The sequence below is a fragment of the Gossypium hirsutum genome, chromosome D11 (assembly GCF_007990345.1).
Source record: "Gossypium hirsutum isolate 1008001.06 chromosome D11, Gossypium_hirsutum_v2.1, whole genome shotgun sequence".
In the NCBI taxonomy this organism is placed as follows: Eukaryota; Viridiplantae; Streptophyta; class Magnoliopsida; order Malvales; family Malvaceae; genus Gossypium; species Gossypium hirsutum.
In genome coordinates this window covers 1,493,731-1,613,920 of record NC_053447.1, presented here as the reverse complement: position 1 = coordinate 1,613,920, position 120,190 = coordinate 1,493,731, and the positions used below count along the sequence as shown (strand labels likewise).

At 32.9% G+C, this 120,190-nt stretch overlaps 15 protein-coding genes and 1 pseudogene across 37 annotated transcripts; 6 read left to right on the top strand and 10 right to left on the bottom strand.

Moving 5' to 3' along the window:
* Positions 1-4,078: 4,078 nt before the first annotated feature.
* Positions 4,079-6,145, top strand: LOC107904516 (short-chain dehydrogenase TIC 32 A, chloroplastic). The gene is made up of 8 exons (XM_016830911.2): positions 4,079-4,365; positions 4,458-4,689; positions 4,838-4,917; positions 5,201-5,357; positions 5,501-5,582; positions 5,671-5,758; positions 5,845-5,891; positions 5,981-6,145. Exons 1-8 carry the CDS (start codon positions 4,242-4,244, stop codon positions 6,143-6,145), a joined length of 975 nt encoding a protein of 324 aa, XP_016686400.2. The 5' UTR covers positions 4,079-4,241.
* Positions 6,146-8,778: 2,633 nt separating this feature from the next.
* Positions 8,779-12,863, bottom strand: LOC107904515 (luminal-binding protein 5). The gene is made up of 8 exons (XM_016830910.2): positions 12,557-12,863; positions 11,423-11,690; positions 11,120-11,334; positions 10,781-11,023; positions 10,216-10,695; positions 9,976-10,130; positions 9,650-9,732; positions 8,779-9,555 (listed from the first exon to the last, which is right to left on the bottom strand). The coding sequence occupies exons 1-8, from the start codon at positions 12,612-12,614 to the stop codon at positions 9,054-9,056; spliced, it is 2,004 nt and encodes a 667-aa protein (XP_016686399.2). The 5' UTR covers positions 12,615-12,863; the 3' UTR covers positions 8,779-9,053.
* Positions 12,864-14,528: 1,665 nt separating this feature from the next.
* On the bottom strand, positions 14,529-18,236 carry LOC107904514 (WD repeat-containing protein 44). Of its 2 annotated transcripts, none has more exons than XM_016830909.2 (8): positions 17,980-18,235; positions 16,602-17,744; positions 16,424-16,514; positions 16,168-16,325; positions 16,039-16,090; positions 15,858-15,937; positions 15,668-15,761; positions 14,529-15,566 (listed from the first exon to the last, which is right to left on the bottom strand). In XM_016830909.2, exons 2-8 carry the CDS (start codon positions 17,703-17,705, stop codon positions 14,980-14,982), a joined length of 2,166 nt encoding a protein of 721 aa, XP_016686398.1. In that variant the 5' UTR covers positions 17,706-17,744; positions 17,980-18,235; the 3' UTR covers positions 14,529-14,979. The 2 variants fall into 2 exon arrangements, with proteins under 2 accessions (XP_016686398.1, XP_040961379.1); XM_041105445.1 differs by having other exon boundaries at positions 14,582-15,585; positions 17,980-18,236.
* A 2,976-nt stretch (positions 18,237-21,212) lies between these two features.
* On the bottom strand, positions 21,213-28,627 carry LOC107904517 (serine/threonine-protein kinase BLUS1). Of its 5 annotated transcripts, none has more exons than XM_016830913.2 (22): positions 28,147-28,627; positions 26,674-26,928; positions 26,467-26,591; positions 26,291-26,335; positions 25,801-25,882; positions 25,606-25,674; positions 25,315-25,485; positions 25,173-25,238; positions 24,955-25,023; positions 24,757-24,825; positions 24,291-24,613; positions 23,753-23,886; positions 23,547-23,641; positions 23,413-23,451; positions 23,263-23,328; positions 22,801-22,902; positions 22,655-22,706; positions 22,512-22,564; positions 22,363-22,427; positions 22,216-22,267; positions 21,447-21,539; positions 21,213-21,341 (listed from the first exon to the last, which is right to left on the bottom strand). In XM_016830913.2, exons 1-21 carry the CDS (start codon positions 28,315-28,317, stop codon positions 21,471-21,473), a joined length of 2,172 nt encoding a protein of 723 aa, XP_016686402.2. In that variant the 5' UTR covers positions 28,318-28,627; the 3' UTR covers positions 21,213-21,341; positions 21,447-21,470. The 5 variants fall into 5 exon arrangements, with proteins under 5 accessions (XP_016686402.2, XP_040961377.1, XP_016686401.2 ...); XM_041105443.1 differs by having other exon boundaries at positions 23,263-23,322; XM_016830912.2 differs by having other exon boundaries at positions 21,213-21,539.
* A 2,622-nt stretch (positions 28,628-31,249) lies between these two features.
* On the bottom strand, positions 31,250-35,604 carry LOC107904518 (rab GTPase-activating protein 22). 4 transcript variants are annotated; one of them, XM_041105441.1, is made up of 6 exons: positions 35,085-35,600; positions 33,895-34,051; positions 33,732-33,781; positions 33,221-33,274; positions 33,040-33,106; positions 31,250-32,889 (listed from the first exon to the last, which is right to left on the bottom strand). In XM_041105441.1, exons 1-6 carry the CDS (start codon positions 35,399-35,401, stop codon positions 31,555-31,557), a joined length of 1,980 nt encoding a protein of 659 aa, XP_040961375.1. In that variant the 5' UTR covers positions 35,402-35,600; the 3' UTR covers positions 31,250-31,554. The 4 variants fall into 4 exon arrangements, with proteins under 4 accessions (XP_040961375.1, XP_040961376.1, XP_016686405.2 ...); XM_041105442.1 differs by having other exon boundaries at positions 33,895-34,030; positions 35,085-35,598; XM_016830916.2 differs by having other exon boundaries at positions 31,250-33,106; positions 33,895-34,030; positions 35,085-35,604.
* Positions 35,605-46,806: 11,202 nt separating this feature from the next.
* On the top strand, positions 46,807-47,585 carry LOC107904520 (uncharacterized). Its single transcript, XM_016830918.2, has one exon. The coding sequence runs from the start codon at positions 46,896-46,898 to the stop codon at positions 47,373-47,375; it is 480 nt and encodes a 159-aa protein (XP_016686407.1). The 5' UTR covers positions 46,807-46,895; the 3' UTR covers positions 47,376-47,585.
* Positions 47,586-49,989: 2,404 nt separating this feature from the next.
* LOC107904521 (embryogenesis-associated protein EMB8) lies at positions 49,990-53,592 on the top strand. The gene is made up of 8 exons (XM_016830919.2): positions 49,990-50,470; positions 50,558-50,686; positions 50,779-50,910; positions 52,049-52,191; positions 52,288-52,385; positions 52,458-52,552; positions 52,781-52,834; positions 53,163-53,592. Exons 1-8 carry the CDS (start codon positions 50,078-50,080, stop codon positions 53,370-53,372), a joined length of 1,254 nt encoding a protein of 417 aa, XP_016686408.1. The 5' UTR covers positions 49,990-50,077; the 3' UTR covers positions 53,373-53,592.
* Positions 53,593-55,128: 1,536 nt separating this feature from the next.
* Positions 55,129-59,315, bottom strand: LOC107904522 (probable lysophospholipase BODYGUARD 1). The gene is made up of 4 exons (XM_016830921.2): positions 58,266-59,315; positions 57,849-58,177; positions 57,286-57,485; positions 55,129-55,546 (listed from the first exon to the last, which is right to left on the bottom strand). Exons 1-4 carry the CDS (start codon positions 58,834-58,836, stop codon positions 55,219-55,221), a joined length of 1,428 nt encoding a protein of 475 aa, XP_016686410.1. The 5' UTR covers positions 58,837-59,315; the 3' UTR covers positions 55,129-55,218.
* A 17,700-nt stretch (positions 59,316-77,015) lies between these two features.
* Positions 77,016-106,254, bottom strand: LOC107904528 (polyadenylate-binding protein-interacting protein 11-like; annotated as a pseudogene).
* On the top strand, positions 81,702-83,202 carry LOC107904523 (protein CANDIDATE G-PROTEIN COUPLED RECEPTOR 7). The gene has a single exon (XM_016830922.2). It carries the CDS (start codon positions 81,871-81,873, stop codon positions 83,200-83,202), a length of 1,332 nt encoding a protein of 443 aa, XP_016686411.1. The 5' UTR covers positions 81,702-81,870.
* Positions 91,417-92,751, top strand: LOC107902525 (protein CANDIDATE G-PROTEIN COUPLED RECEPTOR 7). The gene has a single exon (XM_016828690.2). It carries the CDS (start codon positions 91,417-91,419, stop codon positions 92,749-92,751), a length of 1,335 nt encoding a protein of 444 aa, XP_016684179.2.
* LOC107904524 (protein CANDIDATE G-PROTEIN COUPLED RECEPTOR 7) lies at positions 95,919-97,652 on the top strand. The gene has a single exon (XM_041105430.1). The coding sequence runs from the start codon at positions 96,103-96,105 to the stop codon at positions 97,411-97,413; it is 1,311 nt and encodes a 436-aa protein (XP_040961364.1). The 5' UTR covers positions 95,919-96,102; the 3' UTR covers positions 97,414-97,652.
* Positions 97,671-100,282, bottom strand: LOC107904529 (uncharacterized). Its single transcript, XM_016830931.2, has 3 exons — positions 99,446-100,282; positions 99,118-99,369; positions 97,671-98,820 (listed from the first exon to the last, which is right to left on the bottom strand). Exons 1-3 carry the CDS (start codon positions 99,713-99,715, stop codon positions 98,461-98,463), a joined length of 882 nt encoding a protein of 293 aa, XP_016686420.2. The 5' UTR covers positions 99,716-100,282; the 3' UTR covers positions 97,671-98,460.
* LOC107904525 (polyadenylate-binding protein-interacting protein 11) lies at positions 101,090-111,503 on the bottom strand. Of its 13 annotated transcripts, none has more exons than XM_041105433.1 (11): positions 111,310-111,503; positions 103,897-104,274; positions 103,391-103,498; positions 103,255-103,299; positions 103,106-103,178; positions 102,920-103,032; positions 102,764-102,823; positions 102,617-102,664; positions 102,461-102,529; positions 101,642-101,703; positions 101,090-101,485 (listed from the first exon to the last, which is right to left on the bottom strand). In XM_041105433.1, the coding sequence occupies exons 2-11, from the start codon at positions 104,269-104,271 to the stop codon at positions 101,428-101,430; spliced, it is 1,011 nt and encodes a 336-aa protein (XP_040961367.1). In that variant the 5' UTR covers positions 104,272-104,274; positions 111,310-111,503; the 3' UTR covers positions 101,090-101,427. The 13 variants fall into 13 exon arrangements, with proteins under 13 accessions (XP_040961367.1, XP_040961368.1, XP_016686417.1 ...); XM_041105434.1 differs by lacking the exon at positions 111,310-111,503 and adding an exon at positions 105,573-105,591 and having other exon boundaries at positions 103,897-104,297; XM_016830928.2 differs by lacking the exon at positions 111,310-111,503 and adding an exon at positions 104,577-104,722 and having other exon boundaries at positions 103,391-103,495; positions 103,897-104,297.
* On the bottom strand, positions 107,829-111,476 carry LOC107904527 (polyadenylate-binding protein-interacting protein 11). Of its 2 annotated transcripts, none has more exons than XM_016830930.2 (11): positions 111,310-111,476; positions 110,693-111,070; positions 110,185-110,292; positions 110,049-110,093; positions 109,900-109,972; positions 109,714-109,826; positions 109,561-109,620; positions 109,414-109,461; positions 109,257-109,325; positions 108,365-108,426; positions 107,829-108,210 (listed from the first exon to the last, which is right to left on the bottom strand). In XM_016830930.2, exons 2-11 carry the CDS (start codon positions 111,065-111,067, stop codon positions 108,153-108,155), a joined length of 1,011 nt encoding a protein of 336 aa, XP_016686419.2. In that variant the 5' UTR covers positions 111,068-111,070; positions 111,310-111,476; the 3' UTR covers positions 107,829-108,152. The 2 variants fall into 2 exon arrangements, with proteins under 2 accessions (XP_016686419.2, XP_016686418.2); XM_016830929.2 differs by having other exon boundaries at positions 110,693-111,098; positions 111,310-111,465.
* A 3,494-nt stretch (positions 111,504-114,997) lies between the features above and the next one.
* LOC107904530 (glucan endo-1,3-beta-glucosidase 11) lies at positions 114,998-118,306 on the bottom strand. 2 transcript variants are annotated; one of them, XM_016830933.2, is made up of 4 exons: positions 118,074-118,306; positions 116,858-117,978; positions 116,256-116,430; positions 114,998-115,189 (listed from the first exon to the last, which is right to left on the bottom strand). In XM_016830933.2, exons 1-3 carry the CDS (start codon positions 118,123-118,125, stop codon positions 116,362-116,364), a joined length of 1,242 nt encoding a protein of 413 aa, XP_016686422.1. In that variant the 5' UTR covers positions 118,126-118,306; the 3' UTR covers positions 114,998-115,189; positions 116,256-116,361. The 2 variants fall into 2 exon arrangements, with proteins under 2 accessions (XP_016686422.1, XP_016686421.1); XM_016830932.2 differs by having other exon boundaries at positions 116,256-116,433; positions 118,074-118,271.
* Between the last annotated feature and the right edge of the window lie 1,884 nt (positions 118,307-120,190).

Below are 120,190 nucleotides of genomic sequence, written 5' to 3'. Positions count from 1 at the left end.
CCTCTGCTCTCGAGAAAGGCATGATCGAATTGTGCCACATGCCAACCGATTGATCGCCTTCCAATCTTTCTCCTGTACATCATCTGGTTTCTCTTCATCAATGGCAATGTCTAGACCCTGCTGAAAAAGGGCATCTAGAACCTCACTTTGCCACATACCAAAATGGCCCGTGCCATCAAAGATCTCCACGGCCAATCTTGCATTTGCAATTGTCGGTCTTGTCCACATGGACGATGTTGAAGCTCCTACACCGACCGTTTTCTCCATAATCTTTCAATATACCTAAGGAAATCTTTTCTGATGTGGAAGATCAGTTTAAACTGCAACCACAGAGCATATTACGATTAACCTTCGGCTCTTGATACCACTTGTTGTTCCAATAGGGTCGGAAGCGTGTAAATTATTGTACTAAAAAATCACACAAAGTTCAATTCCCAGGGAAGAGAGGTGGATCACATGGATCTCTTAAATACCAATTCTTTCCTTAGACAGAATATCCCTTCTATAGTAATTTAATAGCACAATTAAATACTACTATTATACCCTCAAATATTGAAAGAAAAATAGGACAAGAAAGAACACAAGAGATTTAACGAGGTTCGGTAAATTATACCTACGTCCTCGGGCACTAACACCAGATGATAACTTTACTATCTCCAAAGTATTACAAACAAATAGAATTCCTTAAGAATTCTCAAATGGGAGAAGAGAGAAAACTAAGAGAGAAAGATTGGTTGGGATGGTTGAAATGAGAAATGGTTAGGCCTATTTATAGTTGAAGTTCAGGGACTAACTTGCAAATGGCCTAAAAAATTAGGGACCAAAATTGCAATTATCCCTTTCAACTTTAAACAACTTGCCAACTATTTTTTTTCTTTCGGTGCCAATTGCACCTCCCACTATTTTTGACTTTTCAACCCCTTTTTAATTTAACTTATCAACAATTAGGATCACTAATGTCTAATGACAGACAAGGTTTTCTTTGCCATGAAAATCAACGTATGTTTGCTCTACTGAATCTGGACTGCAATATCGAATATAAATACATTGAATTTGCATTGTGTTTGTACATATATAATTTTTTATCATGCTTGTACTTTGCGAGCTTATTTCGCAACACACCAATCTCGTAAGATGCTTTACAAAGTGAAGTTACCTGTGAGAATAAGATTCTATTAGGGATGTTTTACCTTACAAATCCACAACAAGACAAGAATTTACGGGATTACACACTTTGATAAAACTAACGTCCTTGTCTTTTGTATGTCGCATTTATTCGTTGTTCTGACATAACAAAAAGTGATGTTAATAGGTTGGTTTAGCTTTAGGGAATACAAAACCAACAAGGAAATGACACGTGGTGTCTCAAGAAAGATCAATAACGTCTTTTATCATATTCATGAGTCTAGGAATGTGGATCTCCGCCCCCCCCCCCCCTCTCTCTATTCCTCCTTAATATGCAGGGACAAATAAAGGGGCAGACAAGGCACCAAAATTGAAAAACTACAATATTACCCTTTATAATTGATCAAATTATAAATTAATATAAGAAAAATTATGCATTACCCCCTTAAAAATAAAAGAATCTATTTAATTCTTTCAAAAATAATAAAAATTATATTTGAAATCTCAAAAATTTTATAATTTAATTTTGACCCATAAAATTTTTTTCTAAATTCCCCTTGCTAACATGCACGATACATTCTATAACTTTCCGCTTATCAAATGAACTGCCTCATCTTAACTTTGTATCAACTCTGTTCATTTTTTTAGTATGTTATTATTTTATAACTTTTTAAAAAATAATTAATCATGCTATACATTAAAAAAAATTTTGATATGTTCATATGTAAATACGTTTGTTTGATGTAGAAGACCCTACTCAAAACAAGGTCCCTTCCCCAATAAAACCTCCCCCCCCCCTTTTTTTTCTAAAAACAAATCTATTATTTTGCTTTATATTATAAACTTAATTAGTTGTTGCATTGTTTATTTGAGTACAATCATGTAGTGGTATTCAATGGGAGTATATATAATAATTAAATTCATGATTGAAAAGTGGATTTGTTTTATAATTAACAAATCATTTTATTAGAGTTCTAATAATATTGTTTTTGATATTAATTATAATGTTAGGAAAGTTAGATCCAAAACTGAACCCACAATCCCACATGTGAGTCCATGAGCGAGATAGATTAATTAAGAAATTCAGATTTGAATTGGTTTTTAATTATAAAAGAAAAAGATAGATTGGAATCACTATGCAATTTACTCAAATTATGGCTTTATAACTTTTTTTATAGACTTTATACTTGAAAAAATACAATGGAATCACTATGCATTTTACTCAAATTATGGCTTTTTAAACGTCTTTTTATAATTGAAAAAAAATACAATAAAATATCCTCCACTTTAAACTTATGAAATACTACATGATAAGAGATATTTAAATAAATTTCAACCATAAAATATCATTTTATAATTAAAGTATTATTAGAATAATTATCATTACCGATCCAAAGCTCGAATGGATTTGGGTCGAACTATAATAAGTTCGCAGGCCAGTTTTACAAGATTGGCTTGCAAGTCAGGCTCACAGGCTAAGCTTGCAAGTTGAGCTTGCTTTCCCGTGGGATTACCTTTATAAATCAAACTCACATAAGACCTTATAAACATGTGTTAAATCTAAAATAGAATATATATATATAAAGCCTACTTAGCTAACATATCATGAACAATATTCATATCTCATAATTATCTAAAAAAACAAAAAAAAAACACTCAACAAGTACATATACTCTTATTTTATATTTTTAGATATTATATTATATTTATATATGTTCATTTTAATATGATTAATATAATTTATTTCTTAACATCATATGATTATGATTATAATGATTTTGAAGTTTAGCTACATTCCGAGGAAATGCTAGATTCGAGGCCGTGGAATTGACCGATGTACATAATTGTGGAATCCTCACGTGCGATTCCACTTTGACGATTCTTACGTAGAACCTCGTGCCAACGATTTATTTATTCGTTTTAATTAATCGCCGACCTGTTTTCCGACCAACCAATGTTACACACGTGCACACCCTAAGCTAACACTTAAACTACTTTTAATTCGTTTTTTCTTTTGACTTTGAAGAACCCCTAATTCCTTACTTGTCACTCCCTGCTTATAGGTACTATTAATAAAAATTAGTTTTATAATTAATATTTATATATTTTATAAACAAATTTAAATAAAATTTTTTAATAATAAAATAAGTCATCTAGTCACACCTGTTGAGTTGGAGCTTAAGTCTAATTTTTTTAAGAATAGGGATTTGAGTTATCCCGATAAAAACCTTTACTCTTAATACTATATAATATATTTTTGAAAATATTTTTTAAGAAAATAATATCATTAATAGAAATTATAAACTATAAAATATAAAGACATGAATCTATCTTTATAAATAGTTGATTTCACAAAAAAATTATATATATCTATAAGTAAATCAAATAAATATTAGTTAATTTAGGGCATAATAATAAATTTAACCCTGTTTATATTTTTTTTGTCAATTTGACTCTTTAACTTTTTAAAGCTAAATATAGTTAATCTTTTTAAAAAAGTAAAACCGATTTTTAATGGAAATATTGATTAAAAGATTAATTATTTATGTTGGTGTGACAATCATGAGGTATCTATGTATATCTCATGTTGACATAATACTATTTATCTTATATGTCATGTCAATAAATAATTTAAATATTAAAAATATATTAAAAATATATAAATAATTGAAAAAATTAGTATGAAGTAGATACGAATTAGCATGTGAGATGTTGTGTTTAAAAGTTTAGTTAGTATTTTAGTTAAAAAACATAACAATTTAACTTACAAAAAAATAAAAATAACAAAAAAATTAATATTAAAGACTAAATTGATGATTATAACTTAATTTAATCCATCCTCTTTTAAGTATAAAAACTTAGGAAAAATAAACCCTGCATAATTTAATTATCATTAATCAACATGTAACGCATTATATATTTCTTTTGCAAATTTGATACTCTCCACCAAATCTCCATTATAAAATTCCTCTACTTTCGATCTCTGTCGTCGTCAAACAGTTCCTGTCCAATAATTTACCTGATCTTTTTCTTTAAATACAAAATCAAACAAAAGCTAGCTCTTAAGTACTTTGATCATCTCTTAATAATTATATCCTACTTTTGGGTAGAAAAAAATGCTAGAAACCGTGAAGTACCTGATCGGTTCAAGAGGAGCAAGCGGGTTCGGGTCGAAATCCACGGCCGAGGAAGTTACTGAGACTAGCCCTGATCTCCGTTTTATCACTGCCATTATCACTGGTACGTAATTATATGAACCAATGATGTCGTACGCTGGCATTTGGCAATAGCTTTCTTTTCTTTTTGGTTTTGATTGTGAGAGGTTGAAACAGGTGCGACGTCGGGGATCGGTGCCGAGACGGCTCGAGTGTTGGCGAAACGAGGGGCGAGATTGGTGATTCCAGCACGGAACCTTAAAGCTGCGGCGGAAGCTAAGGTGAGGATCGTTTCTGAGTTTCCTAACTCTGAGATCGTTATAATGGCTCTTGATTTGAGTTCACTCAGTTCGGTTCGAAAATTCGTGTTGGATTTTGAATCACTTGACTTGCCTCTCAATCTCCTCATGTAATAATCTCATAAACTCTTAGCTCCCTTATAAAAAAAAATTGAGAGAGACAACACGACATGATCAGTTAACTAACTAATTTCAGTTACAACATGACATGAAACAAGACAATGAACATGCTTTGTTTTATTGGAAATATTATATCAGAAACAACGCTGGTAGGTTTGCGCATCACCATGCAATCTCTGAGGATGGAATAGAGATGACATTTGCCACTAATTATCTAGGTAAGTTTGCAATGTAATTACTCTTTTTTTCATGAGAATGCTTTAATTAAATATTAATCATATTTTTATATAGGTTAAAATATGCCATAAGCTTTTATATTCTTTAAAAATTTAGAATTTAGTTCTTATATTTTTATTTACCGAAATTTAGTTCTTTTATTTTTCAGATTTCAAGTTCACAAGGACTAAATTTCAAAATTTTAAAATATACAAAGACTTATAACATATTTTAACATTTTATATATTAGATCAGCTCTAACATAATGTTAACAAAAACTTTTAGGTCACTTTTTATTGACAAAACTGTTACTAAACAAGATGATGGAGACGACAAAACAAAGCGGCGTTCAAGGGAGAATCGTGAACGTGTCGTCAAGTATCAACGGTTGGTTTTCCGGCGATATGATCCGGTACCTAGGTCAGATATCCAGAAGCAAAAGGTGAGAGAACCGGGAAGAGAAAGCAATGATTATATATATATAATATTAACAAGAGAATACAAGTAAATGATTGTTCAAGAAGCAGTAATCAATTAATTAACAGTACGGCTGGTTTTCCATCATGTTTGTTTATTTGTGTTCAGTCAATACGATGCGACACGTGCTTATGCTCTATCGAAGCTGGCTAATGTTTTGCATACCAAGGAGCTTGCTCAGCGACTCAAGGTTGATGATCATCCTTCATTATTAAAACCCTAAACCCATACATGCATACATATATATTGAGGAATAGTTTCGTTTGGGTTGTTTGTAGGAAATGGGTGCCAACGTGACAGTGAACTGTGTTCATCCAGGGATTGTAAGAACCCGTCTTACCAGAGAACGTGAAGGCTTCATCACAGGCAAGGAAATATGGTACAAAATTCTCGTACATAGATATACTTGTCTTTATGATTTTAATGTTTTGGTTACTGTATATTACCTGCAGGTCTGGTTTTCTTTTTAGCTTCAAAGCTGCTGAAGACAATCCCTCAGGTAATAAATTAACATTACATATATATTTGAAGTAGGAAATGGGAGATTTTTATGAGCCTTATGAATATATTGTTGTTGTCTTGTTGCAGGCAGCTTCCACTACATGTTACGTTGCAACATATCCAAGATTAGAGAATGTTAGTGGGAAATACTTTGCGGACTGTAATGAAACATGGACCTCAAAACTGGGTTCCGATTCCATTGAAGCTTCAAAGCTATGGGCTGCCTCTGAAATCATGGTGTCTGAGATTTAAAAAGGGCTAGAAACATACACGAACAGACCAACCGAGAGAAAGTAATCATCACAAGGTTAAAAGACTATTAGAACCAAGTAGGATTATATATATTAAGATTACTAAGGTTGTCAGCCTAGAGTCTAACTCATTGCTAAGTCTATCAGCTCATTATTAACCTCAATCCTAAACCCACTAACATTATCGTGATAGAATCAAGTAGGATTACCGTCTTGGCAGAAAATGGAGCTGCCTGCGAAGGACCAACCGAAGGAGCAGGTGGAGGAACAAGCTCGGGAGGAGGAGGAACCTCATCATGATCTCCTCCACCATCTTCTTCCACAATCTCCGGACTGGTTTCAGCCTCATCATGATCTCCTTCCACAATCTCCGAAACAAGAACATCCATCACGCCGGTACCGGGTTGGGCATTATTGTTCTCTTTGTTGTCAACATACATTCCCCATAAAAATAGGTAGACCTAGGATAGTTACAGATATGCTATTATTACTATTTTTAAAAAAAGTAAAAATAAGTTCAGTATAAGGTAAAAATGATATTTGAATTAAAAAAAAATTTTAAAGTTCATAATTCTTTACCTCCCGATATGGATATATTCTTCCAGGAAAAGAGAGTCCAATAACCATGTAATAATAAGTGAAAAAGGATGAAATGCAGAGTAAAATGTCGGCCCTCGTACATCTGAGCACCATAACTCCAAGAATATTGACCATGCCGATATTTCCACACCCTGTTTCATTTTTATCAAATAAAAATATAAGTTTAATTACAAAAGTTCAAATTCTAGTAATTGTTTTGAAAATTAAGCATATAAAACATGTATTTAAAAGGAAACATATTAATTAAATTGCATTTACAAAAAAAAAAAACAATAAACTAATATCCAAATGGAACTGCCAAGCAGATGAAGTTCTCTTTGAGACCAAAGCATATATGGCGGAGAGCATAGCGCTACTTCCACACATAAACAAGGAAGTTGAGAGAATCGGATAATTGTATCTGGTGCGCATCCAGTCCTGTTAAAAGCAAAATGAAAAACAAATGATCATGAGTATTGATATTTTATTGGTGTATAATTTTATTAAAACTAAAATATTTCATACCAATAAATCGCTGACTCTCGCATTGCAGAGACAACTACAATAGGCAAACACAATTCCTAAATGCTGTTTCGGAACTGGAAAAGTCGATGGTTTCACTTTGAGTTTTGGCAAGAAATTGATATCCGTGGACCAAAGATGGATTTCCGATCCAGCGTGAGAGTGAACTATCATGAGACCGCTGATGCTAATGACGGCGCAAACTATTTTTACCTTTCCAGTTATATTGGTTATTGTAAATTGGTCCATCCTAAAGACATTATAATAAAATAATCAAAACAAACATATCAACAAAAACTCATCACATCTTAAAACAATTAGGCAAAAAAAAAAGCATATAAGGCCGGTCAAAGGGGCTTACTCCTAAAATATCATGCAATCAGCACTTACTCCTAAGGGGAATTTGTGATACTGTTGAGAAAATGGTTAGGAGCATTATATAGGGGGTGTTCAAAGAAGAACGAGAGGTGCATTCGGTGAATTGGCAGGAGGTTTGTCAACCTGTTGCTAATGGGGACTAGGATTATGGCATTTGCCTAATCAAAATAGATCATTTCTCCTCAATCTTGGCTTCAGGTTTGTTGAGTATGTCTGTTTGTGTCCTTGGGTGAAGTTTCTTTTCCTATTTATATGATACCGTTATATAGACCCTCATGTATAAGTATGTAAATTATTTGGACTAATTAGTGCCATTGTAAATGTAAAGAACCAAAATTAAAACATAAAGATTAAATATCAAATGTGAACATAATAGAGAAATCGAAACTGCAATTTCACCATTATCTTGTAATGGACTAAAAAGGGGGAAAATCATGTTATTAGTTAATCCAAATAATTAGCCCGTGGATTTTTTATAAGAAGACTTATTCCAATCCATCATGCTAAAATAAAATTTTTGGTTAGAATTATCTTATGTTTTAAAAAATTTCACATCAAAATTTTTATCACAGTAATCAATAATATTAACTATTTCGACTAAACACTATAAAAAATAGGATCAAATTATTGCAAAAATTCAAATATAACTATTAAATCTTAATTTTAGGTCCAGTAGAGGAAAAAAATGATATGTGAATTTTCAGTAAAATGCAAAGAAGGAAAAGAAAAGAGATTGAAATGAGTTAGGTAGAGGGACCAAAAGTGATATTTAACCAATATTGTATATTAGAGTTGATGTTAAAATATGAGTGTTGGACAAAATCTTAAAATTCAATAGACCAAAATAGACGATACTTCTACCATAACATTTAATATTAAAACCTACTTTGAGGTGCTAAAATTAATCTTGAAAAATAAGTATTTGTGAATTTCACTACACTTTTTAATTAATTAATTTATGAGGCATACGAATTGAGTTTAATTTGATTGGTATGAACATTATTATCAATATAGAAAGAGTACATGGTCCAACACCTTATGTGAAAGGAATATTAGCTTATATGTTAGTGTATCATATCACCTTGGCTTAGCAGTTAAAGCGCATAACATCTGCATGGCCTACTTGAAGAATTCAAAGTGTCCAACAACTGCATGGATGGAATTTCGAACCTTTTATTGAATTTTCCTACAAGTTTGAAAACAAAAGTAATGATTGATTGGAGGCGTGAATCGAAGTGTTGTTCTAATGACAACAAAAGATACTTCAAAATGTATATATTCGCCCCCAAATAAAAAAAGCGAATGATGGGCGAAGTTTTTTTTCTCCCATTTAAAATTCTACCAAAATTAGTACAGTATTATCTCATTTCACTAAACACTTAACAGTATCAATCTTTTTTCAGTGGCAGCAACCATCGAAGATGTTTGTTTTAGAGTTCATCATGTGAATCATCCTCTTCTTCATTTGATGCAGCACCGCCAGGCCCTCCACCGGATCTTTGATATACAGCCGTGATGATAGGATTGCAAACAGCCTCAATTTCTTTGAGTTTCTCCTCAAAGTCTTCCTTTTCGGCATTCTGGTTGTCATCCAGCCACTCGAGGGCTTCTTTCACAGCCGTTTCAACTTTCTCCTTCTCATCGGATTCGAGCTTGTCAGCAAGCTTATCCTTGTCATTAATCTGGTTTTTCATGTTGTAAACGTAAGTCTCGAGGCTGTTGCGGGCATCGATCTTTTCCTTAACCTTCTTGTCCTCCTCCGCAAATTCTTCGGCCTCACGAACCATTCTCTCGATCTCCTCCTGGCTCAAACGACCCTTGTCGTTGGTGATTGTGATTTTCTCTGATTTACCTGTGCCTTTGTCTTCAGCCTTGACGTTTAAGATACCGTTTGCATCAACCTCAAATGTAACTTCGATTTGAGGTGTTCCCCTGAGAATTGAGAGATCAAACAATATGAGTCAGTAAATTCAGGCGAAGATTTGAAGAAAACATGAAAGTGAGTTGATGGAAAAGAGGAGCAAACCTTGGAGCTGGAGGAATTCCAGTAAGATCAAACTTCCCAAGCAACCTACAATCCTTTGTCATACTCCTTTCACCTTCAAAGACCTGATATCAAACCACAAATATTCAAATAAGGTTCAAATTATGTTTCATACTCTTCGCTTTTTAAGTATTTGTATATGACAATCATATCCGATACATATTGGGAAGTAGGTATTCAGATACGATCGTTCGTTATATAGGTTCAAAGTATCCCGATTCTTAGCATTAGAAAAGAAATCCAAGTCTCATGCCTTCTAATGGCAGACAGGCATTTCTAAGTTTCAATTATGAACCAGTAAAATGTACCTGAATGGAGACAGTGGTTTGCTGATCCTGATAAGTGGTGAAAACTTGCGACTTCTTGGTTGGGATAACGGTGTTTCTAGGAATCAACTTGGTCATTACCCCACCAACAGTCTCGATACCGAGGGTAAGAGGAGCCACATCAAGAAGAAGAATATCTGTACATAGATTTGGTTAGAACATTTTAAATCAGCTAGTCTCGTGTAGTTGAGATTGAGAAAGTTGCAGTAGATGAAAACGCACCTTTGGTTTCATCACCACCCTCTCCACTCAAGATGCCTCCTTGTACTGCAGCACCATAAGCAACTGCTTCATCCGGGTTAACACCCTTGTTGGGCTCCTTTCCATCAAAATAGTCCTTGAGGAGCTGTTGAACCTTGGGAATTCTAGTGCTTCCACCTACTAGAACAATCTCATCGATTTGGCGCTTCTCCAAACCAGCATCTTCCATTGCTTTCTTCACAGGTCCCATGGTCTTTCTGAACAGATCATTGTTCAACTCCTCAAAGCGAGCCCTGGTCAGTGGCTCAGAGAAATCGATACCATCAAAAAGTGATTCAATCTCTACTCGGACCTGGTGCTGGCTGCTGAGAGCTCTCTTGGCACGCTCAGCTTCCCTCCTAAGCTTCCCAAGAGCCTTGTTATCCTTGCTGATGTCCTTTCCATGCTTTTTCTTAATCAGTTTAATGAAGTACTCCATAACCCTATGGTCAAAATCCTCACCTGCAAGAAAAATTACCATAAGCAAAATCCATAACGTAAAACATTTTCTCAAAAGCCTAAAAGCAAAACTAAAAATGATGCTTACCTCCCAAATGAGTGTCTCCGTTTGTGGAAAGAACCTCGAATACACCATTGTCAATTGTCAAGATACTGACATCAAATGTTCCGCCACCAAGGTCAAAGACAAGAATGTTTTTCTCACCACCCTTTTTGTCCAAACCATAGGCAATGGCAGCTGCAGTTGGTTCATTGATAATTCTGGCCACATTGAGCCCAGCAATAACGCCAGCATCCTTGGTGGCTTGTCTCTGGGCATCATTGAAGTACGCTGCAAATCGAACAGAGAGATCATTTGAGCATCATAAAGCATCAGACAACAGAATATTTTTCCAACAGAGAACTCTGTTTCTTATAAAGCACTAACCAGGAACAGTGACCACTGCATCCTTGATTTTCTTCCCGAGGAAAGCTTCAGCTGTTTCCTTCATCTTAGTCAGAACCATAGCACTGATCTCCTCAGGACTGAAGACCTTGGTCTCTCCATCCTTAATCTCTACTTGAATATAAGGCTTTCCATCCTTGTTCACAATCTTATACGGAACAAGTTTCATGTCCTTCTGGACCTCCTTATCATCAAACCTGCATAGGAAAAATATGCAAAATTAGCATTAAAGCCCAATCTAACCCTAAAGCCTAACTCAAGGAACGTAAGAAGAATGTAAATTACTTTCTGCCGATGAGTCTTTTGACATCAAAGATGGTTCTCTCTGCGTTAACAGCTGCCTGGTTCTTTGCGGCCTCACCAATCAGCCTCTCACTGTCGGTGAAAGCCACCCAAGATGGCGTAATACGGTTACCTTGGTCATTGGCTATGATTTCAACATGACCATTCTTGTAAACACCAACACAAGAATAAGTTGTACCAAGATCAATCCCAATTACTGTCCCCAATTTCGTGGCTTCCTCCTTTGCAATTGAGATTGCAAAGAGACATCCTGATTTAAAAGCTCACACAATGTTACTACTTGATACCATAATAAAGGCCCTTAGGATACCTATTTACATCATTTTTAACTGCAATTATGATGTTCACCCACATAATTAAAAGTAAACTATCTATTGAATCAGAAATCAATACACATGTATTGGAAAAAAAAAGGGAAATCAAATCATAGAAAAAAAATGTCTTCCAAGGCAAAAAAGATACTATTTGCAGCTATTTTTTTACATATGTGCATCCAACTGGAAGAAGATCTCATTTCTTAACCAACAATTCTACTTTTGGTATAATTTTATAAAATGATTACTCCACGTAGCGATTTGTCAACGATAATAATCAAACGATTCTTATAAAAAAAGACATAATCATAAGAAATAATATTAGTTGCACATAGAGATAAAACGGAACTCTAACGAACTATCAAGAACATTCTCGTGCAAAAAATTAACAATTCGAAGTTAAGATACCGCATCGCAAATGAAAAACGAAATAAAGTGAAACACAAGATTTTTGTATTAATTAGTTCTAGCGTCATCTTAGATTAAAGCTTTAATCAAACGAATTAGCTAGTCATTCATTCTATAAATCCAGAGCTCACTGGTACTCGAAAAATCAATGCAGAAAAAATCAATCCATATGAGATGGATATAACTCTCATTCACAATCTAATGAATCACCAGAACTGTAGAACATGAATCAGATCCAAAAGCGCAGCAATTCAAGCGCAATAAAATCATCAAAAACAGAATTAGATATACTTCATTTCCTCTCCAACATAAAAAAACGATTCATAGATCATGAAATCACATAAAAACAAGCGGATCTAGCAGAAAAAAAGAGCAAGAACAGCAGAGCACTCACCGAACAGAACTATCGCTAGAACCACCAAAGAGCCGCGTGCTCTCCACGAGCCAGCCATCGCGAGTCTTAAACTACTCTATCTCTCTTCGAAGAAGTCTCTTGGAGATATTTCCACTATAAATCGCTGAATCGTTAAAATGAACTTTGAGGACCGATACTCCTTTTCTTTTACAGTGAGACGTGGTTGGAGCCATTTTTTATATTTGTAGTGTCCGAATCTAACGTTGTTTTCAGATGGGGGCAACAAATGAGAGAACATGTCATAGGTGCTGGCGTGGACCAATAACATTTCTTATTTGCATTGTTTGAGCCAATCAAATTAGATCTTGTGTTGGGGATATCCTGGCCGTTTATTTTGGTTATATAAATAAGACGACTCTTGACCAGTAGATCGGCAATTGAACTCAAAACGCACGATTGTTGACTCGTTTTGGGCCAGCCCAAACCCCCACAACTTATTAAATGGGGTTTATCTTATCCACTAAAACTGATTCGAAGAAAATTAAGACTAGTTTGGTAAATATGAAAAGCAATCCCATGTAATTTTAACAAATATATAAAAATAATATTTCACAAAATCTACTATTGTAAATTTTATATTTCAAAAATAATTTAAAAATATTTTTATTTAAATTTAGTCTAATATCAATTATCATGTTTTTAATATTAAACTTATATATTATTATATTTTAATGTTGTAATCATATTAGTAATGGAAAGGTACAAAATTTTTGAAAAATTTTAAGAAATAAAAAACGTAATTTAATTAATACAACCATTAAACTCGTGTATTGTATGGGGTAAAAAGTTAATTTAAATCTAAAAATTACAATTTAAATTGCATATTACAATATATAGATGGATATTTAATTTTTTTTTGGATTTAATTATTAAATATTCAAAATTTAAAATTATTATCCATGGTAAATATGTGGATAAGAATCATGTGATTATTGAACCTTAATGGAGTATCTTCGGACCAACTAACATGCTCTATGGGCTTAAATGATGGGAGAGAAACGTATTGTCTTCTTTTTTTGGCCAGAAGGGAAACATGTATCTAACGTAAGGTAAATTCACAGAGCAATCATGTATATAGAGAGAATGTTAACAGATTAAACTAGACAATGTTGGTGTGACGAAATTAGGGGCTGATAGGGTTTTGATTCCATTAAAATGGGTTTGTTTATAATTTATAAAATTTTAAATTAATATTAATAAATTTATATTTTCATCCCACAAAAATGATAAAAATTTAATTTTATCTTTTAAAAATTATAAAGATATAAATTATTAAAATGATAAAATTACATTTTTATTATTGTAAAACTATACAACTTAATTTCGTCTTTTTTTTTACTTCACCTCTACTTTGAGTCAAAATAGACAAATACCTTATCTTTATGGATTGATGTGGACCGATACACCTAACCTGGGTTAACAATTAAGCGCATGGCTTGAGCAATGTTCATCCTAAAGAATTAAAAGACTCTAGAGTCCATTCCTACTAGTTTTTTGAAAAAAAAAAGTTAAATCACAATTTAAGACTTGAACTTGGTAATAACCTTTTTTTAGTTTAAGTCTATGAATCTAGTAATTATTATTATATTGAAGCCTAAACTAGGTAATTATTCCCACATTAAAACTCGAACATCTTGTTGTCAAAATTAGTCCCTGAATTTGGTCTATATTGAGGCTTAACCTTTATAATTATTCTTACGTTAAGGCTTAAACTTTAATATTTTCAAAAGAATATCAAGAATTAGCTTAGACAAAAAAAATTTAAACATTCAAAGACTAATTTGAACATAAAAAAATTCAGACCACAAGACCCAAAAAGTTATTTAACCCAAAAAGGACAATAACTCGCAGCCGTTTTAAACTTGAAATTATTAATGGTTGCACTGTCTGACCTCAAAGATCTTTGAAAATCTACTAAACTCTCCAAAAACAAAACTAACTATAATTTATATACATACAAAATAGGACCTCCATTAACATATACTTTAGAGCTGACCAAACAAATCAAAGAATCAGTATATAAATTGACATCTATATAGTGTGATCCATAAACAAAAATCTATTACGGGTCAAGGGCTCAAGGCCTACATGCGGTTGAAGACCCATTTTAACCTATTATATGTTACTGGAATTCGAAAATGAGTGTTCAAAGACATGCATGTGCTTAAAACCAGACGGCACAGTTATACCTATATTCGTATATGTGTTGTGTTGCTGTATCTTTAGGGACGGAGAGGTTCTTATACTCGAATTGGTAACCCATAATTGAGGTAGGTTCGAATGCGTCCATCAAAGCTTGCATGAGTGTTCAAAGACATGTATGTGTTTAAAACCAGACCGCACAGTTATACCTATATTCGTATATGTGTTGTGTTGCTGTATCTTTAGGGATGGAGAGGTTCTTATACTCGAATTGGCAACCCGTAATTGAGGTAGGTTCGAATGCGTCCATCAAAGCTTGCAGTGACAATCACAAGACCCCATTTGTGAGAACTTAACATACTTTGATATGCACTCTTCAGAACTTTTAACTCAAATTTCCACAAGTCGGAGGCAATTGCGGCCGGACTCGTGTTGGGGAGTGTCTCTTCGGGCCAAGTTGCAGACCCCCTTGTTAAAGACTCCATCAGAACACGTTTCAGAGAGAAACCATTTGGGGAAGCAAGGGGAGCGAGTTGTTCTAGCTCCACCTTGGGATTTAGTTGTTTTTTTCCGTTTGTAAGGCTTTTTTCCCGCATATTGTCATTTGATTCAGAAGACATGAGCGTTCCGGGATCGGTTTTGATGCCACACCAAGGTATAGCAATTGATGCATTGTGGGAGAGGAAACTCTCGCGAGACGAAATGTTCTTCGCTTTCGAACAGTTCTTCTCTGGATTAGTGTAATTCCATATGTAGACATTAGAATCCTCGCTGGCCGAGATGATTTGTTTCCCGTCTTGGCTAAAAGTTGCAGAAATCTGACTCGTTGCAATCCGAAATCCAGGTGCTGAAAGATATGAAATAAGCTTAAATCATGGAAATGCCAAGATCAGAACGGCAGACATTCATGGAACGATAATTAGAGGAACGGTAGAGTCAAACACTCACCTTTTAGATTGTATACAACATCTCTTCCAGACAAGACATGGACAAGTGAATCGGCTGAAGTAATGATCACTTTGCTTGGATCACAAGGAGAGAACTAAATTTGAACAACAACAAAACACGAGTTCACTTGTAAGAAAATGTAATAAAGAAGAAACATACAAAAGAGTTAATAAGAATTAAATGTAACCACCTCGAATCCAGTTATCTTTTTTCCAGGTAACTTCTTTTTGCTTTGTAAGTATACCGGCACATCGATTTGAAGTCTATTACCTGACAAACAATACGCACGATTCAGAGATTCAACCCAAAAATACCAGCAAAAAAAGGTCTAATGGTGCAGAGCTGTCTTGCAAATTTAGAAACGACCATACCTATGATATCATAAAAACGGCAGTTTCCAGTCATCGAGCCAACAATTCCTCCCTACAATAATCAAACAAAGAGGTTTAGTAACAAAAATTCATTAGATTTCCGGGGACAACACAAGATTTACGACTAACCTTTCCGTCAGGGCGATAACATACAGCAGTGACTATATCCCTTACATCAGTATAATCAATAACTCGACAATGAAGAACTTCCCAAATACGAACTTTTCCATCGATCGAGCCGCTTATGAAATAATTATCATCCATAGGGTTGAAGGCAACAGAAGTCACTACGTAGACAATAACAGTAACACATACATTAATGTCATGCAACTTTGAAGAAGATAAATCAGTTCGCCAAACAAGACATGTAATAAAAATGTCCTACCATAATTGTTATGAGAAAAAACCCTCAAGCATCGATCGGATCCAACTTGCCATAGACGAACGGTTTTATCGACAGAGGATGACAACAGAAACTACAACAAAGAACATACGATATGTCAAGAATGAAAACGCCTAGTATCGAAATCTAACAGGTAATATGAAAAATCTAGGAACTTTACCCCTTTCTTAGACCACGAAAGAGCCAATATTTCGCCACTGTGTCCCTGAAATTCATGCAGCGGCTTCTCGGAAATTCGGAAGACCTTGGGTGGGAAAATGACACAAGTTGAATCCGATAATCTCCCCAACTTCTTAATTTTATCAATATGGTCTTTATCCATATTGAGAGGAGTCAGTTGGGAAAGATGATTCATTCTAAAGTAGAGACACGAAGAATCAAGGTCTTGTATGTTGAATCCATCTAAATTCTCGTCCTCGATGATCTTCCATATACGAACTATACAATCTTCACCTGCAGTTGCTAGAAACTTCCCGTCGAGACTGAACTTCATCGTTGAGATGGACCCTTTGTGTGCTAAAAATTCTTGCCCACAATAAAGGGAAGACAACTCCTTGGAATGCTTGTTACATGGATGAACTTGAACTCTTTTCGTCCTTTCCCCTAATACCGAATCATAATCACTCTGCTTCGATCCAACTTCAACATGTCTATCAACAACATGGGCAATGGCACCTAATTTACTTAACCAACTCTTTTTTACCTTCATTTGTGGATCAATTCGTGGCCTTCCCTCGAGCTTTCCACGCAACTGCGGATCAAGCTGAGGAGATGATGGCATAGGGGACGTCTTGAACTCTAGAGAACTAACGGATTTACTTGAACAACTCTTCTCTATCACAACTAATTCCATTTGATCATCCAAATTCTTATCTTGATGTGTAAAATGATTTGGCATTGAAAACATTTCAACTGGTTCTTGACCATCATTGGACTGGTTCGATAAAACACCATCTTTAAGAGCTAATGTACTCAACGCCACCTCACTATCTTGTGAGACTTCGAGTGCATCCCTACATGGACCACCGGGATCCTCGCCGGTAAATGAACTCCGAACAAAACTTAGACCCATCCATGTCCAGAGCCTATGGCGACGCTTATCAACACTTTCTGGGAACACAGACCAGAACTTGTACTGATCAAAATTGTCTGAAAAACCGTTGACTTGGCCAAAATCAGGACTAGAACAACATTCATCGGAATAAACTGAACGGCTATCAAAGAATTGATCATCATCTTCCTCTTCTTCAAAATAATTTCCCATAATTAGTTTTTTTTGGTTATTCTTTCAATCCATGAAATCCTGAAACATCAGTTAAACAAATTTTCAACTTTTTTTTTAAATCATGAAAAACCAATTAACAAACTTCTAAGAAGAATCATAAAGGGACAGATCTTTGCGGCAAATTTTCAAATACCATGAAGACAAAAAATGAAGAGTTTAAAAACATTCTAAAAGGAAACTATTACATGACCATGAAACAAAACAACAAACAGATATCGGGAAACCCTATATATATATTTAGTGATTTACTCACCTGGGTCACCACGAAATGTTGGAAAATCCCAGAATTCCACGGATTTTTCACCTCCCTATTTTCTTTGCGTCACCCAGAAGAAAAAAAAAAACTTCCAATTCTAAAGTACAGAAGTGTGTATTATAAAATACACACTATATAATTAATATGCCTCGAAATTGGCGTTAACGCGAAGGAGAAGAAGATGCGAAGTCCTAAAGCTTTGATAGATAGACGGTGGTTGGTTTCTTTGTATCTGTATCCGTCAATGTCCGCCTTTTCTTTCTCTTTATATAATAGTTATGATTTCTATGGGTTGAAATCGAATAATTAAAAGGTAAAATTCATGCCGAGTAACTACACAATCATCTCAATTTCAAAAAATTATAAAATAATAATTAAATTATTAAAAAATTTTAAGTTGTTTTTTAAATAGTTCAATTAGTGAGATCAAGTAACGATTCCACAATCAATACTATAGAACCATCAATGAGTAGAAAATTATACTTTAAATCTAAGTCGATCTAATGGGTAGTGTAAGAAGTCAAAAAAGAAAGCCATTTCGATTTTGATTCATATATTCGTGATTTAAGACAGTGCGATGGAGAAGTACAACAGTGATTATATTCGAATAGTTTAATGATTATTTTGTAACTTTTTGAAGTTAAATGACTAAAACATAAAGATATTAATAGTTTGGTGACTTTGAGTGCAATTTCTCCCTAATTTAATTACTGGTAAGCTAAAAGGTAAAATTATTTTGTTTGTTTGTGGGGCACTTTCGTGTCTCTTACATTCTCCATTTGTCTTGTCTCTATTCCACCCACGACTTTAGTTTAACTGTTCTTGTCTTCTTTTATTTTCATTTTCGTCGAAACAGCTTGCTTTCATTGATTTAAAAGAAAGGTAAATATATTTGTTTTTATTTAAGGTTGGTTTCATTGTTTTGTTCTCGTATCAGTGATTGAATTCAACAACTAATTTGAATAAAAAATTCAAGCCACATAAAAGTCGCTTAAGTTGAAAGATTAATTTTGATAAAAAAAATTCAACGCCTAGTTTAAGTCCTAAAATAATTGTTAAGTTAAAAGTATTGATTTTAAAATAAAAATTTAAGCTGTCGAATTCAAAGATTAATTTTAAAAAATCAAGCTTTAATGCTAAATTCAGACCCCAAAAAATAATTAAGCCTTCAATATTTATTTCTTTTAGTTCTAATTGGTACTTAGAATTTGATTTTTGTCATATATTATAATCCATTTTTCAACTCTATTAAAATTAAATGATGTAGATTAATCAAGTTATTATACGTCGTAGGTACGGTACATCAACTAATGGCACGATATGTTTGAATTTATAGTCCACTTCATTTAATTTCAATGAAATTATAAAAATGAACTCAAATATACAGAAAAACCTAAAATCGATATTAATTTAAAGAAATATAAATATGAATTTAAACATTAAAATCAAACAGGAATTTTTTTTTTTAAATTGTCAAACTAAGTTTTTGAAGAATTATTTATATTTTATCAAATTATAATTTCAATTAGACATTTTATAGTTTTAAAAATTCTATTTATTGATATTTTAACATATATTCTCAGACTTTTTTTTTCGTACGTGCTAACTGTATTGATTTTTGTTTTAAATATTTTTTTTCCAATATTTCCTTTCCCAGCCATGGCTAATTGGTCGTGACCCCTTCTTCAAATTGATAGGAAAAAGGTTTAATTCTGTGTAGAATTAGCTCACTTTTATTAACAAATTAATTAATTACTTCTTTCTTAAAATTAATTCTTAAACCACTTGTTGACTAATCACATGATGTAAGCCCATGTACTTTTAAAAATATTACTATTATAATCAATTAAATTTTAGTTCGATTAGAATGAGTTTAAATAAGCTGAAACACATTATGCCTAGTTCTAAACATTGTATAAATATATATATGATCAATACTTATAATAAAATTGTTTAAAAATAAATAAATAAATACAAACAATCTTATTCAAAAATACCGAGTGATTAATATAAATGTATGGTTTTATTGTATGATGAGTTCATAATTTAAATATATATATTTTTGTGTATAAATTAAATTTAAAAGTTAAACATTGACCATATATATAAAAAAAATTATATATTAAAAATAATGCAGATTAACTAGTTTTAATATTTTTGTCATTTTCATGAGGAAGATTCTGGTTGAAGATTTTTAGACAAATCAATGCCATGTTACAAAGACAGGTCCTTTGTCTCCCAAAATAACAAGAGACAACATAATTAGTGATGCTGAAATCATCAGTTCCGGTAACCATCTAATCGGATTAATCAAATTTATATAAAATTATTAACTCAAAATTTATTTTATTGAATATTAAGTTAAAGAATTGAAATTTTTAATTACATTTTTTTATTAATGAGATAAAATTAGCATTTCATTTTCCAAATACATTATCTTATCTCATAAAAAAAAAGAAAAAAAGAAGCAAAACATAATAAAATCGGTACTAACATTCAAATACTAAATTCAAACATACAGTAACTTTTTTATATAAAAATAATAATTTATTATTAAACATTAAAGTCTGATAATTCTAGAGATAAACATATCATCGTGAAGTGGCTTAGAAGACAAGTAAATTGAAGAAAGTTGTTGGGTTGGACCGACTATTTATTATAGAAATAATTCTTTATCTTACTTCTAGTTTTTCTTTTTCCTTCGTGCTTTTTCGTTTCCCATTCCTGAGGTGTCAAATTATATTAATAATTGTATTATTAATTTATCACAATTTAAAACCGTGTACGAAGCCTATAGACATAATGATGCTCACACCTATGGCCCTTAAGATGCTAATCATGCTTTAAGACGAGCTCTATACTAATGCATTTCCATAATTAGTTGTAATGGGCTAATATTTTCTTTAGATAAAACATCGGAAATTAACCTTAAAAAGCTTTAAAGTATAATAACTTAAGGGAAAGATCAATTCAAGTGAGATCATTATTTCAAAAGCAATATAAATTTTAAAAATATTAATTAATAAACCTAAAATCATCAATTTTATTGTTTAATGTTTTTTAGCAAAGTTTTTTTCTTAAAAAACTACTCACATATACATTAAAAAAAAAAACCTACCATATATATCTTATAAAAGACTGCACAACTTATTTTTCTCCAAAGAAACAAAATTCATAACCAATATGTATCAATTACCAAAGATCCTATATAGTTAAAAAAAAGAGTCCTATTCCACAATATTTTCTTATTCATCATTGTATATATATGTATGTATACATAAGTAATTAAGAATGCTTGCTTCCCTACTGTATCAGACGATATCAATCAGGGCCCTAAAGAATTTCACCATATCATGTATCTGATAAGGGCATTAGGCAAAAAGAATGGTGGAAACGCAGTTATAATCTGAACTGCATGATTTACATCTTTTGTAACGATTATAGAAACGGAAAGTTCACTTTACCGGTAGTCGAGTTTTTTACAGCTTTCACGCATCCACTTCCCTTCGAATCCCGTTCTCTTCCACGCCAGACACGAACCTTAATTGTTGTTGCAACTGCATCATAATAATGAAATCAAATCATCAGTGCCAAGGTTATGGGTGTTTCTTTTTCAGTACAAAAGCTGTAGTTGGGGTAAAAGAAGGGTTGCGGATTATGTTACTCAAACTTGGGTAGTTGGGTGCAGTATTGAATACGAATACGTGTCTGACATATGGCATGTTCCATCTTTTCTAAGTTTCACATATAATTGGAAAGTTTGGTAGGTTATATACAAAGAATAGTACTAGACACAACCATGAAATGAAGTGGAGGAACATAAAGCTTGCAAATTTAATGGTGAATGTACCGGAGCAGTCCCTCTATTATAGGGACTTGATCAAATTAGTCCCTCTACTATTAAATAGATCAATTTAGCCTCTGTATTATTAAAAAAAAAAATCAAACAAGACCAAGCTGGAATAAAGTTAACATTTACTGTTAAAAAAAAATCATCTACTATTTAATAGATTAACATTTTTAAAGTTTTTATGATTCTGTAAATGAAACCTTTTGTTTGGAATTGAAAAAAAAAATTCAAGACATTTTTTATACAGTAAATATTAACTTTGTTACAATTAGGACTTATTTAATTCTTTTTAATAGTATAGGGACTAAATTGATTCATTTATACTACAGGGACCTCCCAAATACTTTAAATTTAATTATATAAAAGCCTGTAAAGAAACTCACTTGATCATGTTTCAACTTTTCAGCAGTTAACTCATCAGTCAGATTCATCATTCTGCAAAAAGTTTACAGACAAGCATATCAGAATAAAGTTGTATTCGTAGGTGGGATAGAAACGTAGAACTACTTGATTGGATTCGGAAAACCAACCTAGATTGTAGCTCCGTGATCTTGCCTAGCAGTAAACGCTCCCTCTCAGAAGCTGGGGTTTCAACCTATTGACAAAGAAGGTTTGATAGGAGAAGAAAGAATAACCTACTAGATATTATTCACCTTAAACAAGGATAAAAGGTTCTTACGTTTCCATTGCTCTCCGAACGAGGAAGAGGAGGCAACTTTCCGTTTTGTGAGGCTAGTAAAACAGAAAAAGAAATGGATTACGGTACTGATAAGCAGTATATTTCCTAAACGTGCATGACGGAAAGAAAAATCTTTCACTGACCATCTACAGCCTCGGCAGACTGCAAGGTATTCAACAAATTCACGATGAGATCCTAGCATTCCAAAAAGAATTTCCAGTGAGAACATGAATAATTATAAGGTAAACATTCTATCAGCAATGTGATTGTCCCGAGCTTAAGTCTTTACCTGTTGAAGTGAGGTTTGCTGGAAAAGATTTTGAAGGTTAGTCATAAGAATTGATGCGGGCACGTTACCGTTGGTTAAATCCTTGGGGGATTGACTGGTAGGCTGAAAAACAGGGAAAATTGATAAAACTATAAGCAAACGACTAAGAAGTGGGTTAACATGTTCCACTACCAGATAGATGAAGCCACATACAAGATGAGATGAATTTATATTTGATGACAACACATGTTATAATTTTTTTAATATTATGAAGGTGTGTGCCTCAATAAAGGTGCCTCCCCCGGAAGACAGTGAGGCACTTTCTCCTATTTTGTGCTACACCTTATACTCTGCACACACACCTTAACCCGAGATCCTCCATCTATAAGAGATCCTTAAGCTTCAAGATGTAGATATTATAAAAAAATGAAATAAACATAAATTCACAGCCAATGACGTTGAAAGAAGGTGGTGTACACGAACCACTTGTTTGGATTCAAACATCCAATCACCAACGCTAGCAGACTTTCTGAGAGGTGAAGTCTGAAACTTGAGAAGAAACAGAGCATCCAGTAAGAAGTTGACAATTAATACTGTTAATACAAGGGTATTAAGCGAAGACCAATAACTCACCTGTGAAGATCGACGTGAAACTGAACTTAAAGGAATATCCTAAAGAATATTATCCGGTTAGTAAAGTTGCACAGACAAACAAAAATAGCATTAAAATTGACCTTTTAGAAAAAAGTACTAAAATCAAACCTTACCTTTACAAGATCTAAATTTTCTGATGTTACTGAAAATCGACCTTTTATTTGCACCAGATTAGCCTTTGACTTCTCATCCAAAGATTCCCTAAACCCTGTCAAAGGAGAAAAAGTATTCTACAATATATATCCGCAATAGCAGCCACTGGTGGCGGTGGTGGTGAAAAAAACAAAAGCAATGATTCTAAATGCCATGAGTTTGTTACCTCCTGAAGACTTAATAGGAGCTGATAAGCTGTTAGCAGATGCTCGATTAGGAAGCATCAATGGACCACTAAAACTTGGTGCTTTATGAACTTGGCAAACTTTCTCATTGGCAGGTAAATTTTCATTTTCAAACCTGATATTAGCAGGCCGTTAGCTCATCATCTACAGTTTTCTCCTACATCTCTGATGATATTTAAATTATTTTCTAAAGTTAACACAGATATGAGATTAATCACACATGTGAGCAATGCAACAGTAAACCATTTTGTTTCTCATCCTTCAATTCCCAACTATAGCAAGACCAAAGCAATAACACAAGAAACTATATTAAAAAATAAAAAGCAGATTGAGTCACCTCCCCATATGTTATAGTCGGTGTGACAAAACAATTAGAACCAAATGTTCTAAACATGTTTATGCATAAAAATCATCAGCTAGCAATTAATTGGTGAAAAAGAAAAAGTTGAGATCACTTTATAAACTTGTAAAGGAGACAAATTAAATTGAAAAGCCAACCCACTATGAAGCATGACCAACCTTTCTGAGTTACGAACCCGATCTGAAGATGAATGATTAAGAACAGGACCAGTTGTAAGTGGCCCACTTTGGGTTTGCCTGGGTTTCACTGCTTTAGCCTTGGCCAAATCAACATCCTTTTCTGAAGTCGATGCCATAACATCAATGTTTGATCCATTTTTCCTCAAACCCTTCTCAACTCTATCACAATCCAAATTCTTTCCTGTCTCATTCAAGCAATCAGGCTGTATTGAGTCAACGCTCCTTGGTCCTCCAAATTCAACCAGAGATACTTCCCTATCTAAATTCAGCTTTCCCAAACTAGATTCACAGTAAGCTGCAGCCTGTCAGCCAACACCAAGAGTAAATTAACGTAGTTTGCTATAAAAGGCAAATAAGAAAAGACATACAATTTCTTGCTTAAGTAGAAAAAGTAGTATTTTATACACTTCACAAACTGCCAAGGGCAAAAAGTACAACTGCTGACCTTATGACCAGGGCTTGATTTCAAGCTCTCATCATCTTTGCACTCATGAATATCATCATCATCACGCACCTTAGCACGTTAAAGTGAAAAATTAGCATAAACCATGTAATTGATGTAACTAACAAAGAAATGGCTTTCAATACTATATGTATGCATTAAAATCTTACTATTAAAGGTTAAAACTAAACATTTGCCTACCAGAGATGCTTGTGCTTTCAAATCCTCGATATCAAAATTCCAGGCACTAACTCCTCTTTGGTACTCACTCTGACAAGCAAAAAAAGATAACACCCTCAACAGTGAGAAAACACAAATGTCCCCGAATGGTCAACCCGACAGTTAAACAGAAATATTATCAGAAAAAAATGGTAAATCTAATTTAAGATGAAAATGGCGTATGACTGATGATATCTAACCTGTGATAAAGCTTCTTGTTCTGCTGAAGGCATTTTCTTTAGAGCAAGTTGTGCAGCATCTTTAAGCTGTAAAATTTTGTATAAAAAAAGCATTAGACAAATACTATGGAAATTAAAGCAAAATGGCATTGGGATCAGAAACCTGAAGGGCTTTCACACGATTCCAAAGTGGTGGCAGATCAGTAAATAATTTCTTCAGAGAAAGCTCAGGAGGTTTTGCATGCTTGAAAAAGGAGTGCTTTAATAATTTCTCTGCAGTTGGCCTCTTCGTTTGATCTTTAACCAGGCACATTGCTACCATTTCTTTAAAAGACTGAACAAAACTGGAAGTCCTTTAATTAGAAACTTGCTATGCCAAGCAAGCAATTCAAAAACACCATTAACACCATTTTTTATTTACATGATGACAAATAACCAGAAAGATTAGCAATACCTTAGAGAACTTCTTATCTCGATCATAATCTAGTCCTGGTGGAGCATTTTGTATGGTCATCAGGAGAACCTGTTATTGTTAGAAAGAACAGCTGTAAAACATATTTAAGCATTCATTAAGAGCTCATACTACCAAACCCTCCACTATGCAGTATTTATCTAAATTCTTGCTAGACTTTCAATGGGTATTTGATACCTTCATTGGTGGATATTTTGAAAAAGGTGCATGACCATGAGCCAACTCCAATGCTGTTATGCCAAATGACCATATATCAGCCCTGGTGCAAAAAATGCGGCCATTTAATGAAACTACAAAATTATGCATCCAAGCCTAATTCAACAAACCCAAGCATAACTTCCATTAACCAGTCTTCTGTAGTACCATTTAAATATTTAAGCATTGCAATGTACATGCAATTGGCAGCTTGAGGAGCATAGATACTAATAATAAGCCATGATGCATGGATAAAGTGAAATTTTGAGTTTTGGAAAAAACATAGATATCACTCAAATCAAAATCAGAAGACCTCATAGTTTCGAACACACAAGCAGCCCTAGCTAACCAGAAGCAGAAAATACTTGTGTACGCTAATATGTCTGAATCATTTATGTGATAATATGCATTTAAGTAAAACTTCAAGACCTTAAATACTTTTTAAAATCTTAAACACGAATTAAAAACTGACTTGGAGTTATATCCACTTCCGGGCTGCAAGACCTCTGGTGCCATCCTGCAGGCAAGGATAAATTGGAATCTCAAACCATGAAAATTTAAAAAAATAAAAAAAAATAAAAAAATAAAGAAAGAAAACTGTCAGTGGCATCAGTGGAGTTGAATAGAGACTCGACAAAGATAGCTCACCAGCAAGGGGTTCCAACAAAGGTGTTTCTAGAACGCTGTCTATCTCCTGAATCAAACATGCAAGCTGAAACACCAAAGTCAGCAAGCTTTACAGTGCCATTGTTATCAAGCAGTATGTTCCCAGCCTATAATTTAAAAAAAAACTCAAATCAAAACAATAACAGATTAATGTGAATAGAACAATGTGAACTTAAATGGTGCACTGACCTTAACATCCCGATGAATATGTCCTTGTCGATGAAGATAATCCAAAGCCTTAAGAGTTTCTTTCAGAATAGTACCAATAGCAGGCTCCTCAAAACCTTCAGGATAAGCTATCTTCATGAGGTGCAAACAAGAACCCTCTGACATGAAGGGCATGACTACCCAAAGGCTACGGTCAACTACAAAGGAACAATATGCCCGAATAACATTTGGGTGATCAATCAAACTCATTGTTTGAGCTTCCCTGCGTATGTCATCCTGCAAAGGACCATTAGCTATCAAGACAGCCACACAAGAGCCAGGGATTACAGTACAAAGAGAAGCTGTCCACTAATATGAAGAGTAGAAGATATAGAACAAGAGAGCTAAACTATACCACACATGCTTCTACAAGTTGCAGAGCCTCTAACAACTTCTCTTATTACAGACTTCAACAACCAAAAATAAGATAACTGTGGCATGCATCTATTGACTCATTCTACTATTATCAAATGTATAACTTGTTCAGATAGTAATGAGACAAACAAGCATACCAGATATTTAGGATACATGAACTCGAGCTAAGGCTTAAGTATGACATAGGAAGTAAAGCTAGGGAAAGGAAAAGGAAGGTATAGAGATTAGCACTGTTTCCCTTGTTTAGAGAACATTTTAATAGGACAGAATTTTAATCGTACCACTAGCAAGAAAAAACTTTTAAACTCTTTTACTCTGCTTGGAATTAAATCCCAATAATATCTCAATCCTTTCTTGAGACAAGTAGCAAAATTTCTATGAGAAGTGAGAACAGAATCATCTCCACGTAGATCAAGTGGACAGTAATTAATTTCTGTATGCACCTACTCCTAACTTCAGAGAAAAAATCAAAACAAGAAAGAAAGATAGAATACAAAAGATCCCATGGATCAGCAGTGCCAGCATTAGACACTGTATTCCTCAATGGCAGAAATCCAGCTTCAATTAACCATGGAATGTTTATAGACTATCTTAAGTACACACAGTAGCAAAGGCAACCTAGAACTAAAAAGGCCAAAGTAAAGTTCATGTTATGGACACCACACACAAAAACACACACTACTATTCGAAGTCTATGGTTCAAATAACAATAAACAGACTTTTTTTGCTTTCTAAGAAACAATTAAAGATGGAACAAAAAAAGAACAGCTTTTAACATTAAGCAAATTCAGAAGGCACAAATACTAAGCATTATCAAAAACTAAAGAAACAAACTAATACGCAACACAAGAAATAAAAGCTTCAATTGAATCATCGCTCACAACCTAATAAACTCCAAATTAAAAATAATAATAAAGTAAGAATCTATGAAATCCATTCAACTCAACGACGAACAATCAGTGAAATCCACAATCAAATTCTAATCAAACGAAATCTTCAAATCAACTTACAGTCAATTATTCGACTAGAAACAGTAAAAAAATAAATAAATTAAATAAAGAAGAAAATAAACAAACGAACCAGATTACTATTGCAGCGATCGAGATCCAAGCACTTAATAGCTACGACGTCGTTAAAAGGAATATAGATCGCTCTATAAACCGTAGCACTTGCGCCATAACCAACCTCTTCCAGAAGCTTGTAATCGCTAGGATTCGCCGAGTAACTCCGACTCCCTCCCATTCTCTTCATACCTTTAAAGCCTCAAAACCGACTTCGGAAAAACAAAACCAATAACCGTCAAGAAATCCCCGGCCAAAGCTTCCGGCAAAGCAAATTGAAGTAAAAAAGAGTTACCGCTACAAGTTTTTTAAAAAAAATACGGCTTTATTATTGTTGTTATTATTATTCAGTGAAGCGTTTATTTGATCCGTTGACCGCCATGAGAAGCGAATATAGAGGAAGGGGGGGACTGGTTTGAGCCTCTGAGGGAAGAGATAGGAGAACTGAAGGGAGTGCGTGCTGACGTGGCTGTTTTGCTGCTAGGTGATTCAGATTTCGACACGTGTATTTGACGCTTTCGTTTCATGAATTTAATTGTTGATTCGTTTTGTTTTTTTCCGCTTGGATTTCGATATCTTTGCAGTGATTTTGTTTTCTATATTTACATATACAACATTATTTTTGTTAATAATTTGTTTCTGTTAATTTTGGTAAAATCCGTAAATTTATATACGGGTTAAACTACTGTTTAGGGTTTTCATTTGGCAACAGTTTTCAGATTAGGGCTTAAACTTTTTTTTATTTCAATTTAGTCTCTGAACTTGACAATTATTCTCATATTTGAGCTTGAACTAAACAATTGTTTTTACATTGTAACTTCAACTTTTTTGTCCTACTTAATCTTTGGACTTGGTAATCATTCCCATGTTAGAACATGAACTTAACAATTGTTCCAATATTAAAGTTGAACTTTGACGTTTTTAAGTAAATATCAATGACTAACTTTGATAAAAAAAAATTAGATCTTGGTGTGTAACAATTGCCAAGTTCAAAGATTAACTTTGACAAGAAAATATTTAGGCACCAATATGAAAGTAATTACCAAGTTTAGACCTCAAAAAGTTATTTAACCATTTATATTATATATTTTAGATTATCTTATTTTAATTATTTTCCGATTTTATTTTCCTTGAGTTTAGGAAATCATCCAATCAACCATATTATTTCTTTGTTTCTAAAATAGAGGGGGTTGCGTTTGAAAACTTACTCAATAATGGATAACTATTATAATTACTTAATTAAATCACCTAATTAATTTCTCCAAATCTTGGGGAAGAATTGACAACTCGAAGAATTATACAAATAAATAGTCACGATAACTTTTAATTATTTAGTTATTTTATACTAACAAATATGTCGGTATTGGCATATAATACTCTACTATTCAAAGAATTAAAATTTATTCTATTAACTAAGCTTTTTTACAATTACTATACCACGTTGAAACACAATTAAAAAAATGTACGAAGTTAAAACATGATTGCTCACTAACAATGAAAAAACAAATAAATTGCCCTACAATAATCTATAGGGATAAATAATAAATTTGTACATAAATTTGGTTTAATGTGTAATTTGATACATGAATTTTAATATGAACTTGAATTGTGATTCACATGTATACATAAAACTTTGATTTCGATTCAATTGTACGAATATATACATTTATTTTCATATTGGATTAATATAATTGTTTGTGTATGTGATACATCAATCTAAAATTAAAATAATTGTTTCTATATGCATATTAATTTAAAATGGTGCTAATTCGATAATGTTGTTAGTGATTTGTGAAAACTGAATTCGATCAAATTTTCATATATGAAATCGCAAAAAATTAAAGTTCATGTATGATATTATACATTGAATCAAAATCTATATATAATTTTAATATCTATCTCTAATTTAGATATCAAACTGTTTAATTCTTTTCACTTTATCATAAGGTTTTTAAATACTAAAATAATAAGGAAGGGTGACTAAAACCTAAAAGTGGACTAAAGCATTGCAAGTTTAGGAAGAATCATGTGAACAAACCCCATTTCAATTTTTTGGTTGATTTGTTGTGGATAAGTTATAGTGGATTTAAATCTTGCTCCACTACTTTGATTGAATGGATAGGATGGGGGAAAAATCATATATTTGTTCCTTTTCTTAAAGTAATTTGTTTGTTTTTTTTAAAAAAAAAGTTTATTTTATTGATCAGTGGAGCTTATTGTATTACTACTGCACCCAAAACTTATTAATAGAGTAATTTATTTTTATTAATAGTACAATTTTTTATGCTTTTTTCTCTACTAAACACACTCTAAATCCACATTAATATCTAATTATCCATCCATGCATGGCAAAGCGATGAAAAAAACCGAAAAACAGGTAACCAAGAGACATACACTCTAAATCCCACTTATCCATCCAGGCATGGCAAAGCGAGGAACAAAAGCTGAAAAACAGGTAACTAAGACATTCTCATAGCTTTCATGGGAAAAGACAAGGTTTCATCAATGATTTTAAAATCGGATCGGTGGTTAAATTGATGAAGCTACTGATTCAATTAAAAATATATAAAAAAAAACCTTAAAAACATACTGTTAAATTGCCGGTTTAACTAGTCTGCACCAATTCCTGATTTATCCAATTCAATGCCATTCTCCGGATCAATACCGTGGCCGGTCTAATCCGGTTCAGATGCTCCAAGTCATCTACTGACCTCAAAACAAAAGCAAGTTTTTCATAAGAGAATCAATCCCCCATGTGGATAGACGATTAGGCATTGGTGGATATGTAAACATTAGCTATGCAAATCAATTATTGTGATTCCCCCATCATGTTCCCTTAAGCTCAAATGGTACTATTTGGCTGTTGATGAATTGTTGCTTCCATTTTCTGCCATTATGCAATGCATATGGGGGGCTTGTCTTATCGACATAAACATGGACTGTAACTACGGAAAGTGGCACTATTTGCGCCTAGCGGCAAAAGGCATGGTTACAGGCCTTGCAGAATGTTTATTCAGATATATATATATATACACACACTTATACAGCTATGTACTGAATTAAAAAATCACAAATTCAAACAGAAACTAGAACAGCAATGGCAAAGAACAGAAGCAAAAGGAGAAAAGTAAAGGTGCAAGGTTCTGTAATTCCATAATTGCAAAGCAAACTTAAACATTCTAAACTGCTGATTTTTCAGCGTTGCACCGTCACTCTAAGATAAAGCTCGAGCATGGGCAATACATCATATAGTAAATATAATCTCATAACTTACTTGTTACATGGAGTTTGGCTATATCAGTCGCTTGTTTCAAGCAGAAATGTAAAGTACCTCGGGTCCCTAAATATTGTGAGAGTCGAGGAAAATTTGAAAAAGAATTAGTGAAGGAAATTGATTGAAATAAGAAGGAAAAGGCAGAGCATAATACTAAATCTTGTCATGCAGGTTGACCACCAAGCCATGGGCATCATCGAGAAGCTTCCAGACATCCAGTCGTCCAGCCATACTATGGCATTCTCTCATTATCTCATCCATGCTGCTATACATCTCTATGATTAGCTTCCTCCTTTGCAAAACACAAGCTGCGATTGCATAAAGCAAAAGATCATCTGTAGGTGGAGCTCTAAGTCTCATCCTCCCCCAACTGGTCTTTGTAATACCAGCACGAATTGCTGCCTGGTCTGCCCAGACCACTTCCCAGAGGCAAAGAGTCTGCTCGAAGCTTAACTCCCTCCTGAAAAGAACTACAACCATTCTATACACAAAGAAGCAATCTTCTGCTTGAAGCTCCTCCAGGTGCCTATATAAATGACTATCCTTACACTTGATAATCTTGGACACGATGTTTAACTGTCTTCTAATGCCCACTTCATCAAGCCGGAAATTGTGACGAGCCTTTTTCATGAAACCTGAAAAGCACCAGAAGGCTTCAGAATCATCCTCTACCACTGAAATGATGGGAGAGAGCAGATCGCTCATTCCTTGGCAATAACCTATCTCGGGATCATAAAGGGTATAGGCCTCAAGTATAGCAACAAGACGAGCAGCATGATAAATCCTGCAGGGCTCTAGGTGATCATATTCCTTCAAGCCAACACTCTCAGCTAACTGGTATGCTTTCATTTCTGATACCAATGCCTGAGTTGAAGAGTAAGCAATCCATTCATCATTTGCCCTCACAGCATCAACACGGATGATTCTCTGCCATGTGGCAAAATCTTCATCCGCATGGGATTTTGACCTGCTTTTTATACGGGAGGCAGAGGAATTATCATCTTTATCAATATTATTTTCCTCTGTTATTTCTGAGGCAAAGAGGGGTATGTTTTCATCTTCATCAGAGGTATTGGAACCAGAGGATTCTGTCTCACCAGGAGAATCGTCTTCACAAGTAATTTCACTCTTATCAATACCTCCCTCCGAATCTGAGTCAGAAGATACAAGGGTCTGATGACTTTGATCACGCGGAGGGCGATCAGAATCATCAACCATGGGATTTTCTCCCTTAGTTGACCTTCTATCACTAACCACATCCTCTAAGCCTAAAGAATCAACAACTTGACTTAAATCCTCACTGTCTTCATTGCAGTTGTTTCCAGCAGTTTCCTTAACCTTAGAGCTATTCTCAGAATCATCAACCATGGGACTTTCTCCCTCAGTTGACCTTCCACCACTAACCACATCCTCTAAGCCTGAAGAATCAACAACTTGACTTAAATCCTCACTGTCTTCATTGCAGTTGTTTCCAGCAGTTTCCTTAACCTTTGAGCTATTCTCAGAATCATCAACCATGGGACTTTCTCCCTCAGTTGACCTTCCACCACTAACCACATCCTCTAAGCCTGAAGAATCAACAACTTGACCTAAATCCTCACTGTCTTCATTGCAGTTGTTTCCAGCAGTTTCCTTAACTGTAGAGCTATTCTCAATACGTTTAAGAATTTGGCGGCACCGTTTCCGCAATCTTTCAAACTCTTTTCTGCATCAGAAAGAAGTAGCCAAATAAAATCCCTCCAAAAAAAGAAGGAAAAATAAAAGATAGAAAGAACAAAAACAGGAAGAACGTAACAGAAACAAAGAATTGCTGATGAACCTTTTCTGTCTTCTAATGGAGTCTCTTTCTTCCTTTGAACTGTTGAGGTCATATCTGTTAAGCATGCAGACATCACAGTTAGTTGGTGTAACTGGTCATTTATGACCTGATACGTGGTTAATATGACAAATAACTACAAATGAATAAAAAACTAAAGCAGCAAGGAAACAAGCCTAAAATAGATCCTTGGCGCAGACAAATCAAATAAATGCACTAAACACTCCATTTTCCCTTCTCTTACTTCCAAAGTGATTAACAACTAACAAGATAAAATTTGTTTAAACATCCATCTACAGAAGAATCATTGAGACAATGAAAAGTCTGTAAAGCACCAAGATATGATAGAAAGATCATACAATGATTCCTTAGAAAAAATAAAGAATTAGGAAACTAGCCAGTAATTGGAAAGGAACAATTTAACCTTGAGGTTTAAGAGTTCCAAGAAGCAGAAAGGACTATTTGAGTCAAAGTATAAAGTGGTACATAAAGAGTAAAAGTATATGAATCTTACACTCCAAGGAGGTATGGCCATACCTCTGCTCTAATACTTGGATCAACACCCTGCATTCAAAATGAAAAGAATGATACCTCAAACAGCAATAACATATCCCTAAAACAGACTAAACCAGATGGAACAGAAGGCAAATAAGCCTGAAACAAGATTAATAACATACTCCACTTCGAACTTTCTTCAGAAACTTGACACCACCATCACCAAGTTTCCCATCCGGCGTGAATAAACTTTTCCATTGTTTAGGTTGAAGGGCATATTTTCTTTTTCTAAGGGCCCAGGGTGATTTCAGGCTACCCCTACAGAAAGAAACAAAAGTACTGATGCAATAATATGAATAGCAATTATTAGCATTTTGGATAAATTCATAAAATAACAGGTATAATTTTTTGTTAGCTCTCGATCTATGAAATACACTCTATATGTCTATACACTTAAAAGAAATGAAATGCATCACATGAAACAAAATTTGTAAAACACCCAACAGAGCAATGCTAATAGCTGTGTAGATACAAAGAAGATAATTTATGTAGAAGACTAAAGGCAAGTAAGCGAAAAATCTCAACTACTTCTGCAAATAGAAATGAGTGCAAGAGTAATTGCAATCACTAACAGGGTGTGTAACTGTTGGAAACAAAGATGAGAACAAACAACAATCACAATTCAACCGCAACAACTAAATATCCTAATGAACAGCTATGATAAAGTGCCATTAACATATGAACCAAAACTGTAACATTATACTCCAATGTCTATTTCGAATTTCACTCAGCAATTCAATTCTGAAGCTGAAAGGGACCTTCACTGCAACCGAAAAATGAAAAGAAGCACAACAACAGAACTAAAGAGTTACAGCTTTAAAATAATAATCACATTCAGAACCTCTTGAGAGAGGATGAGCAGATGGGATTGGAATCGAACTCCTATAAAAGAACCTATGAATCATGACGGTGATGATATTAATTCGACTATTTTATGGTGGAGATCTAAGAACCAAAAATATAAAAGAAAGAAAACTAAAGGGGATAAGTATTCGACGATCAGTCGGAAGAAGAATGACGATGGAGATGACAATGAAGAATAAGTATTCGACACCGTGATGTCGATGATGATGATGGCGATGGCCGACGAAGATGTGTGACTTCGCCATAGGATTCTCAATTAACGGCTTACCAAACGGAAATGCTATTTATCTATTCCGTAAGCATATCGAAATCTAAATAAATTCCCTAATTAACAATTTTTATTTTTTAAAAAAATCAATCTAAGCACCCTATGCCGCGTAATCACGAACGCGATTGGAACAATAACAAAGCTATAATTTACGAGGACATAGCATTTATTTTTCCTTACCTTCGAGAATAAACGATGGTAGCAGCGAGAGCGATACCGGCCATGGCAGTGACGGCGATGGCTATGCCAGAAGGCGAAACCACAGAGTAATAAGACCAGAAGCCACCGCCGCCGCCACCGCCGGCGGTGCTAGCTTCCGCGAATAAGATCCATTTTCGTAAACCTTCAATGCCGTCGCCGGTTGAGAAAAATAGCATGAAAATGGCGATGTACGGGAAAACGGCGGTTAAGTCGAAGCTGAAATCTCGATTTGAATTTTGCCTTCCCTTTTGCTTCTTCTTCTCCCTATCGGTAACGCGGATAAAAGCATTAACCATCACCAAACGGAGGAACCGCTTCGGTCTTTTTTTCTCTCTGCAATTTTTATTTGTTTGATTTTTTTGGTTGATTATATCATTATTATTACTATTATTATTCAATTGAAAGCTTGTGCTCTCTTTTTCATGAAAACGCAGTAACTATAATATAATAAGGATATCTTTTTTTGTCTCCCATTTTTTGACTGTGTGAACGGGAGAAAGGGATGGTGAGTGTTCGTAAAAAAGCAGATGGCAATTTTGAAATTTCAGATTTCACGGTTGGGCAAATTCGGGTCGGGTCATGTTTCCTAATTTTGCCCATATTGGGTCATAGATCTGGTATACCAATTAGGCCTTGAATAGAGATTTTATAAAATTGGACGGCCGGGCCTGGTCATAATTCATATTTAATATTTAAATATTATTTTATTTAAACTTAGGGTAAACTACTCTCAATATCGCTAAACTTTAGTAAGTTTACATTTTAGTTACTTAACTTCAAAAAAGATATAAAACGGTTATTGAACAGTTTAAAAGTTTTCATTTAAGTCACATGGTTGTTAAAATCACAATGTCAAAAAAAGATTTTATTCGCATCACTTGCACGAATCAAAAGCTCTCATTCGTTTTCTATTTCACCATTTGGTTTTTCATGAAACATTTTTTAACATCACGAATCTACAAACTAAAATCTAAGCAACTTTCTTCTTCGATCTCCAACATTAACCATCAGATCGACTTGGATCTAGTGACTCAATAACCCAATGACTAAATAATTTTTTTTGAATAGTTTAGTGACTTAATTGAAATTTTTTGAACAGTTCAATGATCATTTTATAACATTTTGAAGTTGAATAACCAAAATATAAACTTACTAATAATTTATGAACCTTAGGTGTAGTTCTCCCATCAATACATGGCGTAATATCCATGTCATTCATCACCGCGATCTAGAGCGTAGAGGTATTGTTATAAAATCATATTCCACATTATATTTTTTTACTCGACATCTATCATTTTTATCCCTTAATGTAAGTCTTGGTCCTTGAACTTGGTAAGTAGAATCACATTGGTCCCTAAACTTTTTTTATCTACTTTGACCTCTAAATTTGAAAATCGTTATTCATTTAAACCCATTTTGTTAATGATAGTGAAAAAAAATGGGGATAATATAACTTTTGGCCACTTAACTTGTAACACCCCTTACCCGAGACCGTTTCTGGAGTCGAGCATGAGGCATTACTTGGCTTATCTTACCAGTTCGGAGCATAAAAACTAGGTTTGAAAATTTATTTCATTATTCGCAGCAAATCTGTCTAGTCGCGCAGCAGTTACTAAATTAATTATAACTTGAGCTAAAGAACTCGAAATTTAATCCCGTAAATTTTCCCTGAAACTAGACTCATATATCTACTCACCATAAAATTTTTAGAATTTTTTGTTCAGCAAATTAGTACAGTTTATTAGTTAAAGTCTCCCCTGTGTCACCACCAGACTGCCCTGACCTCTAGTCACTAAAAATAAGTTTTCTCGCTATAGGATTTTCATATGAAGTTCTTACTTGTTTCTATAGAAAATAGACTCATTAAGGAATCTAAGCATGTAAATTTCAACTCATAACCATTTTTGTACAATTTGTAATTATTTTCTAAACTCAGATTAGGGGACTCCAAAAATAGTTCTGACCCTATCTTACTAAAATTCACATATCTTAAAATATAAATTTCTTTTTCCTACACCGTTATTTTTCCATGAAAATAGACTCAACAAGCTTTAATTCCATATATCATTCACCCTCTAATTCATTTTATACTATCTTGGGTGATTTTTCAAATTCACGTCACTGTGCTGCCTGAATTCTGTTTTTTTTTGCAAAATTTTATCCTTTTATGATTTCCATGCATAATTTATCACCTAATCTTTCATAACAACAAACACCTTCATCCTTAATCATTTTAATAACCATACATCATCAACTACTTACACATCACTCATTATTCATATTATACCAAAAGTAGCTAAGTTTCTATACATGCCATACCCAAAACAAAACGTCTAGTTATACCGAGTTATTTCTTTGATAGTGTGATCGGCCTCCGACGTTTCCTTCGATCCCCGAGTGACTAGATAAGTACTTTAAGAAGAAGAAAATAAAGAGATTAAGCACTAGGCTTAGTAAGCTTACAAGCAAATAAATCACAACATTCAACATAATGGATAATTATGCATAATATCATCTAACATCATAAATTTCTTTACTTTTCAATTTCTATCTTCTTCTTTATTCCCTTACCTTCTTTCTTACCTGACCTTTCCGTTTTCATAAATATAATCTACTTTTCCCTTGCTGTTAATTCACTGTAATTTAACTCGTACCCTGACCCGTTGAACCACTCGGAATACTAAGGATACTAGGGTCGTTCCTGTCTATCAATATCCTGCCAATGCCATGTCTTTAACATGGACTTACATGAATTATTCCTGTCTCCAATGCCATATATAATATGGACTTACATGGCTCAATCCTGTCTCCAAAGCCATATTTCTAATATGGACTTACATGGCTCATTTCTGTTCTGTCCTGTCAACCCTAATATCCTAACATTCCTAGGGTTCAACCGGAGCTTTCTAACACTTTTCCTCTGTCACTTCACCTTAAATTCGACTTTAAATATTTTCATAACATAAATATATAAATGCTGGAAATTGACAATAATAATGTAAAATAAAAGAATATTGCATTTATTTACTGTAAACTTACCTTGATACAAAATGTGACTAAACTTTACAATTTAGTCCTTTACTTTTTCTTTTCCCCGATCTACTCCCGAATTTCGTTCTTCTTGATCTATAATAGAAATTTTAACTTATTTAATATTCACATTTATTAAAACAGTCCTTGACCCAAACTTTTGTAAAATTATATTTTTACCCCTAAACTTTCACATATTTGCACTTTTACCCCAAGGCTCGTAAATTAAACTTCATCCTATTTTCTTATGTTTTATGACATGCTGATCATTTTTCCCTTCTATGGCAATATCAAAATCACACTCTAACATATACTTATGACTATTGGTATTTTTTTCCAATTTAAGCCCTTTTACTCGTTTTCACTTAAAACCGAGTAGCATAAGTTGTTTAACATAATTTAAAACCTCATATTCTATCATAAAACACCAAAATACACAAATTTCAGCCATGGGTATTTTTCCAAATGTGAACCCTAGGCTGAATTATTGCTAGAATAAGCTTAATCAAGTTACCGGGACTTCAAAAACGTAAAGATCATTAAAAACGGGGCTTGGAATCACTTACTATGAAGCTTGAAAGTTGAAGAAACCCCAGCTATGGAGGAGAGCAAAAATCGGCAGAAACTAATTGAGAAGATGACCATTTTTGTGTTATTTTTCCCTATTTAATTCATTTAATATCCAAATGACCAAATTACCCCTCCTTACTAAACTTTCACAAATTCCTTCCATGTCCTAATTTTTGTCCATGAACTTAAAATTGGTCAAATTGTTATTTAAACCCTCCTAATTAATATTCCAAAGTAATTTCATACTAAAAACTTCTAGAATGCAAGTTTTGCAAATGATTCAATTTAGTCCCTAACCTCAACTTAAGCACTTTATGCATGGAATTTCATCACGAAATTTTCACACAATCATGCAATCATACCATGAACCTTAAAATAATAATAAAATAAATTTTTCTACCTCGGATTTGTGGTTTCGCAACCACTATTCCGTTTAGGCCCTATTTTGGGATGTTACATTTCTCCCCCTTTTAGGGATTTTCGTCCCGAAAATCTTACCTGTGAAGAGATTTGGGTACTGTTTTCGCATATCCTCTTCGGGTTCCCATGTAGCCTCATCTACCCCGTGTCTATTCCATAGTACTTTCACAAGTGCAATACTTTTATTCCTTAATTGCTTTACCTCTCGAGCTAGAATCTTTACCGGTTCTTCACCGTAAGTCATGTCTGGCTGAATCTCAACCTCTGTCTGAGAAATCACATGTGATGGATCTGAACGATAACGACGTAGCATAGACACATGAAATACATTATGAATCTTCTCTAACTCAATCGGCAAAGCTAACCGATATGCTAATGGTCCGACTCTCTCAATTACTTCAAACGGTCCAATAAAACGTGGACTTGGTTTGCCTTTCTTGCCAAATCTGAGAACTTTCTTCCACGGGGATACTTTCAAAAAAACTTTGTCACCAACTTGATATTCGATCTCTTTTCTTTTTAAATCTGCATACGACTTCTGCTTGTCTGAAGCTGCTTTTAAACAATTTCTGATAACTTTCACTTTTTCTTCTGTTTCTTTAACTAGATCAACCCCGTAAATCTGGCTTTCTTTAAGCTCTGTCCAATATAAAGGTGTACGGCATTTACGTCCATACAAAGCTTCATAAGGTGTCATTTTCAAACTTGACTGGTAACTATTATTATAGGCAAACTCTACCAATGGTAAGTATTTTTCCCAACTACCTTGAAATTCTAATACACAACATCTAAGCATATCTTCAAGTACCTGAATAACTCTCTCTGACTGACCGTCGGTTTGAGGATGGAAAGCTGTACTAAAACTCAACTTTGTGCCCAAAGCCTCTTGTAATTTCTTCCAAAACCGTGAAGTAAATCTTGGATCTCTGTCTGAAATGATCGATAATGGTACCCCATGTAGCCTGACTATCTCTGAAATATACAACTCCGCCAACTTGTCAAGTGAATAATCCATACGAACTGGGATAAAATGAGCCGACTTCGTTAACTTATCAATCACAACCCATACTGCATCTTTCTTTCTCGGTGTAAACGGTAATCCTGTCACAAAATCCATAGTAACTCGATCCCATTTCCATTTCGGAACTAGCACAGGCTGCAATAATCCTGAGGGTACCTGATGTTCGGCCTTTACCTATTGACAAATCAAGCATCTAGAAACAAACTCTGAAATATCTCTTTTCATTCCTACCCACCAATACAATTTTTTTAAATCATTATACATTTTTGTACTGCCTGGATGAATAGATAAAGGACTGCTATGTGCTTCCTGTAAAATCTTCCGAATAAGCTCATCATTCTTTGGTACACAAATTCTGTCTCTAAACATCAAACAACCATCAGAACCAATCCAGAAATCTGATTCTATGCCTGACTCACATTGAGCTCTTTTAGCTTGTAACTCATTATCATTTTTCTGAGCTTCACAAATCTCTTCAAGAAATACCGGTTTAGCTCTCAATTCAGCTAAAATAGAACCATCATCTGACATGGCTAAATTGGTATTCAAAGCTCGCAATGTAAATAAAAGTTTCCTACTTAAAGCGTCAGCAACTACATTTGCCTTACCTGGGTGATAATCAATCACTAACTCATAATCTTTAAGCAATTCCAACCATCTTCTTTGCCTCAAATTCAAATCTTTTTGAGTCATCAAGTATTTCAAGCTTTTATGATCGGTAAATATCCGTCACCTTTCACCATACAAATAATGTCTCCAAATCTTCAATGCAAATACAATAGCAACTAGCTCTAAATCACGTGTCTGATAATTTTTCTCATGTGGCTTCAATTGTCTAGAGGCATAAGCAATTGCCTTTCCTTCCTGCATGAGTATACAACCGAGCCCATTCAAGGATGCATCACTGTAAATCACAAATTCTTTACTCGGTTCCGGCTGTACTAAGATAGGAGCTTCCGTCAACAATGCCTTTAACTTATCAAAACTTTGTTGGCACTTCTCAGTCCATTCAAACTTAACATCCTTCCGTAGCAGTCTCGTCAACGGGGTAGCTATCATGGAAAATCCCTCCACAAATCGTCTATAATATCCGGTAAGACCAAGAAAACTTCTAACTTCTGATACATTTCTAGGAGGCTTCCAATCAACAATGGCTAAAATCTTGCTCGTATCAACCTTAATACCTTCACCTAAGACAATATGTCCAAGAAAACCAACTTCTCGTAACCAGAACTCACTTTTGCTGAACTTGGCATAACATACTCTGATACTATCTAAATGAAACTCTATGTTATCATCATGAGAATAAATCAAAATATCATCAATGAACACAACTACAAACTTATCTAAATACGATCTGAAAATTCGGTTCATTAAGTCCATGAAAATGGCATGAGCATTAGTCAAGCCAAATGGAATCACAAGGAACTCATAATGACCATACCTAGTCCGAAAAGCAGTCTTCAGGACATCTGACTCTTTAACTCGCAACTGATAGTATCCGGATCTCAAATCTATCTTGGAAAACACAGTAGCTCCCTTCAATTGATCAAACAAATCATCAATTCTAGGCAATAGATACTTGTTCTTTACTGTTACCTTGTTAAGTTGCCGATAATCTATGCATAATCTCATCGATCCGTCTTTCTTTTTCACAAATAGCACTGGTGCACCCCATGGTGAACTACTGGGTCTTACCAAGCCTTTATATGTTAATTCTTGCAACTGAGATTTTTATGTGTTAAACACTAAAGATCCAGAATTGAAAATTGAATCAGTGCCTGTGGTATGTGAGTTTCCCGATGTGTTTCCGGAAGAACTACCAAGTTTGCCTCCTGTTAGAGAAGTTGAGTTTGGTATTGAGTTGATTCCAGGTACTACGCCCATTTCTATTGCTCCTTATAGAATGGCTCCGTTGGAATTGAAAGAATTGAAAGATAATGTAACACCCCCACACCCGAAACCGTCACCGGAGTCAAGCTTGAGGTGTTACTAAACTTATCTTACCTTTTAAACAACTCTAAACCACTTATTTTAATTTTTGGAATAAACTGTTTTTCTGCGTCATGGTTGCTTAAAAATTCATTTCTCGAGTTTCAAAACTCAAAATTAAGATCCGTAAATTTTTCCTGAAAGAAATCCCAAGTGACCCTCTCTTTCGGTACAACTGATACAAGTGTCTTCCACCAGTAGTAGGCTGAGTCTCTAAGAAGTGATACTACACATTTCATACACTCCTCGGGTGTACAAGATAATTCGTCGAAGACTCTGATAGTATTTTCTAACCAAAATTCTGCTCTTTCTGCATCATCATCTTTTGTTGCTCGGAACTCTTCTGCCCCTTGTTTCCTGATTCTATCAACTGGTGGCTTTTCTCTTACCATTGTACCTGTGACTAGGGAAGCTTGAGCTGCATGGGTAGCCTGAGAATCATGAGGGGGTGGAGGTCTAACTGCCGGATTCGTACGAACGAACTCGGCAAACAAATCATTCAAAGCTCGGAAGAGAGCTTCTCGAGTCACTCCTCCCTGATCAACTATTACTGGCCTATTCTCAGATGGCGCTGCCCCTTCTGTGGAAGCAGGCGCATTACTTTCTACATCATCATCACCAGCTCGCCCGGGATCCATTACTATAAAACAAAATGTTTATTAAAAAAAAATTGTCAGGAGTCGTCACACTATCAAAATACAAGTATGGCATGTATAGCTAGACTTTTTCTCACACTAACTGTTCCGAGAACCGACTAAACCTGGCTCTGATACCAATAAATGTAACACCCCTTACCCGAGACCGTTTCTGGAGTCGAGCATGAGGCATTACTTGGCTTATCTTACCAGTTCGGAGCATAAAAACTAGGTTTGAAAATTTATTTCATTATTCGCAGCAAATCTGTCTAGTCGCACAGCAGTTACTAAATTAATTATAACTTGAGCTAAAGAACTCGAAATTTAATCCCGTAAATTTTCCCTGAAACTAGACTCATATATCTACTCACCATAAAATTTTTAGAATTTTTTGTTCAGCAAATTAGTACAGTTTATTAGTTAAAGTCTCCCCTGTGTCACCACCAGACTGCCCTGACCTCTAGTCACTAAAAATAAGTTTTCTCGCTATAGGATTTTCATATGAAGTTCTTACTTGTTTCTATAGAAAATAGACTCATTAAGGAATCTAAGCATGTAAATTTCAACTCATAACCATTTTTGTACAATTTGTAATTATTTTCTAAACTCAGATTAGGGGACTCCAAAAATAGTTCTGACCCTATCTTACTAAAATTCACATATCTTAAAATATAAATTTCTTTTCCTACACCGTTATTTTTCCATGAAAATAGACTCAACAAGCTTTAATTCCATATATCATTAACCCTCTAATTCATTTTATACTATCTTGGGTGATTTTTCAAATTCACGTCACTGTGCTACCTGAATTCTGTTTTTTTTTGCAAAATTTTATCCTTTTATGATTTCCATGCATAATTTATCACCTAATCTTTCATAACAACAAACACCTTCATCCTTAATCATTTTAATAACCATACATCATCAACTACTTACACATCACTCATTATTCATATTATACCAAAAGTAGCTAAGTTTCTATACATGCCATACCCAAAACAAAACGTCTAGTTATACCGAGTTATTTCTTTGATAGTGTGATCGGCCTCCGACGTTTCCTTCGATCCCCGAGTGACTAGATAAGTACTTTAAGAAGAAGAAAATAAAGAGATTAAGCACTAGGCTTAGTAAGCTTACAAGCAAATAAATCACAACATTCAACATAATGGATAATTATGCATAATATCATCTAACATCATAAATTTCTTTACTTCTCAATTTCTATCTTCTTCTTTATTCCCTTACCTTCTTTCTTACCTGACCTTTCCGTTTTCATAAATATAATCTACTTTTCCCTTGCTGTTAATTCACTGTAATTTAACTCGTACCCTGACCCGTTGAACCACTCGGAATACTAAGGATACTAGGGTCGTTCCTGTCTATCAATATCCTGCCAATGCCACGTCTTTAACATGGACTTACATGAATTATTCCTGTCTCCAATGCCATATATAATATGGACTTACATGGCTCAATCCTGTCTCCAAAGCCATATTTCTAATATGGACTTACATGGCTCATTTCTGTTCTGTCCTGTCAACCCTAATATCCTAACATTCCTAGGGTTCAACCGGAGCTTTCTAACACTTTTCCTCTGTCACTTCACCTTAAATTCGACTTTAAATATTTTCATAACATAAATATATAAATGCTGGAAATTGACAATAATAATGTAAAATAAAAGAATATTGCATTTATTTACTGTAAACTTACCTTGATACAAAATGTGACTAAACTTTACAATTTAGTCCTTTACTTTTTCTTTTCCCCGATCTACTCCCGAATTTCGTTCTTCTTGATCTATAATAGAAATTTTAACTTATTTAATATTCACATTTATTAAAACAGTCCTTGACCCAAACTTTTGTAAAATTATATTTTTACCCCTAAACTTTCACATATTTGCACTTTTACCCCAAGGCTCGTAAATTAAACTTCATCCTATTTTCTTATGTTTTATGACATGCTGATCATTTTTCCCTTCTATGGCAATATCAAAATCACACTCTAACATATACTTATGACTATTGGTATTTTTTTCCAATTTAAGCCCTTTTACTCGTTTTCACTTAAAACCGAGTAGCATAAGTTGTTTAACATAATTTAAAACCTCATATTCTATCATAAAACACCAAAATACACAAATTTCAGCCATGGGTATTTTTCCAAATGTGAACCCTAGGCTGAATTATTGCTAGAATAAGCTTAATCAAGTTACCGGGACTTCAAAAACGTAAAGATCATTAAAAACGGGGCTTGGAATCACTTACTATGAAGCTTGAAAGTTGAAGAAACCCCAGCTATGGAGGAGAGCAAAAATCGGCAGAAACTAATTGAGAAGATGACCATTTTTGTGTTATTTTTCCCTATTTAATTCATTTAATATCCAAATGACCAAATTACCCCTCCTTACTAAACTTTCACAAATTCCTTCCATGTCCTAATTTTTGTCCATGAACTTAAAATTGGTCAAATTGTTATTTAAACCCTCCTAATTAATATTCCAAAGTAATTTCATACTAAAAACTTCTAGAATGCAAGTTTTACAAATGATTCAATTTAGTCCCTAACCTCAACTTAAGCACTTTATGCATGGAATTTCATCACGAAATTTTCACACAATCATGCAATCATACCATGAACCTTAAAATAATAATAAAATAAATTTTTCTACCTCGGATTTGTGGTTTCGCAACCACTATTCCGTTTAGGCCCTATTTTGGGATGTTACATAACTCGACAAGTAGGTACACATTAGCCCTTGCCCTTAAACTTGACAATTAGGTTCGTTTTGGTACCTATACTTTTTCTTGGTACACTTTGACACTTGAACTTAACAACTACGTCGATTTTGATCCATTGACTTGAAAAACCTAAAAGTTTGATGATGTGGCACAAACTTTTTTAGATTATGAATTTTTAATTATTTATTTAACTACTATTGGTTCGATGATCGAACTGGTTGAATCGAGAATTGATGGTCTAACTCATTCAACCATCGGTTCGATTATTGAAACACTGAATATGACACTCTGAGATTGTATCACATTATCATCTAAATTTTTTTTTCTAATTTAGAGTGTCACATTATCAAATTTTTATAATCAAGATCAATGATCAAAATTAAACTCGTTGTCAAGTCCAAATGCCAAAGTGAACAAAAAAAAGTACAGGTATCAAAATGAACATATTTGCCAAGTTCAGAAACTATTATGGAACTATTTGCCAAGTTTAGGGGCCAAAGTTCCATTATCTTTTTTTTTTCACGGTGATTAATCAAAATGAATTTAAATAAATTACAATTTTCACGTTCAAGGTGAAAACAGATAAAAAAAATTCAGTAACCAATATAAACCTACTTACCGAATTTAGGAGCGAAGGTTACATTATCCTTTTCTTAATTCGCTTAATGTTCAATCTTTTTAATTCCCCCGTTTCTACCATTTTTTTATAGTTTTAAGAAAACAAAGAGCAAAACAGAAACAAGTTGTCTAAAGTAGATCAACATCATCACTACGTAAAATCCATTGCCTTTTTCAGAAAATCCCAATTTGTAAGAAAAAAAAAATCAACCACATTCACCAAATTAATCAGATTTATTTCTATAAATAAAAATCTGGATAAAAATTTTATGTAAAATATATATTTATTAAAAATTTATATAATAAATGAATGAATCTTTACTTGAAAAGATTAGAGTTAATTTATCGTTAAATATTTTAGTTTAATTTTGATATTTAATTTGATATTTTAATCTTAATTTAATATTTTAGTTTAGTTTCGATATTTATTTTAATATCCAAACCAAACTATATAACGTCTAAACAACTAAATTCAATATTAAAATTATATTTAAATATTAAAGAATGAACTAAAAATTATGAAAAGCTTGTTTCTCCATAAACACCCTAAAATAGCAGTCGTCTGGTAGTTGAACTACTCCATAAACAAAACCAGTAATCAGCTGAACTTCCAGCCAATTCTATACCTAAGTTTCTCCGCCATAGCTTCTCATATATATATATATATACAATCCATACTCACATCACCATAACCAATCCATTCCCTCAAAAAATAAACCTTAAAGAAAAACACATCACATATTCACGCATCAGAAAAAAAATGGCTACCCACAATAACAACACTAAGGAAGACGACCGGCGAGCTGGGGCGGAGATCGTTTACGGCGCAGAAGATTGTTACCGTCACTCCGTCGAGTTGCTACAAGAACTGGGGTTCCCGAAAGGCGTGCTTCCGTTGAAAGACCTGGAAGAATGCGGGCGGGTTAGAGAAACCGGGTTCGTTTGGATGAAACAAAAGGCACCTTACGAGCATTTCTTTGAAGGGACGAACAGCCGGGTGAGTTACTCGAAGGAGGTCACAGCGTACGTTGAGAAGTTCAAGATGAAGAAGATGACTGGTGTTAAGAGTAAACAGGTTTTCTTATGGGTGCCGATCACTGAGATGAGTATCGAAGACGGTTCCGGTGACAAAATATACTTTAAAACTCCGATGGGGATTGGGAAATCTTTTCCGGCAACGGCGTTTATGATAGAGGAGGAGAAGAATAAGTATTTGGAGGACAAAAAAAGTGATGATTGAAAATTATATATATTTACCGGTTGGATACAAAATAAACGATTTATTTTTATCAGTACTTGTAATTTTTATTTTTTATGATCTGTTTTATTTGTGAAAGGCGCATTGAGATGGGGCCAAGTCATTGTGTTTTCACTTAGAAAAAAAAACTTTTATTTGTAGGTATAATCTTTTATTTGCCACTCCAATTTTATAAAAAATAATTATTATCTATTTAATTTTTTAAAACTTTTTTATCCTAAAACTTTCATTTTTCTGTTAAATCATTCAAAATAAATGAAAAAGTTAACATTTTTTGATTCTGTTGACGTGGTATACGCATGCATTGTCAGGTATATGACAAATAAATATTTAATTAATTTTTAAAATTTTTAAAAATCATTAAAATCATTTTAAAAGAATAAAAATATTTTGAATATATTTAAATTTTTAAAATTTTAATTAAAGGATGACATGGCAATCCACGTATAAGAAACGTTAATTTTTCCATATATTTTGTGTGATTTTAAAAAATACAAGTTTAAGGGTTAAAAAAGATAAAAAATTAAATAAATGATTAAAATAATTTTTTTTGTAAAGTTTGAGAGTCAAAAAAAAATTTATTATTCCTTTATTTATTACAATTGTGTTTTCCAGTTTGAAGCATAGAGAAAGCTATAGTTGAACTGATAAGGTTGAATACGATTTTCATTGAATAAATACAATAATTCTTTTATAAAATGAGGAGGAAATATTTTGTAATTGACCTTAATAACCAATAATTAAAAGTAGATACGATCTTGATGCGTATGAAGATTGAGAAAGTCTTATATAGGATATTTGATGTATATCAATTCAAATAAAAGGGATTCAATCGGTTTAAAAGTAAATAGTTTAATATTAGTAAAAGTAAAAAATAAAAAATCGACACAAAAAATATTGATATTTGAACATGTTTTTAATTAGTTTATAATTTTTATAATATCATTAGGTTTTTTTATAATATTACTATTTTTTAAAGTTATATTTGTAATACTCCACCTCTGATCCGATCGTCAGATCTAAGAATACGAGTTGTCACATTCGTTACCGAAACAATTAATATTTTATTTCAATATCTAATAGACAAGTCATACAAACAATTTTATTTTCAAAACTTAATAAAACATAATATTTATTCAAAATCTGATTATATACGAGCTTACGAAAGTTGTTATGAACACCGTAATAAACAAAGGACTAAAACGTAAATATTTCAAAATACATGAGTAATATCGCGACTTTGGGAAAAGAAAACATGGTGCCGTGACCTTAACTAAGGTGAGTCGCAACTTTGAAGACAGGAAGTTGACATCACAACTTCAACCAGTGAATATAGCGACCTTACAAATAGGAGACTCAATGTCACAACCTCAACAAGGGAGAGTCGCAACTATGGTAATAGAGGCTTAATGTCACAACACCAATAGAAAGATGTCGCGACTATAAAAGTAATTTTGCATCATATGCCTCAAACCTGCCAAACATTAATACCAAACGGTCTAAATGACCAAACAACTCAACTTATCACAAATTAGACTCGAGCATCGTAAGCATGTACTTAACATACAAGTAATGTTCTAATTTCAATTCATAGCATCACACAACTTGATTAAGCAAACTTATTATTATACCATCAAATAAACATATATACATTCAAATGATAAAGCATTCCTACCATTAGCACCGAAATATCAAAATGGACCTAAAAGCAACTCAAAACCTTAAGTTCGTGCCATTTGTTATAACTTGACTAAATGTGTTGATACAGGTAGTTCTTTGATACGTTTATTTAGATTCCCACCGGCTTTGGTCATGAACTTGTTGGGAAGAGATCGCAATATGTCTATTTTCTCTTGATTATGGTTTTATTTAATGTAATCGCTTAATGTTGTCTTTTTCTACCAAAAAAAAAAAGAAACCTTAAGTTCATGCCATTTGTTATAACATGATAAACCTATACAAACTTTTTGAGTCAGGGAGCAAAATTTGTATGTTGTCAATAACTTCAAAACTTCAAAATCTACAATACTTGCGTACGAAAATAAATAAACTGTACGTTGAGCTATAAACCTTTGTGGTGCTATCATGATTTAAACCAATAGTCAAAGCAACATATCCATACAATCAATATGTGATTCAACTATCAACTAAATTAATTTACATTTCACGTCTCACATAATTATTTTCTATATTTTTTAATAACAATATTAATTAATAAATAAAATTATAAAAATAAATCGAATTGTAATAAAGAAGCTAAAATCAAATTATTGTGATAATCTTGTAATAATGTATTTATAAAAAATAAATGAAGCTAATGTTATTTAAATTGAACTAGAATAATTGGTCATATTGCTTGAATTAAAAATCTATCAAAAAAGGATTAGATTAATTAATCTATAAATATTTCTAAAATTGATTTTTTAATATTTTTAATAATTTATTTAATTAAACTATTTAAATAAAAAATTGATAGTATGATTAATTCAACTATAATAAAATAATCCTATAATAATCTTTTTATTTGATATCGTAACTAGAATCTAGAAAGAACGTTGTATTATATTAAATGTGGGGGCGCGTGTGTATATATATGCAACGCACACAATAGCAAAACAGACCGCGTCTAGTTCTGGTCCCATCACTGGTGGATACACTCCCCTCGTTTTCAACATCCATCCCACATGGCCAAACTCTCTTCGGGCCCCACCTTCCCTATCTCCATTTCCCGCCACACATATCACCACCGGGTCACCGCCTGCCACGTCGCCACTCCCACCACCACAACTACCATCCCATTCGCCGATCTCCACCCATCACTGGAGGTCATAGGGGGAGCTCGCAACCGCTTCCTCCCAGCTCTCCACTCCACCCTCCGCCATTCCTATGACCCTTTCCCCTTCATCGCTTGGAACCCACACGTCGAGACCATCTTCGCTTCCTTTTTCCGTTCCATTCCCGACGTCAGGTTACGCCGTGAATGTCTCCGTACCCAAGACGGAGGTGCCGTCGCACTCGACTGGGTCGCCGGCGACCAGTACCAACTCCCTCCTGATTCTCCGATCCTCATTTTAATGGTAACACGAAAAATGCTACTAGCAAATCATGTCATCCAAGAAACTTGGAAGCTTTATTTTGACTTATTTTTTTTCTCCATTTTGCAGCCGGGTTTGACTGGAGGAAGTGAGAATTCATATCCTAGACATATGTTAACTAAGGCAAGAAGTAAAGGGTGGCGCGTTGTGGTTTTCAATAGCCGTGGCTGTGGCAATAGTCCAGTCACCACTCCTCAAGTAATGATTCTTTTCTGCTGCTTCGTAAAAAAGATTTGAGAGCTCGGGTTTTTTTTTTTTTTTTAATTACGTATATATGTTTATACGTGCAGTTCTATTCAGCTTCGTTTGTAGGGGACATGCATGAAGTAGTGGAACATGTTAGTGGTATATACCCAGAAGCTAATTTGTATGCTGCTGCTTGGTCTCTTGGTGCAAATATTCTTGTTCGGTATCTTGGTGATGTAAGATGGCAACATAAATCCCCCCCCCCTCACACACACGTATATACATATATATATAAATGTTTAAATACTCTTTGTGATGAAACTTTTTTTTTTGCTTTAGATTGTTACATTTGATGTGATCGGTAGAAATGTTTTTGCATTTTTCACTACTTATATTCAAAATTTATAATCTTGTGTCTTATTGAGGTAGCTGCGGTTGGTCACTTTTAGCTCGTCCGAGTGTATGCATTTCATGATTTTTTTACTGGAATTTCATTCTTTCAGAATGGATTCCTCACTTGGATTTCAGATTAGGGAGGATTGTCTTAATGATTCTTGATTGAGCATTCATTTGGAAACTCCACCCATCCAACCAGAGTAAAATATGTTGTTTGTACTCCAATGTGAGTATTAGATATTGTTGACGGAATCGGCTTCTTCAAGAAAAACCTTAAAAGTGTCTTTCGCCGTGCAGCCAACCAAACCCCCAACAATCGAAGATATTGTCTCTATTCTAGAGTTTTGTCTCCTATACTTTGCCGAGAGTCAGCATGCCATGAGCTGCTACCCTAAAGGCTTGGTCCGGGAGTGTCTTGACCATATGTGAGTAGCTACTCGCCAAGGGGATGTGAGCATCTCACCCTGGTGGAATTCGAACGCCTGATCTATGGCATATAAGTCACTTGTTGAGGAAGATGGTTCACTTGGGCTACACCCACGTACGCTTGAGGCACTTCCATCTTTGTGAACTAGACCTTCAGGGCAGCCGCTCACGGTAAGTTGGCTCTTGGCAAAATACAGGAGACAAAGACAATACATTCGATTGTTGGAATCCGATTGGTTACTTGACAAACAGTACTTCAAAAATTTCTCTCAAAAGAGCCAATCCCTCAACACATGATTGTTCAACTGTTTCCGTGCTTTTGGGAGTCGATCATTTCCCATACCCGTGTCTAAAAATGCGTCAAACACAAGCAGTTGAAGAAAAACAAATGAATCAGAACAACATAGGTGACAGATTACAGTTAGTTTACCCTCTGTCTTGTCATGTTGAAGTTGACACTAATTTATGCTTTGAATTGTTGCTTTTAATCTGATTTTCCCACCGGTTTTAGAATATGAAAATTCTCTACTTCATCTGTTCCTTTGATTGCAGGAATCTCATGCATGCCCTCTTTCTGGTGCTGTCTCATTATGCAATCCATTCAATTTGGTCTATGCTTTTGAGAAATTCACCAAGGGCTTTAACCGAGTTTATGACAAAGCGCTTGCTAGATCCATCCGTAATATATTCAAGAGGTACTTCTCTACAACATGCTTTTGTTTGGTTTCCGCTTTTATCAACTCGATATCCCGGTTTCCACAGTTTCACTTCAATCTCTTTGTGTTCTACAGGCATATTCTCCTATTCGAAGATATCGAGGGTGAATATAACATTCCCTTGGCCTTAAATGCACGACAAGTTAGGGACTTCGATGAAGGATTAACACGAGGTATGCTCGTAACTGCGATTAGGGAGTCTAACGAAACCTGGTTTGCTTATATCTCTCTTTGCTAGCTTGCAGTTTCCTTCGGTTTTAAGTCATTGGACGAGTACTATTATAAGGCGAGCTGTTTTCATTCCATAAAACATGTTCAAGTACCATTGCTCTGTATCCAGGTGATATATATTGTTCAATATCATCTTCATTAAGTTGTTATTTCTATGACATACATTACACATTCCGACTCAGGGCACAAGACATTCGATGCCTTTACTTTAATCATCCGTTCATGTTGCTCGTCTTTAAACTAGAAGTTTGCGTTTTTGTTCGGTTCCGAAAGGTATGTTCAAAAGGGAAATTTCGATAACAACATTCGACTTATGTTTTAAAAATGTGTATTGCAGGCTGCAAATGATCCAATTTCACCGGCTAGGGCAATTCCTCGGGAAGAAATCGAGGTAGGTTGATAGCTCTTTACGTTATCGAGCTATTTGTTCTGCAGTTTTCTAACTTGATCATTTAAGCATTCTCATGGAATGGACCAAACATGTACACAAACCTCCATTTTATCGTGTCCCTTTTCGCGATATCCGGTTGGTCAAGGCTTGAATCGAGTTATTCCCTCTCTCGTTGCTATGGACATTATATATTACATTCGAACACGAAACAGATTGGCTGTGAATTCATAATGAAGAATGTAATCCTACAGATAACAATATTGAAGTTGACATATGCTCTTGGTTCTTAAACACTATTTCTAATGAAAATGCATGCTTGTTGTCTCAGGCAAACCGGAACTGCTTGTTAATAGTGACACCCAAAGGTGGGCATTTAGGTTGGGTTGCAGGTGCTGAGGCCCCGTTAGGAGGTCCATGGACCGATCCCGTGGTGATGGATTTTCTCGAGCATTTAGAAAGAGGTACACATAAAACTGTTGAGTCTTCTAATGGCCCATTAACTGCTACTTCAAAGAACTTGCATCATGCAGAAGTATAGCATGCAAATCATACACGAATTCTGATATATTATTACCGATTCGATTATAACGATTAAGTTTCGATGTAACATAGCTGATTCTTTATATCGAACTAGTGTAAGCTGTTCTATCAATGGCTGAAAATTGTATCCTAAGGGACTTGTATGATGATGATGATGGTTGATTTGGGCTATGAATTCCATTTGGGGATCAAATGAATGATAAAAGTTCCACTTTCAATGGATCTTTTATGTGGAATGTTGAACCACCTTGTACCATATAGTGTTGCAGCAAAATGAGTTAGAGCTCGGTTTATGCAGTTATCCTTAAAAAGATGATATTTAAGGAGTTCCGATATTTAAGCTCTTCATTTGCCAAGTACCCTACTCTTTTTCAAGGTTGATCTTTGAAATTATCCAGTTTTAGATTTCCTTTTTGGGTAGAATCAAGGTATTTTAAAGGCGATGAAGCTAGTTTTTCAGGGTTTGTGGTTATCTCTTTTAATAATATTATTTTTAGTATTTGAACTCGAGTTTTCTTTCTAAGAATCCGAGGTGCTTTACTACTGCACCCAATGCAACTAAACTATTAGTAAATTTACATTTCAGACACTCAACTTCAAAAAGTTACAAAATGGTTATTGAACTATTCGAAAGTTTTCATTTAAGTTACTGAACTATTCAAAAAAAATTATTTAGGTCCCTGTTAAATTTTTTTCTAAAAGGAAAAGTCCAACTAGTAAGCTCCAAGAGACGATTTGATGATCGGTACAGTGGATCAGTAGTCATTGATGAGTAGAAAACATATCTTAGATCCAAGTCGATTTGATGGTTAATATCATAAATCAGAGAAGAAAACTGTTTGAATTTTGGTTTGCAGATGCATTGTAACATCCTCAAAACCCCATTGGTCGTAAATAATATGAGATAAAATCTTAGTGAAATAAAGTATAAGATTAAAGAAAATAAAAGTTGCAAGAAATCAAAAGAGAGTTAAATCAAGAAGCATGACATGATGTATAATTGATTTCTCGATAAAATGAGAAAAATATATAAAGATGATAAAAGAGAATATTGAGGAGTATTAAAAAATAATAATAATAATTAAGAAGTAGGTTTTAGTATATTGATTTAAAGTAAGGACTAAATCGTAAATATGTGAAAAGTTTTTAGCTCAAGTGTAAATATTTAAAATTTAGGGGATCAAAGTGGAAAAAAAGAAAGTTGAAAGACCAAAGGTGAAAATAATCCAATTTAATATGATATGGAATTGGCATGCAGGGACCAAACTGAATAGGTGAAAAATTGTGAAGGACTAAATCGTAATTTTACCAAATTAAGTGATAATTCAAGGATGAAATTTTAAAAGACTATAAATAGCAAAATGGTCAATTAGAAGAAGAGAGAACTCTAAAAGGAAATGATGATGTTAGAGATATTTTGAAAATATTTTATAATTATTTAATTAGATATTACTTTGTTAATATTTTAATGAGATATTTTACTAATATTTTATTATAAACAGTTAGTATAAAAGGAGAGAAAGATGAAGAAAGAAAAAGAAGAAGAAGAGAATCCTCCCATCTTTCCAACGTGAGTGAGGGGGAGAGAAGAAGAAAACTTTGTTGTCTTTACAATTTGGTCCTTCTACAAAAAAAATCCACCATTTTCACCTAGAATTTCAAGGAATTTTCATAATCACCAAGAGAGAAAAGTGATAAGGAGACTATGAAGAACAAGAAAATCACCTTGGATTCAAGAAAATGGAAGTTGGAGGAGAGAGAAAATTATAGCTCTTTTAATTAATTTATATGCTAAACGAAAACTTTTTAATCATAACTTTAAACAAGTCTCGATAGGTTTTTAATTAATTTTTTGTCGATTTCTTCCAAATCTCCTCAAGTTCCCTGGCGAATTCCTTTTGTCGACCAACAACGATGGTGATGTGATCTTTGTTTTCGACAACCTTAACTCGAGCACGAGGGATTCGTCTTTGAACATTGTAGCTACATTCGAGCGGGATGACTTCGTCATCCTCGCCATGGAACACAGTGACGTCGCAGCTCAACCTGTCCCGGATGATGTCCAAATACCGATCGAGCTTTCCGGAGGTGCCAAAAATAACGTTGTGAAGTGTATGCCATGAGGCTATATGGGTGTGTCGGATGAACCCTTCAAGCAAGAAAGTCCTAATCCTGGTAAAACAACGTTAATAATTAATTAATAGTTGCAATAAAAAAGACATAATGATAAACTAGTCCTTAATATTTATAATTTTTTTTATCAATTTAGTAATTATTCTTTAAATTTTATAAAAATATAAAAAAAAGACTCAAAACTCAGAAAAAAATATAAAAAAGTTCATAAAAATTAATGAAGTACGCATAGATTACCGTGTTTAAAAAATTAATATTTCAGTCAGTATTTTTATTTAGAAAAATCAATTTGACTTTTTTTAAAAAAGTTAATGATTAAATTTGACTCTTTTTATAAAGTTAAAAGTCAAATTTAACTAAAAAGAAATAAAGACCAAATTGATAAAAAATATAAATATTAGAAGTTAAATTTAATATTATACCTATAAAGAAAAAGCATTAAAAGTGAATAGACAAGGGTAGATGATGACTCAGTAGCATAAATTAATGAATTTTCATGTGTAGAGAGAGACAGGGGACGGCAGAAACCCTAATAAATGAAAATGAACCAAATTAACTTCTTGCATTAAAACGTTTGTCCCCGTCAACTTGTGACTTTAATTTGAAATAACCTTAAATTTAACTTTGGTGAGTTGAGTTTGAGTTAAATTCGAATATATTAATACTTGATTTCGTAATTATTTTATGATTAATTTAATTTTTATATAAATTTAAATTTAAATTTTAATCGAATTCAATTAGATTTTAAGTTGAATTCAAGAATTTTATGTCACTCGAACTTGATTAAGTTCGAATACCCATAAAACACTAAGCGCTAATAAACATAAAAGGACCGTTTTGAGCAGTTGCCATTAAAAGCAATGAACTTCTGGACTAGAAAGATTTTTGCATATAAGGGGCAAAAGTGAAGTACAAGCTGAAATTGACTAATTTCTTACCTAAATTTATTTGGACGGTGAGATTTTAGCTAATGGTGAGTACTGCTCCACGTGTAGGGTAGCTATGGTAGGTTAAATGAGGTTGGTTGGATGGAAATTTATGGGTTTATCATCCAATTTTTCATTTTTTTTAATTGAAGCTTTAAAAAATAGAGTTTTTAATTTGTTTTAAGGTTTAAAGTTTAAATGGGAAATAGAAAAGATAAAAATAATAAATTCAAATCACATGTTGAATGTTGAATGTGACCATTATCCAAAATGTTAGAGGCAAATCATTGATGGACAAAAATTTCCAAATTCGACCAGATTTGATTGATGGGAATGATTTGATTCATATTTTTATAAGAGATTATATTTAATAAATTAATAAGTAATTTTAAAAATTAACGTAAAAATTATATTTTTTAATTTGTATCGTTTTATCATTCATTAATGAAGGGATGTTCGGAAATTCAAACGACGGAAATTATTGAGTAAAAGTACCAAGTAGACTCTTATACGAATAGTTAGATTTTGTTTTATTTTGTTTTTTAATAAAAAAATAGGTAAACTAGACATTGTATATTAGATTAAAGAGCAAAATGATCATTTTTGTTAAAAATTTCATCTATTTGTACTGTTAAAAATTGGCATGGATGATGAAATAACCAAATAGCAACACATATTGTGTCACATGTACCTCATGTTGAGGTACAATGACCAATTTTTAACAGAAAAACCAATTTGCTCCTTGATCTAACATGCATGGACTAATTTGTCTATTTTTTGAGTAGAGATGGTAAAATGTAATTCGACTCCTAGTACAAGCCTCCATGGTACTTTTACTGGAATTATTGTTACCTGTTTCCAGTAATTATTTTGATGAGAAAATCCCACAACCGATGATTCTTGCATAAGACCAACGAAACCGTCCGAGCGATGTACTGATACCAACCGCCAACGGAAGCACAAAACGCCATCGGTGGCCACACTCGTCGCGGTGCCACTCGTCTCATGACATATTGCGTCGCGGATTCACCTTTCGGGACTGGATAATAAGGCTGCCATTATACAATTTCACAAACATATTTTTCTCAAACGACTGCTAATGGTAAAAAAATAATGAAGAGTAAACTACATACCCAAGGTGTTTAAACTATTAGTAAGTTTATGTTTTGGTAATTCAATTTCAATAAGTTAAAAAAAGGTCATTAAACTAGTCGAAATTTTCATATAAGTTTCCATTAAAGTCACTAATGTATAATGGCTTAAATGAAAATTTTCGAATAGTTTAATGATCATTTTGTAATTTTTTAAAGTTGAATCACTAAAATATAAATTTACTAATAATTTAATAACTTTGAGTGTAATTTGCTCTTAAATGAAAAACAAAGAATATATTATATATATATATATATAATTACCGGTGCTAACAGCGTGAGGGACTTGACCGATTCCGGGTGTTTAACGGCAATAGCAAGTGCCAAAATGCAGCCTAATGAATGTGCCACAATGTGAAAAGATCGAACACCATAACCTTCGAGTACCGATTTTTCGATCATGTCGACATGTTCTCGCAAAGTATAAAGCGAATCGTTCGGCTTAGGACTCCTCCCAAAACCCAGTAAATCAACAGCCAATAACCTGTAAATCGATTTAGCGTTGCTTGAAAAATTTGGGAACAAAGTTTCAGTCCAAAATGCTGATGATGAAACAAAGCCATGGATGAACAGCACATCTTCCTTTGCTTGATCTGATATCACAAAAATACAAAGCGTTAATCACATTTAATATAAGCTAATCTTTTATTATATTTGAATCTGGAATAGATATAAATATACCTTTTGGACCGTCGGATTTAACAAAGAGGGTACGTTTAGTGGAATAAGTCCATGAATTGCAGAACTGACAATCACAATCAGACCAACGAGTAATGGGGTATAAATACTGCCCTATCATTCTTCCTTGAAGCAGTTTAACAATGGTGGAGTTAATGGTGATCGTTGATCTTGTTGGTTTTTTCTTCTCCGTTGATTTTGTGATGGTGATGGTGTCGAATGTGAGTTTTTTGAGCTGGTTCGAGACTTCTGTTACGAATGAAGGACGTGAACAAAGTGTGTCTGAAATTTCTTCTAACTGGAACTTGGTTGAAGTGAGATAAACAACTTCGGACTCGGTTTCGCCTTGTTCCGAAACAATGATTTTGCCGCTACCGTCTAGGGTTGCCGCCGAGTAAGAACCAGGGTTCTTCCATTCAGATTCAATGCAGAAATCAAGGACTTTGTAAACGAAACATAGAACAAAATCAAGTATGTCAAGGAAACAAAACACGATGAAACTAAGAACTATGTTCAGAACGCTTCCTATTAATGTTAAAACATGTCTGGCTTTACACATTACAGAGAACTCCATGGGAGAAAAAAAGACAAAGAAAAAGACCAAAAAGAAAACAAGAAAGATGAACAATGTCTTGTTTGTTAACTTGAAAGGCAACAACGATGGAAATTAACATATATTTATATGGGGGGTGTTTAGTAGTAGGTCTAATAAGTGTTTTTTGAAAAAAAATCCGCCATGGTCGACATTGGCTTGACCTTTTATAAACACAGAGAAGTACACTTTTGAATGAAAATGGAAGCGTGTGAGAGACAATGAAAGAGAGACGGAGCAAAAGACCAAACACAATAACAGGTGTGGATAAATGGGTTCATTATTTCATTTTAAAACATCATTTGCAGGCCAAAAAATTTAATAAAAAGAAAGTAGTTGGTGGTTGAGGATGAAGAACTTTAACTGTTTCAAATTCTTCCCTTCTTGCCAAATACTTGGCTTAAGATTTCTTCCCCATGCCTTGCGCATACAATGATGTTCTTTATATTGGATGGAACCTTTTTTTCTTATAAGAAATTTGGATTTCACAATTTATAGTATATTTTTATTTGTAAATTTAAAGAAGAATAAGGTAATGACACAAGGTTTTAATGGGTGGTAGGTATATCACGTAGATTTATGTTAACGTAGGTATATAATTACGTAATTTTATTATTTTTTATATTTATAATTTTTATTATTTTTTTGGGTTAAAGTGTATTTTTATCATTATAAATTTAAAATTTTAAAGAGCTTGAATGAAAATTTTTCATTTTAGGAGTTGAGATCTTTGTCAGACCCAAAAATTTTTCATTTTAGGGGTTGAGGTCCTTGCTAGATCCTAAAATTTTCCATTTTGGGGGATTCGTCATTGTTTATAAGTTTATTAAATATTTAATGAGAATTTGATTTAAGTGTAAAATTAAATTTTTGAAAATTTTGAGATTTGTTGAGAAGATTATTTCTTTGAGAGAAATATTTGTAATGCTGGGTTGTTTCTAGCAAACAACTCTTTTAAAAGAAATTTTTGTAATATTATCTATTGAAACATAAATCAAATCGTTAACAATGTCAATGTATTATCTGTATGTTAAAGTTTTGTCTCTTCTTCTGTCGAGAGTTGTGTACAGTTCATGAAGAGGATTCTCTATTAAATTTAAGTAAACTATGTATAGTTTTTAAAGGGAAACGTCTCCCTTATGTTTAAATATGTGTAAATTTCTCTTCAATTTATATTCTATAGGTTTTAAGTTCCACCAATTTTTTTCAAACTCAATTAAGTTGGATTAAATTTCATCTTATATTCAAACCTCTACCTTTCATATTAAAAACTAAATTTTTATGTTTTGTATGAATATAATGTAATCTAATATATATATATATTAAGAATCATATTATCAAATAAAAATCAATTAATTTTCAATTCCATTAATGGTGAGCAGGAGGCTAGTATAAAATGTAAAATCACGATATTAACCCTTTAAGTTTTATAAAATTTTAATTTAGTAAAAGGTAAAATTACACTTTGACTCCCTCAAAAATAATAAAATTTTGATTTAATCTTTTAAAAATTATAAAAATATAAATTATTCAAATTATATAAAAAAATATAAAATTTAATTCTTCTCACGATTAATCAAACTTATTTGTATTTTTTTCCCCTTCATTCACAAGGTTTACAACTCATCTCTAGTAACAATTAATGTAATATATATATGTAAAAACGAAGAGAGCTTTAATTGTCCAAACCTAGTGGACATGTCCCTCGTAGTCCCTTTGGGAGTGTCATTAATTATGTTAGGCCTTTTTTCTTAATATATATTTTTATGTTGATTTTGCTTAAATGCAATATCAAGAAATAAAACAATTCTTTACATAATATAAGAATAATTGATCTCTGTTTAAAATAATTATTTACATATTAAAATCTGTTAAAATAAAAATTCCCTTTAAAAAGAATTTTTTACATAAAAATGAATTCTTTTATTATTTTAATAAATAATATTTTTTCCGAAAAATTAATTTAAATGGAAACATGGGTTTTTGTTAATTATATGAAATCATTAATTTTAACTCTCGAACAAATTAAATCGACTAATTAATGAAGATTCCAAGTATACCTCAAAGGTGCAAATCACCAAGTCAATAGCGATATTTGACATGAGTTACCATTGAATTATGGGCGGTACGAGTGCGTTGCAATTGCATGAAAATATAAGAAAGTGGCACTATCATATCTTTAATATTGTTTACAAACCCTAGCTACAACTTTGAAGATTTCATCCAATTAAATGAATTATTAGGTTAAAAATCCAACAATTATAAATAAATATTAATAACCTCACAATCCATAAACATTAAACTCGAGAGTTATTAGTATTTATTTATAACTATTATAATAATAATTATTAATTAATAATTAATTATATTTAAATAAAAATAAAAATATTTATATGTTTTTATTTTATTTTATCAAATTATGAGATATCAAGCTATTATTCACTAATGATGAATGAGACCCGTGCAGGAGTAGGGGGCAAGCAATGGTTTTGGCTATCAAAAATGAAAAAAAATTCCGTAAAGCCCTTTTAATTTTTAAAAAATTAAAAATTAGAATAATGATAAAATTATATTTCACCCCAAAATTTTTTTTATTCAAATTTTATCCTAAAACACCCTAGAGGCATGAATTATTATTCTTAAAATTAATTTATTAGCGATTTCTTACACATTTTAAACAATTGATAGTTTGTTTAGCAATTGCTTACTTTTTTTAGTTATTGGTTGGAGCTAGACCTGTCCATGGGCCGCCCGGCCCAACGGCCCGCCCAAAATATAGGAGGGTTCGGGTAAAAATATAGGCCCGAAATATGGGCTTGGGCAAAAAAGCGCGGCCCGTTTAAAATATGGGCCGGGCTCGGGCTCAACTTTTTTGGCCCGGGCCCGGGCCCGGGCCCGGCCTGAATATAATAAATATATATTTTTTATTTTTTTATTTTAAAATACTTTAAAAAATTTTTATTTTTATTTTTACATTTTTTTTGTGTTTATTAAAAATCGGGCCGGGCCAGGCTCGGGCTTACTCTTTTTTCCCGAGTCGGGCATGGGCAAAATTTCAGGCCCATATTTTGGGCCGGGCCAGGCCCGAGCCTAAGAATCGGGCCAAAAAAATTTTTCGGGCCCGGCCCGGCCCATGGACAGCTCTAGTTGGAGCTATCCGATTTTTAAATTTTAACGTACCATTTTTTTCCTGTTTTTCTTAATTACGTAAATAATGTGAAATTATTAGGGTTTTTTCATATAAAATATTTAAAATTATCCATAATTCCTTTTCAAGGATATTAAATATAAGGATAAACGTTATTCAACATATTTAAATTCACGTCTTTTTGTACTAATAACAATATCAACACTAATCGAATTAAGACTTAATTATCTAAATTCGTTACTTAAATCTCAAACTAATAAAGTTTGACAAATGGCAAATGAAGATGGTTCCTATAGAATATACAGAAGTTCTAAGTCAACAGCTACATGGTGACATGCTTTACTATTGGATTTTGGGCGGCCAGCGTGCGATCCATGCAAGGAAAATATAAGAAAAATGACACTATCATATCTACAGTGCTTAAAACATTACGGGTAAATTATATTATTAATCACCTAATTATTTGTAAATTATTTTTTGTCACTTAATTATGAAAAATTACGAAATGGTCACTCAATTATTAGTAAATTTCTTGTTTTGTCACTCAAATATGATAAGTTACAAAATGATCACCTAACTATTTAATTTTGTCTTTTTTGATCACCAATTGGCTAATGATGGTAGCTTTTAAATTTGACATAATAGCAATTTTAATCCTCAATATTTATACATTGTGTCAAATAATCTTGATTATAAATTGACATACTAACAATTTTAATACTCTATTTTCGAGTTTTAAATTTTAGATTTTAGGTTTTGGTTTTTGAGTTTTACAAATTTAAAATTTTGAGTTTCAAATTATGGATTTGATGTTTTTTTTCCTTAAAATATATATATATTATTCTAAACTTTATTCTAACTAGTATGGTTTCCACCCACGCTTCGCGTTGGGTTAATTATTTCTCGACTAAATTGTAGTTTTTGTACTCTTTGAATATTTGGAATTTAATCTCCATACTTTTATTTTCAAGAATTTAGTCTCTCTATTTTTTGGACTTAAAAATTTAGGTCTATTTGCTAACACTGTTATAACTCTTTTATGTTGGTGTGGCATTTTGAAAAAAATAAAATAAACTTGGTATCCATGTAACAAAAAAATAGCATTGTAACCAAGCTAGATTTAATAAAGAATTTTAACACTGCTAATGAGTCTTAAAAATTCACATCATGATGTTAATTAGAGTAAAATAGTTAGACTAACTAATGTCATTATAAAAGTTGAGGATTCAACAAATATAATAATTTAAAAATATTTTTAGTGTATTTGCCAAAAGAATCAAATCTATGGATTTTCTTTCTCGTCATTTGTATCAGAGCTAGTTTTGTATGAGTTTTCCACTATTCGTGAATCTTCAACAAGGGCCATTGTAACCCCCCAACCCGTATCCCTCGCTGGAACCGGGTTACGGAGCATTACCGAAGTTTACAGATCAAACAGACAGAAATTTCAAACATTTCATATCATCAAAACAAGTCATCAAAGCATCATTTTAATCCAATTTATAAACATACCAAATCCAAATCAATTTGCCTAGTTCATGAGTACTTAAACATAGAATTAAATTCACATGCACCTATCTAGATTTAGTTCAATTTATCATGTCATAATATTGCTTCAAAAACAAACACATATTTATATGTATAAAACCAACTAAAATTAAACTTACAACCTCATTTCCAATCAAACCACAAAATAGCTATTATTTAGACACCCTAGGTACATGCCGACACAAAGGATAAACATCACCACATTTGAGTTCAGGATCGTTGTTGGATGCTGAATCGGCGATCAAAAGTTAAGTACCTAACCTGTGCACGGGAAACAAAACCGTACGCTGAGTAAAATTCAATGGTATTTCTATAATCCAAATATTTAAAGATAAGAAATTACAAATATACAATTGAAATATAAACACATGTTAATATTTAATTATTACAACAACCATATTATATTTCATTTGTTTCAAAAATATCTCAATTCTCATACTTGCTATATAGATTTTCACAATTTATTTCGCATTTCATTATACAATTGCAATATTCATTCCATAGTCATTTCATGAGTATATAACTCATATATTCCATATATTTGCAACATATTTCACATTCTATTTTCAATTCACTATTTCAATTTCATTTCTCATACCATACCATTTTAATATCAATTATAAAACTTTATTATTCATTTACCCTTATTAACACAACTCGGACTCAGACGGATACACAGATCCAACCAAAACACACCAAATTGGTACCCAGTACCTCATCGGATAATTCGAAGTAATAAGTTGACACCCAGTGTCTCATCGGCTAAACTAAAGTACATTGGCACCCAGTGCCTCATCGAATTAATCCGAAGTAATAGATTCACACCCAGTGTCTAATTGACTCGAAGTAGAAGAAATCTTGAACTCTTCCAATCCTATGACAAGCCATCTATATTCGACTCAGCCCGATACAATTAATAGGGTTTCAATTCACTTTTCAAAACAACCAATATTCATTTCAATTCAAATAATCAATATATTCAATATACATATACAAATTCAATCTATATAAATTCAATAAATTCATCACATACTAAATCAATCCATTTCAATTGCAAAACACAATAATTCTCACCTCAACACTTACCATATACATTAAATTGAATTATAACAATTAACAACTAAATTTGGATTATAAAAATACAAACTAGAAATTTCGAGCTATTCCACGTCGACTTTATCTTTCGCCTTTTTAGTCGAGGATTCCGGTACGACGTTAGCTACGGAATTTAAACAATTAAAATTCATCAATGCAATACAATTCAATTTCATCTTGCATATTTCAATCTTTACTCAACATTTGCCTAAATTTCAATTTAGTCCATAAATCGAGACTAATTTTATTTCTTCACAATCAATTCTATATTTTCATTCAATTTCCACTTTAAACTAGATTTAACTCTCTAATTTCACTTAAATCCCTAGATTTTTATTTTTTCACAATTTAGTCCCTATTACTCAAAATTTACAATTTATTCTACAATTCAATCCTTTTTCACTTCTAACTTAAAAATCTATCAATTTAATCCCTAATACTAAAATTATTCAACATTAACAACATTTAAAAACTCAACGATTTCTAAAATTTTGACATGGGTTGGATAATATTTAATACTGAGATTCCAAAAACATAAAAATTAAAAGAAAAAGGGATTAAATTGACTAACTAGTTGAACTTGAAACTTTGAAACCCTAGTTTTCCCCTTTCTTTCTTTTTCTCCTGCTTCGTTTTTGCTTTTCTGTTTCTTTCTCTATTTCTTTTTCTTTTATTTATTATTATACAATATAATATATATAATATATATACTTAATTATTAAGATATAATATTATAATATATATTTTAACTTTAAATTTTTTAATAATAAACACTTATGCGGCCTCATTTATGAGAAATGGCATAATTTCTTCTTTAGTCCTTTTACTTTTTCTTTAATCTATAATTCAACTTTCACCCTATATGCAATTTAGTCCTTATACCTAATTACTTTTAATTCAAGCAAATTCACTTAATCGAAACCTAATTAACTACACAAATAACTTCGTAAATATATATTAAAATATTTAAAAAAATATTTACAAGTCCGATTTACTGGAACAGAGTGCCGAGAATGCACTTTTTTTTAATTTGATCATTTTTAATTAATTAACCATCGAAACGTTAAAATTTCTTAACGAAACTTTAATACCACCTTAATGACACTCTGTAAATATTTATAAAAATAATTACGGCTCAGTTTATAAAAACAAGGTCCCGATACCTTATTTTTTATAATTACTTGAACTTAATAAATCACTTATATAACATAAATTATCAAATCAAAAATCTTTTTAAAAATCACATTTGACTCGTAATATTAAATAATAATATTTACGAACTTACTCATCGGATTTGGTGGCCCCGAAACCACTATTTCTGACACTACTAAAAAATGGGTTGTTACAACCATCATCTACAAGCTTCTCTTCTCCTTTCATTAGAATCATTTCTCTATTTTTTGAAGTTGCCTCCATCCTCAAGTTGGAGCTCATATCTTGAATGCTTATATGGGGTTCAAAAAAATGCCACAAGTTTGAGCTATGAAAGATGCTAACCTTGTTGACTTAGGATATAAAAGGAATTGGTTCACATGGTCTAGCAAACATTAGGGTTCTCACCTCATACGGGAAATATTAGACCGCTTCTTGTGAACGAAAGAATGCATTAACAAGTTCACAAACTACAATATGACTCATCTCGTCAGTTAAAAATGGGATCACTATCCGCTTCTCTTAAATACCCAAGGTATACTCAACTTTAGAGACTAAATGTGTCATAGGAAAATGTGCCACTTTGAAGCTATTTGGGCAAAAGAACAAGGTTGGAAGGGTGTGATTTGGAAGGAGTGGAGCACAAATGAGAAGATTTTGGTGGAAGAAAAATTAGGCAGGGTGTTTGGAAAACTTCATGATTGGCATAATGACAATATCAATAATTTCTCTAAGCACGTTAATGAATTGAACCTCACTATGGAATATCTTTAAAAACAACTTGTGACAGATCAAGCTTTGCAAGCGGAGTTTGAGGCTAAGCAAAAGCTCAGCACATGGATTGAGAAAGAAGAACTTTTCTGGCAACAAACAGCTAAATCCCATTGGTTTCGAGAAGGTGATAGAAATACAGCTTCCTTCCATGCACAAGTTGTCGGATTTGGTACTTTAAGTGTATTATATTCGTTTGTACATTTGTAATTTTTTTAAACAGATTGGTTAATAAAATTATTAATGAATTACACTAACACACTATTTGTATAATGTCCTTATGTGGTTTTTGCATGCAAAGCAAAATAGAAGCAATTATTAGCTCAATGATTGTCTAATGTTTAAACTAATACTAAACAGTATTACATGATCAGATTGTAATACTGAAAGATAACTTATATTAGTAGACAAACCTAAACATGTCCTTAGTCTAATTGGAAATGGGCAAATCAATTGAAAGACTGATATGTCGTCTATCAAGTCCAATTAGGGAGATACATTGTCTTGGATATCAGAGTGGATGAATTTTAGAAGATAAAGACACATATATGACTAACTGGACTGATAGTATATCGGACAAGACCCAAGAAAAATAAATCCTAAATTTGTTTATGAATTTATTCATTTGTGATGTTCATAGTGTGACATACATTAATCTTGAGTGGATGATGGACTATGTATGCATGACTTATATTTTAACACCCTTAACTCGTATTCGTTGCCGAAATAGGGTTACAGAGTATTATCAAAATTTACAGATCGAATAACAGACATTTCATATCATAAACCAATCAAAATCAATCATATTGTCCCTTATAGGAGCCCTCGAGGCTCAAAATACATATTAGAAATGATTCAGGACTTAATTGGGTATTCGGAGAATTTTTCAGAAAACATTAAAAATTTTCGAAGGTGCAGGGGCCACACGCCCGTCTGGCCAGGCCATGTGGCTCACACAGTCAAGAGACATGCCTGTGTCATAGGCCGTGTGGGCATTCCAAAAAGGGGCACACGGTTGTGTCCCAGCCCGTGTCCAAACTTGGGAGCTCTCTGACTTGAGTCACACAGCCAAGTCACACACTCGTGTGATAGGCCGTGTGAATAATTTGAGCATTCTCTTTTGCAATTTATAAGATGTAGGGGACACACGGCCAAATCACACGGCCGTATGTTAGGTCGTGTGAAAAATTTAAGCAGACTGACTTATGCAAATCAAAAGATACATGAGACACACGACCGTGTCACTTGACCGTGTGTCACACATATACTTTAATGTAAGTAAAAGTCTGAGTTCAAATAGATAAAGAATCAAAAAATGGTGCATTAGGTATACGAATTTTGCAGCATGTAGTATCATTAGATGATGGGTAAATGATATCCTCTCATTGACATTACATGATAGATGAAAAGAAAATGTGCCCACGAGTTGTTCGTCTTTGTGATAAATAACTTAATTACTATTTGATAGCAATTGACTTTTCATGAAAGAAGATGTAATGGTTACCGTGAGATAAAATAGGATCATATTGGGAGAACGAATTTATCCCAAAAAGATTAAGGATATCCTATAAGGGTAACACACTTTTGGCAATGTCATTAGACGAGTACTGATCAAGTTGCTTTCATAATGGTATGTCATTAGGGAGAACTCGGTCACAATACTATAGTGGAATGACTTCGTGACTAAATAGCTTATAATTAATAGGCGAAAAGTTGGAACTTAATTATAAATCATTTGATCCCTAATCACATATGTCAAACCATCCCTCCGCTAGCTCGTTGAAACCAGAAATGAATTGCATGTTGAATCAAATGAAAAGAAATGGGTAGAAATGGTAAAATTAGAGAAATGAGAAACATTTAGAAATAAATGTGGTTTTCTCACTAAGTATGGAAATGACCTGAGAATTAATTTTTAGTTTTTCGAGTTATTAATTAATTAATTGAAGTTCGAAAATGGAATTAAATTAATTAGTCATAGTGAATCCGTTGAATATAGAAAAATTAAATATATTTTCTCATAGATTCTTTTACGTTAAAGTTGCTATGATTTTAACGGAATCAGAGTCGAGTTCAAAAAATATTTAATTGAGAAATTTATTTATTTAAATTTATTTATTATGTTTATTTTGGAAAATAGAAAAACATGTATTAGTTTGGATTGAATTATAAACTGTTGGGTTAAAAGTTTAGGAAATACTTATAATTGAACCTTATACGGGAGAGGCCCAAAAACCCTCATGTTAATTACAAGGGACAACAAACCATAGTATATTTAACTAGGGTTGTCGCTCCTATCTCCTAGTTCAACTAGGAAATTATTATTTTTATTAAATAGACTCCTACTAATTTAATTAGGGTTTAACTTTTTCTTCCTATAAATAGATGACACCGATAATGCTAAATACAAAATAAGTTTTACACAACTTTGAGATATTGTTATTCAGCCCGGAAATAATGAGAATTTATATCTAAGTATAAAATTTATTTTCCGGAATAACAATTTTACCTGTTTCTATTGAGAGAAATTTTTTCTTTCCCATTGAAAGTAAAATAAATAATTTCTAGTTCTGCGTTTGATTCGAATTCATTCGAGCCTACACTCGAAACAGTTCATGGTACAAGAATAGTGAAGAAGGCCGTTTGGTTGAAAGATGAGAACAAAAAGAATCCGTCTAGGCCAAAACAAATGTGCGAATTCATAAAAAAATTGTTGTTATAAATATTACAAGTCGGTTCAATTTTTAAATTTTTAAATTTTCGGTTTTTTAAGAAAATCATTTGAGCTACAAAACATCTATTTTATGGAGAAACATATGATCGGCTAAAAAGCTGATGCAAAAAGGAACTCGTTGGAGAGTCGGTAATGGTAAGCACATTAAGATTAAATCAAACCAGTAAATGCCCTCTAATGTCTTTTTTGGTGTTATTGGCAGCCACGAATATACATCCTAATGGTAAAGTCAACATGCTCATCAATGAAGCCAACAATAGATGGCAAGAGGACTTGATAAGAGTTGAATTCAATGAGGTGGAGGCAAAAGCTATCTTAGAAATGCCTCTGGCTGTTGCTATTTGTGAGGAAGAGATTGTTTGGCACCAAACTTCATGGAAAATCAAAACAATGTCTAAAGTGAAACTCTTTGCTTGGAGAGCTTGCAATACAACCTTACCAACAACGGGCCGGAAACATTGCTAGTAGGATACAAAATGCCCAAAAACAATGTAAATGACGTGGATGTGAATGGGAGTCGGATCTTCATGCTTTGAGAGACTGCACTTTCCCTAAAGAAGTTCTTCACTACTGTCGAGTACCACTCTCCTCACTGATCAATGAGTTTGAGAATATTGTTGATTGGATTGATATGGCAGTTAGAATTATGAGTATTGGCAGTTTTGAAACTTTTGTTATGATTTGACGAGGCCTATGGAACGTTAGGAACACTATGATCCACGCTGATAAATCTTTTTGTGCTTCGATTTTTGCTGATGAAATCATTAGTCAACTGCAGGAATACAAGAGAATTACAAATTGTCCCATTGGGATATCTACAATCCACCTCTTTCTCTTCATGGCAAGCGCCACCACATCATTTGATCTTGGACTAAACAGGAAGCGAGCGGCTACATCATTCGTGACTTTGACGGATCCGACCTTGCATTTGGGCAGTCAAAACTGGGAAGAACTACGGATGCAAGTACGATAAAGACACTTGCTACGGTTAAAGCGAGGGAATTTGCGTTACAGCTCAGGCATCAAAGGGTTATCTTTGAAGGGGATGCTCTGAACGTTATCTTGAGCTTACAGGGAAGGTACAGGACCTATCTTGCATACGACCGATGACTTCTAAATTAGGAATATCTATGGCTTCTCTTTTCCAAACTTGTTTGTTTCAACATGTCAATAGGAAATACAATGAAGTCGCTCACCAACTTGCAAGAAACTGCTTTGATTCTGAAAATGTTTTTTGGATGGAAGATTACCCATCCTTTCTACATGTTGTAATCAACGATGTTTTTCATGCTTAATCTAATGCTACTATGTTTATTTAAATGAAAGTAAAAATTAGAGTATATAAATTAAATTTTAAATTTAAGTAAAATATAGGGATCAATTTGAAATTTAATTAAATTTATAATTAAAAAATAATTGTTTTTTTTTTTGAATAATCTCATTATAGTTTCTTACTCTTTTGACACAATGTCCTTTCTAATCTATAAATTAGTCTACTCGAACTCATGTTCTCGTACACTGTCAACAATGTCTATGCAAATCGAGCTAATATTTAATCGGATAGAGAAAAGAGTTGTGTGAGGTAAGGATTTGTGTTAAAATTTCAAACCTCTTAGGACATTTTGCCCTCCTTTGACCCCGTCAAAGCTTCAAGCCTTCAACAAACATCAAATCTTTTGGGACCTTGATGATCCTTAAATCTCGTTTATGGGTTGTCTTCTAATTTATATTAGATTTAATTTATCGTGGACGAACTTTTTTTTATATTTATCTTGAATTAAATTTGAATATATTTTAATTTTCAATTTATTATGTTTTATAATTACAATCCATCGAATATATGGGTAAATTACACATAAAAGCCCTATTTTTTTAAAATTTACCAAAATGGGTCCGGTATTTTATTATTTATCGGAATGGGCCATTTTTTCCGAAATCGCGTCCACGTCAGCACGATTACTTACGTGGCAACAAATTGCGTCCACGAAAGCGCGATTTGCTGATTTGGAAGCAATAATTCATGAACAGTTTATGTTTTTTAGCTTGAAAAACTTTGAAAGGCCATAACTTTTGGCTCGGTTGTCCGATTGAGATGATTTTTTTATTTCGAATAACTTTTCGAGATCTACGCGCTGACAAACAGCCGAAGGCGGTTTGCCGCAGTTTTCATCGAAAAAGATCTTTTTTTGCCTCTAAATTTTGATTTTTTCGGTTTAAAATTGGATTTTGAAACATTCAAATCATTATTTTCCTTATTTATTTGAAGTAAACACCGATTTTTTTTTTACAGAATTGTTGTATTATTTTTTTGATTTGACACGTGTATGGAATAGGTCCGATAAATCATTAGAACGTAAGTAATATAATTAAGATAATAACAATATTTTTATAATATGTCAATTAATTAATTTAGCTTAGTTGGTTAAGATGCTTGCTCTTTTCCCTTAGTACATTGGTTCAAATCTTGTTGGTAATAATTTTGAATCTTTTTTGTACTTGTTGCATTTATTTTTTTAATCAATTAACTCTTCAATATTACATTAATATATATTATTAGTACAATAGTATAGATGGATTGACAATTTGAGCTACAATATTATGAATATTAACTACAATACATAATTTGAGCTACATATTATAGTAATACATTAATATGTGTTATTAGGGGCAAAATACCAAAAAAAAGGGGCAAATTACACATAAAAGTCCTATTTTTTTTAAAATTTACCGAAATAGGCACTGTATTTTATTATTTACCGGAATGAACCATTTTCCTCAAAATTGCGTCCACGTCAGCGCGATGTCAGGGGACGTGTCAGCAAATCGCGTGGACGTCAGCACGTTTTGCTCATGTGTCAGAAAATTGCGTCCTCGTAGGCGCGATTTGTGTCCACATAAGCAAAGCACGCTGACGTGGACGCGATTTGCTGACACGTCCCCTGACATCGCGCTGACGTAGACGCGATTTTGAGAAAAATAGTCCATTCCGGTAAATAATAAAATACCGGGCCTATTTCGATAAATTTTAAAAAAATAAGACTTTTTTTAATATTTTGCCCCAAATATATATCACTTATGATTATATGCGTAAGTTTCTTTAAGTATGTATACGAGTATATATTCTTTCAGGCACATTTTTTTAGGGTAAAATTCTCCGTAAATACATGCATTGCTTTTAAATCTACGTATAAAATACGATACAAAATAATGAATTTAAATGAAAAATCAAGTATTCTATCTACTTGTACCGAGGCTTCAGCCTTTCAATTATTAAAGGAAACATGAACTGAAATACTGAAGAAGTTTCAGAAGCCATTAATGGCGGCCAGGTATTTGGTAGAGAAAGAAGACGAAGAAGAAAATGGTGGCACATAAAATTAATATCACCCCCTTATGAGCTGTTTTCTACCTTCATTTATCCTTGAAAATGATGTTTCAAACAGGTCATCAATTTTTTATTTATGTTCTTTTTCCAACTTGGATTTGATTTCTTCCATAGGAGCCACGAATCTTTTCTACTAACCCCAATATATCTACACTATTTTGGAAATATTAGTTTAAAATCAAAATTAGCGGATAAATTTATAATGAAGGTTTTTATATTAAAAGTTACATTATATTTTATTTTATTTATTCAAAAAATAGGTAAATTAGTCTTTATATATTAGGTCAAAAAACAAACTAATCTTTCTATTAAAAATTATCTATTTTTACTGCTAAAAATTGGTTCATGTACATAGTATAAGCAATGGTGAATCTAGAAACTTTTTTAAGGGTCAGAATTGAATTATAAATTTTTTAGAGGTCAAAATATAATTTTATCATGTTATAATTTATTATTACATTATTCTTTAAGTGACTTAACATTTTTTTTTTCATATTTGGGAGCTAAAGTGCAATTTGATAATATATTAATTTGTAATTTAAACATTTCTTATGGCAGTACATAGCAATTTTCCCTGGGGGAGGGGAGGGGAAGACCCCTACTTGCCCCTCTTAAATTCCCCCTTGAGCATTATGTACTTATGGCACATCATATATAATTGTCTGATTATTTTGTTATGTCAGTTTTGAACAATAGAAACGAATAAAATTTTTAAGAAAAATGATCAATTTACTTTTTGATCTAACATACTTAATCATACTCAAACCGAAATTGACATTTAACTATCTTTAGGAAAGAAGTCCACTCTATTTCTTCCAACCAACTATTAATTATTTTCTTAAGTTTTAGTGAAATTAAATAAAAATAAAAACTTTAAATTAAAATATTATTTTTAATAAAATATTTAAATTATATATAATTTATTAAATCATATTTTAATAATAAAATAATAAATAATAAATAAATTTAAATTCATAACATTTATTAAAAATATCAAAATCTCACTAATTAATATTTTTATTAATATATATTTAACTTAAAACAAGAAAGACAAAATTTTTATAAATATATACTAAAAATTTATTTAACCACCGGTTCAATCCATCCATATTAATTCATATTAATTGATCTAAAATTTTTTTCAAGTCGATATATTAATCGATCTTCGATCTGAATAGTTGAGTACAGTTTGGATAACCATGCCTAACTACAATGATCCCTAGTCACCTGCTGTGAACGTCTTCCAGTTTAGCAACATCACAATGTCGTAAAATAATGGAAGCTCTTTTTTTTTTTTAACAAAATAAAAATAATGGGAGCTTTTTTATGCGCGTGTATTTAATGCTTGAGGAGTTTCACAATAATGGAGTCTTGCTAAGAAAGTGCTGCTCCGATATTTAAACTGCAGTGCCAAAAATATTTTTTTTAAAATATTCATTTTACGAAGGCTATTTAAATCAATATTTTGATCTAGAAATAGCCTTATTTCTTAGGTAGCATGCAATACTAAACAAAGATACAACACAAAAGGATACTCAAAGTCAACAACTGTTTTTTTTCTGACACCGAAATTATTTTGCAGGAGAAAGTCAAACTGAAAAGCACACCTCCCAAACACAAAACCCTACTCATTGCTCTTCGTTTTCCATAATCCATGAGGCCCCATCTAAGTAATTACCCCAAAACAACTCCTCCTACTCATCTGTAAAAATATGAAAGAAAGAGTTAGATTTTATACTTAAAAATTACATAATAATTAAATAGTGGCATAGTGTGTCATGTGTACCTCAGTTTAATATGCAGAGATTATTTTTAATAATAAAAATAAATAAAATTAACATATAAAAATTAATTTACTTACTTTTAATAGAAGAAACAAAATTCAAACCAACTTTTAATGTAACAAAAATTTCCGTGATATTTTTACGTCAATCGTTCCCTCATAGCTGCCTCTCCCTTTAAGCCACTTCGTCTCTTTCAATATTTCCTTAAATTTTATCTTTTCAGTAACCGTTGACTTGCTACACTGTGTGTCACCGTATAAAAAGAGACCGTTTTGCGATGGTGGTTTTACTGTGTTAAAGAATAATGATGGCAAAAGAACGTTGACTTTTGTTTTTGGTAGCATTGCAGAACACATAAGCTGTGGAGTATGTGGTTGGGTAGGGGGGGTATGGGCCAAATTAACCCTATTGCATATTGAATGAAGGTTGACGAACCAAATTAATTAAAGGTGAGGAGGAGAAGAAGCATGTGATTTCTTCTATTTGTTTCGGTGGGTTGTCATTAATGTTAATTTCCTTCGCTGTCTGTTCTTCGACAGTGATCATGTGGGTAGTTGAAGGTTAGCCAATTGCTTAGGATTCAAATTTGCCACATTTACCATTTATGATTTTGAATTACAACCATAAATGAACATTAACACATAAATATATAGATTCACATCTAAAAATATCAAATTTAATTTTAGTATTTAAGTTAATAATTGAATCAATTTAAGGAAAATTATTTAAATAATATACATTCATTTCTACTTAACACCAATTACCATATATATCATGTTAATGCACTATACCTTGCTATTAAAAGTCAAACTTACATAGAATCTTATATGATAGCATGATGATTAAGGATGTTCATTGTCCCAAATGTGGCTTGGGTTCGAGCTACACTAGTTGTGTTAATTGTTTGGGCTTTACCTTATTATTGTAATTTAAAAAAAAACTTATATAAATTTTGCAAATCAAATAAACATGTTTTTATTTTAAAATACCATAAAAACAATTTTAAAATTTCCATAAATCATGTTAACCCAAAAGAAATAAATTATATTAATAATTAAAAGAAGCCCATATATATTACAAGGTACAAATATATATATATTGAAACTTTATAATGTAATTGTATTATATTTACAAGTGGACACTTTGAAATTACACCTTATGTTATTTAATAAATACATTTTATTAATTAAAAAATAGATAAAAATTTATTTTTTATTATTTATGTAATCATATATATTATAACAATACGAGGTAAAAAAAAGAAATAAATAACCATATTCATATTACAGTTTTTTAACGCGTGCCACTTTTTATTTGAAGCACTTTCTAATAATTTAGGTAATTACTCTTTTACTCATTAACTTTTATTTTTAAATTAACTTTTAAAATTATAATATTAAAATTAATAAATATTAAATTGTTAAGCTTAAAATATTGTTTTAAATAATGACACATAGGTTAAATTTATATTTTTCAAATATGATAAGAATTAAATACATTCATTGATTAAAGTAAAGCAAAAATAAATATATAATTACAAATAATCGAGTATTAATAATTTTAGGGATAAATCTCAAAATTATACATGAACTTTGATTTAATGTGCAATCAACTTTAATTTGGTGCAATTATACACGTGAAACTCTATTTGTGCTTCAAATCTGTACTTAAAATTTTGATTTTGATTTAATCATACACATTTAAAGAAATAAATACATCATTTTATTTTTATATTGGATAAATATAATTATTTATGTATGCAATATATAAACATAAAATGATATTATATCAATAACTGTGTTAATAATTTATAAGAATTTGATCAAATCAAAATTTCATGTATAAATTTACACAAAATCAAAGTTCATGTATACAATTACAAATTAAACCATAATTAATGTATAATTTTAAAATTTATCCCATAATTTTAACATTAAAACAAATTAATTTAACAATATATAAATAACCTGAAAGAGTTTATTAATCATATTATTTAAATTATAATATATTAATATTCATGATGAATTTTGTATTATTTTAATATTAAATATTTTTATATTATTTTAATATTAAATAAATTTAAAATTAAATAACATTAATATAACTGATTCCAACTTAAATATTTATAAAAATATTTTATAATTATATTACTTTTTCAATTTATTAATAATTTGTTTGAAGAAATTCATTAAAAATTTTGAACAGAAGCTGATATTATAAAAAATTATAAATTTAATATACATGGGAATTACCACCTAGTTTAATCTATAGACTTAAAATTTAAATGTTCTATTTTCTACAACCTAAAAATGTTAACTTTTTTTTTTTATTTTCCATGTCCATTTTACTGTTTATGTTCAGAATTCAAGGTTTTCTCTTCCAACAATGTCGGTTAAAAAGATTAAACATGAATCCTTCGTTTGGGAGCACAATTTGCCTTATCATTACACCCAATCACTTGTTCGTATGTTAATTTAATTATTGACAATATTAATTGACTGAATCTTTGATATTCCTGCCAATGCAAAAGGACATAAATTCGAGTGCGTTGAAATGCATTTATCCTCTATTTACTAATACTTTCAGTAATAAAATTAAAATGTTGCAATTAAAATTAAATTTTAACTATTTAAACACAATAACTAAATCTGAAAAAGGCTCGGTGCTCGTGATTTTCTCGTGCCCCTTCGAAACCTCTACTTCTCCTTTATCTGAGATTCTCGGTGCTCGTAATTTTCTCGTGTCCATTGGAATTCTCTACGTACCGCAAAGTTGCGTGGATAAACAAAAGACAAGACTCCTATGGTAAACGAAGATGCAGAAACATAGCAGCAGTGGACGATATATATGTAGATCAGCAAGAGCAACATAGGGAAAAATCTTTACATGGCTGTGTATGTATTTAAATAAAAAAATATATATATATATAAACTTGGAACTAAAATCGGTTCGGAGTGAATGATTTAGTACGAGGGAAGGCGAGGAGCTCGTGGCCGAACTGGGGTTTTTGATGGGCTGACCCTGTTCATACACAACACCCGAGGTTTCCACTTAAAAGGCGACAGATATATATATTTTAATCAATATTTGGATAGAGAATACGGTGAGAAAAAAAGAAAACAGAGAGAATATATCATTTAGACAACTGATGGGAGAATCGGGAATCTGACCTTATGGGCAATGATCCCAGAAACACACCACTACAGTTGAGAGCAGCAATCGCACTTTCAGCCTGCATGTGAATACGAGAGAACTCGATCTTTAGTTCATCAATACTGAGGTAACCCCATCTCGGGATGACGAATGGGTATAAAATATCAATTCCAAAGTTTAAACCAGTGTTGAAACACTGATAACTTTTCCAATAAGCCAAAGAGAAGAACAAAATCCACAGCTCCGAGGAGTGTTATCTTTGCAGTAGGTAAAATTACGTATAGACAAATTAGTCCATGTATGTTAAACCAAAGAACAAATTGATTCTTTTTGTTAAAATATATATTCATTTATACGGTTAAAACTGACTTAGCTGACAGAATAACCAAAAAGTAACACATAGCATGCCACATGTAACTTATATTGACGTACATGGACCAGTTTTTAACAGTAGAAATGAAAAAAAAAAAAAGACCAATTTGGTCTTTGATCTAAGGTATAGAGTCTAATTTCTCTATTTTTTGAGTAGGGGAGCAAAATGCAACCCAACTCCTAGTACAATGACCTCCATGGTACTTTTACCCTATGCAGTACCACCTACTATATTAGAATTCAACAGTTAAATCGAGTTTTTTGCTTTCGACTTTAATCCACGAAAACAAAAACCACAGCTCCAAAGAGAATGCACTCTTCCAAAGGGGAGTACTGACCGGCTAGCCAAAATTTTCAGGTCTAAAAGCTCACGCACTCGTATACCTCATTAAAGCCTTGATAAACAAGGGAAAAGTTGTTCAGTCACATTGCATGAATGAAGAAGAAAAAAACAATTACCATTACAAACTCGACGAAAGCAATGCGAGTTGAATGCTGATAGTCCCCAAGCAACCTCAGGCGATAAACCTGCATCAGACAAGTACTCACTTTAAATGCATCCCGATGGGTTTTGTCATAATAAATAGTAAAAACAGAACACCAGAGTTAAACAAACCTCTCCACAGACTGCTTCGAAAAAGAGTTTAACATCAGCTTGAGTAACCTGCAGTACGTAAAATCATATAATAAAATATATAAAGGGTTATTTGCAACCGCAATCATTTTTATATTCAACATTATAAAATGCAAAAAAGCTTCTCACCATCTTGTCAATGTTTGTACAGTAGATAGTTCCTCATTCTGAAATCCAAATAACAAATGCTTTAACAGGCTGAATACATAAAGAAAATGTATCAACAAGTTCCAGTATAATAAATTTACGACAATCAGCCTCACCCTTGGCAAAAACGTTGGGTTAACAGGTGCGATAGCTGTTTTCGAAGGCAGCACCTTAACTGGATAGAATCCAAGCATAGTCCCTGCCAGGTTCAGTGCAGCTTGCGCACCTTCTGTGCAGTAAAGAATGTAAATATCACGTTTATCCACTAAAGAATGAAACAAATAACCATGGTTGAACATCACCTTCATCAATGAACTCGATAAAAGCAAAATGAAGTACAGAGTTAGGATCACCACATATGCGACAATCAACCACCTTCATAAGAAAACAGTACATTCAGGTAGGTTGTTTTCGATAAAACTGCAAAGACAAGCAATGAAAATAACATCACCTGCCCACAACTCACAAATAAACCGGCAAGCTGCTCCTCCGTGACCTGCATCCCAACAAAAGATGACAAAACCGAAACAGAAGAATCTGATTGCGGCATGCAAACAAAGCTGAAAATGCTGAATATATAAACATACCTGGTGGTCGATATCAGACACATAAACAGTCCTACGTATAACCTCTTCTCTTTGAGCTATACTTGTCCTGCTGTTCAATTTCTGTGTCCATTGACCGAAAATTTTCTTCTGAGAAAAACAAAATGAATGAACAAAACCCATGATATCATACGGAATTTCGCTAATATTGGAATTTAAGCTTTCGTACGGTTTAAAATGTACATAACATAAAAGGATAATCTCCACTCAACCAAATTTGTTCAATTAAATCCCATTTTATCATCTCCATTATAGAGAAAACAGATGCACAATGTAGTTACTGCACATTGGATATAGGGTGAGACCATCACACAAACTCGAATAATTTGGTTTTTTTGAGTTATCAGCCAAAAAAACCCTAAAATAAGAACCAACCCTACCAAGCATAAGACCAAAACAGCAATAATACTCACAAAGCATATCAATTTCCTTATACAAAATGTACGCTAAGCATCAATGAAAATAACTGGGGTTTTTGGTGTCATACCCTTTTACCACCACCATTGCAATTAGCATTACCATTCCTTGAGACGTTGTAATTGTTGTTTTGTAAAGTAATATTGTTAGTGTGAAACCCACCATTAAGTCCATTGTTAACAAGCGAGTGAGGTACAAACTCTTCAGCCATGGGGTTAAGCTTAGAGAACAGTTCTTGTAACTTTCTCCTATCTCTTTCGAAACTATCCTCAAGCTCATCTTTACCACCACCACCGTTGGTTCCAACGATCTTGTTGTACATCCCTTGATCGTTTTCGTGTAAGCTCAGATCGGTTGTTGACCGAAGCTTTGACTGATCTTGGTCGATTGACGTCAGTGTTGCAGCCGCCGTGTCTTGATTCGAAGCATTCTCAACAACAGCCATGGCCTGATGATTAGATTAGATTATCCCTATTATTTAAAAAAAAAGCTCCCTTTTTTAGCAACTGATCAACAATAAAAATAAAAACCCAGAATCTATAAACCCAAACAAAGAAATTTTAAAAGAAAAAGTAGAGTTTTGAAATGTTGGATATAATTATATAAGAATCTGTTTCAAAAATTAAGATAAAGCTACAATAATCTCCATTGATGAAAAAAAAAAACTAGAAACCCACCTCGAGATCACCGCGAAGAAGACGAAATTGAAATGAATTAGCAGCAAAATAAAACAGAGTCAGATAGTCAAGAGAAGGAAATTTAAGCAGTCGTTAAATTGATAACGAAAAAAATGACATGTAATAACAGGTTTAATTTTTAATATTTAATCCTAATTTTAAATAATTTGATAAAGTTAATTTTTGCATTTGTAAATTCTATCAATTTGATCCTTAAATTTAGTAACTGAAGCTTTCAACTTTTAAAACAGAGGTATTTTGTCTATAAATTTATAAAATCCAAAAAAAAAAAACTTCTTCAATTATGCAAATATAGCATGTAATAAATAACACGTGCAAATATATTATTTCTTAAGAACTAAACAGTGCAAATATATTATTTCGTAAGAACTAAACAATCGGCTCACCACCAGAATAATTAACATCAACGTTGCAATTCTTCTTTATGGATGATGCAACAAACAAAATAAAATCAATTAACAACAAAAAATTGTATTTTTTCCGGTTTTTCCAACAGCAAAAAACCTATCTTTGAGCTATGGATTAAATTGGGTAACCATTAAATAGAAAAAAAGAGAGTAGAAATTTAAATAACACAGAAACTAAAATCTCTGTATAGTTCAATTCTCAATAAACCACGTAAAGTATGTTATATTTTTACAATTGGAGAAGTTTTTTCTTCTTTTTTGAGTTTTGGAATGCCTTTATTGTCAAAGCTTTAGTTAAGAAGTGTGAGGATCAAAATAATAGAATTTGTAAATGTGAAGGGTTAAATTTATTAAATTATTTAGAATTAGGATCAAATTAATAGAATATGTAAGTATTGATGATTAAATGTGTTATTATACCGGTTAGAAAAATGACAAGTCATTATTTCCGTTATCAATTTAACGACGAGTGACCAAAATAGGAACGAATACAAAGTTTAGTGCCTAAAATAAAATTTTTTTTGAGTGACCAAAACAGGAACATGGAAATAGTTGGGTGACCATTTGTATGGTTTACCCAAAAAGTTTGCAAGACTCAGGTAAGAAGTTGCATTAAAAATAGCAGACATTCTAGCTCCTAGTAATGAACCCAACCATTCTTCCCATGATTGCGATTGAATATTTGGATGTAATTATAATTGAAAATTTTGAAGTAATAACGATTGAATTTTTTTCAAGAAAGTCCCAAAATCTTTAAAACTAGAACGAATTACTATAGGAATAATCGATCATTTTCTTGGTACTTATTTTACAATAAAAACGTTAGAATAAAAGTTAAAAACATTCCAAAGCCCCTGCCGGCCGATAGGGACAAAGTAAGAGATCTTTAAACATGGGGGTGATCTGAAATTTCTCTCAAAACTCAGATCAACGCCAGTTTTCTTTCCTTTTTTTCCTCTTCCTCCCATGGCTATGTTGTGGAGCTCCATTTTGCTTGTTCTTTTCATCTCTTTTTTTTTGTTTGTTTCATACAGTCTTGCTGAGATCCGTTTCACGGAGATCCGATCCAATGACCGCTACTCTGTAATCCCCTTAGACGAGTTCCAGTTCACTCACAACGGCCGTCTCGAACTCAGCGTCTCTCAAGTTACTATCTCGAACCAGATTCCATACTATTACTTGGACAAAGTCGGATTCTTCGTCTGCACACGTCACACATGGGCGTTATTGCTTCAACAACAACTCGCCGACGGGAAAGTCTTTTGTGCTCTCTCTTCCCCTTACGTCAGGGTCATCTTCGACTTAAGGTCTCTCAAAGTGAAATTGAGCTTCAACACCGTTTTCCCAGTACGCTACGCGGACCACTACATCCTAGCCTTCAGTAACTGTCTCGATCAAGTCAATGTATCGATGACTGTCCAATCGGCGATGTACAATCTCGAAGGAAATAAAGACCGTCGGGATTATCTCTCCGCCAACCAAGCAATTCTCCCTAGCTTTTACTTCCTTTTGTCCCTCTTTTATTTCACACTCGCAGGGATTTGGCTTTACTTGCTTCACAAGAAACCTATCTCTGTTTCTAGAACCCATTTCATTATGCTGGCTGTCATCCTTTTAAAAGCTTGCAACCTCGTATTTGAAGCGGAGGTTAAATATTGTATCAAACGAACCGGAACTGGCTATGGTTGGGATCTTTGGTTTTCCATTTTCAGTATCTTGAAAGTGACCACGTTGATCATTTTGATTGGCCAAGGCTGGTCGCTTTTGAAACCTTACTTGCAGGACAAGGAAAAGAAGGTTTTGTTGATAGTGATTCCATTTCAGGTAGTTGTTGCTAACATTGCCCAAGTTTTCATAGATAAGACCCCACTTTTCAGTCCATATAGGGTTGTATGTAAGCAAATTGTTTTGCTTGTTGATGTTTTTTGTTATTGCGCGGTGTTGTTACCGATTGTTTGGTCGATTGAGAAGTTGCGTGAGGTGGCTCGGACGGACGAGAAAGCTGCGGTGAAATTGAAGAAATTGACCCTGTTTAGGCAGTATTACATTATGGTCATTTGTTATATTTACTTCCCTCGTATTATGGTTTATACTTTGGAGATGACAATTATTGTATATAAATATTCATGGAGCCGTGTTTTAGTTGGGGAGCTGGCCACACTCACCTTTTATGTGTATACTGGGTATGAATTCAAGCCAAAGGCGGATAACTTGTATTTCCCGACCGATGATGAAGAGGAAGAGGGCGATTCAGAGCAATTGAAGCTTCGAGATGAGGAAAAAATGGGCAATGATTGAAGAAAATGAATACATGAATCCTTGTACTTTTCAAATTTTAAACTTGAATTAAATAGTAACAATTAAATTGGTTTGGTTAAATTTAAATACTAGTATTGTACTATTCTTACAATTTAGATTGAGGGTGGGTTTGGATGGGCAGTATGTTTACCTGCGGTTAGTGTAAAAATAACCGTGGTAGTGAGATTAGATACTGTAACTATATTATAGCGTGAGACAAAAAGTAAGCTAAATGCACTGCACCCCACCGTCCATCCAAACTCACCCTAAGTCCATATTCTCCAATTGGATTATTCTAAGTCCCTATACTTTTCGGATTTTGAAATTCTAATCTTGACTAAATTACAGTCGTTAATCCATCAATTAAATTTTTAGTGAGTAATGTGTAAAAATAATAAGCTAGCAATTGACATGGCATTACTTATATGATAATATGGTGTTGCATCAAATTTGAGAAATAATAGAACTTTTTAACTTAATGAATTTAAGGGACATATATATATTAATTATGGTTATAATTATAATTATAATTATGGAAGGTGTTGTAATCATTTTTTATAAATTATTATTATTATAAGTTATAATTTTATTTCAACATCGTTTATTTACTTATTAATACATAAATTGCTGCCAGATGAACCAAACAAGTTAATCTTACATTCTATTAACTAAACGTCTGAAGCTTACTTTCCAATTAAATGAACCAAATAAGGTAATCTCACATTCCACTCATAATCTCATATTCCAATAATCTTATTATGAAATATAATGTAAGATCCAGTGAACCAAACGCACCTTAACAATTATCGTTTGGTGAGAACAAAAATTTAAAATTTTGAAAAAACATAAAAATTAAAAATGATCAAATTAAAGTGTAGAGACTAAATCCACAATTCTCGCAAAGTACAAGACTGATAGCAACATTTAACCAAAAAAAAATTTCCAATAATAATATTTGTTATTGTGAGAGAAAGGCTTGATGCATTTACAAAAAAAAAAAGAAAAAAAAGTGAGCAACAAGAGATTAGTGGAAACTCCACCATCCTTGCAAATTTTGAAACTTTAGGATTAGTACTTATTTTAGATTAAACTTCTACAAAGCCCCGGCCGAAGTGTGTTGGTCGAGGAGTTGGCACACTCCCCTTTTGTGTTTATTGGGTATGAATTCAATCAAGCCGAAGGTGGATAATTAGTATTTTTCGATTGACCATCAAGAGAAAGAGGTCGATTTAGAGCGGTTGAAGTTTCGAGATGAGGGAAAAAATGGGCAATGATAGAAGAAAATGAAGAGCAAATCGAATGTTAAGAAAAATGGTAAAAGTAATATGGAGACATTTGTACTAGGAGTTAAATTATATTTTGTCTTATTTATTAAAAATGATAAATTAATTCTTGTACCGTTGTATGTTAGATAAAAGACTAAATTGGTTTTTTTATTAAAAACTGGTCCACTTACATCAAAATGAGGTACACGTGGCCCATTAAGTACAACTGTCTAGTTATTTTGTCAATTATGCTAATTTTTAACAGTAGAAATAGATTAATTTTTTTATGAAAAAGAACTAATTTGCTCTTTAATCTAATGTATAATTGATTAATTTGCCTTTTTTTAATAAAAGAGTAAAATGCAATCTAACTTCTAATACAAAAACCTGTATGATACTTTTACCTAAGAAAAATCTATGATAATTCATGTTTGTTCTTCTGGAAGATAATATTTTAGATGCACGTTAGTGAACTTGATAGCTTGTGTAGGTAAATAAACAAGTTATGCTATATATATTTTTATTGAAGCTCCGTGTTTATTTAATTACCACTATATTACTGATCTATGTTTAATTAGGGTAAAAGGAAATGGAGATTTTTATATTAAGAGTTAAATTATATTTTATTTTTATTTAAAAATAGTTAAATTAGTTCCTACACATTATCAAAGAGCAAAATTGATCTTTTCTATTAATAATCTCATCCATTTGTAGTGATAGAAGAAGTTGGTATGGGTGATACAATAACTAAGCAGTGACACGTGACTTGTCACATATTCGTTATGCTGATGTACAAGGACCTATTTTTAATAATAGAAATGAATAGAATTTTACCTATTTTTAAATGTCCTTGTAATTAATTAATTTTATATTTCATTCCAAAGAAAACTCATAATTGTTTTTATCACTTTTTTATCCTAACGAAGAACAAACAATTAGTTTAATTAATTGCAAGTATCTTTTCATTTACTTTTAGCTTAGCATAAAAGATTCGACATTATATAATTAAAAGAAATTTAAGTTCTATAGATAATTATTAAATATGAGTTATTTAAGTTGATTTCGTTAAAAGATAATCTGGAAATATAAAATAAACTTTTAAAATTTAAAAGGAGCTTAAATTAATTGATTTTAATATTATAGTAACAAATGGGTTGACATTATCAATGGATATAAAATTTTCAACAACTTATTTTGATGTTTTTGAAATTTAAAATTTTAATATTAGAAAAGAAATTTAAAAATTTCAGCAATTTAGTTTACCGCTTTTTCACTTTCATATTTGATTTTTCACCCTAATCAATACTTTAAAAGAAATTTTTTTATTTAGTAACTAAAATGAAAACGACTTAAAAGTTGAGTGACTAAAATGAAAGCATCAAATTTAGTAGCTAAATTACAAAAATTTCATTTTAGGTAACCAAAATGAAAGCACTCTACTTACTTAAATTAGTGGAAACTCCACCCATGCTTGTAAAATTTAGAGCTTTAGGAGTAATCGATCCTCTTGTACCTATTTTTTGCAATTGCAAACAAACAAACGCCAATATGAAAGTTTAATGTTCCAAATTGAAGGCAATCGAAACCCCGACCGGCCGATATGAACAAAGCAAGGATGACAAATCAAAACGAAGATATTTCTCTATTTAGTTCTCAAATTTCTCTCGGTTCAACGTATTGGAACCCACCCATTGTTTGAAAAGTCAAAAAGGGTGGGCACCGAAAGTAGAAAGTAAAATTGGTTGGCAAGTTGGGTTAAAAGTTGGCATGGGATAATTGCAATTTTGGTCCCTAATTGTATAGGGACATTGCAAGTTGATCCTTGAACCTCAACTATAAATAGGCCTAACCATTTCTTACTTTCTTCATCCCACACTTGCCATTCTCTACTTAAGGCAATTGTTCTCTCTCCCTATTTGTAAACTTTCACTTGTATTTTTGGAGTGAAATATATTTGGTAGTGCCTGAGGACGTAGGCAAAATTTGCTGAACCTCGTTAAAATTCTAGTGTTCTTTATTTTTGTTCTGCATATTTTGCAAGTGTCATTGTAGTGATTTATTGTGCTATTAAATTACGATAGAGGGATATTCTGGCTAGGAAAGATCTGGTATGTAAGCGATCCTCGTGATCCACCTCTCTTTCCTGGGAATTGAACTTAGTGTGATTTTTCAGTACAATAATTTTACTCTTTCACACGCTTCCGCGCAACAATTGGTACCAGAGCCAGGTTCGTACTTGGGGAATACGACCGTTTACGGTACTATTCACGTATACGGCACTATTCACGTATACGGTACTATTCACGTATACGGCACTATTTACGTATACGGTACTGTTCACGTATACAGTAGTTGGGATTGAGGAGAAAAATGGCAGCAGCATCGTCATCAGCAAGGACTACTGTGACAAATGCAAAATTTGAAGTAGAGAAATTTGACGGTACCAATAATTTTGGTATGTGGCAGTGTGAGATCCTGGATGTCTTATGTCAGCAAGAGCTGGATATAGCCCTTGAAGAAAAACCTGACAAGATGGATGACAAGGAGTGGGCCAAGATCAATAGACAGGCGTGTGGTACAATTCGCCTATGTTTGGCCAAAGAGCAAAAGTACTCCGTCATGAGGGAGACATCAGCGAAGAAGCTGTGGGATACATTGGAAGAAAAGTTTCTAACGAAAAGTCTTGAAAATAGGCTTTATATGAAAAAGAAACTTTTTCGGTTCACTTATGCACCCGGTATGTCGATGAATGACCATGTGAACTCATTCAATAAAATTTTAGCAGACTTGCTAAATTTGGATGAGAAATTTGAAGATGAAGACAAGGCATTATTGTTGTTGAATTCCCTTCCTGATGAATATGATCATCTTACCACCACATTGCTTCATGGGAAAGATTCAATCACATTTGATGCAGTCTGTAGTGCGTTGTATAGATCTGAGACTCGAAAGAAAGATAAAAGAGATCACAGAGATACAACTGCAGAAGTCTTAACAGTAAGAGGTCGTTCACACAGCAGCAAACCTGGTAGAAGGGGTAAGTCCAAAGGGAGACCCGCCAAAGATGAATGTGCCTTTTGTCGTGAGAAAGGGCATTGGAAAAAGAATTGTCCTAAGTTACAAAAGGGCAAGTCTATTTCTAATGCATGTGTAGCGGAGCATGATAAGGAGTCAGACTTTAGCTTGGTTGGCATGGCAATGGCATGTCAAACGGATGAGTGGATATTGGATTCGGGATGTACTTACCATATGTGTCCTAATAAGGACTGGTTTTCTAGTCTTGAAGAACTAGAAGGTGGAGTTGTTTTTATGGGCAATGATAGTGCCTGTAAGACAATGGGTGTAGGTACAATCAAATTGAAGAACCATGACGGCTCAATCCAAGTTCTGACAGATGTTCGCTATGTACCCAGCTTGAAGAAAAATCTCATCTCATTAGGGGCCCTAGAATCTAAAGGGCTCACAATCACTTTGAGAGATGGATTACTAAAGGTAGTAGCTGGGGTATTGACGGTGATGAAAGGCACTAGAAGAAATAACTTGTACTATTTAAATGGAAGTACAGTTATTGGATCAACATCAACAGCTTCTGTGAAAGATGTAGATTCAGAGGCTACCAGGTTATGGCATAGGCGATTGGGACATGCTGGTGAAAAAGCTTTGCAGACTTTGGCGAAGCAAGGCTTGTTGAAAGGTGCAAATTCTTGCAAATTGGAATTCTGTGAACATTGTGTTCTGGGCAAGCAGACGAGGGTAAAATTTGGTTCAGCAATTCACAATACGAAAGGAATTCTGGACTATGTTCACAGTGATGTGTGGGGACCTACCAAAGTGGCTTCTTTGGGAGGTATGCACTATTTTGTCACTTTTCTTGATGATTATTCAAGAAAAGTATGGGTGTATCTAATGAAAAGAAAAAATGAAGTTTTGGATGCATTTCTGAAGTGGAAGAAGATGGTGGAGACTCAGACAGGTCGAAAGGTCAAACGACTTCGATCAGATAATGGTACTGAGTACAAAAATGATCCATTTCTACAAGTATGTCAAGATGAGGGCATTGTGCGACACTTCACTGTTCGAGATACACCACAGCAGAATGGGGTGGCAGAACGCATGAATCGGACTATACTGGAGAAAGTTCGATGTATGTTGTCCAATGCTGGATTGGGCAAGGAATTTTGGGCTGAGGCAGTTACATATGCGTGCCATCTAATTAACCGATTGCCATCAGCTGCAATAAATGGAAAAACTCCTATGGAGATGTGGACTGGTAAACCTGCTACTGATTATGATTCTTTACATGTTTTTGGTTCCACTGCATATTATCATGTAAAAGAATCTAAGTTAGACCCAAGAGCAAAGAAAGCATTATTCATGGGTATAACTAGTGGTGTAAAAGGATACCGTCTCTGGTGTCCTGATACAAGGAAGATTGTTTTCAGTAGAGATGTAACTTTTGATGAATCAACCATGATGAAGAACGAGGATTCACAAAAGGATGACAAAACCAGTAGTACTTTGCAGCAGGTGGAGTTTGAAAAGGTTAATGATGATCCAGCTAATATTGAAAGAACAAATGATGAAGAAGTTTCGACCCAAGAACTTCTACAGCAACAAGATTCAATTGCATATAGGAGGCCAAGAAGAGAGATTCGTAAGCCTGCTCGCTTTGACGATATGGTGGCCTATGCACTTCCAATTGCAGATGATGATGTTCCTTCCACTTACACAGAAGCAATAAGTAACTCTGATGGTGTAAAGTGGAAGCAAGCTATGAATGAAGAAATGCAGTCTCTTCATAAAAATAGGACTTGGGAGTTGGTGAGACTGCCCAAGGGAAAGAAGGCAATTGGATGCAAATGGGTATATGTAAAGAAGGAAGGATTTCCTGGTAAAAATGAAATTCGATACAAGGCTAGATTGGTAGCAAAGGGTTACGCTCAGAAAGAAGGAATAGACTACAATGAAGTGTTTTCTCCAGTTGTGAAGCATTCGTCTATTCGAATTTTGCTAGCCTTGGTTGCGCAATACGATCTTGAACTAGTTCAGCTTGATGTGAAGACAGCATTTTTACACGGTGATTTGGAAGAGGAAATCTATATGACTCAGCCTGATGGATTCAATGTTGCTGATAAAGAAAATTGGGTTTGCAAACTGACAAAGTCGCTTTATGGATTGAAACAATCTCCGAGGCAGTGGTACAAGCGATTTGATCAGTTCATGAAAGGGCAAAGGTACACAAGAAGTAAATTTGATCATTGCGTATATTTTCAGAAGCTACAAGAAGGAACTTTCATATACTTGCTCTTATATGTTGATGATATGCTAATAGCATCTAAGAGCAAAGTTGAGATTGAGAGATTGAAGACTCAACTCAATCTCGAGTTTGAGATGAAAGATCTAGGTGAAGCTAAGAAGATTCTTGGCATGGAAATATGTAGAGATAGAGCTCATGGCAGAGTTAGCTTGTCTCAGAAGCAGTATTTGAAGAAAGTACTACAGCAGTTTGGCATGAACGAGCAGACCAAACCTGTAAGTACCCCGTTGGCTTCTCATTTCAAGCTTTCTGCACAACTATCTCCTTCGACGAATACAGAACGAGAATACATGTTGCAAGTTCCGTATTCTAATGCAGTGGGTAGCTTGATGTATGCAATGGTGTGTACAAGACCCGACATTTCACAGGCAGTTAGTATAGTGAGCAGGTATATGCATAATCCTGGAAAAGGACATTGGCAAGCTGTGAAATGGATTCTACGGTATATTCAGAAGACCGTGGATGTTGGATTACTGTTCAAGCAGGATAATACACTTGGTAAAGGTGTTATTGGGTACGTTGATTCTGACTATGCCGGTGATTTGGACAAGCGAAGATCAACCACCGGTTATGTGTTTACACTTGCTGGAGGACCAATAAGTTGGAAGTCTACACTACAGTCTACAGTTGCATTGTCAACCACAGAAGCCGAGTACATGGCTGTAACAGAGGCTGTAAAGGAGGCTATTTGGTTACAAGGTATGGCTAAAACCTTGGGGTTGGTTCAGGAGCATATTAACGTGTATTGTGATAGTCAAAGTGCTATTCATTTAGCAAAGAATCAAGTCTATCATGCACGTACAAAACATATCGACGTACGATTCCATTTTGTGCGGGAAATTATTGAAGAGGGGAAAATTTGTCTTCAGAAGATCAAGACTGCAAATAATCCCGCAGATATGATGACTAAGGTGGTAACAGCAACCAAGTTCGAACATTGTTTGAACTTGATTAATATCCTGCAAGTTTAACAGTTGAAGAAGGCACTATCAAGTATTGTTGTCAAAGGCAGAAAGAATTGTGTGAAGATAAGATTATCCTAATCAAATCTTCAAGGTGGAGATTATTGGAACCCACCCATTGTTTGAAAAGTCAAAAAGGGTGGGCACCGAAAGTAGAAAGTAAAATTGGTTGGCAAGTTGGGTTAAAAGTTGGCATGGGATAATTGCAATTTTGGTCCCTAATTGTATAGGGACATTGCAAGTTGATCCTTGAACCTCAACTATAAATAGGCCTAACCATTTCTTACTTTCTTCATCCCACACTTGCCATTCTCTACTTAAGGCAATTGTTCTCTCTCCCTATTTGTAAACTTTCACTTGTATTTTTGGAGTGAAATATATTTGGTAGTGCCTGAGGACGTAGGCAAAATTTGCTGAACCTCGTTAAAATTCTAGTGTTCTTTATTTTTGTTCTGCATATTTTGCAAGTGTCATTGTAGTGATTTATTGTGCTATTAAATTACGATAGAGGGATATTCTGGCTAGGAAAGATCTGGTATGTAAGCGATCCTCGTGATCCACCTCTCTTTCCTGGGAATTGAACTTAGTGTGATTTTTTAGTACAATAATTTTACTCTTTCACACGCTTCCGCGCAACACAACGCCAAAAGTTCTTTTTTCCATTTCTCCAATGGGGAAGATGTGCCGCTCCTTTTTGCTTTTTCTTTTGATCTCTCTTTTCGTTTCTTTTGGTTTTGCTAAAATCCGTTTCACAAAGATCCAATCCAATGACCGTCCCATAATCCCTTTCGATGAGTTCTGGTTCACTCACAATGGCCGTCTCGAACTCAACGTCTCTCAGATCACTCTCTCAGACAATAACCCGAACCTCAACTTCAACAATGTCGGATTCTTCCTCTGCACACGCAACGCGTGGCTCCATGTGCTTCAACAACTTGCTGACGCCGAAATCTCGTGCGTTCTCCATTCCAGTCTCGTCAAAATCGTCTCCAACTTCAAGACTCTCAATGGGAAATCGAGCTTCAACTCCGTTCTCCCAGTAAAAAATGCCGACCGGTACACTCTACTCTTCGCTAATTGTCTTAGTCAAGTCAAAGTATCGATGACCGTCCGATCGGCAATGTACAATCTCAAGGGAAATCAAAACCATCGCGATTACCTTTCCTCTGACGAAACATTTCTCCCTAAGCTTTACTTCCTTTTGTCCCTCGTTTATTTCACCCTGGCAGGGATTTGGATTTACGTGCTTTACAAGAAACGTCTCACTGTTCTCCGAATCCACTTCTTTATGCTAATTGTTGTCGTTTTAAAAGCTTTGAATCTCGTATCCAAAGCAGAGGACACATTATATATCCAACAAACCGGGACTGCTCACGGTTGGGACGTTCCGTTTTACATATTCAGTTCCTTGAAAGGGATCATGCTTTTCACGCTCATCATTTTGATTGGCACCGGTTGGTCGCTTTTGAAACCTTACTTGCAAGACAAGGAAAAGATGGTTTTAACGATTGTTATTCCACTTCAAGTTGTGGCTAACATTGCCCTAGTTATATTCGACGAGACCTCGCCTTTCAGTCCATATAGGGTCACATGGAAATCACTATTTTTGCTTGTCGATATTATTTGTTGTTGCGCCATGTTGTTGCAAATCATTTGGTCAATTAAGAACCTGCGTGAGGCGGCTCAGACGGATGGGAAAGCTGCAGTGAATTTGATGAAGTTGACGTTGTTTAAGCAGTATTTCGTTATGGTGATCTGTTATATTTACTCAACTCTTGTTGCGGTTTATGGTTTGGAAACGATTACTTGGGGTAAGTATCCGTGGAGCAGTGTGTTGGTCGGGGAGTTGGCCACGCTCGTGTTTTATGTGTTTACTGGATATAAATTCAAGCCACAGACGTATAACCCGTATTTTACTATCGATGATGAAGAGGAAGAGGAAGAGGAAGAGGCTGATGATGTAGAGCAGTTGAAACTTCATGATGAGGAAAAAATTGGGCAATGATTGAAGAAAATGTAGATCAAATCAAACTGGGAAATTAGGTGAAACCATATCTCTGTTAAGAATAAAATGTCATTGTTATCACAAGTTAAACCGTATTTTACTATCGCTTGTTGTCATTGTTATCACAAGTTAAATAGATATTAACTCTTGAAAATTAAAATTTATACTTTTAAAATAATTTAATGTTATTTTAAATGACAGTCAAACCTACATCCTTTTATATCGATAACACTAATTAATTTAACATGGTCAGCACTATCTTTATAGTTTAAAGTAACTAACTTATATCATTTAATTAAGTTATTTTGATTCATGTATTAATTCCTTAAAAAATGTCCTCTAATGGGTTGTTAATATCAACACCATTCTTTTTTTTGGGTCAAAATTTGCTATTAGATCCTGTACTTTGTGTGTATTGTAGATTTAGTACTGTATTTTCAATTTTAGTCTATATACTTTTCGAATTAAACAATTTTAGTCTCTATCATTTTTAATTTTGTAATTTTAGACCTAACTAATAGTAGCAGTTAAATTTGTTTGGTTAAATTCTATTATTAGTTTTGTATTATATGTAAAATTAGAGATTTAGTCCATATTTTTCAATTAGATCATTTTTAATCGTTATTTTTTTTTTAATTTTGAAATTTCAGTTTCAATGTAAACGACCGTCGTTAAATTTATAAATTGATTTTATTGCGAGTAATATGTGGAGATAGCAAGCTAACATGGTATTATACATGCAATAATATGTTTGACGCATTAATTTTTAAAAATAATAGAACTTAATGAATTTAATAATTTTATGATATACTACAATATATACAATTAGTATTATACAATTAAGGTATATAAGTTATGTATATTATAACAACATAATTGTATATAGGGCTGGAAACAACATTGTCATATGTCAAATTCTACCGGATTGGCAGAAGAGCTTTCTTGAGAATTCCCTTTCACTAATAAAAAAAAAGTAAGAAAAGATAAACAAATGAGGAAGAGTGATTTATTCGAAATTAAAATTGGCCAGTAATTTTTTTTTAAGAGCGAGTCTAGTTGATGTAATAGAGGAGCCTAACCTATATTGTAATGTTTAGATTGCATATCGTCAATACAATAATACACATTGTAATATCGTAATGTTATAATAATTATTTTACATTCATAATTTAATTATATAACAATTAATATATTATATGTCCTTAAACATGTTGTATACTATTTTATATAATACGTACTAAATATAACTATGTGAGATTACAAAATAAATTCATATCATAATAATTATTTTAATTATATAAATATTAAATTTTTTTGTTTTAAAATATTAACTAATTGAATTGATCAAATAATAAAAAGGATAATCACAAATCTAAAAATCCTAATGATTCCATCTTGTTATTCAGTTAAGTTTACGAATAGAAAATAATAATATGTTGGATAAAATTATTTTTCTCACAATTTTTTAAACATTTTTAATTTTAAAAATTATTTTATTTATATTTATACGTTATTTATTAGTTTGTGTAAGCTTTAACTGAGGTCGAGGATTAGCTTTGATGGTTAAAGCATAATTTAATTGTTAAAGGTTATATGTTTGAATCAAGTTGAAAGCAAAATTCTGTAAATTAAAACCGGATAATTTGTGGATTCTTTATATATTTTGATTCTTGTGTTTTATAATTATTTAAACATCTATTTATAATTAATTATAATTTTTATACTCCAAACTAATAAAAGAAAAAACATCCTGTCCGAACCTTTCACGTTGCGGAGACTGCATTAATTAATTAATTAATTGAAAAGAAAAGTATAATTTAAACTCATTGGTTTTTTCAGTAAACCAATCAATGAAGGTAGCTTAGCTTACCAGTTATCAGTTTGTTAATTCCTCCATTCAAAATTACCGTTATTCCCCATTCCAACAACATTACTCTTTTTTTTTAGGAGAAATTACATTTAAAGTCAATAAATTATTAGTAAATTAATATTTTGGCCGCTTAACTATTAAAAAGTTTTCATTTAAATTATTGAGTTGTTCAGTCTTTTCTTTTTTAAGTCTAATTAGCTAGCTCCAAGCACCGATTTAATGATAGGTATGGTGAATCCAAGTTAATTTGATAGCCAGTGTCAAAGATCAAAGAAAAAATTATTTGGATCCTGGTTTGTAAATTTGTGACGTTCGAAGTTGTTTCATAAAAAAAAATTATACCATAGAAGAGAAGGAGAATAGGACCTTTTGATTGGTACAGAGATGGTGCTAACAAAGAAGGTCATACAACAGTGATTTTAATAGTCTAATGACTTAAATAATCTTTTTAATAGTTTAGTGACCATTTTAAAACTTCTTAACATTAAATGACCAAAACATAAACTTATTAATAATTTAATAACTTTGATATAACTTACTTCTTTTTTTAATTATCATTTTTAGTCATTCCACACATATTAATTTTTTTAAATATATTCAAAATTAATATAAAATATTAGAATTATCCACGATGACTAATGATTTTTATGCCTCAAACTTTACAAAAAATTATTTTAGTCATTCATTTAATTTTTCGTCCTTTTTAAGCCTTAAATTTTCACTTTTTACCAAATCACTCCAAAGTAAATGGAAAAGTTAACATTTATTAATTTTACTGACGTGTCATCTACATGGATGATACGTCAACATTTAATTAATTTTTTAAAATTTTAAAATTAAAAAAAGTTATAAAGATTAATTTTAAAAATTTAAAATCATTAAAATTATTTAAATGTATAAAATTTATAAAAAATATTTTTTAAAAATTTTAAAAATTAGTTAAATGTTGACATGTCATTCAACTATATCAACAAACATTAATTTTTGCATATATTTTAATATAATTTGACAAAAAAAACTAGTATAAGAGCTAAAAAAATAAAAAAATTAAATAAAGATTTAAAATAATTTCTTTTATAAAATTAGGGGAAAATAATTTTCAAACAAATATAATCATATTTAATTTTAGATAAAAATATTAATATTTTCTAATATTCAAAAATAATACTTAAACCTAACAAGTCTTTTTTTAAACACGAACAACGTCTAATTTAGTAATTTTAACGTAGCATTGAATAATCCTCTATACGAACAATCAGTCCAAATTCTAACATTGAATAATTCTAAATTTTGAATAATCAATCCTTTTGTACAATCACCAATATAAAAAGTCAACATTTCAAAGCCAACCAAAAAGACCCGGCTGGCCGAAGCAAACAAAGTAAGGAGAAAATAAATTCAAAATACGGAGTAGATCTAGTTCTCTTTGTAGATCTGATTTTTTTTCTCCGATCAACGGTGAAAAGTTCCTTTTTTTTTTCATGGCGATGATGACCTGCCGTTCTCTGTTGCTTTTACTTTTGATCTCACTTTTTGTTTCTTTTGGTTTCGCCGAGATCCGTTTCACGGAGATCCGATCCGATGTCCGACCCATAATACCTTTCGATGAGTTCGGATTCACTCACAACGGCCGCCTTGAACTCAACCTCTCTCAGATCGATCTCTCCGACAAGAACCTCGACTTGAACAAAATCGGATTCTTCCTCTGCACGCGCGACACGTGGTTCCACGTGCTTGAACAACTCAATGACCACCATGTCACGTGCGCTCTCGATTCCGAACTCGTCAAGGTCGTCTTCAGGTTCGAATCTCTCAAGGGGAAAACGAGCGTCAACGCCGTTTTCCCAGTAAACAACGCTGACCAGTACACCCTACTCTTCGCTAATTGTTTGACTCAAGTCAAAGTATCGATGACAGTCCGATCGGCGATGTACAATCTAGAAGGGAAGCAAAATAGCCGTGATTATCTCTCCGCCGGCAAAACGATTCTCCCTAGGGTTTACTTCCTTTTATCCCTCGTTTATTTCAGTCTCGCAGGGATTTGGGTTTACTTTCTTTACAAAAAACGACTCACCGTGTTCCGAATCCATTTCTTTATGCTTGCCGTCATTGTTTTAAAAGCCTTTAATCTCGTGTTTGAAGCCGAGGATAAATCTTATATCAAACGAACCGGAAGTGCTCATGGTTGGGATGTTTTGTTTTACATCTTCAGTTTCTTGAAAGGGATCATGCTTTTCACGCTCATCGTTTTGATCGGCACCGGTTGGTCGTTTTTGAAACCTTATTTGCAGGACAAAGAAAAGAAGGTTTTAATGATCGTGATTCCACTTCAAGTTGTTGCTAACATCGCCCAAGTCGTCATCGATGAGGCCTCCCCTTTTGGTCAAGATAGGGTCACATGGAAGCAACTGTTTTTGCTTGTTGATGTTATTTGTTGTTGCGCTGTGTTGTTCCCTATCGTTTGGTCGATTAAGAACCTGCGTGAGGCGGCTCGAACGGATGGGAAAGCTGCGGTGAATTTGATGAAATTGACTCTGTTTAGGCAGTATTACGTTGTGGTGATCTGTTATATTTACTTCACTCGTGTTGTGGTTTATGCTTTGGAGACGATTACTTCGTATAAGTATCTATGGACAGCTGTGTTGGCCGGAGAATTGGCCACTCTTGCCTTTTATGTGTTTACTGGGTATAAATTCAAGCCAGAGGCGCATAACCCATATTTTGCCATCGATGATGAAGAGGAAGAGGCTGCTGCAGAGCAGTTGAAGCTTGAAGATGAGTTTGAATTGTGAAACCAATCATCGAGAACAATATAAACAATGATTGAAGTTAGCAAATACAATTGGGACATTGAGGTAAAACCCAGATTCTTAAACTTCGATGATTCATATACTTGTTTTTCTTTACTTGTTATGCTTTTTTTTTCTTTTTTTGATCTACTTGGTAGGATAATATTAAACTTTGATGCACGTTTGTGAACTTGATAGCTTGTGTAACTAATAAATAAATAATGCTATATTTTTTGTTCAAATTCCATATTTATTCAATTAATCATTATGGGAATATGTTGGTTTTGTTTTATGTTTATATATTTTTTAGTAATACTCGTGTTTAAGGTACTCATCTGTATAATTTTTTAAAATTTTTAGTTTAATGTTAAATAAATTGTCATATAATTGTGTCATGTTATCCTATAGTAGCAATCATATGTTGCTTGTTATAGTAAATTCATCCCTGCGTTGTTCATGGACTTGCCAAGATCCTAGTAAAAAAACAGAGGATTGCCTCTCCTGTCCCTCTCAAATTTGAAATTGAGCTAATTGGTCCCTCTCAAAAAAAATTAGAGCAATTTAATCTCTGCCAATTTCGAAGTAGCTACTAAGGACAATTAATCATGCCATTAATGCCTTCCGTCAATTATACATAATTTCGATTGGTATGGTAACAACTTTAGCTTTCAATGTTTACATATTTTGTCATTTACACATTTACACAAATATTGTGGGATAAATTTGTTAAATTAGGACTAAATTGATAAAATATTTAAACTTTGAGGACTAAACTTAGTATTATATCAATCAAAATCATGTACAATTAAAGAAAAACATTAATGTTGTGATGCCCTTGGTTGCTCATTTCTAAAATTAATAGGGATAAATTGCTTTGAATTTTTTAGAGAGACCAATTTTGAAATTGAAAAAGATCGGAGAGATTTCAATTTTTATTCAACAAAATATTGTACTTCTCAATATGGTAATTTCCAATTTCAATTTTTCAAATTACATAAATAATGTTTAAATCATATCTTCCATGAAAAGTAGACATCAAAATGTCTCAATTTATAATTTCATCCACCTCAGATCAGAAGTTGAACGTGGAGAAATTTTACCCCCACCAGCCCTCTCTGCATTTCCCGGCCTTTGTCTTGGGGTGCTTTGGGACCGCACTTTAGCCTTCGCAGACTCCGTGGCCGCCATATAATTCGGTACCATCGTCAACCTCGGGCTGTTTGCTGCCGAGTGGTACGATGATTTCTCTTTAAGACACCGAAGGCTGGCTAAACGTAATTGCAGAGGCTCTCTAATGGAGTCTCTTTTATCAATGGAAGCCCTATTGTGACTCTCCCATTGCTTTGTTGCCCTCCGTCGATCGAGCCATTTCGTTGCTTCTTCGACCTCTTTTTCATCTTTATCCAATGTCTTGAAAGGAAATAATTATAGTATGTTAATTAAGATTTTGCGTATGCATATATAATACTCATTTAATCGCAAAATATGTCATCCTAATTTCAACACAAAGGATGTCAATTGAGTTAAATTACTCAATCCGCAAACCGTAATTATATTACTGCTACATTACGTATAGTATATAATGTTTAATCTTAGAGGAGTACCTAAAGACGTTGGTTACCAAAATTGTTAATTATAATTAGAGTGCTAAACTGCTAATGTAACTCACATAGTAAAACCCAACGAAAAAAAGTTTAAAGCACTTACGATGGACTTTCTCCTACGAACATCTTGCAGACATGGAGATTCCCAGGATGAGTTGGACTCAATAAACATGGCCGTTCTACACCCTTCATATGAAAGCCTCGCTCGTTGTTGATGGAGCAGCACTGGATTTTGTACTCGAACCAAAGATTGCATGCATTTTAGTGCCACCTTTGCTCGCCTTCTCACATTGTGCCCTCTCACTAAAGCTTGAAGCTTCACTACCCCTTTCAATGCTCCAAATGTTTTCCTTGCCTTTCACAAAAAAAAAAATCATCAAAAACACTAAATAAACAGTTAATTATATACAGAGAGAGAATCTTTCACATACTATGTAGCCTCTAAAAGCTGTTTGGATGACAATAGCAGCTTGGTTTTTTTCTCCAACAATGGCGTAATTGGAAGCTCTGCAATTAAGCCTAACGATGTTAACAGCTGCAATGGATTGTGATTTGGTTTTGGGTTTACGTTGTTGAGACCATTTAAATAGCCATCTTCTTTTCTCTCTTGTTCTGCAACTTTTTTTCTCGTTATCTTTAGCATTAGACCCGAGAGCCCTTTTCACCATTGACAACCACGAGGTCGGTGTTTTGTTTACCATGGTGAAAATGCAAGCGATAGGATGAAAGTGAAGGGATATATTAATAATAGGGAGGAAGAGAAGGTGATGGTGATGGTGATGATGATGATGATGATGATGATGATGATTATCATCATTTTATTGCAGATTATGGAACAGGGTACGAGCTCCAATATATATCTGCAAACGGATAGGTGTATTTTAGAGTGCCATGTGAAAAAACAAATGGGGCACTATCATATATTTGTCATTAACAACTCTAATAGAGCTAAGGTATACAAGATAACATGAGAAAGAAAAAACTAGAGCATTTAATGGCTTGCACACTGAGCAGACCCCATTTGGCTTCACGTGTTATGAGCAGCAAACAGAGCAGAGATTGAAACAGGGATTAGGTTATTTATGTTCTGTCATTGAAAGAATTTTCCTCTCAAAATTGAATTATAAATTTTTAAAATTTCATAATAAAAAAGTATAAAGGAGGATTTTTTTTATTTTTTGTTTTAGCTAATCAATTTATTCTTTTTTGCCACTAGCAGTTACCCATAAACAAGGTTATGTCGGTTTTTTAAATTAACATAATTGCAATTTTAATCCTCAAATATTTATATATTATGTTAGTTTAGTTTTTATTCTAAAAATTAACATTCAACTTTTACACATTATTTATATATTTATATATTGTGTTAGTTTAGTTTTGATTCTAAAAATTAACATTCAACTTTTACACATTATTTAATTTAACCTTTTTTAAATTTCGTTTTCCACCTACAAAGCTAAAAACATAAAACAATTTTATCAGCTAATTTTAATTAAGAAATACCAGACTTGAAAACACTAAAATATCCAAAAACATAATTCACTTTTACTGTTTTTTTTTCTTTTCACTTATGATACTTTGATTCTCCATCATTGGGTTGGGTTGAAAATATCGATTTCGTAAAATTCATGCTTGAATCATTTAACAGTTATTGTCATCCGTAAAGAATTTACAATTCACTCACTAAATTTTTAAAATTAAAGATCAAATTAACACATTATATAAATGTTGACAGTTAAATTGTTATTATACCAATTTTAAAAACTAACACCTCATATTTTCATTTGTCATTTAATGATTAGTGACCAAAAAAAAATCAAATGAGTGATTATTGATATAAATGTATATATACTTATTTAAAGAAAATGCCGTTTCTTAGAATGCTTCAAATATCTCTGGTAATCATTCAACTCACTGAGTTGATCAATAACCGGTTCAAAACCAGTCATTATTTGGACATTACCTAGTAATGCAATGTCATGTCATGAAAATGCAGCACAACACAAAGCTAACTTTGAACCAATGCTAGTAAAAGAAAAACATCCAAAAGGAAAAGCATCATCCATTAGTAGAAATAACTCAAAAAATGTGTACTAGAAGTACCACATCATCATTCACAGTCTTTAATTACCAGATAGTGTCAAATTCTGTCCAAGATTAGAGAGCAATAATGCATAACATTGTTCAAAAAGTCTCGAAGTTCCATCAGAATTCTCTATGTACCGCAAAGTTGCGTGGATAAACAAAAGACAAGACTCCTATGGTAAACAAAGATGCCAAAACATAGCAGCAGTGGACGATATATATGTAGATCAGCAAGAGCAACAGGGGGAAACATCCTTACATGGGTGTGTATGTATTTAAATAAATATATATATAAACTTGGAACTAAAATTGGTTCAGAGTGAATGATTTAGTACGAGGGAAGGCGAGGAGCTCGTGGCCGAACTGGGGTCTTTGATGGGCTGATCCTGTTCATACACAACACCCGAGGTTTTCACTTAAAAGGCAACAGATATATATATACTTTTTATCGATATTTGGATAGAAATTACGGTGAAACAAAAAAAAAGAAAACCGAGAGAATATATCAGTTCAACAACTGATGGGAGAATCAGGAATCTGACCTTATAGGCAATGATCCCAGAACCACACCACTACAGTTGAGAGCAGCAATCGCACTTTCAGCCTGCAGGTGAATACGAGAGAACTCAATCTTTCGTTCATCAACACTGAGGTAACCCAATCTCGGGATGACTAATAGGCATTAAATATCACTTCCAAAGTTTAAACCCGTGTTGAAACACCGATAACTTTTCCAATAAGCCAACGTAGGTTCAATAAGCCCCTATACTAGGAATTAAATTGCATTTTGCCTCCTCTACTCAAAAAATAGACAAATTAGTCCCTGAATGTCAAACCAAAGAGCAAATTGGTTCTTTTTGTTAAAAAATATATTCATTTATACTGTTAAAAACTGACATGACTGACAAAATAACCAGACAATGACACATGGCAAGCGACATGTACCCCATACTGATATACATGAACCAATTTTTAATGGTAGAAATGGATAAAAATTTTAACAGAAAGGCCACTTTCCTCTTTAATCTAACATATAGAAACTAATTTGCCCTTTTTTTGAGTAGGGGAACAAAATGCAATCCAACTCCTAGTACAAAGACCTCCATGATATAACCTACGCAGTAACACCTACTATACTAGAATTCAACAGTTAAATCGAGTTTTTTGCTTTCGAATTTAACCCATGAAAACAAAAACCACAGCTCCGAAGCGAATGCACTCCTCCTAAGGGGAATACTGACCTGCTAGCCAAAACTTTCAGATCTAAAGGTCATGCACTCGTATACCGCATTAAAGACTCGATAAACAAGGGAAAAGTTGTTCAGTCACATTGCATGAATGAAGAGGAAAAAAACAATTACCATTGCAAACTCGACGAAAGCAATGCGAGTTGAATGCTGATAGTCCCCAAGCAGCCTTAGGCGATAAACCTGCATCAGACAAGTACTCCCTTTAAATGCATCCCGATAGGTTTTGTCGTAATAAATAGTAAAACAGAACACCAGAGTTAAACAAACCTCCCCACAGACTGTTTCGAAAAAGAGTTTAACATCAGCTTGAGTAACCTGCAGTATGCAAAATCGAGTAAAAAAAATTTTGAAGGGTTATTTGCAATCGGGATCGTTTTTATATTCAACATTATAAATTGCAAAAAAGCTTCTCACCTTCTTGTCAATATTTGTACAATAGATAGTTCTTGCACATATTTGACGCTCATCCTCGTTCTGAAATCCAAATAACAAATGCTTTAACGGGCCAAATACATAAAGAAAATGTATCAACAAGTTCTGGTATAATAAATTTACGATAATCAGCCTCACCCTTGGCAAAAATGTCGGGTTAACAGGTGCAATAGCTGTTTTCGAAGGCAGCACCCTAACTGGATAGAATCCAAGCATAGTCCCCGCCAGGTTCAGTGCAGCTTGCGCACCTTCTGCATAGTAAAGAATGTAAATACCACGTTTATCCGCTAAAGAATGAAACAAATAACCATGGTTGAACATCACCTTCATCAGTAAACTCGATAAAAGCAAAACGAAGTACAGAGTTAGGATCACCACATATGCGACAGTCAACCACCTTCAGAAAGAAAAAGTACATTCAGATAGGTTGTTTTCGATAAAACTGCAAAGACGAGTAATGAAAATAACATCACCTGCCCACAACCCACAAATAAACCGGCAAGCTGCTCCTCCGTGACCTGCATCCCAACAAGTGATGACAAAACTGAAACAGAAGAATTCGATTGCAGCATGCAAACAAAGCTGAAAATGCCAAATAAATAAACATACCTGGTGGTCGATATCAGACACATAAACAGTCCTACGGATAACCTCTTCTCTTTGAGCCATACTTGTCCTGCTGTTCGATTTCCGTTTCCCTTGACCTAAAATTTTCTTCTGAGAAAAACGAAATGAATGAACAAAATCCATGATATCATACAGAATTTCGCTAATATTCGGAATTTAAGCTTTGGTACGGTTTAAAATGTACATAACATAAAAGGATAACCTCTACTCAACCAAATTTGTTCAATTAAATCCTATTTCATCTTCTCCATTATTGAGAAAACAGATACACAATATAGTCACTGCACATTGGATATAGGGTGAGACCATCACACAAACTCGAATAATTCAGTTTTTTTAAGTTATCAGCCAAAAAAACCCTAAAATAAGAACCACCCCTACCAAGCATAAGTCCAATACAGCAATAATACTCACAAAGCAAATCAATTTCCTTATACAAAATGTGCACTAAGCATCAATGAAAATAACTGGGGGTTTTGGTGACATACCCTTTTACCACCACCATTGCAATTAGCATTACCATTCCTTGAGATGTTGTTATTGTTGTTTTGAAAAGCAATATTGTTAGTGTGAAACCCACCATTGAGTCCATTGTTAACAAGCGAGTGAGGTACAAACTCTTCAGCCATGGGGTTAAGCTTAGAGAACAGTTCTTGTAACTCCCTCATATCTCTTTTGAAACTATCCCGAAGCTCATTTTTACCACCACCACCGTTGGTTCCACCAATCTTGTTGTACAACCCTTGATCGTTGTCGTGTAAGCTCAGATCGGTTGTTGACCGAAGCTTTGACTGATCCTGGTCGTTTGACGTCACTGTTGCAGCCGCCGTGTCTTGATTCGAAGCATTCTCAACAACAGCCATGGCCTGATGGTTAGATTAGATTATCCCTATTATTTAAATAAAAAAAACTCCCTTTTTTAGCATCTGATCAAAAACAAAAATAAAAACCCAGAATTTATTAACCCAAACAGAGAAATTTTAAAAGCAAAAATAGAGTTTTGAAATGTTGGGTATAATTATATAAGAATCTGTTTCAGAAACTAAGCTAAAGCTACAATAATCTCCATTGATGAAAAAAAAAAACTAGAACCCGACCTCGAGATCACCGCGAAGAACACGAAATTGAAATGAATTAACAGCAAAATATTAGCATTTTAAATCCATACCTAAACTTTAAAGGATTTTAATTGATCCTTCAAACTATTAGCATGATTCTAATAAGGTCTTTTGTCAGGCTAATATAAATCATTATTTAAATATTTTTATAATTAAATTAAATTACAATATTTTAAATTTTTTTAACAATAAAATGTACCATTTGGGTGGATTTGAGCCGGCATGAAAATTAGTTGTAAATTGAGTCCAGGCCCCGTTTGGCCCATTATATTTTTATCCTAAACGTTTAAATTAAAAGATAATACGTATTTAATTAGAGTGGAATCACGTTCTCTTAATTTCAACTGTACCAATGTTAATTGAGTTAAATTATTAAATTTATTAGAGTTGAGCGTTCGATCGAATCGAGTAAAATTTTTTCAAATTAATCGAGTTCACGAGTCCTATTTTATCATCTTAATTTGATTTGAAATTTTTTTAAATCAAGTCGAATGAAATGAAATTTGAGTCAAGTTTAATCGAGTTAAATTAAAATATTGTTACAGTATAACTAATTCCATATTAAAGCTTTGAAACCATATATATTTGAAAACTTTTTCAAATCTAAATAAAATAATAATAATAGGATATTTAATAGTATAAACTTAAACCATTAATTAACCTTTTTAGGTATTCAAAATTTTTATTTTAGAAATTTTTAAAATTTTTAAATTTCTTTATATATTTTTTAGAATTTTTAGAATTTTTATAATTTTTATAAATATTTATTCCAATTATTTGAGTTATTCGAATCATAAAATTCAACTCAATTCGATTAACTCGAACTTCAAATTTTTTTTCGATTTTTCACAATCGAATTAAGTTTTACTCAATGCTAAAATCCGCAAATGATAAATATATTTGTGCTGCACTACAGATAGTATATAATAATTAATCTTAAAAGAGTACCTAAAGACGTTCGTTACCAAAATTATTAAGTAGAATTAGAGTGCTAAACTATTTATGGAACACAGTAAAACCAAATGAAAAAAAGTTAGAGCACTTACGATGGACTCTCTACTACGAACATCTTGCAGACATGGAGATTCCAACGATGAATTTGATTCAATAAACATGGCCCTTCTACATCCTTCATATGAAAGCCTCGCTCGTTGTTGATGGAGCAGCACTCGATTTGAACTCGAACCAAAGATTGCATGCATTTTAGTGCCACCTTTGCTCGCCTTCTCACATTGTACCCTCTCACTAAAGCTTGAAGCTTCACTACCCCTTGCAATGCTCCCAATGCTTTCCTTGCCTTTCACAAAAAAAACTTCATCAAAAACACTAAATAAACAGTTAATCATATAGAGAGAGAGAATCTTTCACTTACTATGTAGCCTCTAAAAGCTGTTTGAATGACAATGGAGCTTGGTTTTTTTCACCAACAATGGCGTTATTGGAAGCTCTGCAATTAAGCCTAACGATGTTAACAGCTGCAATGGATTGTGATTTGGTTTTGGGTTTACGTTGTTGAGGCCATTTAAATAGCCATCATCTTTTCTCTCTTGTTCTGCAACTTTTTTTCTCGTTATGTATAGCATTAGACCCGAAAGCCCTTTTCGCCATTGACAACCACGAGGTCGGTGTTTTGTTTACCATGGTGAAAATGCAAGCGATAGGATGAAAGCGAAGGGATATATTAATAATAGAGAGGAAGAGAAAGTAACGGTGATGGTGATGGTGACCATCATCATCATCATTTTGTTGCAGATTATGGAACAGTACGAGCTCCAATATATATCTGCAAAAGGATAGGTGATTTTTCGAGTGCCATGTGAAAAAACACATGGGGCACTGTCATATATTTGTCATTAACAACTCTAATAGAGCTAAAGTATACAAGATAACATGAGAAAGAAGAAACTAGAGCTTTAATGGCTTGCATACAGATTAGAACCCCTTTGGTTTCACGTGTTATGAGCAGCAAATAGAGCAGAGATTGAAACAGGGATTAGGTTTTTCTATGTTTTCTGGCATGGAAACAAAATGCCCAGATGGAGAATTTTTTTTAAGTGCTAAAAATTGAATTATAAATTTTTGAGATGCGATAAGGACTTTATTATGTATTAATTTATGATTTTATTATTTTTTTAAAGGATTAAAGTAGATTTTTTTTTATTTTAAGGGCAAAGCATAATTTTATCATATGTTAATTTATATTTTAATTATTTATAAAAGGTTAGAATTGCAAATTTGCAATTTTAGGGGGGTCACGGCCCTACCTAACTCTTTGTATTTTCCCATGTTTTCTGGGTCTACAAGATGAATGAGCGTTGATGTTTCTCTTTTGGTAAACTATGTTAGTGGTTACTCAATTATTAATAAATTTTCTTTTGGCTATTCAATTTGTTCTTTTTGGCCGCTAACAAACAGCCATAAACGGGGTTATGTCAACTTTTAAGATTAACAGAATTGCAATTTTAATCCTCAAATATTTATACATTGTGTCAATTTAGTTTTGATTATAAAAAAATTAACACTCAACTTTTATGCATTGTTTAATTTAATCTTTTTTGCAATTTTGATTCCCTTACACCTACAAAGTTAAAAAAAAACAACTTTATCAACTACATTTAATTGAAAAATACCAAAATTGAAAGCACCAAAACATCCAACAACATAATTCCCTTTTTCTCTTCTTCTTTTTAAGTTGAACACTAAAGGCTAAAATAATTAAATCTTCGATATTGATTTCATAAGGTTCATGCTTGAACCGTTTAATATTAGTTCAACTAAGCTACTTACTTTTGTCATTGTGATCTCCATCGTTGTTTACCATCTCCGATGAATGCAAATAACTCGTTTAATTAATTCCCTAATTTTTTTAAATTAAAGAGTAAATGGACATAATATATAAATGTTAGTGATCAAAATTGCTATTTTACCAAATTTAAAAACTGACATCTCATATTTTCATTAGCCATAATAAAAATCAAATAGATAAATGAGTATTTTATAACTTTACATAGTTAAGTAGTCAAAAAAATACTTTACCAATAATTAGATGACTATAAGTGTAATTTTTTTTTGAAGAAAATGCCTTTTCTTAGTATGCTTCAAATATCTGTGGTAATCATTCAACTCACTGAGTTGATCAATAACCGGTTCAGAACCAGTCATTATTTGGACATTACCTAGTAATGCAATGTCATGTCTTGAAAATGCAGCACAACACAAAGCTAACTTTGAACCAATGCTGGTAAAAGAAGAACATCCAAAAGGAAAAGCATCATCCATGAGTAGAAATAACTCAAAAAATGTGTACTGAAAGTACCACTTCATCATTCACACAGTCTTTAATTACCAGAGTGTCAAATTCTGTCCAAGATTAGAGAGCAATAATGCATAACATTGTTCGAGAAGTCTCGAAGTTCCATCAGAATTCTCTATGTACAGCAAAGTTGCGTGCGTGGATAAACAAAAGACAAGACTCCTATGGTAAACGAAGATGCCGAAACATAGCAGCAGTGGACGATATATATGTAGATCAGCAAGAGCAACAGGGGGAAACATCTTTACATGGCTGTGTATGTATTTAAATATATATATAAACTTGGAACTAAAATCAGTTTGGAGTGAATGATTTAGTACGAGGGAAGGCGAGGAGCTCGTGGTCGAACTGGGGTCTTTGATGGGCTGACCCTGTTCATACACAACACCCGAGGTTTTCACTTAAAAGGCAACATATATATATATACTTTTTATCGATATTTGGATAGAAATTACGGTGAAAAAAAAAAAGAAAACCGAGAGAATATATCATTACGACAACTGATGGGAGAATCGGGAATCTGACCTTATAGGCAATGATCCCAGAACCACACCACTACAGTTGAGAGCAGCAATCGCACTTTCAGCCTGCAGGTGAATACGAGAGAACTCAATCTTTCGTTCATCAACACTGAGGTAACCCAATCTCGGGATGACTAATAGGCATTAAATATCACTTCCAAAGTTTAAACCCGTGTTGAAACACCAATAACTTTTCCAATAAGCCAACATAGGTTCAATAAGCCAAACAGAGGAACAAAATCCACAGCTCCGAGGAGTGTTATCTATGCAGTAAGTAAAAATACCATGCAGGCCCCTATACTAGAAGTCAAATTACATTTTGCCTCCTCTACCCAGAAAATGGACAAACTAATCCTTTTACGTTAAACCAAAAAGCAAATTAGTTTTTTTTTGTCAAAATACATTCATTTGTACTATTAGAAACTAGCGTAACTAACAGAATAACCAGACAGTGCCACATAGCAAGCCACATGTACCTTATATTAATGTCCATGGACCAGTTTTTAACAGTAGAAATGGATAAAATTTTTCACAGAAAGGCCACTTAGCTCTTTGATCTAACGAATAGGGACTAATTTGCCAATTTTTTGAGTAGGGAAGCAAAATAAAATCCAACTCCTAGTACAAGGGCCTCCATGGTACTTTTACCCTATGCAGTACCACCTACTATACTAGAATTCAACAGTTCAATCGAGTTTTTTGCTTTTGAATTTAATCCACGAAAACAAAAACCACAGCTCACAAGAGAATGCACTCTTCCAAAGGGGAATACTGACCGGCTAGCCAAAATTTTCAGATCTAAAGGTCATGCACTTGTATACCTCATTAAAGCCTTGATAAACAAGGGAAAAGTTGTTCAGTCACATTGCATGAATGAAGAGGAAAAAAACAACTACCATCACAAACTCGACGAAAGCAATGCGAGTTGAATGCTGATAGTCCCCAAGCAACCTCAGGCGGTAAACCTGCATCAGACAAGTACTCCCTTTAAATGCATCTCGATAAGTTTTGTCGTAATAAATAGTAAAAACAGAACACCAGAGTTAAACAAACCTCCCCACAGACTGTTTCGAAAAAGAGTTTAACATCAGCTTGAGTAACCTGCAGTATGTAAAATCATATAATAAAAAATTTAAAGGGTTATTTGCAATCGGGATCGTTTTTATATTCAACATTATAAAATGCAAAAAAGCTTCTCACCTTCTTGTCAATGTTTGTACAGTAGATAGTTCTCGCACACATTTGACGCTCATCCTCGTTCTGAAATCCAAATAACAAATGTTTTAACGGGCCGAATACATAAAGAAAATGTAATAAGTTCTAGTATAATATATTTACGACAATCAGCCTCACCCTCGGCAAAAATGTCGGGTTAACTGGTGCGATAGCTGTTTTCGAAGGCAGCACCCTAACTGGATAGAATCCAAGCATAGTTCCTGCCAGGTTCAGCGCAGCTTGTGCACCTTCTGCATAGTAAAGAATGTAAATACCATGTTTATCCACTAAAGAATGAAACAAATAACCATGGTTGAACATCACCTTCATCAGTAAACTCGATAAAAGCAAAACGAAGTACAGAGTTAGGATCACCACATATGCGACAGTCAACCACCTTCAGAAGAAAAAAGTACATTCAGATAGGTTGTTTTTGATAAAACTGCAAAGACGAGCAATGAAAATAACATCACCTGCCCACAACCCACAAATAAACCGGCAAGCTGCTCCTCCGTGACCTGCATCCCAACAAGAGATGACAAATCCAAAACAGAAGAATTTGATTGCGGCATACAAACAAAGCTGAATATGCTGAATATATAAACATACCTGGTGGTCGATATCAGACACATAAACAGTCCTACGGATAACCTCTTCTCTTTGAGCCATACTTGTCCTGCTGTTCGATTTCCGTTTCCCTTGACCTAAATTTTTCTTCTGAGAAAAATGAAATGAATGAACAAAATCCATGATATCATACGGAATTTCGCTAATATTCAGAATTTAAGCTTTCGTACAGTTTAAAATGTACATAACATAAAAGGATAACCCCCACTCAACCAAATTTGTTCAATTAAATCCTATTTCATCTTCTCCATTATTGAGAAAACAGATAGACAATGTAGTTACCGTACATTGGATATAGGGTGAGACCATCACAGGAACTTGAATAATTCGATTTTTTTAAGTTATCAGCCAAAAAAAAACCCTAAAATAAGAACCAACCCTACCAAACATAAGACCAATACAGCAATAATACTCACAAAGCATATCAATTTCCTTATACAAAATGTACACTAAGCATCAATGAAAATAACTGGGGGTTTTGGTGACGTACCCTTTTACCACCACCATTGCAATTAGCATTACAATTCCTTGAGATGTTGTTATTGTTGTTTTGAAAAGCAATATTGTTAGTGTGAAACCCACCATTGAGTCCATTGTTAACAAGCGAGTGAGGTACAAACTCTTCAGCCATGGGGTTAAGCTTAGAGAACAGTTCTTGTAACTCTCTCATATCTCTTTTGAAACTATCCCCATGCTCATCTTTACCACCACCACCGTTGGTTCCACCGATCTTGTTGTACAACCCTTGCTCGTTGTCGTGTAAGCTCAGATCGGTTGTTGACCGAAGCTTTGACTGATCTTGGTCGTTTGACGTCACTGTTGCAGCCGCCGTGTCTTGATTCGAAGCATTCTCAACAACAGCCATGGCCTGATGATTAGATTAGATTAGATTATCCCTATTATTTAAACAAAAAAGAAAAGTCCCTTTTTTAGCAACTGATCAACAACAAAAATAAAAACCCAGAATTTATAAACCCAAACAGAGAAATTTTAAAAGCAAAAATAGAGTTTTGAAATGTTGGGTATAATTATATAAGAATCTGTTTCAGAAACTAAGCTAAAGCTACAATAATCTCCATTGATGAAAAAAAAAAACTAGAAACCCACCTCGAGATCACCGCGAAGAAGACGTAATTGTAATGAAATAACAGCAAAATAAAACAGAGTATGATAGTCAAGAAAAAGGAATTTTTTTTCCTATTTCTGACAGTTTCTGTAATTTTTTACTTTTTCTCTTTTTGTTTCTACCACTGTTTCACAGTGATTTATCTGAGAAAATAAAACAAACACATCAAATGATGATGGCTTCCATAAACGCTGAGCTTAAATTTTTTTTTTTTAAATATTTTTTTGTTGTTTGTTGAAAACGTGAAATGTAATAATAATAATAATCTCGAAATAAATAAATAAATGAATATTCATGTCCATGTATGACATGCGATTAAATATGCATGTATGTATGATGATGTTCTTTAGGCTACATCCATTTGTATAATGAGGTGTCGAGTGGTGATTGGACATTGAGTTTTTTACTATATTCGATTACTGAATTACCGTCGCTGTTTTTACCTGCTGTACCTGTCCCTCCGTACTGGTGTCCTAAAACTATGGACAATTGGACCGGTCGATGAGGGGGTGTTTTGGTAAATTCATACGAATTTTACGGAGTAGTTATTGTGAAGCAAATGTTTTTCTTTTCTTTTGAAGGTATTGTGAAGGAAATGTTGACTTGGATTTTGGAAGAGCCCCTGATTTTTATATTCCATTTCCTATTACAGTAATTATATTTAAATACCAACCTTGGTTTTGTCAAATAGTGAGGACTTGGATGAATTTAAGTGAACTTTTAGGCTCCAATTTTATGGAAGATAAAAATATTGATAGAAAATTTTACATGTCCAATCAAGTTTTACTTAGGATTTAATCGAAGTTTATTGTTTAGTTTGATGTGATTTTTAGTCGAGTTACTCTCATGAACTTAAAGGTTCGGTTTGCAATTTGAGAGAGTTTGGATGATAATCTTAACCTCGAGAATTGGACTTGATTAAAAAGTTAAACTTGCTTAAAATATGGGATGGATCCGAGCTTCAATTGTCAAAACCTAAACTCGACTTGTTTTTAAGTTTATATAATATACACGGTTATTTAAACACTTTATTGAGTTGGTGTTACTATTAACCAAATCACCAATTCATTTATGAAATTACAAAAATATCTCTTCTTTTAAATTATAATTAATATTATTATGTCACTTTTGTTTTTTCATACTTTTTTTATCTTATTAAAAAAAACAATTAAAGAACAATTAATCAAACATGTGTTTAATATTATTAAAATACAAATTCATTACCATTCCACTCGTATCCTTTATTAATTATAATATTTATAATATTTTTTCACTGGATATGACTTATTTCATTTATATATTCTGTTATTAATGTCATTAGAAAATTTTAATATACTATACTATACTATAAAGTAAATTTTGAAAAATATATTAAGTTGCTTATGTTTGAAAAATTAATAAACTAAAATTATATAATGATAGTTAAAATTGGTTATTACATAATTAATTTTTTAAAAATAAAAATAATGTGGGCGGGTCTAAATGGACTTAAGTTAGTCATTTACAAATATAAGCGGGTTTAAATAAAATTTAAAGTCTATTTTTTTATATTTGGGCTTGAGTAAACTATATACGATGTTGATGCCACGCATAGATCTTGTTCAAAGCCAACCTGATCTGGCCTATGAATGCCAAACGAGACAAAAATAAAGTACCAGAATGAAAAAATATATATAATTTAGGGAGAAAATCACGACATAAACATAAATTTAAATATCAATATACATTGGATCGAATAGTGAAGAGTTTGATACCCTTAAGTAAAGTTTCGAGTTCAAATTTTGTGGATAAAAACAATGATAAAATAATTTACTTTTTAAGAAAATGATTTTTTTTTTATTTTGAGAAAAGGAATTTTAAGTAAAAAAATTGTACTGGAGAGTTAAAATTAAATTAATTTTTTTAGGAAGACAAAACAGTTTTTTTTATGTTAAAATAAAATAAAATTAATTAATTAATTTTTTAGAAATAAAAAACGAAATAAGCAATTTATCCATTTTACTAGCATGGAGTCCAACCAAAGCCATGCTGGCCAAAGTATAATAATGGAAATTTGAGAAATCATAATGGAATAATTATAAACTAAATTGTCATTCTCTCTTAACACTAACAATTAGGACCCAGTTATGCAAAATTTTTCATTAACTACTCGAAAAGAGTTTATACATTTCTTAATTTCACAAAATGACATCATGGTTACTTGGAATTTCTTTTCATATGAGATATTCTTTTTAAATCATTTTATTAATTAGAATTTATAAATTTTAAAAACCTAATTAAGATAATTTTAAATACGTCTGATAATCCACAATGAAAGTTGTTAGAAAGATTTTTTTCTGTAAAAACTGTGTGAAAAATGATAAATAGATACGACCTACTTATTACGTAATAAAGAATAATTTTCATTTTATTATATTATTGTTTATCAAATAATCTAATCATGTCATGTTTTAATTTTAATTAATATACAAAACAAAATTTACAACTTAGATTCAACGCTTATTTTTTTAGTATTTAATGTTTCGGTTTATCAAACATAACCTAAATCAATAAAAGACCAACAGTTGTGCTTGTTCCCTTGATGCCACCTATACTTTCATTGTATGTATATAAAGAGTTAAATACAAAAGATACAATAGCATTACAAGAAATTGTTGGGTAAATTACATCGCAAGTCACTTTAAAATAGCGTTGTTCATATTTTGGTCACTCTATTTTTTTGTCAATTTAATCATTTTAATTAAGATAATTATTCGAATTGGTCACTACTGTTAAAAACTCGTTAATCCATTAATAGATTGTTGACTTGAAACTTTTTAACTAAAGTTAAAGAGCTCTCTATAATCAATCTAAAATATTTTTTTAGTTTATTTGCAATAGAAGAATCATCAATCGTTATCACGACCCATTCCCTGCTCTCCCATCTCTATCGCTCCTCACTCTGTTGAGGACCCCACACCATAAAAACCATCTTACATAACTACTTCTCTTACATTGGTGATGCAATCGAGACTATCAATTTCTATGAATAGTTTTCCATAAATTGTTTAGCATGACATGTACACAAGGCCCAAACCAAAGGTTCACTAAACCCAATTGGGCCCGATACAAACAGACGCAACCTAGAACCAACTTAGGATGGGTTTGGATGGGCGATTGGGTGCGGTGCGGTGCGTTTAGCTTACTTTTTGTCTCACGCTACAGTATCACTACAGTATCTAATCTCACCTCCACCGCTGTTTTTACACTAACCGCAGGTAAACGCACCGCCCATCTAAACTCACCATTAAAAAGGAGAGTCCTTTTGCTACCACCAATCAAGCCATTGTCATATCTTCAGATAACATTATTGAAAAAAATTTGAAAAAAATCAATTTTACAAACAACATAAAAATATTTCCACTAAATAATTATAAATTTTGTAACACTTATTTCTATTTTAAAATAAAAAAAAATGATTGAACAGTAAATTCTATTTGATTGGATGCTGCCTTTCCTTGATTCCTTTACATGAAAAGGAGTAACCTTTCTCTTTTCTTGGAATTTGATTCTTATAAGCACCTTTTCCATATAAAAATCATACCTTTACCAACTTTCATACTTAATTTAAATATCCTATTAATATAAATTTAATCAGAAAATATTAGGTGGTTGGTGTTGGTGTTGGTGTTAGATAAATGCTAAATAGATATATAAAAATCTCAAACATGGTACATTTTGGTCACTACAACTAGGAGGGGACATAAGAGGAAAATAATTATAATAATTAAATGTAATAAAAATTAAGAATCATTATCCAAAAGTTGTACACTATAAAGATGCGATTCCTCTCTTTCTCTCTCAATCAACAAACCTAACATCCTGCCAACAAACCACCAAAAGATAAAGAGGTAAAGATGGAAACATGAATGCCAACTAAAAAGTTCAAAAGCAACCCCAAACTATGTTCAAAAAATACTTTAAAGGTGTTCTTTATTGACGGCATATTTATCTTCGATAAGGTTAAAAACAGTAGTGACGTTGAGATTAGTTATTGTAGTTATGAGGTAAAAAATTCCCCCGCACCATAGCCACCGCCCATCCAAAGGCACCATTAGTCAGAGACCATAAAACACCCACTCTGTGAGTGAATTAATTGGACATCAATTCAATTAAAAAAAGATTAACTTGTTATGATAAAAATATGATGAAGGCTTTCGTAATAGAAATTAGATTGTATTTTGTCATCTCTACTAGAAAAATAGATAAATTAATCTCTATAGGTTAGATTATAGAGCAACTAATTGTTTTGATAAAAATTTCATTCATGTCTACGATAGTAAAGCTAGAATTATTGATAAGAGAGGCTGAGGTATTTGTATAAAATATACATGTTCAAACCTTACAAAAAAATATTTTTAAATTTGTGATAATCTTAATCTCTAAAATTTAGGAAAATCAAAATAAGTTAAATGTTCAATTTGTATTAGATATTATAATTATTTATACATAGATATTACAATTATTATACTTTATTTTTCTCAGAATTAATATTTAGATAATACTTTGTATTAATTTATCAAATTAAAAAGAACTTTGAAAAATTGTGGGGTCAAACACAAATTTTCATTTTTTTAAACATTAATTATAATGTTAAAATAAAAAATTTCAAAATTCAAAGGTTAGAAAGAAATTTTACAAAATTAAGGGGGTCGAGATTCCTGTTAGCCCCTTAAATTTACCTTTGATTTCTACTGTAAAAATTTAATTCATATACTGTCAATATAGAACACACATGACACGTCATATATTACTATTATAGTTTTTAAGTTAAATTTTTTAATAAAGAGAGTTAAATTTGTGACTTTTTAAAATACAATTTTGTAGGGACGAGAACATAGAGACGGTGTTAGCGTAGATGTAAAGAAAAAAGAAAGAAAGAAATTACCTTTCTCGAAGAACGAAGCTTCCTCATATTCTCTTTAATATCTCCTTCTCCATTTGCTACCTTTTTTTTTTCTTAAATTTGATAAAAAAAGAAGACTTGGACTCCGTCACCATAACAACATTTTAGTTAATATCAAAGCAGTAAGCAGCACGGTCCCCGCGAACTCGTATCTTTCCTGCTATCAACCAAAAATATTTAAAATAAAATATAAAAAATTCAAGAAAAACGTTTTAATGGCTGCCCCGATTTGAAGTTTTGTCATAAATAGTAACAATGAATGTGCAATCTAAATAGTTAATAGGTGAACATTTTTATTGGTCTAATTCTGCCGTTAGTCCTTATATTTATTGGACATATTAAATTTAGTCATTTTTGTTTTAAGTTTAAGAAATTTAGATATTTTATATATTTTTTAGAATATTTTTTTATAATTTGAGAATTGAAAAACTCATAAAAAAAATGTTTGTTTACCTGTTTTTGTATAACGGATATTTTAAATTTTTGAAAATAAAAGTAAAAGGACTAATTTTTAAATTTTTAAAAATTTACAGGACCAATGACAGAAATCAGCTAACATTTTGAAACTTTACCAAAAAACTTACCGTTGCGGGAGAAATAGACAAATAACCAGTGGAAGAACTCGTCGGAGTAGATGGCGGCGTCGGAATCGGCGACAACGGTTTCCCATTAGTTCCACCTGTGGTCGTATTACTTCCGGCGACATTGCTGGTGCTACTTATACCAAGAGAATAAGCCGGCGCCCCATCGGGCTTAAACAACCCGTAATTCCTCTCCGAAGTCGGACCCGGTTTCATATTCTCATTAAACAAAGCAAAAACATAAATATTAAGATCCGAATTCGGTCTCATCGGAGTCCCCGTTTTTTTCGACATCAATTTAATCAAATTCCCATTGTATTTCTTCGCATTATCGGCCGTAGCTCCGACCTCATCTTCATCTCCCTTTGAAGGCCACCCGGTTTCCGATATATGAACCGCTAGTTTCTTGTACCCGAGCGAAGCCAAAGCATTGTAAACGGCATCGATTTGAGCGTACAACATGTTATCGTAATGCAAATTCGTCGCCGGATCGATAACGCCTTGGTTCGGTTGAAAAAGAACAAAATCCAATGGAACTTGTTTGGGATTTCCTTTATAAGCAAAGAAAGGGTACGCATTGATCAAAAATGGTGACCCAGTTTTTTGATGAAAACTCAACGTTTCGCTTAAACAATCAACCAGATCTTCACGGAATGCTCCGGAAGACGGTGGGTATGAGGCTTCGAGTATGGATAAGGAATGTGCCGTCGTGACGGTCACTTGTTTGTCGAGGCCGAGATTGACCAACGCTGTGTGAACGCTTTGCATCGCCGGCAAGAGGCTGCTGGAAAGAGAAGTGTCGTTGAAAGTAAGGACTTCGTTTCCGACGAAGATGCAGGTGATTTTGGTCGCCGGTAAGTGGGATTGAACGTTTTGTTTCACCCAAGCTTGGGCTTTGGCCGGATCTCGCATCTTGTCTAAGTATTCATTGCCTAAGCCGACGATGAATTCGACGCCGGTGTTGGCGAAAGCTTTGAGTACTTTGGGATCTGCGTCGTAGAGTTTAACTTTGGTCGCTCCGATGGATTTAACAATCGGAACCACATCTTCCGGTGACGGAAGATTGTCTGCTATTTGTCCATAGTTGATCCCCATTGAATTCGCCATTATCGGAAACAAATAAACTACAACAAGCAACAAAAAAAAAACGAAAATCAGCAATATAATGCCATTATACTTCAACCCGGAAATTTAGAACAGAGAGTGAGCTATACAGTACCTGAAATTGAAAGAATAATTGAAGCATAAAAGAAGAATCTATGAAACTCCATGAACACGAAGCAGTAAAATGGTGGCCAAATGTGATGAAGAAGATAAACAAAATAAGAGTTCTTTAATGAAAGTTGATAAGAGCAGTGGAGTAGAGCAATGGTGGGGCTTAGCTAAGTCTGCGCCGGGATTGGAGAATTGAAATAAGGTTTGATTATATAAGACGAGGTTTTGATATTTTGAGTGTTGATCAAGTTTTTTAGCGACAGTGATTAGTCTTATCATTTGTCACTAAAGGTGAAAGATATGATTGATTATTCATTAACAATCCATGATTGTTCCATTAAAAAATCGAATGATTTGATTAAAAAAATATTAGCATTTAATGGAAGGGAGCTGGATATAAATTAAAATTTTTGGAGGGTTTAAAATTAATTTTTAAGAGGAATTGAAAATATAATTATATTTTTTAACCAAAGAGGTCAGGGTTACTATTAGTTCTAGAGCTTTAATGTATATATTGAGTTAATCTTTTTTTAATAGAAATGATAAATCAGATTTTCCTTCATTATTTTTAGTTTTTTTCTTAAATTTTTTTAAATATAATTAAAAAAAGTTAAAAATCAAGAGAAAAAATCTATTAGAACTCTGCAATTATTTTAATAGGAGAATGACAAATAATATTTTCTCTAATTATTTCATGATATATCAAAAAATTTTATTAGAACTCCGTAAATAGTGATTTCACTATAGTTTCTTTTTCTCGAATAATGTTTTATCCAACAAGTGTTAGGTGTAATAATCAGACATGCATTCTTAAAAGAAGATACATGTTCGAATCTTAAAAATGACATTATTAAAATGGACAATTATAAACTCAAATATTAATTGTAAGATATCTACTGGAACAAGTCCAGTAACTAACCTTCAGCATACAATAGATTCATTAAGAAGTAAATGCTAGTTAAAAATTTTATAACTGCTCCATACTCAGAACGAGAACCAAGCTCTCGATCACTGATTAAGGTAAAAAAAAAATTTATCATTTCACTTAACTCTCGTTTTTAATTAAATAATTTTAAGTGATGTTTAATTAAGAAATAAACCTCGTAATGGTTTATTTTTAATGATTGTGTCGTTTTGTTTTTGTGGGGGTAATGGTTACTTGACCGACAATTTTCACATGGGTCAGCTCAGCTTTCACTTTATTTTTTATTATTTTAGGGTTGTTATTAACAATTTTTTTTTACTCGAGAAACTATTATTTTATTCAGTGCACTTGGCTTTATGTGTAATACATAACAATACGACAAATAAACGGCCTTCGATACGTGGCATCGCATCCCATACAAAGCAATACTGCAAAAGCGAGAGGAAGTCGCTTTCGGTGGCCCCACTTTACTTAATCATCCCTGATGGGCTGATCTCAGCCGTTGTTTCAGTACGTCAAAGTTTATTATTGCGTGTACACGCATGCACACCATTGTTGTCTTTTTTCTTTTACATCTCAAAGTAATTATAAAAACTACTATTGCGGTAATAATTATACTTTTTTTTTGTAATTGCAAAAAGGGTATCACAAAATTTTAAATTTTTGTGTGTTTAAATCTTAATTTATTGTTTCATGTTTCATTATATAAATTGCATTTACATGGCTATATAATTAAAAAAGGGTAAATTTCTCATAAGCCCACTAAACTTAGTATGGGGTTGTTAAATTATTTTTAAAAACATCGGCTAATGAGCTCCAAGCGATTATTTCACGATCGATATGGTGAATCAGTATCCATCAACAAGTAGAAGAACATACTTTAGATCCAAATTAATCTAACGATCAGTATCAGAGATTGAAGAAGACAATTGTTTAGATTTTTGTTTGTAAATTTGTAATATTCAAAGTTGTTTCAAAAAAAAGAACTAAAGTGTAAAAGAAAAGAGAATTTACAATTGATGCAAACAAAATAAGTAATATAGTAGCAATTTTAATAGCTTGGTTTTCAAATAGTTCAATGACAATGTTGTAACTTTTTGAAATTGGGTAACCAAAACATAAATTTACTGATAGCTTAATGATAGATACAATTTGCCCAATTAAAGAAAACACGTTTGAAAGTGACTATGGTGCAA

Coding starts and splice junctions, on each gene's coding strand:
- LOC107904516 (XM_016830911.2), top strand. CDS start 4,242: ATGCTAGAAACCGTGAAGTACCTGATCGGTTCAAGAGGAGCAAGCGGG. Junction 4,918..5,200: donor ATTTGCCACTAATTATCTAG/GTAAGTTTGCAA, acceptor AAAAACTTTTAG/GTCACTTTTTATTGACAAAA. Junction 5,759..5,844: donor ACGTGAAGGCTTCATCACAG/GCAAGGAAATAT, acceptor TATTACCTGCAG/GTCTGGTTTTCTTTTTAGCT.
- LOC107904515 (XM_016830910.2), bottom strand. CDS start 12,614: ATGGCTGGCTCGTGGAGAGCACGCGGCTCTTTGGTGGTTCTAGCGATA. Junction 10,696..10,780: donor CGGAGACACTCATTTGGGAG/GTAAGCATCATT, acceptor TTTTTCTTGCAG/GTGAGGATTTTGACCATAGG. Junction 9,733..9,975: donor AAACCACTGTCTCCATTCAG/GTACATTTTACT, acceptor GTTTGATATCAG/GTCTTTGAAGGTGAAAGGAG.
- LOC107904514 (XM_016830909.2), bottom strand. CDS start 17,705: ATGGGAAATTATTTTGAAGAAGAGGAAGATGATGATCAATTCTTTGAT. Junction 16,326..16,423: donor TTTTTCTCATAACAATTATG/GTAGGACATTTT, acceptor TTGTCTACGTAG/TGACTTCTGTTGCCTTCAAC. Junction 16,091..16,167: donor GTTATCGCCCTGACGGAAAG/GTTAGTCGTAAA, acceptor TGATTATTGTAG/GGAGGAATTGTTGGCTCGAT.
- LOC107904517 (XM_016830912.2), bottom strand. CDS start 28,317: ATGAAGAGAATGGGAGGGAGTCGGAGTTACTCGGCGAATCCTAGCGAT. Junction 24,614..24,756: donor AATCAAGCCCTGGTCATAAG/GTCAGCAGTTGT, acceptor GTTGGCTGACAG/GCTGCAGCTTACTGTGAATC. Junction 21,540..22,215: donor AAAAGTTGAAACATGATCAA/GTGAGTTTCTTT, acceptor ATTATGATGCAG/TTGCAACAACAATTAAGGTT.
- LOC107904518 (XM_016830915.2), bottom strand. CDS start 35,401: ATGGTTAATGCTTTTATCCGCGTTACCGATAGGGAGAAGAAGAAGCAA. Junction 34,052..35,084: donor ACCATCGTTTATTCTCGAAG/GTAAGGAAAAAT, acceptor TTATTGCATCAG/TACTTTTGTTTCTTTCTGTA. Junction 33,275..33,731: donor TGGCCATACCTCCTTGGAGT/GTAAGATTCATA, acceptor CATGCTTAACAG/ATATGACCTCAACAGTTCAA.
- LOC107904520 (XM_016830918.2), top strand. CDS start 46,896: ATGGCTACCCACAATAACAACACTAAGGAAGACGACCGGCGAGCTGGG.
- LOC107904521 (XM_016830919.2), top strand. CDS start 50,078: ATGGCCAAACTCTCTTCGGGCCCCACCTTCCCTATCTCCATTTCCCGC. Junction 50,471..50,557: donor CTCCGATCCTCATTTTAATG/GTAACACGAAAA, acceptor TCCATTTTGCAG/CCGGGTTTGACTGGAGGAAG. Junction 52,835..53,162: donor TTCCTCGGGAAGAAATCGAG/GTAGGTTGATAG, acceptor TTGTTGTCTCAG/GCAAACCGGAACTGCTTGTT.
- LOC107904522 (XM_016830921.2), bottom strand. CDS start 58,836: ATGGAGTTCTCTGTAATGTGTAAAGCCAGACATGTTTTAACATTAATA. Junction 58,178..58,265: donor TAAATCCGACGGTCCAAAAG/GTATATTTATAT, acceptor TTGTGATATCAG/ATCAAGCAAAGGAAGATGTG. Junction 55,547..57,285: donor AAAATAATTACTGGAAACAG/GTAACAATAATT, acceptor TTGTTTTACCAG/GATTAGGACTTTCTTGCTTG.
- LOC107904523 (XM_016830922.2), top strand. CDS start 81,871: ATGGCTATGTTGTGGAGCTCCATTTTGCTTGTTCTTTTCATCTCTTTT.
- LOC107902525 (XM_016828690.2), top strand. CDS start 91,417: ATGGGGAAGATGTGCCGCTCCTTTTTGCTTTTTCTTTTGATCTCTCTT.
- LOC107904524 (XM_041105430.1), top strand. CDS start 96,103: ATGGCGATGATGACCTGCCGTTCTCTGTTGCTTTTACTTTTGATCTCA.
- LOC107904529 (XM_016830931.2), bottom strand. CDS start 99,715: ATGGTAAACAAAACACCGACCTCGTGGTTGTCAATGGTGAAAAGGGCT. Junction 99,370..99,445: donor CAGCTTTTAGAGGCTACATA/GTATGTGAAAGA, acceptor TTTTTGTGAAAG/GCAAGGAAAACATTTGGAGC. Junction 98,821..99,117: donor TTCGTAGGAGAAAGTCCATC/GTAAGTGCTTTA, acceptor TTTCCTTTCAAG/ACATTGGATAAAGATGAAAA.
- LOC107904525 (XM_041105433.1), bottom strand. CDS start 104,271: ATGGCTGTTGTTGAGAATGCTTCGAATCAAGACACGGCGGCTGCAACA. Junction 102,665..102,763: donor GTACAAATATTGACAAGAAG/GTGAGAAGCTTT, acceptor TGCATACTGCAG/GTTACTCAAGCTGATGTTAA. Junction 101,486..101,641: donor CTGGGATCATTGCCTATAAG/GTCAGATTCCTG, acceptor GTGTATGAACAG/GATCAGCCCATCAAAGACCC.
- LOC107904527 (XM_016830930.2), bottom strand. CDS start 111,067: ATGGCTGTTGTTGAGAATGCTTCGAATCAAGACACGGCGGCTGCAACA. Junction 110,293..110,692: donor GCAATGGTGGTGGTAAAAGG/GTACGTCACCAA, acceptor CATTTTTCTCAG/AAGAAAAATTTAGGTCAAGG. Junction 109,462..109,560: donor GTACAAACATTGACAAGAAG/GTGAGAAGCTTT, acceptor TACATACTGCAG/GTTACTCAAGCTGATGTTAA.
- LOC107904530 (XM_016830932.2), bottom strand. CDS start 118,125: ATGGAGTTTCATAGATTCTTCTTTTATGCTTCAATTATTCTTTCAATT. Junction 117,979..118,073: donor AATTATTCTTTCAATTTCAG/GTACTGTATAGC, acceptor TGCTTGTTGTAG/TTTATTTGTTTCCGATAATG. Junction 116,434..116,857: donor TGTCTATTTCTCCCGCAACG/GTAAGTTTTTTG, acceptor TTTGGTTGATAG/CAGGAAAGATACGAGTTCGC.